The 140,234-nt window shown below is 41.5% G+C and overlaps 12 protein-coding genes across 17 annotated transcripts in view; 6 read left to right on the forward strand and 6 right to left on the reverse strand.

Annotated features, from left to right (window-relative positions):
* Positions 1-2,370: 2,370 nt before the first annotated feature.
* On the reverse strand, positions 2,371-16,603 carry LOC127357000 (zinc finger protein 646). Of its 4 annotated transcripts, none has more exons than XM_051389142.1 (7): positions 16,374-16,603; positions 13,616-13,875; positions 13,173-13,419; positions 8,705-8,794; positions 6,645-6,845; positions 6,422-6,556; positions 2,371-4,364 (listed from the first exon to the last, which is right to left on the reverse strand). In XM_051389142.1, the coding sequence occupies exons 1-7, from the start codon at positions 16,506-16,508 to the stop codon at positions 4,197-4,199; spliced, it is 1,236 nt and encodes a 411-aa protein (XP_051245102.1). In that variant the 5' UTR covers positions 16,509-16,603; the 3' UTR covers positions 2,371-4,196. The 4 variants fall into 4 exon arrangements, with proteins under 4 accessions (XP_051245102.1, XP_051245101.1, XP_051245100.1 ...); XM_051389141.1 differs by having other exon boundaries at positions 6,374-6,553; positions 16,374-16,601; XM_051389140.1 differs by having other exon boundaries at positions 6,374-6,556; positions 16,374-16,601.
* A 1,640-nt stretch (positions 16,604-18,243) lies between these two features.
* LOC127356979 (protein NLRC3-like) lies at positions 18,244-28,695 on the forward strand. Its single transcript, XM_051389091.1, has 12 exons — positions 18,244-18,546; positions 18,824-18,849; positions 20,686-20,757; positions 21,225-21,338; positions 22,061-22,174; positions 23,138-23,213; positions 23,308-23,533; positions 24,283-26,080; positions 26,183-26,356; positions 26,524-26,697; positions 27,574-27,620; positions 27,773-28,695. The coding sequence occupies exons 2-12, from the start codon at positions 18,842-18,844 to the stop codon at positions 28,312-28,314; spliced, it is 3,345 nt and encodes a 1,114-aa protein (XP_051245051.1). The 5' UTR covers positions 18,244-18,546; positions 18,824-18,841; the 3' UTR covers positions 28,315-28,695.
* Positions 28,696-29,149: 454 nt separating this feature from the next.
* On the reverse strand, positions 29,150-50,697 carry rab11fip4a (RAB11 family interacting protein 4 (class II) a). The gene is made up of 15 exons (XM_051389103.1): positions 50,356-50,697; positions 43,719-43,806; positions 43,316-43,404; positions 40,270-40,433; positions 39,676-39,837; positions 39,174-39,308; positions 38,522-38,557; positions 38,160-38,268; positions 36,405-36,508; positions 36,093-36,233; positions 34,527-34,608; positions 34,177-34,314; positions 33,954-34,100; positions 32,617-32,760; positions 29,150-32,529 (listed from the first exon to the last, which is right to left on the reverse strand). The coding sequence occupies exons 1-15, from the start codon at positions 50,506-50,508 to the stop codon at positions 32,413-32,415; spliced, it is 1,809 nt and encodes a 602-aa protein (XP_051245063.1). The 5' UTR covers positions 50,509-50,697; the 3' UTR covers positions 29,150-32,412.
* A 903-nt stretch (positions 50,698-51,600) lies between these two features.
* coil (coilin p80) lies at positions 51,601-58,109 on the reverse strand. Its single transcript, XM_051389128.1, has 7 exons — positions 57,811-58,109; positions 55,264-56,281; positions 55,057-55,146; positions 54,022-54,069; positions 53,824-53,893; positions 53,383-53,471; positions 51,601-52,070 (listed from the first exon to the last, which is right to left on the reverse strand). Exons 1-7 carry the CDS (start codon positions 58,059-58,061, stop codon positions 52,023-52,025), a joined length of 1,614 nt encoding a protein of 537 aa, XP_051245088.1. The 5' UTR covers positions 58,062-58,109; the 3' UTR covers positions 51,601-52,022.
* A 1,241-nt stretch (positions 58,110-59,350) lies between these two features.
* scpep1 (serine carboxypeptidase 1) lies at positions 59,351-65,719 on the forward strand. The gene is made up of 12 exons (XM_051389154.1): positions 59,351-59,462; positions 59,735-59,874; positions 61,390-61,479; positions 61,763-61,918; positions 62,349-62,423; positions 62,798-62,870; positions 63,269-63,306; positions 63,402-63,530; positions 64,136-64,220; positions 64,336-64,587; positions 64,686-64,849; positions 65,492-65,719. The coding sequence occupies exons 1-12, from the start codon at positions 59,405-59,407 to the stop codon at positions 65,552-65,554; spliced, it is 1,323 nt and encodes a 440-aa protein (XP_051245114.1). The 5' UTR covers positions 59,351-59,404; the 3' UTR covers positions 65,555-65,719.
* A 734-nt stretch (positions 65,720-66,453) lies between these two features.
* Positions 66,454-74,949, reverse strand: engase (endo-beta-N-acetylglucosaminidase). Its single transcript, XM_051389099.1, has 14 exons — positions 74,739-74,949; positions 73,779-73,855; positions 73,442-73,643; positions 72,988-73,136; positions 72,670-72,824; positions 71,796-71,944; positions 71,492-71,663; positions 71,287-71,393; positions 71,096-71,207; positions 69,636-69,823; positions 69,387-69,517; positions 68,842-68,941; positions 68,636-68,747; positions 66,454-68,536 (listed from the first exon to the last, which is right to left on the reverse strand). The coding sequence occupies exons 1-14, from the start codon at positions 74,864-74,866 to the stop codon at positions 68,144-68,146; spliced, it is 2,175 nt and encodes a 724-aa protein (XP_051245059.1). The 5' UTR covers positions 74,867-74,949; the 3' UTR covers positions 66,454-68,143.
* Positions 74,950-77,270: 2,321 nt separating this feature from the next.
* csnk1da (casein kinase 1, delta a) lies at positions 77,271-95,183 on the forward strand. The gene is made up of 9 exons (XM_051389160.1): positions 77,271-77,769; positions 85,368-85,478; positions 87,900-88,048; positions 88,474-88,702; positions 88,808-88,978; positions 89,142-89,290; positions 89,783-89,951; positions 90,212-90,324; positions 92,470-95,183. The coding sequence occupies exons 1-9, from the start codon at positions 77,694-77,696 to the stop codon at positions 92,518-92,520; spliced, it is 1,218 nt and encodes a 405-aa protein (XP_051245120.1). The 5' UTR covers positions 77,271-77,693; the 3' UTR covers positions 92,521-95,183.
* Positions 95,184-98,346: 3,163 nt separating this feature from the next.
* slc16a3a (solute carrier family 16 member 3a) lies at positions 98,347-108,340 on the forward strand. Of its 2 annotated transcripts, none has more exons than XM_051389133.1 (7): positions 98,347-98,467; positions 102,853-103,008; positions 103,342-103,605; positions 104,300-104,443; positions 104,785-105,404; positions 105,488-105,668; positions 105,870-108,340. In XM_051389133.1, exons 3-7 carry the CDS (start codon positions 103,383-103,385, stop codon positions 106,262-106,264), a joined length of 1,563 nt encoding a protein of 520 aa, XP_051245093.1. In that variant the 5' UTR covers positions 98,347-98,467; positions 102,853-103,008; positions 103,342-103,382; the 3' UTR covers positions 106,265-108,340. The 2 variants fall into 2 exon arrangements, with proteins under 2 accessions (XP_051245093.1, XP_051245092.1); XM_051389132.1 differs by having other exon boundaries at positions 102,853-102,988.
* Positions 108,341-111,205: 2,865 nt separating this feature from the next.
* On the forward strand, positions 111,206-119,462 carry dus1l (dihydrouridine synthase 1-like (S. cerevisiae)). 2 transcript variants are annotated; one of them, XM_051389138.1, is made up of 14 exons: positions 111,206-111,289; positions 112,180-112,452; positions 112,537-112,645; positions 112,780-112,830; positions 112,938-113,050; positions 113,264-113,346; positions 113,562-113,665; positions 113,792-113,939; positions 114,288-114,384; positions 115,435-115,523; positions 115,706-115,875; positions 115,978-116,015; positions 116,275-116,350; positions 117,489-119,462. In XM_051389138.1, the coding sequence occupies exons 2-14, from the start codon at positions 112,216-112,218 to the stop codon at positions 117,641-117,643; spliced, it is 1,470 nt and encodes a 489-aa protein (XP_051245098.1). In that variant the 5' UTR covers positions 111,206-111,289; positions 112,180-112,215; the 3' UTR covers positions 117,644-119,462. The 2 variants fall into 2 exon arrangements, with proteins under 2 accessions (XP_051245098.1, XP_051245097.1); XM_051389137.1 differs by lacking the exon at positions 111,206-111,289 and adding an exon at positions 111,484-112,094.
* Positions 119,463-121,944: 2,482 nt separating this feature from the next.
* On the reverse strand, positions 121,945-123,918 carry LOC127356803 (serine protease 27-like). The gene is made up of 3 exons (XM_051388825.1): positions 123,909-123,918; positions 122,633-122,772; positions 121,945-122,284 (listed from the first exon to the last, which is right to left on the reverse strand). The coding sequence occupies exons 1-3, from the start codon at positions 123,916-123,918 to the stop codon at positions 122,099-122,101; spliced, it is 336 nt and encodes a 111-aa protein (XP_051244785.1). The 3' UTR covers positions 121,945-122,098.
* A 317-nt stretch (positions 123,919-124,235) lies between these two features.
* Positions 124,236-127,425, reverse strand: LOC127357031 (tryptase-2). The gene is made up of 5 exons (XM_051389196.1): positions 127,310-127,425; positions 126,783-126,957; positions 125,669-125,946; positions 124,916-125,055; positions 124,236-124,579 (listed from the first exon to the last, which is right to left on the reverse strand). Exons 1-5 carry the CDS (start codon positions 127,359-127,361, stop codon positions 124,391-124,393), a joined length of 834 nt encoding a protein of 277 aa, XP_051245156.1. The 5' UTR covers positions 127,362-127,425; the 3' UTR covers positions 124,236-124,390.
* Positions 127,426-128,727: 1,302 nt separating this feature from the next.
* Positions 128,728-140,234, forward strand: part of cln3 (CLN3 lysosomal/endosomal transmembrane protein, battenin) — a 14,003-nt gene continuing 2,496 nt past the window's right edge. The window contains exons 1-14 of the mRNA XM_051389153.1: positions 128,728-129,063; positions 129,181-129,217; positions 130,452-130,548; positions 130,694-130,777; positions 131,389-131,468; positions 132,632-132,717; positions 134,031-134,103; positions 135,007-135,150; positions 135,455-135,594; positions 136,947-136,999; positions 137,087-137,155; positions 137,319-137,374; positions 137,536-137,629; positions 138,899-139,039. Coding sequence (XP_051245113.1) covers positions 129,009-129,063; positions 129,181-129,217; positions 130,452-130,548; positions 130,694-130,777; positions 131,389-131,468; positions 132,632-132,717; positions 134,031-134,103; positions 135,007-135,150; positions 135,455-135,594; positions 136,947-136,999; positions 137,087-137,155; positions 137,319-137,374; positions 137,536-137,629; positions 138,899-139,039 — 1,209 coding nt within the window. The 5' untranslated portion in view covers positions 128,728-129,008. The remainder of the gene's footprint in view (positions 129,064-129,180; positions 129,218-130,451; positions 130,549-130,693; positions 130,778-131,388; positions 131,469-132,631; positions 132,718-134,030; positions 134,104-135,006; positions 135,151-135,454; positions 135,595-136,946; positions 137,000-137,086; positions 137,156-137,318; positions 137,375-137,535; positions 137,630-138,898; positions 139,040-140,234) is intronic.

Below are 140,234 nucleotides of genomic sequence, written 5' to 3' on the forward strand. Positions count from 1 at the left end.
AAAAACCGAGCCTGGCCATCGAAAGGATGAATGATTTTTTCTCAATAACCATTATCGATACCGAACAGACGCTCCGTCCGCCGACAAGCGGATATTAATTCACTCTGATCCGCAGCCGAGGCTCGCGCGGCGGATCACTTCAAAGCCTTTAATCGGCCCGATAAAGGCGCGCGTGTCGGCTCGTTCATTTCTTTAAGAGTTGAATTATAGTGCGCGCTCCCGCCACGTGCACGCAGTGTGATGATTCTATTGACAGTGTGGCGTTAAACGGACGACACCCGCTGACAGAGAGGGGACGAAACCACGTGACATGCCGTTTAATGATAATTGAAGGTTGTAATAGACTAACCATAAAAATGGCAATAATAATCAATAACACTTTGATTGAAACCAGTCCAGACTCTAATCCGAACTGCCTGCTTAAACTTTCAAACTTTTTAAAAATAAATAAATTAAATAAATTAAAACTTAAAACCCGTGTTTGTCCTCATCAGGTCTCATCAGGAAGTGTGGATCAGCTGAAATCACATCCTGTATCAGTCACTGGTGGAAGAGTTCCACTGTCCTGTTTTATAACTGAATGTACAACACAGTAGATCTAGTCTTAGTCTAAGATTTTTAGATTAGCTTAAAAAAGAAAAAAAAAAAAGGATCATTGCGAATATCCAGATGTGGGCTGTGGATCACAGTCATTGTAATCGATCTCAAATTGTACGTCTCTGTTTAAAGCCTCAGGAGCCGGTCGGGTCCCACACATCAGGATATAACTGATCAATGCGGAGAAGATCCAGAGACATGGAAGGACACTTGTGTGTATAGGAACTTCATCATCAGTCTGTGCAAAGTCATACAGTCTCAAATCTGTGATCAACAACTCTTCATGAGACTGAACACTGGATTATGGAGCTCCATCCTCAATTTATGGAAAACTGGTGGAGACAGAAGTTAAAACATCTCAGATCTCAGCTATAGTTTGTCAGAGGGCTCGCAGGAGACCCAGAAATCACCTGGATAAACTGGAAAGTCTGATGAGAGCTTTTTGTCCACCAGTTAGCTGAGAATTTGTGGTCACTCCTGTTCCCCATCATGAAACCTGACTGAGCCTCAGCAGGTTTGTGAAGAAGCACGAGGGGAAACGATGTTCACCTACTCTACACTAACATGTTGGGTGAACACTTGTGTCAACAAGCATTTTAAATTTCCCTTTCCAGGGATCTGTTATTTATAATCAAACACATACAACACTGTATTATGGCTGTCACAATATCAGACTGTCACTGCATGACTATCACGGCCAGGAGAATTAACGATAATATTATTCAAAATAAAAATATGAATGCTGTCAGTGACACTGGCAATCACCACCATGTGTGAACCACTAAAAACTGAAAGACTGGATTTAAGAGGGCGCTGATTATTTACATATCATCATGTGGGTTATTAATACAATGTGAATATTTCATTTTTAAATCACCAATATCTATATATTGAGACCCCCCTCCACCATATATACAGTGCTCACACACTCACCTTTACCTGAGGAAGACGCTGTCACAGCCTTATATCATCAAAGAATAACTGGGAACCAAATGGGCCTGTGTGTGTGTGAGTGTGTGTGTACATTATTGTTACCCAGCAGCTGCAAGGATTGCTGGAGGTGTGTGTCTCCTGATGATTGGCTGTCCTCAGAAAGGTCAAGTGTTATTTGATTAAAAGGTTAATATACTCGTTTGGCTGCATCAACAGCCACTCCATAAAGAATCATCAGTGGTGTGAAGTCCAAATGATTCTATTAAAATCTGTTCTTTGACTCAGTGTCTATATAGAGCCTGTTTGAAGTTTGATTAATGGACACGTCGCCCTCTGGTGGCTATTTTCAAGTTCTTCATAAAATTATAGACTAGAAATGTAGACTTTTAAAGGCCATTAAGAATGCAACTTCAGACCTATTTTACATCCTTTCTGGCAAAAAGAGTAAGAAGGATATGAAGAGAAATTTGTTTTGGTTCCATGTTGGTTTCGTTTTGTCATTACAGCATCAATACAGACTCTTCTCAAAAACATTGAGACTTAAAAATTAAACTTGATACACTAATAACACACTCAATAATCCAATCACTTTTTAACCTGTAAAAATCCTATTTATGACATTTTAAGGGCCTAAAATTCAGATTATTGGATTTTGGACTTGAGCCTTGGTTTCCAATATGACAGGTTTTAGAAATTCTCCATGTTGGTGAGCTCATGCTTGACCTCGGAAACAGCAACTGACAGGTTAAGCTCATAAAAATATTAACATGCATCTATTTCGTTTTCGTCGACAGGTACCAGCGATCATCTGGTCTTCTACAGTAAGAAAAGCAGCACTGATGGTGATAATAATAAAACATTTTATTTGTATAGCACTTTTCTAAATACTCAAAGACACTTTACAAGGAGAGAGAAAGCAACGATGAAAACATGTCATGAATAAAAATAGAAACAACTTTAAAAAGAGATAATACAATGTCAGTAGAATCGTGGGTATTTCAATGAACACCATGTTAGCGAGATAACGTAACAGAACTACATACTGGATCCTTGATTAAACTGTTATCCATCAAATTGACCGTTTGCAAAATTCACTTCATCTTTTCTATGTTTACTTGGAAGTTATCCGGTTAACGGCAGCTGGCTGCTTATTGAAACACCCTGCAGGTAGGTGTCATCTAAATCCATCCTGGGAGCAGTGAGACGTAGGCATTTTCTACAGGAAAAGCAACACTGGAGGGTGTGTCGGAGTTGAGGCGGAGGAGGAGGAGGAGGTGGTGGGTGGTGGGGTCCAGAGCTGCAGACATACTGTATTTTGGCCACTGTAGTTTCCAGATGCAGCCGTGTTATGGGCTCAAACCCGGCCCAGTCCTGCTGCTAAGTCACTGGTGATGGTGTGTGTGATTGAGTCGTGATGAGGGGTTGATGTAAGGCAATGTTACATCTTTACAGCCGACACAGCTCTAGACGGGGGGGGGTTGACAGTAATAATTATACAGCACTTGTCTTAAAGTGCTTTGAAGTGAGAGGAACAAACATGTTAACAGTCAGTTCGAAGAAAAAGGAAGAAAAAAAAATAGAGGGGATGGAGACTTGTACTTGCTATCTTCTAGATTTGATTCCCGGCCAACAGATTATTAAAACTACAATAACAATAAGCCACCAGTCAGATGCAAGTTTAGAAAAAGAGTGAGCTTTCAGTTGTGTGTTATAAGAAGGTAACCGCGCCAAACTGTCCTCGTTGGTGTTTGTGGCTGGGTGGGTGGGTGGGTGGGGGGGACTTTGAGGTCCTTTCCAACAGAAGGGCTTTCAGTCTTCACAACACCAAGAAGTCAAACTGGCGTCAAAAATGTTTTTTTTGCAGAACAGCAGTGAGCGGAGTGGTTTCCGCCGTGGTCCTCGCTGCCGATGCTCCGGGATGAGAGGTTGTGGGGCGCTGTAACGGAAACGGCTTTCTGAAATAGTCATGACACCTCCTAACGCACAATATACACAAGCTTCATTCTGGAGTTAAAGAGGAACGTTTGGAGAAAAAAAGAAAAAAGAAAAAAGAAAGAAAAGTTGTTTCCCCTTCTCCTTTCCAGAAGCCTCTTTTGACAAAAAAAAAAAGTTGGGTTTTATGTTCAAAAACATATTTGAAGGGAAAATTTTGTCACATTTACTTTGACAACTTGGCGCCCTGGAATCCCTCGACTTTAAGGGTCTGGAACTCACTTTTGATAAAAATAGCCTCTTCGTTTCATTTAACATATGGAAAAAGGGGGGCGGGGTGGGGAGAGACACTATTCATAATGGGAAGGATAGATATTTTCATAACTAGCGTGGGAGAGGAGGATGGGGAGATAAAATTCTTAGCGAGAGGACAGACATTTTAACTTATATCCAGTACATGGCATAGATCATACATGAGGGTCAAGGCAACACATTTTTTTTAAACCTAACTACTCAGTAATCAATCTCAACTAGTTCTCAATGTGCCCTTCCCCGTTCCCAAACACAACGTTCCAAAGGAGGGGGTGATGTGGTGGAGGGGCATCCCAACTCCTTCCTCCTTGATGCTGGGTCCGAAAGAGGCGGAGGAGGAGGAGGGTGTGGGGTGGGTGGGGGGGGGGTGGTGGCGGTGGAGGACGCGACCGTGAGGGAGGGCGGCTGGTTCCCGGGAGGTCTCATTGATTGTAGAGGGAGCGCTGCTCCCAGGGCATGGCCTGGATGGTGCGTGGCACGGGGGAAGGCTTGAGCGTGGGCGCTCCGTTCGGATGGAGGGAGTGGCCGATGGGGTTGATGGTGGTGAGGGGCCGCTGGGGGGCCAGAGAGAAAGTGTCCTGATGCTTCGGCTGCAGGGGGAGAGGACAAAAAAAACACAAGGGTAAAATATCAGTGTCAGCGGAGTGACTTGTCAGTTTAATGCAGGTACAGTAAAATGGAGGAAAAGACGAGTTACAGACACACACAGACAGACAGACAGACAGACAGACAGACAGACAGACACGGCGTAGAGTTAGAGACAGAACATGGAGAGCAGGGCTGCACTCAGATCTTTTCGTTCTGTTGTGATGACGTTCTCATCTCTCTGTGCAATTCAAATGATCATCAAGACACGTTACTGCCACAGAATCACACTGATACTGATGTTCTTCTCACTGAGTAGGACTGTCATGTCCTGTTTAGAGAATAGTTTAATACATTCAGACCTGGACAGGCTGCAGCATTCACACATCTTAGCAATGAATTTGGTCAGTCCGATGTTATAACTGATGATGGCCACAATGACCAACATTTTGTTTTTAAAATTCCTTTCAATTAGACAAAGAAGTCAATTATCAATGAATCGACTAATTGTTGCAGCTCTAGTTGGCTGAGAGATGACAGGAAATCAAAGGAAGGGCACCTTATATTAAGGTTCTTCATTTTCTTTAAGACATTACTGTAAAGCAGAATGTCTCAATATGGCAACTTGGATGGAAGTAGTCCACAGATGGAGGGCATTGTGTTCGTAAATAACTACTGGCAGTAAGTAATGAAATATGATTCACGTGCAGCACCAACTCCAACATCAACATGGACACACACAGAGTGAGTGATTGATTAGTGTCAAAGTGTGAAAGGTGGGACTGAGTTAGCAGCACAGCCCCAAGTTAGTAGTGTCCTACCGCCAGAGAGCATCCACAGTTGAGAGTTAAAGAAAGGAGCCCATCAGCTGGATGTTAGTCTGCTGCTTTGCTTTGCTGGGCGCTGGGAGCATTGTCTATAAAAGCTAATTAGTAGTACTACTAATCATTCCTATTCAATCTACTGGGTGCCACCATCAGGAGGCTGATAATGCTACCAATACTAATCAGGCCTGTATTGTTTTCAGTCCCAGTGTCTGAGCCAGGACTGGGGGGGTCAAAGGGACCCATTAACCCCTCTCTAGATACTTTTCTGGATCAAGAAAGAACACCCTGTTGTTTGACCCGGGTTTAACTTGCCAGTGACAAATGTTTATTCAGCATTCCTCTCAATATTTTACCTAGAACTAAAGCTCACATTTACTGAGACAATATGTACATAATGAGATACTCAAAATCTACAGTAGCCCACAAGGGACAAACCAAACACTGGCTCTAGACAGAAGCATTTCCCAGCCACCATAGTTCCTCCTTTGCACTTAAATCCTCCACACTGGACCTTTAAGGCTGGTTTAACACTGCAGAGCAGTCTAAAATATCTGGATGAAACCAGCACCATTATTATTATTATTATTTTTTTTTTTTTTTGTCTTTGGTTGAGTGTGATGACTTTCTACCTTCATATTTTCACAAACTGACGAGGACATTGATTAAAATACTGACGTGATGTGTCTCATTAAGGGAATCCAAATATTGTCTCCTGAATACTAGCAATTACTTGTTTGACGGTAGGTGACTGCTCATCTAGTGAGACACACTCAGTCAGCTCACGCAAGTTTATTTATGTGACGGGACATTTCCATTGTCCCCTCGCAATGATGTTGTAGAAGTTTCTATCGGTACCCAAAGAATATATGAAATGAAAACAGCAGACTAAAACCCAAAAGATTTAAGAAGAGAGCTAAGACCGTGTCCACCGGGCGTCTCTACAGACAGCGGCACTCCAGTTACGCTGCACCTCTCTTTGTCTTAACTATGAAAACAGTTAGATGTGCAATCCACTGTCAGGAGGTTGAAAGACCTGAACTGTGAGCAGAGGCTCCCGGTGCACACGTAAAGCATTGAAATATTAGTCCCTCTCTCCTGGTGTTAGTAGCCAGACAGGGAGAAGGGCAGCTAGGCAGCTAGCCAGCAGACAGCGGACGGCGGGGGCGTGTGGCGGTTCGCTCTCCTACCATGGGGTTGGCGCTCAGTCTAGTGTATCCCGAGCTCATCTCCTTTACCTCAGGCACCAGGGGCTGGAGCAGGGAGTAGGAGGAGGACGGGGTGGCGCTGGAGGAGGAGACGTGTTTGTTGGAGGACGAGCTCCTCATGCTCTGCTGGCTGCTCTGGGAGGACACCGAGCTGGGACGGCCCTGCTGGAACAGACAGAGGCTCAACACACACACACTCCCCAGAACAACAACACTACTATTAATATAGAATGATTCCCCTCCCGATCCCTACCTGGTGGGGGTCAGGCACAGACTGGCTGCTCACACCGCCCTGCCCTCCCTGGGACATGGGGGAGACGCAGTGGGAGGGCAGAGGTTCCTGCTGGCCGTGTCCTCCGTGCTGCGGTTGCATCATGGAGTTGGCGCTGTTCTGCTGTTGCTGTTGCTGCTGACGGCGGGCAGCGTTGGAGTAATTGGAACGACGACTGCCGGACTGGATGGGAGGAGGGAGGAGAGCAGGAGGAGGGCAGAGAAAGACAGGAGGAAGACAGGGTTCTGTAAGTCATTTCTGTCTGTGCACATACTGCGTGTGCCACATGCGTGCCAGTCATGCACAGAGTTTGTGATCGGATACAGAGCGGAGGAGAGGCGATGGATGAATGTGATGGACTGTTTTCCACACTCAGATCTCTTCAAGCTTCTTGTGCCGCTCAGCGTAAATATCTGAAGTTGATGCATTTTAATTCTGTCTTACAAAACATAGTAACCCTTCCCTATCCTATCTCTCTTTACACCTATTAATATGAGGAGATGGAGTGGTCACGTTGTACACACATACACACATAAACACTCACACAGCCTAGCAACTATAACTACACAGACTGTCAACAGGAATCTACATCTGTCTTCCAAGTGTCTTAGAAGATGCTTGCCATGTCAACTTGTCCTCTAACCCTGACGGCTACAGAGTTTTTGCTGATCTAAAAGGTTAAACCCAACCTGAAGATTTTAAACTACTGTAGACCTCAAAGCTTTATTTTGCCTCATTGTTCCGCTAACATTAAGCGTGCTCAGACAATTCTGTGTTTTCTTTTACAACCCAGGTCTTATCTTCATACCTCCAACCATCATTCGTGTCTGGTATGTTTACATTTTACAGACCAGATTCCCTGCCATGGCAATCCATAAGGAAATGAATTGAGGCACATTTTTTGCTGTGGGCTCCAAAAACAGTTGAGCAAGAGGTCAGAACTTCAGTCAACTACCATATATACAGTCACATCTTACGTTAGCAAAACATGAATGTTAGGTATCTAATGACTGCTTTAAATTAGCTAGCTAGTTAGCTCATGTTTTGTTCTGTAGCAAAACGCTAGCTAACTAATGAATAATATAGAATTAGCCTAAGCTGTCTGAGGCTCTGACTGAAGCTTGCTCAATGGTTATTGGAGCACAGAGCAAAAAGGGGCGGGACTTAGAAGGGGTCAATTGTGATAGGTTGTTATCTGTTCACAGCCAGTGTGGACAGGAGAAACTTACTTACTGCAATGTTTATATGAGCGTATCAGTACTGTTTTAAGACTTGAAAACAGGTTCATGTTTTTTCACTTCCACAATAGGTAGTTTGGACTTGGATCTGTCGGTTTTAAAGCTGTGTCTACTGGTCAGTGTTGGAATAACCCACAAGGAGGCCCAGAAGCAAAAATGAGCTGCAGGCCCCTCTTGATACCCCACATCTATTCCATTCTATGTGCATGTATTAATCAGTAATTAAGTTTGTATTAGCTTAATTTGATATAAAAACACACCATGTAAGCATACCTCAAGATTACGCATGTAGTCATTGGAGGTCTGGGACCTGAGGTGGTTGCCCACCTAGCCCAGATGGTATTCCAGCTAATACTGGTGGTCAAAAACTTAAAAATAAGACCAAAGTTGCAGGGAAATAGATTTGATTTTGCTCTGATGAGCTTGGAATTATTTAAAAAGTTGTTTTCATTTTATCCTTGAGTTTTAGATGCAATGGTCGGACACCTGCTGTGACAGCCATTAATAGTTTCCCTTTGCTTTTATGTTGAAGTTAACACTGCCACCAGTGCAGTGACACTGAGACAGAGGACAGGACCAAGGGAAAAACTTCAGTCAAAAAGCAGCATAAAAGCAGTTTACAGCAGAGACGATCAGAAGAGTACCAGTCGGTTCCTGACCATCACATCTAAAGCTCCTGTACAAGTTGGCCCTTACTCACAGCTATGATTCAATCTGCTGACACTGACACTGCCTCAGATACACACACAGACACACACACACACACACACACACACACACATGCTCACTCACGCTCACACCAACCTGGTTTTTGGCCGCGGCGCTGCAGCGATGCTGGGCCAGGTCCAGCATGGTTCGGTAGCTCTTAAAGCAGGACGGGCAGTTGAACCGGTTCTTATGAACCAACCCCACACAGACACACACACACACACACACACACACACACACAGACACACACACACATAAATTTGAATTACTATACTTTTAAGGGAAATCCACTGAATTGTTTTCATTCCCTAATGTCTAAACCCTGACCCTTTCCCTAAACTTAGCCTAACCCTGCTCTAACCCTAACTGCACAGCATGCTTTCACTACAGGAGGGTTGGCAACACTTCTCCCAACAGACTGCAGCTGGAGAGAGGACAGAGGGTCAAGAAAAATGTGCTATACTGTTACATGCACACTTCATGAAGCAAATAACAAAATATGCCTTGCCACACATGCATATCTCCACACACACACACACACACACACACACACACACACACACACACACACACACACACACACACACACACACACACACACACACACACACACACACACACACACACACACACACACACACACACACACACAGCAGTGTTTCTCCTACATATGGCCGTCTGGCGCACAGAATTTTACCACGCCTGCCACACAAACATAATGTCTATTCCATTATGAAATGTTAAAAGGGATTAATGTAATTGTTCCTGTTGGCGCAAAAATGGACAAACAACGCTGCTGCCAGATATGTGTGAAGAGCAGTTTAAACTCTCACTGAGAGATGCCAAGTGGGAAAAGCTGCTGATCCCACAAGTGTTTTTCCCTCTTCTGAATTCCCATTTAAAATGCATCTTTTGATTTAACCTCAATGTTACTTCACATAGAGATTTTCTAGTCTTGTGTTTCTATCAAAAAAGTTTGTCATGGCCACCAGTTTGAAATTGAGTTATTTCAACTGTTTTCTGAGATGTTCTCTCTGTCAGTGTGGCACAGCAGAGGGCTCTAAATATTACAATACCCATAAGTCACAGCCTCCAGTGCTATAGAGAGGAAGCTAATTTAGAGGCGTGAATCAGTGTGGTAGCAAATTCAAAACACCTAGTTGTTGCTGTTGGGAACAAAACATGGTGCCATAGTTGCTGAATACAAAATGTAATAAAAACATTTTTTTATTCAGTTTCATCAAGTGCCATCTGAGTTAGGGCTGCACCATGTTGTAAACTCATCATATTGCCATTATTTTGACAGATATTGCAATAGGATTTGAGATTAGTATGGGAATGATCGTTCTCAAATTAAATTTTAAATCAAAATTGAGATGATGGGAAATTTTTTGACAAACATGTTTTCTTAAATCTGGAGAACAATATTTGTAGGCCGGGACATCTCTTCAGAGCGACAGTACTTCATTATCATGCTATTTTGTCTCACATTTTGTCTTTATCTTTTGAGGACATTATATATTTGGATATATACATGGCCATATTGCCATTTTGATAAATTTCCATAAATTGTGCAGCCCTAATCTGATTGGTTGCTTGTTGCCAAATGCACCTACGGATTCGTAGTTACTCATTTTTTGTACAGGTTTAACCAGGAAAGAGATCCAAGCTGCAACTGTGTTCCAACTGTAAATCATGGAACATTTTCTATGGAGACATGAATGGGATTTTTACTTCTGTTTCTATAAAGGCAGATTACCCTGCAGCCTGGATACACATCTTGTAGCTCACATTACAACAGTGCTCTCAGCCTGCGGGGGTCTCCTAACCTCTTTAAGCTCCTTCGATGTTTGGTGTACAGGTGAGGGGAGCTGTAATTAACAAAGGGAGGGAGCAGAGACTGTGTGCTGAGGGTTTTTGTTATGCATCACTACCTAATTGCAGTTATGTTAATTACCATCTTGATTACATGCAGTTAATGTATTGTAGAAATCCCCTTCACCCCCACAGATGAGCCTCACACTTGCAGGGAAACACTGCACACACACACACACTCTCAACAAAGAGCAGAACAGAGCATCGATCCAGCCGCGGCAAAGCCTCATCAGACTGTAGCCGAGTCAAGGTGTTAGCTCACAACACTCCCCCTCACACCATCACACACAGGCCCACATCATTAACTGCTCTATTACGGTGTTCATTTAGTGGCATTAATAGTGCAGTTCCTTTACAGATTCATAGTACCTAACAGTGAAGCTGTTGACATGAGACGCCAACGTTTAGGAAGTGATTTTGCTCTTTGTAGTTTGTAGCAATTGCTACACATATTTCTCAGCAGGGATTTTGACTGTTAACGTCTGCTGAGAATAAGAGCCAACACCAACAGACACCTCGGCAACATTAGAACCTAAAACGACTCTTTTTAAGATGAGGGGTTCTAAAAGCAACAAGGAGCCTATTTAGTTTTGTGGAAAATTTACCAAACCTGTAGATGGTGGGAATGTAACTTCATGTAAATATCACTACATTTAAATGTAACCAGGACATTTATTGAAATGAGTTTTTTGGGCTTTCCACATTACGACAAAGAAGCATATCACAGTGTATATTAATTATTAAGATCAATAAAATAAAAAAAATATGTCATAAACTATTGAAATTTGCCCGTCCTACGTTTTGATTCAATCATAAGTGTAATGACTGGCTGTGATTACATGTGGGCATATTTCATATCTCACCCGACAGTGTGTCTTTTTTTTAAACAAACATGGCAATATACTGATCTCGGTAGGAAAGAAACCCAGTTTCTGTCCCTTTCAGTTCTTTCTGGATTGGTCCTTGGTTTGCCAGACTCTACGCAGTCTGTGACGTTACAGGACTTCTTATTGTTTTTCAGTCTATGAATGGCTTCCTACATTGTGGACATGCTCACTGAATACACAGTGGACAGATCCCTGAGATCTAGTAAAGGTCTCCTTACTATACCAAGTATAAATTCTAAATCAGCTATGGTGCGTTTAGTCATTATGGTCTGACTCTCACTTGTTTTAGAATCAGTATTCCCTTTTTAATAATAACAACAACAATCTATCATATTCACTTTTCATAGTAATCCCTTCTTATGTTTTGTTATACATGTAATACCATCTTTCATGCGTTTTTTTGTTGCATTTTTTTTATTTTAAAGCACATTCAGTGTTAAATGTGCATATGACATGTGCTTTATAAATAAAGTTGACCTGACGGCACTGAGCCGAGCGGATAAAGCACACTGATATTAACCTGAACATTAAACTTTAAAATGCTGTCACTGTTGCTTTCTATACCACCACTCAAGTTCTCTGCCTCGTTCAGGGTAAAGCACGCCGCTCCCCCACCGCCTCTATTAAAGCAAACTTGGAGACATGGCGTGCTGCGCGGTGAGAAAGTACAGCCCTCTGGTAGAGTGCTGGAGGGTGATGTGACAGAGAGTAGACAATTACCAGATCTTGTTCACTGAATGATTGAAGGAAAGCTCTGATTAAAATATGATGGCTTAAGCAGAGCTTTTTTTTAGTGGATGCAACTTATCAACCATTCAGACCAACAATAGGAAGAGCCTTGAGGGCCTCGGCCCATCAAACTAGAGACGCATTCCTGATTTGTCAGCTCCCAGTTCACTCCTCTGTCCATGCAGGACAGGAAAAGGGGTGGCAGGTACCTTGCTGTCAGGTGAAGAGAATTGCCTGTGTGCACGTGACCCTTTACTGAATCAGGACCTCCAGTATTTAGACCAGGTAGCTTGTGAAAAATAAGGTTTTGGAGCTACAGCTGTTATTTCTATTATTGTTATATGTTTCTGATCCATATTTAATCATCATATGGGTAAATTAAAGTATCAGATTCATTATTAAATGCTGTACAGTCTTCCACCATGTAAAGACTGAACAGCTGAGAGGTTTGTTAGGGACGTTTTACAGCACCTATCATAACAAGGAATGGAACTGTAACTGCATTGCTCTGACGTGCAGAATATTTATTCTTGTCCGGTGATATTTTTTGTGTACGTGCATTAATGCCCAGTGGAAACAGTCGGGTCTCCAGTTTCCTCCAGTCTGAGTGATGTTTGTCAACAACTACAGCGAAGAGTTAGTTACATTTTTTAAAATAAAAATATACATTTGTGATTCCCCCCCCCATTGTCATTAGCGGTATGTCACCTTGTGCTGAACACATTATACACACACATTTAAATGTTAGAATTGTTAATTGATTTCACTGGTTTACAATTTCAGACTTTTTATAGACTATTTAGAAATAACAAATGAGTAAGGGGAGTCCTTATAGAGGAACAGCTGCTATAAACTATGATTCATAAAACATCATCGCTGTATCTGTCACATTCAGGAAGCATTTATGTAAACAAAACATCCTACATTTAAATGTCTCATTACATGTCTTCAAATACCAAAAATGCAAGTTCTCACCTGTTTCGCTGCAGAATGACTCTCACAGAACTGTTATATTAGTAATGCAGCACAACATCATCCACTCTTTCAAAGCACCGTCACACACACACATATACCTGGTTGGTTGCAGCAGCGGTGCAGCGGTGCTGGGCCAGCTCCAGCATGGTCCTGTAGCTCTTGCAGCAGGAGGGACAGTCGAAGCGGTTGGGCCCGTCGTCATGGATCCTCTGGTGGTTGCGGAGGTAACGGGCTAAGCGGAAGGCCTTCCCGCAGAGGTCACACATGTAGCGCTTCTGACCGTGGATTCGCATGTGGTTGCGCAGGGACATGTAGTTGGTGTAGGGCTTGCTACAGAAGTCGCACCTGAGTTTTGGAGACAGAAGGTGCGTGGAAGTTAGAGGCAAACAGGGACACCTTTGACCTGACGCTCTCCAATTACAGTGAGTGAGGTGGTAGAAGAACAACATTTTGGCATATTTACCTGACATTAACTGAAAAGGGTTAATACCTGGAATGCTGGAAAATCTGAATCATCTGTGTAGAAAGTGCAAGTGCCTACCTGAAGTCTCCAGTCTTGTGGGTGAGCTTGTGGTTGAGCAGGGAGCTGGCGTGCTTGTAGGCGCAGGTGCACAGGTCGCAGACGTACGGCCTCTCGTCCGACTCCATGTCGTCTGACGCCGTCGTCGCTGGCGCTGGTGCCGGCGCTCGGGACTCCAAGGACAGACTGGAGCTGGAGAGTGACGCTGAGGAGAGACTGGAACTGGAGAGTGCTGCTGAGGACGAAGGGAGCTGATCGCACCAGCTGATGGTCGAACTCGGCTGTCACAGAGGAGAGAATATGTTAGAGCAGAGTACTACAGCAGGTAACAAGTCATTGTGTGTGCAGTGACGCTTTCATGGCTGACTATTTTATCATTCTCAAGACACACGGAATAGAGATAGCGACACGTCATTTTGCTGCTGTGGTCAGTAAACTTCTGTGGTGCATGATAAAATTCTGACATAAATCATGGCTTTACATCTGCAAGCCATAGAACAACCTCACACCTTGTCATAAAGAGAGCACTCTGACACTTATAAGACATGTCAGGTGAAACTGACCTGTAAGAGTAAAGCTTTAAAGAAAAAGAAAGGTCAGCACCACAGACAGCAACTGTGCCCATAATAGATGTGCATGGGCCTAAGACCCAAACCCAGCCAGAACCAGCGTATTTAAGACCCAATCTGTCCAAAACTGAATGACGCTACTAAATGTGAGACGCTTTATTATTGATTACAGTTAATCCAGTACTGACCATAAGCTATCAAGGCTAATGCAACACATTAGCTACACATTACTTGCAACACATAACAAGCATGGACCCAGATGATACATACTGACGGAGAGAAATTCATAAATTACATTTTAAGATAATCAAACGCAGCCATGGACAGAAGCAGAACTCTAGCCTACATCACCCAGTGTGCAATCAAAAGCTTCTCCCTACATGTCTGCAGATCAATATGTTCAGAAAAAAGTTCTTAATGGGACAGCATCATTTTACTGTATCAACAGAAAGTACGCTTTCTTAATTCTTTGAACGCGTCTCTTTATTATGCTGATTGAGTGCTCAGTGTAACCAAAGAAAACAAGTGGACAACACGAGAAAAAAAAAGACGACATCTCCATCACTTTGACTACACACAGACTCCCTGACCACTCAATAATAAACGTAGTTAAAATGACGCCTACCTGACAGTGCCAATCAAAATCAAACATATCTGTGTTAAGGTAGAATTTACGGCCGAGCTGATGCATTAAATTGCATTAGACTTTTCAGGCGTACCTAATAACGTGGCCACTGAGTATACATGCTGCATAGAAACACTCTGCAAATACGTTTTTTTAATGCCCCCTGGAAACATCCACTGCTGTCTGACTTCTTTACGTTGCGTTGTAGTCAGATTTTCAAGATGCAGCAATGAGTTGAGCTCTCCTGGCCACAAATACCAAAAAAATCTACTTAATATAAATGTTATGCATGAATGTTTGACACTGCACCTTTGAAGAACCGTATAGAATTTTTTGAAAAAGGGGAGAAACCCTTGAGAAAGAATCTGCTTAAAACCACCTTCCTGACACTGTACACAAAGAGTGCTGTTTTTACACACCAACTACAAAGGAGACACTGTGCACACAGCAACCTCTTCCCAGGTGCTCCGGGTACAAAAAGAAACACATGTTAAATGATCAATGTGAAGATGCAGCCTGTGAATACACCTGGCTTTAAAGAGACAGACGGGAGAAACTTCAGATGAGTGACACCCAGTAAAGTCCCGCCAACTCCACTTAATGACAACACAGTTGAGTGAGTAACATAAACAAAGAGAAGTCCAGCCCGCCACACTCAGTGGAATTAAACGTCCATTTAACTTGCATGTGTGTGATAGCTGACATAAAAGTAGCCTGTGAGGCCGCCCTCATTCAGATGCGGAAAAATGCTTAAACATATAAATTAATGTGTGGGTGTCTGTGTGCGCTGTGCAGATAATCTGTCGGCTGAGGGCGACCATGAATGAACCGTACAGTCTGGCATCACAAAGGGGTCTTTCAAAGTCCTCCGCGGGGCGTCTTCCGCTCCCGTTTCCTGTGGGACAGCCTGGTCGTGTTTACTTTGCGCTGTTCGCTAACAATATTGCAGGCCCCGTGCACACACTTCTGCCTTAACTGCCTGAATTACCCCCGCAAGGTTCACGGTGTTGGAGCGGACATTTCAAAGCGCGGTTTTAAACGCGGTCCGACCCCAAAACAAAAACACTGCCGTCCAGCGCTGCCTTGTTTTGCACGGGCTCCGTTAGCCAACCAGTGTTGTCTGGTGTTAGCATTAGCTTCGTGATGCTTGGCTACCTTTATATACATTTTCCTAAACCCTTCGCGTCTTTAGATAACACAGTAGTGCCACGGTACAGGGGAAACACGTCCACTTCCACTAAACCCTTAAAGGACGGTGAAATTGATACAACATGCAGCCGCTCATATTGACTAGCCACTTAGCTCAGCAGCTAAGAGTCAAACTAGGCCATAAGCCGCTCAGCATGACGACTGGTACGATAGCAGAAAGCTAACGGAGCGGTTCTGTGACATAACTTGCAGCTTCAGATCAACCAGTGTTACTAAACTGCATTCAACACAACACTCAACAACAACCCCGCGTAAAAACAGACACTTTGCGAGGTGGCTAGCTCGTAAAATGTTGCTCCATTAGCCGTTTCATATAGCTATTTGTTGACTGGGCTCGCTAACGCTAGCTAACGGTGGTGGCAGCTGGCTCTCTTACTCCGGAGTCGTTCGGATCCTTTTTCCAGAACAATTGAGAGCAGTGGCCGAAAGACTCTGTGGATGTCACATAATTCACTCCGTTTCTATCTTGAAAGTCTCCATGTGTGCTGCCGGTATTTGTCCTGGCGTACATCGTCGGTTTTCGGATTCTTCGACTTTTTCTGTCTGAAAAGAAATAGGGCCGCTTTGTAGGGATCTTCTTCCGAAAAAATATTTCTTCTGTGAAATGAGCGTTTTGGCGGCTGACATATTGGAGCACGCGGGGCATTACTGCCGCCTGCTGGCCTGGAGTGTAACAACACCGGCGGCGGTGAGCGCACTGTCTGGGTATTGTCTCTGTTTCACCTACATGTTTTTAGAGGTCAAATTTACGCTGTGAGATAATGATACAGTAATGTATCTTTAAAATACACCTACCACCTGAACAAATCCTTAGGCTACATTTACTTCAACTTTACTCGATTATTTTCATTTCAAGCTATGTTACACTTTGCTTCACTAAACAACAAAGAAGTTATAAAGTAAAATGATATCCTCCTCAACCAACTACAAACTTTAACCTGCTACATAAACACATTAATACAGCACCATCTCTCTCCCTGTTTGCATGTCCACAAGTGCATGAAGTGTGTATTTCAGCCTGTGTGTGTGTGTGTGTGTGTGTGTGTGTGTGTGTGTGTGTGTGTAAATAAAAAAGAGTGAAAAAACAATTTCTCCAATAGGGGATTAATAAAGTACATATCTTATCTTATCTAAATCCAATGATATTTACTATAACGGGGGAAACCATTGAACAGGGGTTTCTAGATTGTTTTCATGCAACTTCTTTTTGGTCTGATTTACAGAAGAGCCTTTCTTTAAAATAATTGGAAAAATATATCATACTAACAGAGATTGATATATTATACATTTTTAATAATCCCAATTTCTGGGCAGATGGAACTTAAATAATTAACTTGATTAAAATATGAAACTAAATGATATGTCTGGAACTTTGGTATACTTATATAGTTCAAGTATTGAATGAATTGACTGACTGTTCTCTCAATTAAGTTGACAAAGTAGTACACTGCAACACGTACAGGGGCCATTATTTTTCACACTTATAGGACAATTTGCTAACGTTAACATGCTTTTATGTAATATTTTCACTGCAGATGTTTTACTAGTAATGCAGTATTTTTACAGTGTCATATAGCACCTGAATACTTCCCCTACCGATGGCAGTCAGACACAGTGTGTGTGAAATCATGTTTACTTGTTTTAATGATCAGTGTGTCTTTCATAATTTATTTACATTTGGTAATTTAGTCAAAATTAAAGATTCTTTTAATTGGAATTTTTTTTATTTATTGCTAATAAAACGTTTGGAAATATAATGGCTTAAAGTTGCTTAACACAGGTAGTTGATGGTATTTAATCTATAGATTAATTTCTATGCTGTATATAGTACCCGGAGGCCTGTGTGCCTCTGTGGCTAAACTCATCAGAACCACAAAACGCTCTGGGTTCAAGTTCATCATTTTAGAAAAACAAAGTGTTTTAAAAGCTACTAGAATTCTGCTTTTAGTGAACTCACATCAGACGCTTTTGTCAAAGCTCATGTCCCCCCAGATTTAAATTAGAGAATATAATTGTGTTAGATTTTATTGCCTGTGAAGCATATTAATAAGATAAATGAATGTAAAATGATGTAAAACATGGTCGTTTTGTAGCATAATGATTTGGTTTAAATAGTTTATGACCTGAGATGTTTCTTCTCTTTCTGCTTTTAGAATAAAATGACATTTTTGTGTTGTAATTTTCCTTCTCTACCTCCAGTATCAGTATTAAGGGACATTTCACGCAACCATTTATTTTAAAACTACAACTAAACACCTTTCTATAGCAGTGTGTGGTGTAGACTTTGGACTGATTTACTGACTATAAATCCTTTCCAATGCTGTTCTTTATTGTAGTGATGATGATTCAATTTCACCATAATAAACCTGCACCACCTGATCTGTAGCCTCTCTGCAGGACAGCAACTGGTTCAGACTTTGATACAAAGCTCATGAGAATACAGTATCGCTTTCATTCAGTCCAGCCCACAATAACACTTTGATTTGAGAACCTTGGTGAAGACACTGGTGACTTGCTGCAGCATCAAAGCATTAATGAGAACAACTTAAGTAAGTGAAACTGCTCATTTTGGGAGTCGAGTCTTAAATCTTTATTTTAAAATTTCCTCCCAGAAATAGTCTATTTTTGTGTATTGGTTTGTTTACTTCATAGAAAGTGAAAATAACCTCATTTCATAGTTGATTTCTCAGATCTGTCTTTGATGAAAGTTGGCTATTGACCATGTATGTCCCAAAATGTTACACATTACTCTAAATTATTAAAGATTGATGTTAATCTCTTTCTCTCTTTCTCTCTGCCATTTGCTGTCTCTTATCGCCACCGCAGCAGCAGGGCCATTTCAACATGGAAAGGTACTGTGGTCAGCCTTTTATATTAATAATAATACTACCCTTTTCTTAAAGCAAGACATTCTTATTGACTGTAATAAGATGAAGGGGTGAACGAATAGAGGGAAAATCATGAAGGGTCAGATCAATGGAAACCCCTGTGCTTGTTCATGCATCAGTGTTGTTAACATTAAAATCTTGGAAATGTTTCTTTGTTGAAAAGATTTCAAAGCTGATTGTATCAGACACAAAGGCTGCTCTGTAGATGATCCAGTTACATTTGAATATTTGATAGATGCTTCATCAATCAACCTGATATGTGATTTCTGGACTCTGGTCTCTGATATGGTTCCATGGGATTGGACTTTGATACCAAAGCTATTTTACAGTTGACAGTTTATTGTTATATAGTTTGATTATTTTTCTAACCAGGACATCAGTGTTTTGACAAGTTATACAATCCTGTTTAATTGTACTGTGGTTGAGGCTTTACATTATATGGTTGTATATGTAGCTGCAGAGCGCCCTTTAGTGGTAAGCAAAAGAAACAAACAGACGATCTTGAGGGAGTTAGAGGGAAGCAAACATTTGGCAGCTCTACAGGAGGCTCTTACCACCACTGTGGATTCAACTTCACTGAGCTTGAGAATAGTAACTGAGACACTCCTTGTGATACTGATGTGTGTAGAGATTTTAAATCGTGTGTTCAGGCTCTGTATGTTCAGGCCCCTGTTCTGACTGGCTGCAGTCTGTTCATTAATGTGTTCCCTGGCTTAACTGTGGCCTGTGAGATTGGTTGGTTTCACAAAGCTAGACTCTGACAGTGTCTTAGAGCAGTGGTTCCCAATATTTTTCATATTATATTCCATGCATAACAATGACAGTACAGAACTGATAAGCTGTGAAACATGAACACAATAGCTGCAGGAAGTTTGTGTAAAATTGTTTTACTAATACTAGTAAAACAATTTTACTAATTGTCCCCCCCCCCAATGAAGCTTTGGTGACCCCCGATCCCGACCCTAAAGTTGGGAACCACTGGCTTACACTAATAGCTTAGTATAAATTCAGCTGTCTAGTTTGTGACTATCTTAAGTAGGACTAATTTGCTTTGAATTCTGGGTAAATTAATATTTTTTTCAGACTAAAAACATGGCTCACTTAGTGGCCACATCATAGCCTACTGCTCAGCTCCAGCAGTCTTCTGGACAACACTTACAAGGAGATTTTACTGTAACAATACAAACATCTTGACGTATAAAACCTCCAGTGGCAGAGCAGAGCTGGCTCAGTGCTTCCAGCAGGATCAGGAGACTGACGGTGTCCTCACTGCTGTATCCGTCCAACAGGCGCTGTCTAAAAACACACTGGTACCACAGTGTCAGCAGGTGTCACTGATTGTTACCATGGAAACATTGGTCGGCGGGTGTCACTGTCTGTTACCGTGGACACATGCCACTTATTGAAACTTGCATTAGTCTATGATTAAAGGAGGTGCTGCAGGTCCATGGTGCTGAGCCTGCTTTAGCTTTTCAGCTGCCTGTTTCTCCCACTACAATATAGCTTATTGACATCATCACCATGCACACCATTAAAAGCATTCCAACTAGCATTTTAAGCCTATAGGAACATCAGTGGAGATTACTGTACAAATATTTTGAAATCATTACACTGTGGGTATTTTATAGGCTACTATGAGTAGTTTTTGAACAAATATATAGATAACTCAGTTATTTATTTAGTAGGTTTGAATGAGATATGTCAAACTGGACACACATCAGTTCTCTGAATCTCAATGAGCTACTCAAGCTTCCAACCTGTTTATCCAACTCTGATGATCATTTTGCATCTGTTGATCAGGATCCAGCGGGAGAGACCAGGCTCTGGTGGCCAGATTGATTTCAAAGATCAACATCTTCCCCCTGAAAACATGTAAGATTTATACCAACAAGTTCTGAGCATTTCAATATGACAGAAAATCATCTTCTCACTGAATGTAGAATAGAAATATTGTGACATAACCAAGGTCTGTGGTGCTTATGTGCTGTTAAACACATGAACTGGTAGTTATATATTAACAATAGTTTACAGCCCAATAGAATCACAGACTTCCACTGTTGGTCACAAAACTCATACAACATAACAAAAATGTCTCACTAAATGGAGACAAGTACCACAAACTACCAGCCCAAGGTAGCTGATTGAGCTTACATTTGTTGGGTCATTGAAAATTCACACATATCATGTTTTCCATAATGTTCCCCAGTAGGAATTTATATGAAGCAATGTAGTGTTTGAATAAAAAAAATGTGTCAATATGTTTTTAGTATCAGCCCAGTAAAGTAAGTCTAACCACCATGTTAATCTCTCATCCGGTTCTTCTCCTCTCTGTCAATCAGCCTTGAGCACGAGAGACCAGACTCTCCCGTACCCAGCTGTGTGTCCATGAAGAGTGAACATTCAATAGGTGGCCTGATTGATTTTAAAGATCAGCCTCCTTCTTTGCAAAAGAGGTAAGTTTGAAGAGCATTAAAGTTCACTGAAACATGTTGTTTTCCAAAGTTGCTTTACTTTACATACATACATATAGTATATACTCATTAAAGGAGTATTACCAGAGGCAGATCTATTGGAAAAATAATAATGGGGTGACCAGAGGGTGGCATGGAGACTTTAAGTGGTGGCGGAAATATATACTGATAAAATCAACAATCAATCAGCACCCAGGATGAGAGGCCAGAGCCACCCAGCTCTGTGTACATGAGTGACCATTCAATAGGTGGCCTGACTGATTTTAAAGATGAACACCATACATTTGAAAATACCAAGGCAGCTGATAGAGCTTACATTTGTTGGGCCATTGAAAATTCACACATGTCATGTTTTCCATAATGTTCCCCAGTAGGAATTTATATGGAGCAATTTAGGGTAAAATTAATTTTATTTGTCAATATGTTTTTAGCATTAGCCCAGTAAGGTATGTTTTATGAGCAACAGCATTTTCATATGCAGCAATTTGCTGTTGGCTTGTAGGTTTGGAAAGAGGGCAGAAAGTTGCTTATCTACCCACCTCACACTGTGCTGGTCATGCTTTATCTTTTATTATTATCAGCCAGGTGGCCAAAGGTACAGAGAACATTTTTACAGCTGGTAATAAAATACTGAAGGGCTTGTTGTTTTCAGTCTAACCACCATGTTAACCTCTCATCCGGTGCTTCTCCTCTCTGTCAATCAGCCTTGAGCACAAGGGACCAGACTCTCCTGTACCCAGCTGTGTGTCCATGAAGAGTGGACATTCAATAGGTGGCCTGATTGATTTTAAAGATCAGCCTCCTTCTTTGCAAAAGAGGTAAGTTTGAAGAGCATCAAAGTTCACTGAAACATGTTGTTTTCCAAAGTTGCTGTACTTTACATACATACATATAGTATATACTCATTAAAGGAGTATTCCCAGAGGTGGATCAAGAGAAATATTAATGGGCTTACCAGAGGGTGGCATGGAGACTTTAAGTGATGGCAGAGATATATGCTGATTTAATGAACAATATAACAATCGCATATATCAATATTTGCTTGGAAAAGCCTCCAAATTAAGATATTTGATCTCAAGAATATTACATTATTGTGGCACATTTCTAAAGCATTTAATAGGAATATTTAATTTATTAAATTTGACCCCATGCCACCCCTTTAGATCCACCCCTGGGCATTCCAATGATTTTGATTTGCATTTCCATAAATTTGGACACACAAGACACAGATTTTAAAAAAGCAATGAAAGCAGCAAAGACCAAGGTATCCTGTCTTTTAGACCCTAGAATAGGTAAAGCTTCAAAAACACTGGAACCTACATTTTCCATAATACAGTTCAGTAGCATGATCACTTAAATGCTCCATGCCCACTTGCAGTAGTTATGTGAGGGAAGAAGAGAGAGTTATTTATTTACTTTGCCCACACTTTATTACATTCACCCAGGGTGATAAAAATGACGATAAAATAATAAAACACTGAAGGGATTGTTATCACACTTGAGAAATAAAATTGATCTGATTGTCTACTCCTCACCCTGGTGCTCCTCCGCTCTGTCAATCAGCACCCAGGATGAGAGGCCAGAGCCACCCAGCTCTGTGTGCATGAGTGACCATTCAATAGGTGGCCTGACTGATTTTAAAGATGAAAATATTAAATATAATGTACAAATTCAATTCTATGCCCCATTGTATTAGAGTAAGAAATTGTATAACATGTGATTATATCGGTGTGTTTCATGCAATCAAGTGTCTCAAAAAATGTATTCTACAATCGTTCCAGAGACCACCAGGAGGGACCAGAGGCTACCAATGAGCCCGCCCTAAAGCATCAACTAGACGTGGAGTCCACATTTAGGGTTTGTAATTGTCGCTACAATGAGTAATAAAATAAAATACAACACACTACCACATCCACAGCTTATGGTTTATCTCCATGTTCATTTCTTGCAGCTGCTTGAAGAGACCATTGCCACGTTTGTGAAAAATGAGCTGAAAGTCTTTCAAAGAGTTCTCAGTCCAGATTACACTGAAGATTTGGAGGGTCAGAAGGAAAAGGGAGGAGTGGTGGACAGTGAGGAAGAGGAGCAGATGAGCAGCAGAGGGGCCCTTCTGAAGATCACACTGCACTTCCTGAGGAGAATGAAGCAGGAGGAGCTCGCTGACTGTCTGCAGAGGAGTAAGAGGTTTATTTTGATGTGAAGAGGAAATAGTCGCAATTAAGTAGATTTGTAGAAGTGTACTATGTGACATGACTTACAAGCAAGTGAAACCTATAAATACTTCATTTTATTAGGCAACACAATAAATGGAAACAGTTTGTTATTGGGTCTAGCAAAAATATGGCAACCTACTCCTGCTGCCGTACAACTTTGGTAGAGGGGGCCTAGCGGAGTGATACGAGGCAGCAGAGAGAGAGAGGTGGAAGGTTTTGCACTGTGTATGTTGAAACCGCCTACCCCAGCTTCTAGCAGCTGATGAATGGCCTCCCTTCACTGGGAGGAATACACCATTGCCAGCTGGCTAGGGGCCAACTGACTAATCAAACTAGCTAGCTAATGTGGGGCTTCTGTGGCCAACTAGTTCATGGGGGCAGCTGATGAAGGGCCAGTATGCTAAGTAGCTATAGGGAGAGATTATTAAGTGTCCAGTGATAGGTACTTCATCTGGCAAATCCAATCCTACAATCAGAGGACAACATTGGTTAAAGTGGTTCAACATTGCTCAACTCAAAGTGAACCACTTTTGCTCAATATCAGGAATCATGAAAAGCCATGAAACTATTGCATCAATGATGATAGTTAATGTAATTGTAGGATATTAAGATATTAAAATGAAAAATGTGTATATTCATCATTAATGTGAAGATTTATCTACTTTACTTTCACATTTACTCATTGATTTGATTTTATCTGTGTGTTCCTTCAGAAGCGGTTGTTCCTATATGCCAACGTAAACTCAAATCTCAACTGAAAGGAAAGTTCGAGAGTTTTTTCGAGGGGATCGCTAAAGCAGGAAACCCCACACTTCTGAATGACATCTACACAGAGCTCTACATCATAGAGGGAGGGAGTGGAGGGGTCAATGATGAACACGAAATCCGACAGATTGAAACAGCATCCAAGAAGCAGTCAAGACCAGAAACTATGATCAAATGTGAAGACATCTTCCAACCCTTACCTGACAGAGATCATCAACCAATCAGAACGGTGATGACAAAGGGTGTGGCGGGCATAGGGAAAACAGTCTTAACACACAAGTTCACCCTGGACTGGGCTGAGGACAAAGCCAACCACAACATTCAGTTCACATTTCCCTTCACTTTCAGAGAGCTGAATCTTTTGGGTGGGAAAAGATACAGCTTGGTTGAACTTCTTCATCTCTTCTTTACTGAGATCAAAGATGTAGAAATGTCCAGTTTTGACAAGTACAAGGTTGTGTTCATCCTTGACGGTCTAGATGAGTGTCGACTTCCTCTGGACTTCCACAACAATGAGATCGTGACTGATGTTACAAAGCCAACCACAGTGGATGGGCTGCTGACAAACCTTATCACTGGGAAACTCCTTCCGTCTGCTCACCTCTGGATAACCACGCGACCTGCAGCAGCCAATCAGATCCCTCCTGAGTGTGTTGACATGGTGACAGAGGTGAGAGGGTTCACTGACACCCAAAAGGAAGAGTACTTCGGGAAGAGATTCAGAGAGGAGGAGCAGGCCAGCAGAATCATCTCCCACATCAAGACATCACGAAGCCTCCACATCATGTGCCACATCCCAGTCTTCTGCTGGATCACTGCCTCCGTTCTGGACCATGTATTGAGAGCAGATGAAAAGAGGGAGTTACCCAAGACACTGACTGAGATGTACATCCCCCGGTCCAGAGTAGGGAATGTCAAGTATCGTAGAGGAGCTGAGACAGATTCACTCTGGAACCCCCAAACCTGCAACATCATCATGACTCTGGGAAGACTGGCTTTTGATCAGCTGCAGGAAGGCAACTTGATCTTCTATGAATCTGACCTGATAGCATGTGGCATTGATATCAGGGCAGCCTCAGTCTACTCAGGGGTGTTCACACAGATCTTTAAAGAGGAATGTGGGCTGTACCAGGACAAGGTGTTCTGTTTTGTCCATCTGAGTGTTCAGGAGTTTCTGGCTGCTCTGTATGTCTTTGTGACATTCATCAACACTGGTGTCAATCTACTGTCAGAACCACAATCAAGATCCTGGTGGTGGCAAAGGCTATTAACATTAAGATCAACTGAAAAATCCATCTTCCAGGCTGCAGTGGACAAGGCCTTACAGAGTCCAAATGGACACCTGGACTTGTTCCTCCGCTTCCTCCTGGGGTTCTCACTGGAGACCAATCAGACTCTTCTACAAGGTTTGTTGAAACAGACAGGATGTGGCTCATATGCCAATCCTGAGACAGTGCTGCACATCAAGGACAAGATCCGGGAGAACCCGTCTCCAGAAAGGTGTATCAACCTGTTCCACTGTCTGAATGAACTGAATGATCATTCTCTGGTGGTGGAGATCCAGCAGTACCTACGTTCAGGAAGTCTCTGTACAGACAAATTGTCTCCTGCTCAGTGGTCAGCTCTGGTCTTCATCTTGCTGTCATCAGAAAAAGACCTGGACATGTTTAACTTGAGGGAGTACTCTGCTTCAGCTGAAGGTCTCCTACGGTTGCTGCCAGTGATCCAAATCGCCAAAGTAGCTCTGTAAGAGCACTTCTAACCAAACAAAATAGATATATTAAATAAGACATAAATTTTACAGATGATAAACTACAAGATAAATTGTATGTCTTCATGCTTTTACAGGCTGAATGGCTGTAACCTGTCAGAAAGAAGCTGTGAAGCTCTGGCATCAGTTCTTAGCTCCAGATCCTCTAGTCTTACAGAGCTGGACCTGAGTAACAATGATCTAGGGGATTCAGGAGTGGAGCTGCTCTCCGCTGGACTGAGGAGCCCCCATTGTAGACTGGAAACTCTGAGGTTTGCAATTTATCTAGCCTTTGTCAAGCACAAGTCTGCAACCCTTACCGGTCAATTTCTCATACTGGACACTGACTTACATTGAGAGCTAGGATTGGAACCACAACAAAAGTGGAACAAAACCCAATAACATGTTGCTATTTGCTTGCTTTCCTGTGTGTTGTTAGAATGTCAGGCTGTCTGATCACAGAGAAAGGCTGCGCTGCCCTGGCCTCAGCTCTGAGCTGTAACCCCTCCCATCTGAGAGAGCTGGATCTAAGTTACAATCATCCAGGTGACTTAGGCATTAGGCTGCTCTCAGCTGCCCTGGAGGATCAACGCTTGCAGCTTACTACTCTAAGGTATGGAGAGACTTGCTGCTTGGCAGAGGTAGTCATTCTGGAGAAAGATAGTTGATTTGTTGAGTCTCATTCCTAGGTCATCAAATACAGATGCTTTGGGTTGGTCAGCAAACTTTTTGGGCTGATGTGTGATCAGCTACCTTGCCTGCCACAGTAGTTCACAAACTAGCCTGACAACTAGTCACTATGTCACCAATCTTCCAGCACCACCTTTTTAGCAAGGACATGCAAATTAATTTAGTTGTGATTAGGCCTTTGCTGCACTAAAACCTGTCCCACAGCCTTATTGGCATCTAATACAACTCACTAGTACTACAGGGATCGGTCAGCAGCTCATCCGAACCTACAGTATGTCTTCTTCTTCTGCTAAATTAAGTCAAGGAAAATTGATCATGGAACTTTGTCCCAAGATGTTGTTTGAACATGGTTTTCTTAGGACCAATCCTTATCTAGCACACATACAACAACTACTCACCACTCTGGTTCCACTTGTTGGTGGTCATTACACTCAATCATGTGCTTTCAGATTAAGCAGTTGCTTAGGGTAGCATTGAAGCCCCACACAGCTGGAGCCTTCTTTAGCACCACATTTACCCCAAGGAGCTGAATACTTACTGACAGTAGTGTGGCATTAAAAAATAATGTTTTTGTCCAACTAAATTCGCTGGTTCCAGGAATGTGTCCTACTCTACTTCTTACTGATCTCTTCAAACCAATCATACACAGGACAATACACATTAAAACTGCATGCCCCTTCAGCTGGTTGTGATAGAGTTGTGGTAAAGAGGGCAATGTTTTTAACGTATGTTTTTCATGTGATGCATGACAAATATATTTATAAAATATACTTATTTGACTTGTATTTCTCATCCCAAGTATGGAACATGGTGGAGTGAAGAGGTTGAAGTCAGGTCAGAGGAAGTGTAAGTGTGTCTTTACCTACCTTGATTTATAATGACAAAGCACCATTCCAGTATTTGATGATTTGATGATTGAGTGTTTGTCAAACTGTTAATACATAAATGTATTAGAACTGTAGGTTTAAAATTATGTTTTGTCTTATTCTCCGCATCAGATGCCTGTGAACTCACACTGGACCCGAACACAGTAAACAGCAATCTCTTTCTGTCCAAGGACAACAGAAAGGTGACAGAGGTGTTGGAAAAGCTGCCGTACCCTGACCATCCAGAGCGATTTCACCACTGGAAGCAGGTTCTGTGTAGCGAAGGTTTAACTGGGCGCTGTTACTGGGAGGTAGAGTGGAAAGGATGGGTTAATATTGGAGTGGCATACAAAGGAATCAGAAGAAAAGGGCAGGATGACGACTGCTGGATCGGACAGAATGACAAGTCCTGGAGTCTATTACGCTGTGATAATAAGTACTCTGCTTGTCACAAGAACAGGAGAGTAATCATACCTATCCACTCCTCCTTTGACGCTGGTAGAGTAGCAGTGTATCTGGACTGGCCTGCTGGCATTCTGTCCTTCTACAGGGTCCCCTCTGACACACTGATCCACCTCCACACCTTCCACTGCACATTCACTGAACCCGTCTATCCTGCATTTGGGATTGAGTTAAAGTCATCGGGATCCTCAGTTTCACTGTGTGAGATATAGCACAAGGTAGAAGAAAACACTGACAGGGGAAGTTGTGTAACTTTCTGGAACTTACAATCCAACAAGCATGCCCTCTTCACACAGTGACTGGTCTTTGTCTTATTCATAGCTCATAAATGTGATCCATCCATGTATTTGTATAAATGTATGGCCAGTTGTTAGCTAGCTAGCTGTTAATGCTAACATTCAATTGTTGTAACTGAACTGATAAAGTGCACGTTATTCTTCTTCTGCTGTTTTGGAGAGTCACCAAACAGCTTTGGATACTCCAACACTTTTCATGTACTTAAAACATTTTGCCTTCCTGGCTCCAACACTTTCTAAAATCACTGTAAATAAATGTACACATTTCATTTTTTAAAATAAAACACCAAACTCTTATGTTGACCCCCTTGCTGTGCTAATAATTTCAGTAAAAACACGCAGTTACGCTTGCACATGAATACTGTGTGAGGCTTATTATGCAATGTCTTTGGATTAACTGCACCGGTTCCCTGAGTTATATATATATATATATATATATATATATATATATATATATATATATATATATATATATATATATATATATATATATATATATTTAATAATAGATTTAGGTGCTTTTTGTACTAACCCTACTATTTCATGTCAAAATAGCTGCTTTCAAAAAAGTCTACACTGCAGGTTAATCTGGCCATGAATTTTAAACCCAGTACTACTGAAAAATGAAAGCACTGGATAACCATGATCTGCTGTTATGTTCAATAGTCAAGGAATGCAGGAACGTCACAGTTTAATTTACGGAGGTATTTTTTTCACTGAATCCTGTTGACAACAAACAACCAGGGCCGACTTTGTCATGCCAAAGCGAATGGATTTTATTTACACATCTAGTTTGTATAACATGGTCGCCCATAATTCCATGTGCAATACACAAGTAAAAGAACTCAAACTGAATATGTGACTTGTGACAAACTATATTTTCTCAACATGTTTAATATTATTCCAGGTAAATACTTTGGCTATGACACTTTTAAAGTGTGTTATATATTATTGAGTTCATATTACAATCTACAACACAGATTTTTTTTATTTTGTGTCAAAACTCTCAAAGAGACTGTTTTAATAAGTGGAATAACTTGCACATAAATAGTAACTTGATTCTGTACAACATTTACAATGCGTGAAATCACAAATGCTGCAACAAAGTAAAAATGTCAATAAGAAAAATCTCACTTACAATAGCAACAATAGACAAAATCATAGCTGGACTGCTTGAATAATGTTTTTTGATACCTCGTATGCAAATGCACAAAACCTGTGAGAGAACAAGCAAATGAACTATGAAAAAAATCACTAGGTGAACAATTTGTGCAATGGAGCAAAACTTTCATTTGTAACTTAACGTAGTGCTCACTATAGCGGCTCAATACTGCTCCTCACCGTGACACTTATTTGAAGTGAGACCAATTTACAACATAGGTAGACTAAAACAGAAACTTGCTCATACAGGCAGGTACTTTTTTAGAACCCTAGAAGTGTAATACAGTATTTCTATTTTTCTAAAAACTATTTGGAAATAATCCTAATTCATACATCAAAAAAACATGTCTTTGTTTGTAATAGGCTAAGCAACAGTGGATGAACAACTGTACTTAAGGTGACTTGTAATATTTTCTTGTAAACAAAGTTCTGTTTAGTGTTACCCACCAAAACACACTGTGTGGATCCCTCCAGTCTCACACACCTTGAGAGCAGTTTCTTCCCCATAAAACCATTGTAAAGCTAATTAAATGAGTCATGTTTTAAGTCCTGCACCGTTTACGTCCATGTTTGCTAGCTTGCAGTCACAAAGGCATTGTTCCCTTGGTCGGCGTAATAGTGTGAAACCAACCATATAAATCTTACATCCTCCTCCTGTAAATGCTTCTGTGAATGTAGAGTACAAACAAAACATTGCTCCATAGCACTACTAGTGGTCAAAATCATCTTTAAGTACCTTTAAAAGGATTTGTGAATGACAAAATCATAATGACATGAGAGGAATTTCCTATAGAGCTGAGAACTCTGCTGACATGAAGACGGTAAACTAAACTGTCAGGGGAGAAAAACTGGTTACAGCTTAACTTTTGCAGTGATCAGCAGTTGCAGCTCTTCAGCTCTAGTTGTTGACATTTCATAGTGGCATCCACCCCAGTTTGATGCCCTTCAACTATTACTTGTGCATGAAAACAGTGAAATGTTAAGATTTGGCACATAATATTGGCTCTTGGCACCTGTAAATACCTTCATCATGAATTGTCTTCAGAAAGCCATCCAAAGGTTTTTAACACCACTGAATTGCCCCTCAAAAGGACAGTTACTGACATTACATACTAACCATGTAGACATTCAGCTGTGTTGATACAGCCAAATTAAAGGGTTCAAAGCTAAAAAGAACTTGTCACCTAAAAAGGCCCATGTCAGTGTTTATGCATGTTCTACTACAAAAAAACTTTACTTCTATCTTTTACTTTTAACCAGTTTACTAATCTTCTGTTTCAGAATAGAATTTTTGAACTATTCATTTAAGTGTTCATCCTCGTTTGATGCTTCCACTGGTTTCCATTCATTACCATACAGTATGAAAATCAACTTGCTTTTATACTGGCAGATTGGTTCAATGAATCTGCTCAGCAATGCCACACAATATTTTGACTCAGACATCAATAGGAAAACATGATGTCCCTAAAAATAGATTTTCATACCACTATGAAATGAAGAAAACTAACAGTTGCCTTAAGGTAAAAAAACATTCAAAATTCTAAAACATGTATTTACTACTGCTTTGGAAAATTGTTTGTAGAGAACGTGCAAAACACTGGAATGGCCCTTTAAATCACTAGCGGTTTTATGTCCTACACTTCTTAAATGTAGCATGTTTTAGTCTGGACCGCCAATGAGCAACAGCCCAGTTTTAATCAATCATTGTAGAGCTCTGTATTGAGCAATTAGTACTGTGTCTACAAGAAAAAAAGTGAACATCAAAATACTTTTTTGTATATTCCCAAATATTTTCCACTCCCCACATTTCAGTAGTTTCAAATATACAATTATAAAACACTGGTGGATAGATTAAACATGGCACAGTAGTCCTACAGTGACTGGCAGATTGCCTCATCAATAAGTGTTTGGTTCTAGTGGTTATGAAGATCGTCTGCTGTGGTGGTGTAGATATACTGTGTATGTGTGCACCCGAGTAACTACATTTGTGAGCAACAGTTTCAAGTCATAAGCAGTGACAACATTTAGGACATTCATAATTTAGGCGCCAGTTTAAAGTTATAATCCTTAAGATTTGTATGAAATCAAACCCAGTTTTTGATTCTATTTATGGTCTGCATTTCAGCAATAGCTAAATGTATTTACATTCTCTATATAGTAGTCTCTGCCGTTAGTGGCGGAGTCCGCCATTCCAGTGCTTGATTCAAATTGCCTCCACATGCACAAGGAATTCACAAATGATGCAGCCTATAATCCAGTGTTACTGTTTGTAAATTAATCTCCATGTTTTTTGTTAACTCTAATGCCATAATCACAGCTGTATTAAGTTACTGCTAATGCTAACCCAACATTTCCGAATGTAAAGCAAAACATGGAACAGCTTTCACTGTGAAGACAGAAAACAGAGGGTAGCGCTAGCCCTGGTCATTCATCAAAAATGTGTCTCCAGAACAACACGTGGTAGTCTTCTGCTTTGTCTGACAGCAAGTCCCTTTTAAATATTATGGAGGAGTAACTACTTGCACCATATTGGGCAAGAATTAGATGGCAGTTCGTGGCATGATGGAACATTTCAGTTTGTTTGGATGCACTGTAAACAGATACACCGGCCGCTCTTCTGTTGCATTTCTGACAAAATGGCTACTCAGAGAGTGACTGCTGCCCCCAGAGGTCTGGGACCTGTTGTGTAGGTGCCCTACAACTGAACTTGCTGTTGCCACAGTAACCACAGGCATCATCAAATCAACCAGGACTGAAATCTTAAGGATTATAACTTTAAGGTACAAGCGAATAGTCAGGTAATGGAATATCCCCACAACTACAGTATTACAAGGATGTGCGTGTGCGTGGTGTTTAACTCTTGATCTCCAGGATGGAGGGGTTATGGTCGAGAATGGCCAGAATGATTTTGTCCATGTACTGCCTCAGACGCAGGTTGATCTCCTCCTGCTCCTTCAAAGCGTCGACCAGCTGAGAGAGACAGAGAGTGAGAAATGCATTAAAGGAGCAGTCATATCAAATGTCAGCACTGCACCTGTCCACCAGCAGCAGACTAACCTCATCCCTGGATGCGTTGTCAATCTCAGCAGCCAGGCACTGAGCCTTGGTCTGACAGGCAAACAGGTTCTTAGCCTCGTACAAACTCAGACTGAGAATCTGAGCGTTCAGGTCGTCGTTCTGATCCCGCAGCTTATGGTTCTCCTGAAGACAGAAAGACAACAGTTTCTTTCAGAGGGGGTTCTGGATGACAACGGCTGGGCAGTTTGGGAAATACTCATTCACCGTTCATGTCTGTACAGTAAAAGCAGCTGGTTAGCTTAGCTTAGCATAAAGACTGGAAACAGAGGGGAACAGCTAGCCTGGCTCTGTTGAAAGGTAACAAAATACACCAGCACCTATGATTTTATGGGGATTATGTGCTGCAGTGTTGCCTGGCAACAGTGATGACAAGACTGAAGGCTGCTCAGGGTGTGTTAGTTAATTTAATCTAATGAAAAGGGCAAGTGTTATTTTGATTAAATCATTAATCAGGGATGTGCAACAGACATCCGTAATGTGTAGGACACTGTGAGGAAAGGTGCATGTTTGTACTTAATTTTAAACTTAAAATTAATCACAACTGCTGTCAAGCAGGGGGGCATTTTACAGTAAAAATATAAAAATGAAAAATAAACAGTAAAGTGTCAGTGCTCTCTGGGGGACAAATTGGGACGGTGGCTCTGTGGTTTCAACTAAACTGGAACTCGCAGTAGTTTAAAAAGGCAGCTGTGTGCTACACTAGACTTGATTGTTGGGTCAAAATGAGCACAGGTTCAGTTGAATCGTCTCAGCCGACGAAGTGCATGATTGAGCACACTGGGAGCAGTCGTGTTTGATTACCAGCATACACTGAGACGAAGAGAATTATCATTGTCATCATTCTAACTGCACTGCAACAATAAGTCAATACAAGTGAATGCGCGAGTCATGGTTATTGAGATTATCAACCTAGAAATCAAGGAACTTGTGATAGCTTGCGACCATATAGCAATATTGTTCTAAATATTTCAATCAAATGTAAATCATATCATGCCACGTTTCCTTCCAATCTACTGCAGTATCAATAATCTGGCAAATATGCAGTATTAGCTTACACTACAACTGCAGTGTGAATTGGTCTGACAACATATATGATCATTGGTTTTGTAGGATTTATATTAAATTAGCTCAAACATGTCTTTGGCTTTTCTGTACTGCAATTTCTTGCAATTTACTGCTCGACATATACAGATACTGATGGATCTATGATAAGCCAGTAACGTTCTTGACAATATATTGTCAGACGCATCTCAATATGTTCTTTGATGTAATGTAGAGAAGAGGAAGGACAGAAGAACAGGGATGAGTGTGTAAACCTGTTTCAGTCTTTTGACTTCATGTTCCATCTCGATCTCTCTGGTCCTGGCGTTGTACTCAGACAGACCCTTGCCCTTTCCTGGATGCTCCATCTCCAGCTTAAAGCACTGCAGATACTCCAGCTCCCGGCGGAGATCATCAATCAACTGCAGAGAACAGCTTGGATCAGATGAACTCCAAAAATGTTTCCATGTAACCTTTCAGTTATTTAGAGTGCCTCACCTCCTGCATGGCCTCCTTTTCCTTCTGAAACTCATGGCGGTTATGCCAGAGCTTGTCCATTATCTTCCTGTAGAGGTCCATCTCATCTTTCAGTCTCAGACTAGTGTCCTCCAGTTTGTCTGTCATCCTCTGCTTCTCCTGCAGAAGAAAGAGGGAAACAACCAAACTGAGGTAAAAAATAATTCTGGTTTATTACAATTTAAGTCAGATTTTTGCATCAGTTCTCAGATCTCAGCAAATTAAAAAGGTAAAAATATTATTAGTTATAAGAATGATGGAAAAAAAAGAAATTCAAAGACAACCCATGTTTTAAATCACTGAATTATCCTTTTAGTAAAAATCACACTCACCTGGTCCAGTTTCTCAGTCTGAGACTTGAGTCTGCACACATTTGAATTCATCTCTCCATTCTCTTCTTCTAACTGCTGCACCCTGTGTATGCACACACAGCTTTAGCACTGTATCCCACAGAACTAAAACACCTACAGTACTTTAAGGGTGCATTCACACCTAACCTGCTTGGCTTGGTTAAAACAGACCCTGATGCTTTTGCCCAGTCAGTGAGGTTCGTTTTGGCTGGTGTGAAAAGCTGTCAATCAAACCCTAATAAGGACTGTTAGAAAAGGGTGGTATCTGTCCTTCCAGGCGGAGGGTCATTTGTAGAGTGAAAGCAACGTACATGCCACAGGGTTTTATGATAGCAGATAGCATGTGATTTTAGCATGATTTAAAAAGCTAAACAACTAAGAAATCCATCTGCTGCTCAAATTGTGTTGTTTGTAACATGTATGCACGTCAGCACAGGTACTTTCCATGATTAAAAGGTCAAAGCTGTTAAAACTGCTGTGCTTGTATCCTAATCTGTGTACTTGTATCTGTGTGTGTGTGTGTGTGTGTGTGTATATATAATCTGTCAGTTCTTTCAGTCCAGTAAAAAGCGTGTGACAGCAACCCCACAGTAATGAGCCCTGAATCATTCTGCACAAGATGTCTCCTTTTCATCCCGTCTCTACTTGTTAGTCATTATTCATAACATGTTTAATAATGCTGCTACTCAGTTATATCTTCGTCAGCTCTTTGTGACACCAAAGAACATAAATATACTCATCAAAAGCATGAAAGTGCTGCGTAACCTTCTGTCACCAGAGTTTTGATCTGGCCACATAGGTCCTTGATGATGCAGGATGACAATTACTAAAACTGTCCAATCAGCGAGTTACCCGTCAGTCTGTATGACTTCATGTTTGTTTGTAAAAAGTCAGTGTGAACAGGAACCCGGATCAGAACTAAAATGCATGTCACAATGGATCATTTTTGTGTGAATATACGTTCAGTCTTTGAGTAGACGAGTTCAGTTTTACTGAATAAATTATCAACAGTGATCCTGGATGCTCCTCCATGCTGGTTTCAGCTTTTATTTACTGTAGCAGCGTCTTTGTGGAGCTGCAGCTGTAATGCTGTCATCAAAATAACACTAAAAGAAGCATTAACAGTAACCTAGCATAGTTAAAGCTTTACTAACTATTCTCTTTTTTTACACCGTCAACTCAGCAAACCATTTAGCTAGCATGTTTAAGTGTTGAGAAGAAAACTGGTTGTCTAAATTGCTACTACAACATCAGCATCCACAGCAGAACAAGGAAGGAAGGAATTTGTTGCTGGGCCCTGTCAAAGTAAAAGTCAAAAACAAACATGACAAATAAATAAGAACACAAAGGACTTTTAAGAGGAAGGCCAAGCATTGTATGCCTCTTCATTGTGCGGCAGTAGTGTGCAGTTTGGACAGTTTAACTTAACTAACCAGCCTAGAACAGCCTTATTTACATGAGCTATGTTTAGAGTCAGAACCAACACCAGTACCAGGGTTTGGATCATAGTGGAAACTACACTTCATAGAGTACTGTTGAGGAGTTTACCTGTTACAGAGCAGGTCTATCTCTAGGTTTCTCTCCCGCTCCATCTTGCTGTAAGCCTCACGGTGCTTCTTCGCCTCCTCCTCCAAACTCTGGTCTGCCTTCGCCTCTGCATCCTTCACCTGCTCCTCCAGCTCGTGCACCCTGGGGCGCAGACAAAGACAGTGTGAGAAAAACAGCATTACACGCAGTGAAGGCATGCAAGGTTTAACATGGTGGCAATAAATTTGGAATCTAAGTGTTTTAAAGACCTACAGAGCAACATGTGATGTAAAACAAAGAAATAAAAACAGATTGAGTTAATGTGTGTCCTACCTGTGTACCAGTTGTGTGTTTTCCTGTTTGAGTTTAGACTTGAGATCACTGTTGGCCAGACTGTCACTTTCCAGCTCTGTCACCTTCTTCTCCAGATAACTGACCTGAGGGAGACAACCAGCTTTTAACTCATCCTACCACACAAGCAGGAGCCCCCAGGAGGAAATGAACACCCGCTGTTTTGCATACTTTTGCATCTTAGACATTCCTAATGTCCGAGCCCTTTTATCACTATTACATAAACTGTCGGCTCCTCCTAACAGGAAATCAGGGAGCTGCAGCTCAATGCGCACAAGGTCAAGAGGTGCAGTAAGCTGTCAACTAGTCTCCTGCTTTTATTCCACAGGCTTTAACGTGACAGTACGTGTGTTGGGCAGTATGTCAGCATTTCCTCTCAAAGCCTGAGGAGACAAGGTCATCAGTTATTGTCCGTCTGTGCAGAGCCAGATTAAAAAGAGCAGGCAACACAACAGACACCCTATTAAAAAAATCTGTAATTAACTTATTTAATGTGTTTATATAGTCCTCCCTTAGTAAAATAATTACCCAAAACAAAGAAAACATGGAATTTAACTCATTTTAGGTTTTTACTTTGTATCAGCTCAAACATTCTTCAAGATGAACAGTCAGTATTGACCAGCAGGATTGTTGAGTCTGTTTTTCGAAGGAATTAAAGTGGTTTGGAGGCACCATACTAGGGGTGGGAATCTTTTGGCACCTCACGAATCGATTACGATTCAGCATCAGCAGATGAATTACCTCCTCTATATTTTATTAGAGAAAAAGCTTTTCTTGTTACAAATTACTTTCTATGAACAATGCAGCTTGCATTTTAACACAATATGTAAGTATGTAAAAAAAAAAAACTATACATTTTTCTTTTCTTTCTTATCTTTCTTTTCTATGTCATTAAAGAAAAAGCTGCTCTTAGTCAATTATATGAATAAGACTTCAAACACAAAATCCTCCTGTTATTGGTAATAAGTAGCATATCCCCGAGACAAAAAAATCCCTTTATGCTACACAATTTTATTGTGCAAGTATGGTCTTAAATTTTAAATTAAATTTAAGCCCTATCCGAGTTCGGTGGCAGCTGTGCCACTGCCTGCTCAATTGTCCTCTGGCTGCCATCAGGAACGGGTCGCTTTTCCCTCCCAACTCTGAGTGGTGTCGAGAAATGTGGTTTCGCAGATTGGTTGTATTTCCAAAGTATTTAATTTGACTTCTTTATGACCTTACACACAGTGTAGGTCTTGTCCATCTTCCCATCGGCCTCACAGAACCCAAAATGCTGCCATATCACAGCTTTTAAAGAAGCTGGTGCAGGCCATATAGGTTTGTCGTTCGCAGCCATTTTGTCGCCACTAAACTTTGGATGTAAACAACTCGCACGTGTTTGGTGCGCATGCGTGTTGGCGGAGAACCGGCAGGCTGAAAGGAGAGTTTTCTGTAGCACTCTGCAGCAGGCGAACAGAATGTTGCAGCACGCGAACTAATTTCATTTTTAAAATTCCGATTATTAACTTATCTACATCGAGATGGAATCGTTCTAGAGAGAATCACGATGCATCGAAGAATCAGTTATTTTTCCCACCCCTACACCATACCCACTTCTACCATTGCTAATACTTGGCAGGTAAACATGATAGGAGTGGATTTGGATTTGAAACAAGCAGACCCTAATATCTGGGCTAATAACTTCAAGTGACTTTCATACAAAATGTACAATGACTGCGCATTTTTGTGCGTTTGTACTTTCTCTGTGATGTCGAGGTCGCAGGAGTCGATGCTGTCTGTGAACAGATCCTCTGTGCTGCTGCCCTGACTGGACCCAAACACACTGTGGTTGGCCTGGAACAGCTGACTGCAGGGAGGAGAGGACACGCACAGAGAGGACGTTATTACCCATTCCACATTATGACGATCATATAGAGCATGTGCCAGCGTCTGAAACTGCTCTTCCATTACAGGACTCATTCATCACCCCGCTAAATGCTGAACCCATCACTGTGATCTGTTACAATTGACTGGCCAGCCCCCCTCTTTCTATGCAAATGAAGATTGACTGCAGTATTTTCATTTAAAAGGCTCATTAGTAGGAAGGTCAGGTCACTCACCGTCCAAATGCTGTGCTGGAAATCTTTCTATTAGGGCTGAAACAAGAGAGAAACTGAGTCACACACACACAGTAACACAGCTTTTTATTCGTTTTTTAAAAACCTAATGACACTACTACTCCTACAACAATTACTGCAACTCCAACTATGTTGTTCTTGCTATTGTTAGCACACAGTTACTTATGTTATCTCTGGTCAAAATTAAAGCATCAAAGATTAAAATGAACAACAACCACATTTTTAAACAGACCAAATCATTTCAAGTTAAGCTGTTTGACTCAGTACGACGGGCACTCACTCCTCTGCCGTGGATTTTTTTGGTCATTGTTGCTGCATTGCATCTCACACACAGAAACTTGCAACCAGCCACCCCAACACATCGGGATACGGTTGCTATAGCGACAGCTCAGGCTCGCCCTTTGATGTGGGTGCAGTGTCTGGTGCCAAGAATGAATAGGAGGGTGGGATTTGGGTGGAAGGCTTATGTGTATGTGAGCATTGTTATACTGGGGTATTAGTTCTTCTCTACCCTCTCCCCGTCATCTACCACTGTTTGGTTCCACTCATCCTTTGTGTGTGTTTATGCTCCTGTCTCCATATGGTGTGTGTGTGTGTGTGTGTGTGTGTGTGTGTGTGTGTGTGTGTGCTATACCTGTTTGCCTTGAGGTTTCGAAGACGAGCCTCCAGGTCATTGAGTAGATTCACTTTCTTGCAGCACTGAGAACAGTAGATGTCCAGCAGCTCACTGTTGTACAGCTGCCGCATCTTCTGAGGAGTCTGCCCAGCACTGCAGTTACAAAGAATACATCAATATATAATTGAAATACATATAAATATGATACAAATATTGCACTGCAATTCATTCTGCGATGCTCAAACCATTTGCCAGTGGCAATGGCATAATTCCACTGAGGCATCCATTGGCCCTTTTCACAGCCGGCACTTGGCTTACTTTGTAATGACAAAGCCTTTGGTGTTTTTGCATTGTTCCTTCCTACCATCCACAAATTGTTTGTATTTGTCTGTTAAAATGTCTGCCAAGGAAAACACCTACCAGGAAAACAAACAGTGATACTCCTGTTACTTCATGAAAAATGTGCTTCGAGATACGTGATATGTGATTCAGGGTGTGTGCTTGTAGCCCGACCACCAACCTGGAGGGAAGGGAGGACCCCAGGTCTGAGAAGCCATTTGTTCGGGTGTCATCTTCGGGGCAAGGACTGCTGGGAGTGAAATCCACATCCTCCCCCTCACCGTAGTCCTCAAACTGCTCCTCCCCGGAGATGACGGACGCAGATGCGGAGCCAATCAGGTGCCTAGGGTTGCATAGCAGGAAGTAGTGGAAGGATGGTTAATTAAAAAAAGGGAGTAGAACCATCCTCTGAGTGCTTCAATAATCAGATAACCACACTGTAATAACCTCCTCTCTTACATTTGTCATTTTCATTTGCTTTTGGGGAACAAGTGATACAGCTACACACAGACACACACACAATTTTCATCTTATCACTCCTGTCACTCATAGTGTCATTAATGGGCCCTTCCTAAATCCCACCCATTTCTGCTCTGTGCTCCAGTAAATTAGCAGTGAGTGATTAGTGTTTTTCTACGTAGCAATCTACAATCTAATCTCATCTACAGCTATGTTAGCTTGCTAATTACATCTGAAAGATAATGTTAGCAACATGTTAGCTTGCTAATTACATCTGAAAGATAATGTTAGCAACATGTTAGCTAACTAGACTGACCTGTTTTGCCGTGTTGGGTCCAGAAAGTCCGAGCTGTTGCCGTTTTCAGCGCTGCTGTCCATGTCACACTCCCCGTCAGCACCACAACCCTCACCATATGCACTGCATTCTGGGTAGGACCGCGTACACATGATGATGGGAGGGCCCAGCTTAGCCTCGCTGTTCTACAAACACAAAAGAGTGAAGTAAAAACAGCAAGATATTTTGTACATGATCCCTCCTCCTACTGTCAGTGCCGTTTTGTGTACAGGGTATTGTGTGCATCATTCCGTACAAAGACACACTTTGAGTTGTAGTTTAACTTTAAGGTACCTGGTCCGTTCTGTGAACATACTCCAGCCTAATACACAATATTTAATTTTAGAATAGAATATACTATGTCCCAGGTAAGTCAACAGTTCAGGTTTCTCTTCAGTTTGGACAATCATTAACTGTGTCTGCAGCCAACACTCACCTGAGACACTTTAGATTCAAGCACACAACTTTAGACTAAACCAAGGGTACAGTTTAAACCACAGCTCCGGAGGACACTGCAGTGGAGTTTAGTCAACACGTAAACCTTAGCTAAGGTAATGACAGAGCAAGATCTGTGTTGTGCTTTTCAGGTGTTGCCTATAGTTGACTGTAGTTGTGTATCATTTGACCTTCCATTACATATATCTTGAATAGAATTAATTCAACTGGCAGACACTTGTGATACTACAGTCGACTTCTAGGATTTGACCCGGAGATGGCCTTCTGGGTTGGTTTGGTGGGGTGTAGCATGCCCCAGATCTGTCTAATTCATTATGCATGTGACTGTCTGGCTACACCCTGTCTCTCACTCACACACACACACACACATTTTCATCTGCAATGACAAAACATGAGATTTCCTCCCTGTTTTTACTTAACACTTTGGTTTGTGTGGTTTTTTTTTGTTTAGACAGACACACACTTTCACATAGTCCAGCAGACATGGTATGGTGTCTGAGGGAGTGCTGCATAGGTTTCATTCATCAATTATACACATGTTTTTGTCTGAGATGAAGAGGAGATTTCGATCTATGACAAAGAGAATAGTAAATGAGGAATTTAAAATAAGTTGAAAGCCATTTCTCCCAGGGATGTGTGCTCTAATGCTGACTTTAGACTGAAACTCATCTGAAGCAGGTGAAGTATAGAGTAAATTAAGTCCACAGAATTGTGGATTGTGCAGATTTCACAGGCAGCGTAGGCACACTCAGAACTGCTAAAATAACATGCCAAAAGGAATCCAACAGCGTCAGATCCCATGCTTTACAACAACTCGAGGCCATATGGTGAATACTGACTACATAGAAGCTGATGAATGTTAGTTTGGATTGCAAATGCTTAACTGAGAAGCTAACATCATTCTCTAGGGAACCAACAACCATCAGCCTGCAGGGCATTCACCACCCAATTATAATACTGCTCATTCTGCCTACCTGGGACTGGTGGAATTCTTTTTGTTAGGACAGACAGCTTCTGACGAAACTCCACCCAACTTCCCCCTCCACAAAGACTAACACCAAACTGTGTGTGCCAATAAGAATGATGAATGTGGAAGCTGTCCCACCCCAACAGGTGCAACATAGCTAAGAGCAGAGTGAGGGGGATGTCAATCAATCACGATCAAGTCCTTAGAAGAAGTCTAAGTAGCCAAACTGAGTGGAAACACCTGTGTGGGTGGACCATGAGTGTACCGGAGCTTTAGCAGTTTTATCGCAGAAATTTTTAGTTTTACTTTTTATATCATAATAAAACCAAGAAATCTCTCAACACACACACCTTACCAATCAAGCGCACATGCCGCGTGTCTTCTCTCCAGCCCCAAGCCACCAGTCACACCATTGTGTGTGTGTAAATGTGTGAGTGTGTCATCCAAATAAACATATCCTTTATCGTGGAGGTAGGACCAAAATCCAGTATACTCCTGAAGCTTGAAGGCTCAGTGTGCTGAAAGCTTGAACACAAGTATCCCTGGCACGTATACTCACTCATTCTCTCACACACACTGGAGCTCAGTCATTCATGTTTGAAAACACACTGATGCTTCAGCCGAGACAAAGCCACACCTCCATCTCTCTCTCGCTCCCTCTCTCTCTCTCCCTCCCTCTCCCTCTTGTTGCTAAGCAACTGCTCAGTTAGGCCAATCTCTAGTGGGGGACTTAAGCAGTTATACTCTGCAACATACAGTACACACAGTAATGTGATGAATTGCATATTCATAGAAAATAATAATATATATATATATATATATATAAAAGATAATGTTGGGAATGACAAGTTAACGCAAAGATTTAAAATAAGAAGATAGTACGTCAAACTTGACTGTTGATTATTATTTATTTACTAACAGGACAGCTCTACGTAACCTACGCTCCTCCAGGGAAAAAATTTAGAGTCAGGAATTATACAACGTAAAAATACTAACTCTCTGCCAGGGCGAGGGACATCTGGAATACCATGCTTAGCCTGAAATGGATGGATGGATGAAACATTATGACACCTTTTAAAGAGGGACAGTTCTCCCCAAAATCAAAAAGAAACACCAGCTGTAGTGCTATTTATCCATCTAGACTGTTTTGCTGTGGAGTTGCTGAGAGAGGTCTGCCTTCTCTCTAATATAACAGAACCAGATGGCACTCGGTTTGTGTGTGGCATGCTCAAAACACCCATAAAAACACATTTGAAAAAACTCAACAGTAATGTCTCTTACAGGAATCACGACCCAGTTACTCACGATAATCCACAGAGCTTGTTGTGAGCAGTTTTATGTTGGAGCTATTGTCTACCCATCTACCACACAGAAGGAAACATGCATTTTTGAGCTTGCAACTCATTAGCCATTAATGTTTAGCATCCTGCACTGACACGAGCGCCTCGTCCATGAGTGGCGATGACAGCTTAGCCCCACCTGCGAGGATGGCCCATGCTAAAAATGTACTGATGTGTGACCCAACTATGTTCTTATTGAGCATATATCCACCTTAAGTCAGAAAATAGGCTCAAAGTTTCACCATCAGAGTGTAAAAGATAGTACCTGGTAAATGTAACCATTGTCAGTAACAGACGGCTGGTTGGAGGTAACACTGCGAGGACCCACAGCCATCTTCAGTATCTCCTCACACCCTGGAAGGAAGGAAGGAAGGAAGGAAGGAAGGAAGGAAGGAAGGAAGAACAGAAAGATAGAAAGATGAGGGGGACAAGTAAGCTACAAAAAGGCCTTCTGTTGTGGTTAAAGGTGAGGCAGCTTAGCTTAGCTTAGCATAAAGACTGAAAGCGGGAAAACAGTGAGCATGGATCTGTCCAAAGATAACAAGATTCCCCTACAGCACCTCTAAAGCTTACTACACATCTTATTAGGGAGAGGAAGGTTATACATTTAGCTAAAGCTCCACTATACCTCTTTGGCACATCATTTACATCGACTGTACGTTTCTTACCTTTGATGGCGAAGACTCCATGGCAAAAGTCTTTGAAGTTGATTTTCCCATGAGCGTTAGGATCCAGGTACCTGGTCAACTTCTTCACCTGTGAGAGACAAGAGGTCTGTCAGATTACAAATCACCAAATTTGCCTCAGCTCTTTGCAATATATGGACACAATACGTCACCCTATCCCAAGTCAGTCAGTCATATGTTTTTTATTGACATACAAGTGAATCACTCTAAAAATCACACTCAATATAAAGAGACACTGTCTCTATGAATTGTGAGTTCTCATTTAGAGAGCAAATGGGAAGGGATTAAAAAGTCATCTCAGACAGATGTGCTGAAGGTCAAACACAGTCTTTAGTGTTGCCTTACTAACATCTATGCATCAGGGAAAATAGGTTTGATTTTATTTAACAGGTTTTAAAATGTGAGAGAAGAGGAGAAGCAGCAGAGAGAAGCATAAAAATAAACATCACAGATGGGGGTAAAGATGGAAGGAGGCATGGAGGTGTGAAAAAAGGAATGAACAGAGGGAGAGAAAAAAGAAGTGAGTGAACCATGCATGTCAGTCAACAGGTTTAACTTGCACACTGATAACTGATAACTGTGAATAGCAAACTGAATACTGAATACTGGTTACATGTACACACAGCAAACATCTACTACATTTGATAACTATCATAAATCAGCATTCGATTGTTTTGGCCACTTGGTGGCAGCACCAGCTGTGAACACGTCAATGACTTTATAAGATCAAACAGAATATACCACATATAGCTGAGGGGATGTGATGAGTCAGGCGATAATAGGGTATGTAACTATGAGCAACATCCTTCATTACAAATAACAAACTACTATTTACCAGGTCAATAATGAACTTTCATGCTCATCTAGAGTTTTAGATCATTCTGAAACTAACAATTATTTTCATTATTCATTAATCTGTCCATCAATTTCTTGATTAACTGATTAGTTGTTTGGTCCATAAAATGTCAGAAAATTGTGAAAAATGTTGATCTCTGTTCCCAAAAGTCCAAGGTGATGTCCTGAAATATCATGTCCATAACCCAAAATATTCTGTTTACCAGAGAATTTGGATATTTTATCTTAAAAAATTACTCTAAAAACGACAAAAAGGACTATTGTTTCCTGTTGTTGTCGCCACACGGTAACTGCTGCATCTAAAATAAAGATTTCCAGCATGCCTCGTCTGAATGGGTTTTTTTGTGTAGGTGACATCAACTCACTGTTGGTACTGTTTCCACTGTTGATATTCAGTTTGTGTCAAACTGTAAAAATGTATTTGCCTACATGACTGCACTGCTGACTAGGCCATTCAGCCTCTCCAGCTTATTTCTGCCCCTTCATTAACTACTCTTCATCTCCGTTGGATGAAATAACTCTACAGTCACATCAGAAGATTATGGCTCTGACAGTCATCGTCAGAGTGAGTAGTGAATACACACACAGGCTTTGATGTTGAAATTAGCTTTGATGGGGTTTCTGACTCCGGATAAATTAATCCAAATAACCCATTGAGAGCATAGAGATAGTGTGGAACTACACCGGCATCTACAGAACCACATGCTGTCTGACAAATGTTATCTCACACACACACACACACACACACACACACACACACACACACCCCCCCCCCCCCCCCCCCCCCCCCCCCCCCCCCCCCCCCCCCCCCCCCCCCCCCCCCCCCCCCCCCCCCCCCACGAGCTCAATGTCACATCATCACACAGGCTTAAATGCAAATGTCAACATGCTGTGCCTAAAGCTAACGCCGCTGTGTCATCCATTTAACATCAAACATCTACAGATTCTTTAATGTCACACAGGCAGAATCCAGAGTCAACTAATCTCTCATTACAACATCATCATACATCTGAAGCTCTTAGAGTTTGCGCTTTGTATCGCTATCTGTAATTCTTAAAAGACTGGCATTTGTATATGAATGCAAATAAAACCAGAGACATTTTTATTATGATGTATTAAAATGATCTAAGCTAATGATCTAAAAGATCTACAGCCACCTGGTACAATAATTAAAGGATGTCCCACAATGTAACAATGTAACCAAATGCATGTGTATGATATAACTAACAAAGTCCATTTTAGACGTGTCTGCATTCCACACTACAGCTTTCCTTGAATGGTTTCCTATATTATTTGATCATTTGTATAATGTTAGTGAAGAGAGGAGTGCCAGTGGATCACAAATAACTGTGGTCACAAGATGTTCAGGCTGGACTGGGACAGCCGCTCTTCAACTCAAACAACAATGGAATACTGAATACAGTTCCAATACAGTTTTCAGCCAACAGCAGCACTTTGGAGACAAGTCCACTTGAAAATGTCATTGACTGTAAGCAATATCCCACTTGGCACTTACTAACACTTAGATATCCTTAATGTAGGGCTGCATCTAATGATTATTTTCAGTCCAGAGCAGTTCAGCTGAGATTAGAGGATTTGTTCACAGCCAAAAACGTACATTATATTCAAATAAGTCTGTAATAGGAAACAATAGTCATGGCTATGGCCAGGGATTTAACTGTTTTTGATTATTTTATTACAACATATGACCACACCACACATCAGTGGTAGACTTTTCAATTAACTGTAACTTGAAATACAACTGTATTACTACACAATGATGAGGTCATTTTGGCAAAAGGAAAACAATATATATTCACTGTGATGGACTGCTTAGCTCAAGCAAATTTCAAACACCTGCAAGCACTTCTCTGTAGCACACTGCAATGAACGGAAACCTGAGCCTGAAAGTACAATAATGTTACATACTTTGGAAATTGTTGTGAGGTAATAATATAAAGGAGTAATATTTTAATAAAGGAAAACACAAATTGTAGGGCTAAAATAAGCAAACATGGTTTGGTCTTTTGAGGAAAAGGAGACCCAAATGATGTTTTAGTTAAACTAATGTTTTAAATAATACTGAAAAAAACTGAAATAGCAAACATTGTATACAATCCATTATATAAGCGCTTTGATAAATATTGCATTTATACTGTAATAATCCCTAGTGTGTATGTGTACATGCGTGCAGTATAGGAACAGCAATGGGGCCGTAAGATAAACATGAGGAATAGAGATGTTATTTAATACTCTGTGTACCAAACTGGCGCTTGCTTCAGGGAACTCATCACCATAGAAACGGATGTTTCTGCATGTGTCACTGGAAAGAAGAATGTTTTCCAAATGAAACAACTGTAAATACAGGACTGGTGCAGTGAGCACCAGCTCATAGGCTGTTTTCAGCAGCTAGGCGGATCATTTCATTACTTAATACCCAACCAATCCGCTCTTAGACTCCCCGTGAAGCTCTCGTAGCCATGGTGACAAAGAACACAGAGATGAGAGGAGCCGCGAGAGGGGAGGAGGAAGACGAAGAAGTAGCTTCCTCTTAGTACGATGGAGTTATTTTTAGTGATGTGTTCAGGGTGCTCGGCCGCCATGACAGCTTAAAGACAAATCTACTCTCACTGTGAGATATCATTTATCTGTGACGCTCAGCGGATCCAGGATTTAACCTGCCTCTTCTACCACTTATTCCCCATTTCTCTACTGGGTTCTATTTCTGCTTTTTCCTAGCTCATGTTTTATACAACAGTCTCCAAATAACATGGCATGAACAAACATTAGTTATTCTAACAGGAACAATAACAGAACTGGGAGTCTACTTTAATGTGAAGGAGGCTGGTCTATCCATCACCTGAAACCATTACTTTGTTGTGTAATGCATGTTTTAACACATGAACACAAATTGTGCGACACATATAAAATTGTGCACAATTTCCCATAATTACCACACTTTAAGATTAATTCCCAATTGTTCCACTGGTTATATTTTTTCAGCTGGGTATGAAAAGATCTGAAAAATTTGGACAGCTTTATTACATTTTTGTGTGTTAATGCAATTGCAAGGCAGGACCATATTAAAAACTCTTTTTGGTGGTGCAGATATGGATGATTCCCACTATTTTAGATTTGGCTGACAAACAGCCACGCATTCCTAAAACCTCAGTGTTTGCAGATACATACGCTTGGCTGTCAGAGCTAATGTAAACACACACCGACAGGCAAAAAGAGCAGAACAAGCAGACAAAAGAGTTTTCATTTTACAATATTGGCATGTTCACACACTCCCTCTTGCATATTTCCAACACACACACACACACACACACACACACACACACACACACACACACACACACACACACACACACACAAACAAACAAACAAACACTGTGGATCAGACCAAGTTTAATCCTCCATATGTATCCACATTCCATTACAAAGAGACTTCCACACTGTAAACAATCCATGGACTGGAACAGAAAGATAAACTGGGCAGAGACACTGCGCAGTAATGTTTGGATGCAGCTCCAAACACACCAGCCAGCTACAACTTTTAGACTAATGAGGATAGATACAGTGTTTGGCTGCAAATCTTAAGATATGATAATGTAAGAGAACAGAGGGGTGGAGAGGTACCACAGAGAGAGAGCCCCAGGCACTGTTGTTGGGTGCTGATCTTGGGACTGGCAGAGCCCTCTCCATGGTACTGAAGCTAAGGCTGGCATTGGCTACCACGTCAGACACTTACACACCTGGAGTCCCTTTGGAGCTAAACTGGGCACTGAACATCTGTTCAATATGAACCCGTTCCCAACTGCGTGCTTAACTGTAATGACACTATAATGACCCCAGGTTCAGTACCACAGTGGGATTTGTGCTGCTGGTGCGGAAGCTCACAGAATGATGTGAATCCAATCAAAAGGTGATCAGATCAACATGGAAATACAGCAAGATAGTTTTGCTTGCTGCACCTGCATGAGTGGCACTGATATGAACACGGAGCACTGCACATCCTGAAGACAGACATTTAAAGTTCCCCAAACAGGGGTTGGGAGCCCCACAAAGAGGCTGCCAGATAAATCTAAGGGTGTCATAAGATGACGTCTCAGGTAAGAAAAACTAATTCTGCCACATTGTTTCTTTGGAGAAATATTGAGTAGTCAGAAAGTGGCTTTTACCTCTTAGGGCCTCTAAAGGGAAAATCACTTTTGGACTAAACTGTTCATAAATTACAAACGTGCAACTTGGAACAACAGGATACTACTGCCCTAAGTGAAGATGTCCTAGGGCTACACAGGTTTCAGCAGTGTTCGTTTCTACAAGTAAATTCCAGTATTATATTGCTGCAGTGGCTCAGAAATCAGAAGTCTCTTTCCCTCATTGCATGTGATCTGATCTAACTGTAATGAGCCAATTACAGCTCTGATAAATGCCTCCCTGTTGGTCTAAAAACGTGCCAACCGCAGCGCTTCACATTCTGCTTCGTTTTTGTGAGATTTTCACTAACTTTATCTCAATATTGATATCATGACATAGTATATTTTTTTGAAAATCCATTAAGGAACTGTTTATTGGTAATATAACCAGACAGGAATGTTTGTTTGCAGTTAATCAAGTGAATGAAATACCTGACAAACTAGAATATTACAAAAATCTAACATTGCCATTAAAATGTTCAATGTGTAACATTTAAGAAGACCTATGGGCAGAAATGGAATATAATATTCCTAGGTATGTTTTCATTAGTGTATAATCACCTGAATATAAGAATTGTTGTGTTTTCGTTACCTTATAATGAGATCTTTTTATCTACAGAGGGAGTGGGTCCTCTTCTATGGAGTCCGCCATTTTGAACTGCCAAGTTTCTACAGTAGCTCGGAACGACCAAACCAAACACTGGCTCCAAATGGGGCCTTTTGTGTATTCTGCAATTTTTGCCTCCACCCTAGTTTCTCCTTCACACTTCACAGCTCGTTCTCATTCCCAAATACTGACATGAACAGTGTCTAGTTGGTTGCAATCTGCCACTTCACCTTTAAAACTCACTAAATCCTTCACACAGGCCCTTTCATAAAAAAGCCATCTAAAACAACATGTTACTGGTTAAGATAAACTTGTGCATTAGATTCTAAGATGCATGGAATAATGGAAGTATACATTACTTTTATTTGTGTTGATATATGCATTATATATCAGCAAAAAATATATATTATTATTATTATATTTATAAAATAAAATAACCACTACTTTAAACCATCAGTACAAGCCACAGTTATGTATGTAATATGTAATATCAATAGAGGAAATTAGTATCTAGTTATTTTTCCAAAACTCATTCTAAATATTTTTTATAGTTAAGCATGTTGGTCAACTGTTAACCCCCATACTTCATCTGGCTGGTTCATGTGATAGTAAGCTGGAAGCTATTTTAATAACACGGAGAACAGTAATGCTTCTGACACATTAAGAGAGAGAGACAACCATGACAGCTCGGTTCCAGACCCCTGTGTTATCTGTAGCAGCACACCAGTGCTACCGGCTAATGTCCAGGTAATGAGTCGCTAAATGCTAGCACCTCCAGCACACCTGTGACATTTAAAACGTAGGACAGGTTGTCTGTCGCCGTCAGGAGCTCTCTATCAGCCGCCACTTGTTACTAAATATCCTTTGGGCGACCACGGCTTGTTACATACACAATACGCATGTAAAGGAGCTAATGTCTGTCTATAGTTGACATTCCCGCCCCACAGCCTCTCACCTCGTCTCCTTGACCGAACTGAAGACCGAGGTCCACCAAGTGCTCCACCCGGATGAAGCCGTCAGCATCCTCGTCACACACGTCGAAAACCTCCTTGAGCCTCCTCAGAAACAGCAAGAGCTGCTCTTGGTCGGGGAAAACATGTCCTTCCATTGTAGAGCTGGCTCCGTCGGCGGGAGATGTGTTTTTTTCCCAAACGAATTGACTGTTAAAGAATCGCGTTGATGGTCGCCATCGTCGTTCCCGTCCTCCTCAGCTCCGCCGGACCGACTGGCGCTGCTGCCGCCGCTGCTGTGACATAAGCGGATCGCTTGTTCAAGAGGCGCGAGTTACGGAAAAGGGCGATGATTTACGAGTTGGGCACGAGGCACTGCGTCACAAGCCAGCTGCTAATTAATAATCCAGGTGTGTTACCACCCGCCCCGTGCACCCCACCAAAATAAAATGGGATACTGAGCAGCTGCCTCCATGACCTAAAATGCCCTTTCAGATGCTCGTTAAAGCTGTCTCTCCACTCCAGCTCCTCTGAAAACCGTGTCATGAAATAAACGTGTCAAATGTATGGAAGCTGATTAATGCCAAAAAAAATCAAATAGATTAAATGCTAGGAATGACAGCAATACAAATACTTCTGGTAGGTTATAAGATAAAGAGATGACTTAAAGTGATAGTAGGTAACTTCTGGGAAAGAAACTTATTTATATAAATAAAAAGTTGCATTCATATAAAACATCTTTAAAAAGGCCACCATATTATCTAATACACGATTGGAAGGCGAGTGGTATTGAGTTTGTTGCAATCTGCAACTTTACCGCTGAATGCCACTAAAACCATAGATACCAATCCTTTCAGTATCCTCTCTACACTAGCTACACTAACATTTAACAATATCCCATAAATTTTACTCAATCATTCCCTGCAAGTGTAAAACTCTAAAGTATGTTTATTTCTTGTAAACTAACTGTAAAAAAAATACAATTACCACATACTGTAGATGAGTAATGCATGGTATACAATTGACCTCATAATTTTGACTCACTATCTCAAACTTAGTATCAGTTTTGACTCATAAAATTAAAAATGTAACTTACCAAGGAATTAAAATATATAACTTCTACCTAATATAACTATTTTCTATTTCTTGCATTCTCAGTATTTCAACCATTTTTTTCTTTTCCTGACAGAAATGGGCTTCTATACAATATAACATTTCCACATTGGAATATACAACAGACATCCACCCAATAGATTCAATGTTTTATTAGAAAAACTGTTTATACAAGGCTGATATCCACAGTCACATTACTGTACAAAACATAAAACCATTATGTCCCAGTTCTGGAAACTGGAATCATTCATTTCACTTTCATATTAAAAAACAGCATTTCATATCTAACCAAATTTAAATTGAAACAATTCTAAAATTTTTCAATATTGACACATGTACTCTGCTATGCAGTGGCTCTTCTGTGCAAAGAGATGACTTACTTAGAAGCAGAGAGGAGAATATAATCAATCATAATCATATCCCTTAGCTGTCATATGCAATATAAAGACTCACAGTTTAACGCTGGAGCACAATTCAAAGGATCCTGAAATAAAATAGAGAAAAGGGAAATCCATCTTGTCAAACAGGGGGCATGTTCAAAGTCCCTGTTTGAACAAATTTAAATGATCAGCCGTGGTTCCAGCAGGGATTCCCACCGTTCTGTCACCTGTGGCAGGAAAGTGAAGATGTTACCTCAACTGTGATTAGATTACAACCGGGTCAGTATGGATATTACAGGAAACTGTACCGCAAACAGCACCCAAATGACAACAACTGCTACTTTCTGCATATGCGGCCGTTTTTGTCCCCTACTTTCTCCTGTTTGGATGAGTAATTGAAAAGAGGGGATCACTGGGTGAATGCGCTCACTATAAGTACAGTGAAGGGGGCTAAAACCTGGGCTCAAAGACAAAACAAAGGCTTTGGCTTTAACTGCTTCTGCTGACTGCCAGCATCACTGTAAGGGTTTATCTACTGCCAATCGTACAGACAGGGACCCCAACAATTCAGCCTCAGTTATTGTTTAATAAGCTTTATTGATACATCTTTAATAGTCTTTAATTGTTTACTTGTACATATGATGATGAAAGCGAATGAGTTGTTTTTGTTGGTGTGAGTGTGAGAGGTCTAATTTTGTTTTAATTTAAGGGTGTTTCCAGTTACCATGTAGTTCGTGGAATCATCATTTACTTTTCATACCGTGGTCTGGGTGAATACCGGATTCTGACTGGCTGCCGGGTGTCTATTAATTCCTGTTTAGGACACCTACTAAGTAGTTCCAGTGAAGCTGTCTGTTTGCCGTTCTAAATGAATGCACTGCAAAATCTGAATCTGAACATCTTGATAATGATTTGGGGACAGTAACATGGGTAGAGGCTAGCTAGTCTTGCTGTGAGACACTGTCAAACTATGTTTACCATTATCATAGCTGAGGTTGAACGAGCCTCTCGTCAATGAGTAGATGCATGCTTCCTGCAAGAAAATAGATCCTACATAAACTGCTCACAACAAGGTCTGTGTATTAAGTATTAAGTAACCGGGTCATGATTTCTCAAAAGACACATTGCTGCTGAGTTTTTCAAATGCATTTTGAAAAGTGCCATCTGGTTCTATTATATTGGAAAGAAAGCATTTCTACGGCCGATATCCCCCAAACTCAGCAACTCACACCAAAACAATCTAGATAGATAAATAGCACTACAGGTAAGAGGTATTTTTGATTTTGAGGTGAAGTGTCCCTTTGTATATTTGATCTTTGGACAGAGACAGGCAGGTGTTTCCCCCTGCTTTTAGTCTTAATGCTAAGCTAGGCTAACCACATCCTGACTTAAGCGCCATACTTTAAGGACCAGTGTGTAGGATTTAGTGGCATCTAGAAGTGAAGTTGCAGATTGCATCTCAACTACACCTTTAAGAAGTGCCATTTATGAGATTATTAATAAAATAGTAGCTACAGTACTGCGTGTGCTAAGGCTTACCCGAGAGCTTCTGGACACTGCATACTCCACTCTCTCGGAGCCATCCGGGTTCTGATAGACCAAGTCAAACTTGCCAGGCTCTACAGGAGCTGAGGGAGAAGCAGCAGGTTATGGGTGATCACAAATGTGTGGAACATGTTTTCAAATACTTTAAAATCTGCTCTGTTCATTTTGAGAAAATTACATTTAAACACTCAATCATTTCTGCTCAGAAAGTGTCAAATTCCCACGAGTGGAGTCTCCTTAACCTATAATAACCATAATACTGTATATATCCATGGTAGTCTAACAATGTTATTTCATGATTTCCACCACCTTTTTTGCTGAATGATTAGCTTCCATCAAAGATTTGGAAGAAAACCAACCTTCTGCATCATCTTGGAACCAGGTATTTTAAAATCGGATTCACATATTATGTGTCAGTGGTGAAATGGTCCTTACCTTGAAAGGCATTATGGACCTCCAGCTCAATCTGTTTGGTTGTGGGATCAAAGCTCACAATCTTTCCCTCCTAAAACATACAGCAACATGGTTAGTCAGTAGTGCGCTGAATAGTATCCAGTATAAATGAATGTATATATAGTCAAAGCTGTGGCAAACATTAGATTAGATTACTGCAGCAGAAATGATTACACTCACCTTATATTCTGATACCTCTGGTGTATAGTTCTCAGTTAGCTCCAGCAACTGTCAACACACACACACACACACACACACACACACACACACACACACACACACACACACAGTTCAGTCTCTTACTTTGCAAAGCATTGTGTTCTGAATGATTGAATGCTACTGGTTTTGCTTTATTGGTGGCAGATATATTAATGATAATATAACAACAATCATAAATATAGCTGATTACTGCCTGTGAAATAATAATTACCTTAGATGTAAAAAAATAATTCCCCTTAAAACAGCATTAAAAGCTGTAATTAGGGCTGCAACTGACGATTATTTTCAGCCTTGATTAAAATCTGTTCACATCAGAAAGTGGCACAGTCAAATTCATCCGCATGTCTTCATAACATATTTGTCCCTTGAAACTTGGAAGCATGGGGACTGCCAGCTGGTGAGCTGGATGCTAATACGCTAGCCACCTGGGAACATGCTCGTGCTAGTCAGTCACAACAGCTCTCTGGGCTTCTGTCTATTTTCTCTGCACTGCACCACCATCAACTCTCTCCTGGCACTCTGTTCTCAGGACATAATATCAAATAGTTATTGAAGAGGGGGAGCGAGCGAGCTTGCTATGTGTTAGCTTGTTAATGGGACATTAAGCTAACGCGCTTAGTGTTGAAATCTTTGAAAAATGCCCTTTTTTCTTTGCATACATATCTGGAGAAGATTTTTAAACTACTACAGTATGATTGTATTGGGTGTTTCTGTGTAAAATGTGAGTGTAAAACCAGGCTCCTGTGTCTGTTTCTCAGTTGTATATTAAGGGTGTTGCTCACTGGTTGTACGTTTCTGTCCTTACACATCTTTATGATCGAATGGAGCTTCTCCAGGACTCTTTGTGAGAAACAGAGTGGATTGATGAGCGGATTTCACCGTTTTTGTTCCAAACAGTGGAAGCAGGGCTACAAAGCTAAACAGGTTAACAAGTAGGTCTGCAGTGTCAGTAACAGAGCACACACACTGGAGCTAATGAGACTAGACTAAGCTTACCTTGAAGGCAATCTTCTGCCCCACCTGTGGAGGGGCGGCTAGCAGGGGCATAGAGCTGTAGTCCTGTTTGGGAGCACTTTCTGCTCCGTTCTGCACACAGAGACACACACAAGAACACAAGAGATTATTAAGGCCTTTTCATCCACAGTATTTCATAATGGACACATAACACAATGGCCATGTTTACAGTGACACATGCAGACAGACCTGGAGGACCACTGACAGGTTGGTTATTGAATCAGTCTGGTAGGACGGCTCCATGGCTCCATTATAGCTGAACTCAAAGCTGCCATTGTGCCCTCTGGTGCCCCCTCTACCTTCGCCCCTTCCCCTCTCTCCAGGGCCACCACGAATTGGTTGTGCCCGGCCGCTGCCTCTCCAAGACGACTGACTACTACCCCCACCACGGACCAGCTGCTGCATCGGCCGTCGGATGACCAGCTCGATCTCCTCCTCGCTGCTTGAGGTACAAGGCTCCGCGGTTTTGCCAAGAGGAGGCGCCGTTGCGCTCGCAGCCTGTTTCTGTGCACAGTTTGTGGACTGCAGGGCGGCAGGAGCCTGCTGACATTTTGAGTTTTCACTTATTCTCCCTTTAGAGGTTGTGGAGGTTAACGGTTTGCTTTTTGGCGGGCTTTTCACACGGGTGGCTTCATCGGAGGAAGAGTCGGTTGCTGAGGAGGAGGACGAAGGAGGGTGAGGTTTGGTCTGGGTGGGCTTGGCGGCCAGAAGTGTCTTGGAAGCAGCAGGGGCGGTGGGTGTTTTGGGTGCAGGTTTTTGGACTGGTGGTTTTTTTGGAGCTTCATCCTCTTTGCTACTGCTGCTACTGGAATCTGAAGAGGAGACATTCTGTGTTTTTGCTTGTGCCACTGGGGGCTTCTTGGTGCTTTTCGGCGGCTGCCCTACCTTAGCTGGGGTTTTTTTGGTAGAGGCAGCCGGTTTGGGGGTGACAGTAAGGCCATTTTCCTCTGCCTTCTTTTTTTTCTTCTTCTCTTTCCGCTTTCCTTGTGACTTCTTATTCTTCTCATCACCTGAAGCCTGTTTGGCATCCCTCTCCAGGCTCTCCTCGCTCCCTTTTTTCCTCTTTTTTTTCTTCCATTCTACGCTCGCTCCATTTTCTCCTGGCCCGTCCTCCCCTGCCGGTCTCTGTCTCTTCCTGCAGTTTTGGCTTGCTGTATCTGGACGGCTGCTGTGTCCGTTCACCTGAGACAGACAGTCCACCTTCACCCTGGCCAATCAAAAATGAAGATAGATGAACAACTCCGGAGCATTTGGAAACACACATTTAAAGGAAGAGTCAAGCATTTTTTAGAAATATACTTATTTGTCACGTTGCCCAGAGGCAGCTTTAAGTCCCACTACAGCTCACTACAAACCAAAGAAAACTCCATTTACTGATGAAGGAAAAGAAGTTAAAGCCCTCCAGGGTTCCTCCCACCGCCTTGCATGTGAATGTACTCTCAAAGTTCACATTAAATACAGTGAACACATCAGTAGTCTGTACATGGCAGTTCGGGTTAAGGAAAACAAGCAGAGGTGCCATTTCAAACAGCAAAGACCAAATATTTAAAGATTCAGAGTCTGTTTAATGACTTTTGGTGTCAAAGATCCCCAAATTGATATAAATGAGGCGTGGACCCTGTCTGCTTGTGGCAGCAATGACAATGACAAGAAAACGAACACTCAAAATAAGCCCATTAAGTACATATGATTGTTAAAAACAACACACAAATACTGACAGAACTGTATCCAAGTTTCCCTAAAAAGCATCAGGAAAACTCATCTGTGACGCAATCGTCACAGGAAATGATCTGATTGTCCAACTGTTGTTACTGTACAGTTTATCAGTTGTTTTGTACTGTTATTGTTATGCATTGAATAGAATGGGAAATATCCATACAATATGTCACTCAGTCACTGATACAAAGGGGGTCCCTGAAGGTAAAAGGTTGGGAACCACTGCTCTAGGTCAAAAAACATGAGCTCATATTATAATTTAGTGGTTTTCTGAGACAACAAAACAACTGACAATACAGCAGGGGCTTTGTCTTTATCTTTAGTTTGAAGGATGAGGAGGACAGAGACTCACTGAACTCCATGCTTGTCCTATCTGGGGCCCCTAAAACCCTCACCTGCCTGCTAGAGCTGACCCTAGAGCTGACCCGAGAGCCGACCCTAGAGCTGACCCTAGAGCCTGGCTACCAGAGCCGACCCAGAGCCGACCCAGAGCCGACCGAGCCGACCCGAGAGCCGACCCGAGCACCCTAGAGCCGACCCGAGAGCCGACCCGAGCCGACCAGACCGACCCTAGAGCCGACCCTAGACCGACCCTAGAGCTGACCCTAGAGCTGACCTGAGGCGACCCTAGAGCTGACCCTAGAGCTGACCTGAGAGCTGACCTGAGAGCTGACCCTAGAGCTGACCCTAGAGCTGACCCTAGAGCTGACCCGAGAGCCGACCCTAGACTGACCCTAGAGCCGACCCGAGAGCCGACCCGAGCCGACCTAAGCCGACCTAGAGCCGACCCTAGAGCTGACCCTAGAGCTGACCCTAGAGCTGACCTGAGAGCTGACCCTAGAGCTGACCCGAGAGCTGACCTGAGAGCTGACCCTAGAGCTGACCCGAGAGCTGACCCTAGAGCTGACCCGAGAGCTGACCCGAGAGCTGACCCTAGAGCTGCTACCCATGAAACCATCAGAGTGCAGCGCGCGCAGGTGGCAGGTTACGACAACTAGCAAAAACAAAGAGCACGCGCACCTGACGCTGTCGTTATCCCGCACCACGAAGACGCTCTCTGTGTGCGGGAGGTAGCAGTCCTCTATGAAGAGGTTGAGGATGCTCCTGCGGCTGAACTCAAACTTTTCTCTGATGATACTCTCCAGGTCCCCCACCACGCGACACGTGTTCAGGTCCACGAGCAGCCAGCACATGCGGCAGTCAACCACAGCCGGCGGCGGGTAGTCAAAGTGTAAGCGCACGCGGATGAAGTTAGTACTGTGAGCAGCCATGACGGCTAGCCTCCACACCGAAGCTCGAGCCAAAACACACAGCTCGTGTTCCGCCGGCAACAGGAATAGTACTTCCGATCGGGGTTTTCAGAATAAGAGCGTAGACTCTGAGCTAATGGCAGTTCATTAGGGTCTTAATGGATTTAACACCAACTTAACTTAACTTAATGGCTTTTTTTTGTTATTCTAAAAGTCGTTTTTGTCTTTAAGTAATCTTTAAAAAAAAATAATAATCCATACATTTATAAGCGGTTCATGGTTTTAATAACTATTTAAATGTAACACCCATTTTGTCCTTTCTGGCTTTTATTTTCAAGGGCCAACGTTTAACCGGAAGTGTAGGTCACTAGTGATTTGGGCCAACTCTTTTACAACCCTGCCCTCTGTTGGCGTGGAGGCAGTTATTACAAGTTAATACAGATGTGAATCACTTTCCACAGAGCCAGCTTCTTCTCTCGGACAGATTGGGGGAAAGAAGGAGCAAAGACTAATACAACAACATGTTGACTGCAATGATTTAAGAAAATAGTTTTTAATTAGAATGACTTCAATAGTTAATGTCTTTGTAGCCAGCTTGAGGAGAAATTCCAGACTGTCAAGTTGGAGCTGCCACCAACAAAAAATATAATATAATATAAGGTAAACAAGCAGGGTTTTCCCCCTCTCCCTTAAAATGATGGTTTATAAAAATATTTATTAAAATAAGTGGAAATGAACCCACTGAACTGGAAGATTTTTTTTTAACTTTAACTATTTGTGTTTACAATCAAAATGCCTCTTACTTTGGTAACAAAATTAGGACCCAAATATGGTGACATGTGATGATGACGTTTTTATATCAAGCAATTCCCATCACTAGGGATAATAGGTGCCCGTTAGCTCATATTTATCTCAGGGACCCCGAGCAGGTTAGTCCAGCCATGTATTGGCAAAAAGTTAGTTTAAATCCACACTTTATTATTTTGTTTAAATTCATCTTTTGTATTATATATTTTAGCTGGATGGAAGCTCTATGGAAGCCCAATTCCGCCAATGTGTTTTTTGGAATTTGTGTCTAGTCTATTATATTTATATATACATATATATATATATAGAATAAGTCTATATTTTGAGAAAGTTTCTCATTAGAATCACATAAAGAATCCCTTTTATGGTCACAATGGCGGAAATGGACTACCATAGGTTTCCCCCTTTCATTACACATTGTAAAGTAAAATGTTAAACAGTGAACTATGGAAAAACAAAACACGACACCAGTCAGCTGACCCCGAGTGCGGTCATGTGATTTCTCACAGCAATAAAGCGCTGCGGATCAGAGCCGTCCGTAGACTCACGCTTCAACAATGGGCCGGGTAGCAGCCTCCAGTTTGGTGTTTTTACTCGCCATTATCGTGGATAAAGGTACGATTTCTGGCTTTTCTAGCTTACATTTACACGTGCTATTAAATGTAATGTTCTTCTGAAGTCAGACATACCGAACAAACAAGCACCGGTTTCGTATTATCTCATGCCTTGACTCACTGCAAAGCGAAAGTAAGCGATGATTTATGCGGGTCATTTTAATAGCTTCCTGCGACTATAGTGGTTTATCCCTTCAGTAGAACTGCTCTGTAAGTCACACTGTAACTGAACACTGAAAAAGTTTAAACTGCGGCTGTCATTGAATCCTGCAGGGCTCCCCAGTCCCCTGGCAGGGAAAGAAGCCTGGAACTATGTGGAAGTGAGAGACGGGGCCCATATGTTCTGGTGGCTGTACTATGCTGACAGCCAGTCTGCAGGGTACAAGGACCTGCCCCTGGTCATGTGGCTGCAGGTAGGACACGAACAGGTCCACTCATTTCTGCTGACAACTTAAAGCTCAAAGGTCCACAGCAGGGCCACATGCACTTAGACTAATGCTCCAAAGCATCCTTTATTGTCTTGTGTTTCTGAATGTGGTTATGCCTAACTCCCAGGATGCCCCACGCGTTAGAGACATCAGTTTGCAGAGACCCAGCTGTATGAGTTAAGGTCTTTCTTGCCAGTGAACCCCATGTCTGCCTGTGTTCTTGTTAAAAGTTGTCTTATTGAGATGCTCTGTGGCAACTTTAAAGAGAATCCACAGATTTTTACACATAAAGATCAGTTTATTAGTCGGGGGGGGGCTTTGTTTGAGACAATAACCCTGGTGATGTCATCAGGGTTATCTCAGCTTGAGCTTGGAGACAACAAATGTATAACAAAGCCTATGTTACTAATCCAGGGCAGGGAGGTTGACAGCCATTGATATTCGGTATAAATGGCAATGGTTCTGTTCCCTTGTTTGACGACAGTTCCTCTTTTTGTATGAAATACCAAAGTATCAATGGAAGGATACTAAAGGAAGTGCAATACTAAAATGCAAATAATAGCATGTTTCAGTCTCTGTAAGGTGATTTTCATATCATAAAAACAAAAAAAAAATAAATATATATATATATATATATATATATATATATATATATATATATATATATATATATAATCAGTGACCGTTGCAAAGATTGGAAACTCTATGGCATGCAATAACTGGTTAGTCAATTTAAAGATCCCCTCCATACATGTATGACATATATACAAATAGTCTGCTTGATACAATGTGTGTCTGATTAAAATCTTTTAAAGTCTTATACTCCGTCTACCTCATTATAAATCCCAGAATCTCTGAATATTCAAATGTTGTTCATTTCTTAAGTTTTCCTGCTGGACACAAGATGTCTCCTACTTCACCGTAAAGTCCATTCTCAGTGGATGAGCACTGGTGGCTTTAAGTTTCTACATCACACTGTACAAGTTGCATACTGGACCCGTCTACCCTTTCAAATCAGATTTTCAATGAGCACAGAGAAACTTTCCACTTTCTGCAGATGGATGTGAAAACATCCTTCCAGTGTCAGACTGACAAACAGATTTCTGACTGGAGGGGGACTTTAAGCTGAAACCTTTAAACATTGATATGGTCTGTTCAAACAATCTGGGTGACAACTGGAATGTAGCTGGTTCAAATCACCAGATAACTGGGGAAAAAAAGCGTGGTGTGACTGAGTAACAGCAGTGCTGCTTCTATTTTCAACTGCAGAGGAGGAAGTGACTAATGCAGCAAGGTGTCTTTGACTCAAGGAGACAACTCTACTCGAGTTTCAAGTTAAACCAGCAATCTTAGGAAAAGCTAACTTTTGACATTGTATTCGTTATCCAATACATGCAGAAATAATAATGATAAATGCATATATGGCTTTTATTGTATTAAAAGGGACCTCTGCTCTGAATGTTGGAACATGATGAGGGTGTGTGTCCGTGTGTCTTTTAGGGTGGACCAGGAGGATCTGGAAGTGGCTTTGGGAACTTTGATGAGATTGGACCTTTGAACAAGGACCTAGAGCCCAGAAAGACGAGCTGGGTAAGACGGATGCATTTTATTGTGATTGACCTATTGATCAACAAGCTGTTTAGTGATCAGAAAGCAGGTTTGTTTGGAGCATTGCAGAGCTAGAAATTGTTATAACAAGTTGGGACTGTGATTCACTCTGACTTATTTCCTGCACGGCGTGTTGAAATCCTTTAACGGCCACCTTGCAGACTATTTGTCTTGTAACTTGATCATGTATTGGAGCAATGAATAAATGAAGGAAATGCACGTTACCATGATGATATATATTCTGTATGTGTGTTGGTTCTTTCAGGTGCAGGCAGCCAGTGTGTTATTCGTGGACAACCCTGTGGGCACTGGCTTCAGCTACACTGACAGGCCGGACGCCTATGCTACCAACGTGGCCACGGTGGCCTCAGACATGCTGGTGCTGCTCAAACACTTCTTTACAGAGAGGGCCGAGTTCCAGGTACGCTCAGAACAGTCCGTTAGCTTCACAGTAGCCATACACTTATCATACATATAGGGCTGTGCACTGGCAAAAATCTGGCGTTACAATACTTATTACAACACAGGGGTTGCTATTCAATATATCACAATACTATGAGCAAGCAGCTATATTGAGATTTCTTTAATAAAAAAAAATAAATCTAAGTTTAGGAAAACAGTTGGTCTGAAGAATATGTATATATCAACAACATCACAGCCCTCAGTTTACAACACTGCTATGTAACAGTGGATGGTTTACACACAAATCGATAGTGTTTTTGAGAAATGTTACAATATCACAAAATCATTATTATTTTTTTTTTTTATATTTCTTCTTACACCCTTGACCATATACTGTAGCCTACATGCCAGTGATAACATTGAACTGATGCTTATCATATTCTCTGCAGGGCGTCCCCTTTTACATCTTCTCTGAGTCATACGGAGGGAAGATGGCAGCTGCAATCTCCCTGGAACTCACCAAGGTGAGTGAGTTAACTGCTTTTACAGTCCGTCAGCAGAATGCTACTTCTCTCTACAACGTCCCCTTCAGGTCCATGTGAGCTCATATAGGAAAGTCCCCAGGCCAAAGAACGGTCATAAGATGGATGTAAAAAACCATACATTAAGGGTTTTGCTTGCGCAAGTAAAGTCTTTCTGGAGTACGGAAGTGATTATGGTCTTATAAAAAAAAAAAAGCTGGGATTTACTTTTCCTTGACTACAATTACACCCAACAGAGATTGATGCCAGCTTTTCTGTTTTAATCATCTTATAGACATTTTCTCATTGAGATATTCAGGGGACCACTGTGTGAGAGAACTCTAACAAGATTCAATGCTCTTCTCTTGTGTGTCCAGGCCATAGCACAAGGGACAGTGAAATGCAACTTTGCTGGTGTGGCACTTGGTGATTCCTGGATTTCCCCACTGGGTCAGTGTCTTCACACCTACACCACAGCCTTTGTGCAAGTTTTTGCAACCCCACTGGAATGCTGCATATCAAGATAGATTAGTATATTACACATTGGCAAAGCCTTCAGACTACCACATTTGTCTGTAAGATGTACTGTGACAATCAAAAGAGGTCAGAAGAACAAAAGGAACTGCATTCCTGCTGTTTGCTCCATTGGTCCCTTAGCAAAATAAATTTGAAACATAGCATTTTTGAAGGAGTTCAGTACATTCCTCAGCAGGAGTCTATTGTAGTTATTACCTATATTAGCCAAATTGATCAAAGCCTCTATAAAAGAGACATCAGGGTGTATCTTTAAATCTTTTTGTGGAGAAATGACCAAACTGCTCACTAAAAGACTTGTGCTTCATCCACAGACTCTGTCATGACCTGGGGGCCGTACCTTTACACTACTGTAAGTAACATACAATGAGCAAATGTCTTCTATAATTCTGTAGTCCAGCTGGTCTGTGGACCTTCCATCTGACTGTGGCTCCTGTTGCTGTGCAGTCGCTGCTGGATGATTACGGCCTGGCGGAGGTCAGCAGTGCAGCGGAGGCGGTGAAGAAAGCCGTGGAGCAGCAGCAGTTTGTGAAAGCCACAGAGCTGTGGTCTGTAGTTGAGACGGTGGTGGAGCAGGTTGGTACGACACAGGAAGGTCCGCCGTACAGGACATGTCTCCAAACTGTTTGATTCTGTCAGGTACACGTTTTATATGCAGGGAAATTTAGTATAGTGTGCATCAGTAAATCTAAAGGATTAAAGTCCTGATACAGGATTTGAAACATTTACTTAGAAATATCAGCAGGGAGTATTAGATGCTAACCTAACATTGCTTAGGAATTGCGTTTATTATCTTGCCAAGAGTTAAATGAGAAGATCAATACAAAAAAATGCAGTCAGCATAGCTTAGCACGAGGACTGCAGGAGGAAACCGCTAGCCCGCTCCCAACATGATGTTGTCTGACCTCCAGTATTTGTACAAAATAAACATACTACACATTTTTTATTTTTTTTATTCGTATTGCATATTTGTTGGTGCTGAATACCAGCTTCTGGTTAATCATCATGGTTTTGCTGGCGTACAGGAAGAAGAAAGGTCTAATTTTTTTTAGCTAACAAATAGGGTGGTGTCAGATTGGTGCACTCGCTGATAGGAATTTCGATATTGGTATCAGAATAATTCATGTTTGCGTGAAGGAATCGTGTTGTTTGATGTAGTCTTGTTTTGGTTTTCATGTCAGAACACCAACGGCGTCAACTTCTACAACATCCTCACCCAGGAACCGGATGACAAACTGGCCTCTATAGCGGGAGAAGACTTCATCTGTAAGACTTTGGTGACATGGAATGAGTGGGCTCATTCTAAATGCAAATAAAAGTCTAAATATAAATCATTTGAAGAGATTTACGCTCTGTTTTTTTTTTTTCTTACCCCTACCAGCTCTGCAGACGCGTCGCCATATTCGACCCCTCCACAGCCAATCACTGAGCGAGCTGATGAATGGCCCAATCAGGAAGAAACTGGGCATCATCCCCCAGAATGTCACCTGGGGAGGTCAGGCAGAGGAAGTGTTCAGCAACATGGCAGGAGACTTTATGAGGCCGGTGGTGGATATCGTCGACCAGCTGCTGACCGCTGGAGTCAACGTCACCGTCTACAATGGCCAGCTGGATCTGATAGTGGACACCATGGGTAACCAACTCAGCGTATTCTTCTGTTCAGCTCAGACCCATTCAGATATTGAGTTCCCGTATGTGCGCCATATGAATTCTTCTAAATTCTTGCCTCAGGTCAGGAGCTGTGGGTGAAGCAGCTGAAGTGGGACGGGCTATCCGGATTTAACAAGCTGAGGTGGACCGCCCTGGATGACCCCACCTCCCCGGGCGTTACTGGAGCTTTCTACAAGACTTATAAGAACTTTTCCTTCTACTGGATCCTTAAAGCCGGTCACATGGTGAGACACTGGCTGATTGTAAAATTGCTGCAATGTAGAATCACAGATCCAACAGCTCTAGTGTTTATGCACTTCACAATGAGTCACTCTTTGTTTTTCGAGGTTAATTTCACATTGGTGATTGAGAGAGTAATAAAAGTCTTATTTCTATCGTGATGGTACGCTAATTAGCCACCAGTCCCCAAGAATTGGAAAATAAAGGCTTACAAGCACGATTTTAAAACAAGATAAAACACTTTAGGGACGCGTGGCCATCTATAGTTGGATTTGCACCAAATTTACCTAAACAAATCACAAACCCTGATTTTATGTTTGTGATGCAAACTGAACCACTGTTGCCTGAAAGTAGCTGTAACTAAGCTACAGTAATGTTTTTAGCATATTCTTTCTTTATATATTTGTATTTAGTCATGTATATTTATTACTATGAAGTCTGTGTTCAGTGTTTTTACCTGGCTACCAGACAACATTTCCACTTGGGGACAATTTAAGTGGAAATTGTCCTATACCACTGAAGCTCAGTGTAACTTTTTTTTTATTTTTAGGTTTTATTATTCATTAAAACAAGCATGTCTTTAATATAGCACCCCTGTATGGTGGAGTAAAAGGACAATAAAATCACTTTTTGTTCCGTTGTTGCAGATTCCCTCAGACCAGGGGCCTATGGCCTTGCAGATGCTGAAGATGATCATCCAACAGGACTGATGCACCCACCCTGATGCCAGCTGGGATGGCTCTGACAATCACAATGATCACTTTTTTTATATTCCACTTCCTGCTAAACCAAATCACGAATCTCAGTTCTCTTTGATTTCAGCAATCACCTGCGTAAAGCCAGAACAACAATAAAGACCATTTTTCGTTTTTTAAGTTGTTGTCTTGGGTTCTTCTCTGGTCCAGTGCAGTTAAAAATGGTTGTCCTTTTTAATTGCAGTCTTGAATGAGAGTCAGATCATTAGTCACATGCTTGGACCGATCTTACATTCATTGTCAGATGGGCATTTTGTTGTAGCATTTAATGCTGTGGGACAAAGGCAACTATTTTGATGACTAAATGAAGTACTTTTATGGCATGCTAGACTTGAGGTTGACACTACAAAGATCCTACAGCCACACTAGCAGCTCAGGCAGTTTCAGCATGCTAACACTGTTCTTAAAGGTCCAGTGTGTAGGATTTAGTAGCACATAGCGGTGAAGTTGCAGACTGCAACTACCTGAACACCACTCGCGTCTGTATTTGTCAATCTGGGAATGACAACGGGCTGTGTAGTGTGTCTACGGTGGTAGCGAAAAACGCGATGGGTCCCATCTAAAGCCAGTGTTTGATTTGTCTGTTCTGGGCAAATGTAGAAACATGGCCGACTCTACAGAAGGTGACTTACAGCACTTGTAGATTAAAAAAGGCTCATTCTAAGGTAACAAACACAATTACTCCTATTTTCAGCTGATTATACACTAATGAAAACATGAATATTATATTTCATTTCTGCCTAAATGTAACACACTGGACCTTTTGAATATCCGTGCTGAGACCTTTTACTACAAACTAAAAATGTCAAACTCGTGGTGGGACTTGTGACTGACAGACACACCAGACACATTCATAAGACACAAACCTGCTACAATTTATTGCACTTTGTGTACACTTTACCAACAGTGCCGTCAGCGAGTATTTAGACAGAAACACGTTTGTTGAGTGGGCTCTGGCCTCCAGCACACTGAAATCAAACAGATTATGAGGTCAATGTACAGACTAATATCTTTAGTTTGGTATTGTAGTTTTTTTTTTTACCACCTTTAAAAACATGATTTTTCACACTGACCAGACACTCTTCATATCAGAGGTAAAACAACGGAATCTAAATTAAGAAGTGTTAACGCCAAGTTGAGCGGCGATGTGTGAACTGGATCCAGACTTATAAAAACTGTATCTGGGTATAGAATAACAGGAGAAATACACTCCTGATGAGCTGTTACAGTTCATTGTATTCTCAAACTGAGAATGATCCTTCAGTTTGATTTCTGAATGTCCCTCTCAAACCAACGAACACCAAAATGTGCACTCGTAATAAACACTGTAGAAATATGACTTTGTGAAATGTTGTCTGACTCCATTGTGACTCCTTTTGGTGTTACATACATATTGCTAACATACAGTTTATAAAGCTTTTAAAATCTGGATAAAAAATGTTAATATTGCATAAACCAAATTAGTATATTGATTAGAATGAGATATATTTGTATATTTGATACAGTAAATATTGTTAATCACGTTTGTACTTCATATATGTGATCGCTGATTTATAAAAATATAAATCTGCTCTGCCTTTAGAGATGATCCGCCAACATCAGTACAGCTCTGACTCCTGATACATTGCTGATATTACAGCCTCTCAAGCACAAATGAACCAATCAAAAGGAAAATGCATTCAACAAGAGATTACACAGCACATTACTACCTCAACTGAAGGACTCCACTGCATGGTTGAGAGAGCTGAGATGTAATATGAGTGCATTTGATATGATTCCACTGTGCAAATCTCATGCTCATGAACGTAACTGGGACCACTGGTTATACTTCATCTGACAACTTCATCACTGGAATTAATTTAATATAATCTAATATTTCATCATTGGGTCAACAACATCATTTCATTCCCTGACATGGAGTGTCATCTTTGGTGGCACAAAGACCTTTGTTGCTAAAAAACATTCACGTAAAAATGTAGTGAAGCCTGAGAGTTCACTCCTCAGGAATTATAGTTTTGACAAAACAATCATAACTTAAAGGAATAGTTCAAAATTTTTGGGAAACACGCTTATTTGCTTTCTTGCCAAAAGTCAGATGAGAAGATTGACACCTCCCTCATGTCTACAGTAAATATCAAGCTAGCTAGCTTAGCTTAGCACAGATACTGGAAACAGCGACTAAATCTGCCTCCCAGCAACTCTAAAACTCACTAATTATCATCTTACATCTGATCTGTTTAATCAGTACAAAAACTGAAGTGTATGAACAACAAATATGATGAAACAAATGAAACATGAAACAAAACAAGACAGAATCATTCAAGCAGAATAGTGTAAAGTTCATAATGCTGTTTGGTCAATAGCCCCACTTCTGAACGTTAAGATATAGAAGTACCAGACCATTGGGGGGGAGTCAGTCTTTTTTACATCTTTTGAGACAATTAAAGAGACAATTGTATGCTATTAACTCCAAACTGGGATAGTTGTGAGCCATGACTGCAGCGCTATTTATTAAACGGTCGAGGAGAAGCAGCCTGATAACAGTTAAGTCATTGTGTAGCGGAGTCGTCTTCTACCCCAGTGGCTCTCCGGCACCGAGAAGCCCTTCCTGATCACTGGCTCCACCACCAGCTCCAGCAGGCCGGGTGCATCCGGCACTGCCAGCTCCGTTACTCTAAAAACATTAGAATACGCCCGGCCCACCAGAACCAGCGGACCTGGGAGGATTCGGGAATGGGGTCCTGTCAGCCGTTGCCAGTACACCCTGAAGTGGCGGACGAGCTCGGTCGGGTACTTCCAGTGTAGAGTGGCGTTGAGAAGCAGGCAGGGGTTGGTGGACTCCGGCGAGGTACCGGCACCACGCAGCCACACCACGTCATAAATGCACAAGCCCTGAACCAGCTCCTGGGGGACTTGCAGACTGGCTGCATCCAAGAGCTTGAAAAGAAAGAGGAGGGACAAGAACCATTAGAATCTTTTATCTGGGTCCAACCATGTACACTGCACACTGAACACAGCTGGCTCCCACTGTCTCACCATGATCTCTCCCACCCTGCAGCTGAAAGGTGTGTCCTGAGGCTCTCCATCCCGCTGGATGTTGAAATAAACTTCTCTAAGAACACAGTCACAAAGCTCCAGCTGCAAACACCTGCACGCAACATCACACAAGGGGGGGGCAGAAAGACCGGGAATTTAGACACATTCGGATGAAATCCATTTACTTAACTGTGACTGTGCCTTACCTGACAGTCCAACCATTTTGATTCAAGTTCCCGCACAGCTGAGAGAACTGGCTCACCAACTGGTCCCCCTCATCCAGGATATCAGGAAGCACACTGGTAACTGCAAACACACACACAGTTAATGCTTGGCTTGAAATAAAAGGCTGCAGACGGACGGCGAGCTGGCCTTCTTGCTGTCAGTAATATTAGCTGTCAAAGTTGTCGACTCGCTAGTTTTCGATCAAGTAATGTAATCACAACTGTCCATATTTACGACAGTGGTATTGCAACCGGGGCCGCCAAATCTTACATGATGTTGCTTTAAATATTGTTTAAAAAGTACTGACTGACAGGAGGTCAGACTGAGAGTCAGTCTATGAGGAGAGGACATGTAACCATTTTATCACATTTATGTTTGTGCTTCACTCGCCAAAGGATGACACTGAAATGATAACACAATCAGTGATATGAAATAATCCTACCTGCAACTTCTGTACCATATTGTTTAGTTAGTTTAACCATAAATGACTTTAAAAACGTGTCTTATTGGCTTGTGAGAAACTCACGTTGGACATCCTGGGCGTGTGTGTTGGCGTCTGTCGTCTTCAGCTCCAGGGAGACTGTGATCCCAGTAGACTGCTTGTAGATGAAAGCCAACAGAGTCCTGGATGCCAGCGTTACATTGAGGGAGAAGACCCTGAGACATACAGAACACACACAGAGAAACAACAGGCCCGAACAATGAGACTTTGTTTGAGGAGATAATGGCAAGATCCCCCCCCCCCCCACTTCAAGGGTGAACAGAAAACACACACTTGGCACTAACTGGAGAGGTGTGTGCGGCAGGAATGAGTCCGTCCAGGAGCAGCGAGGAGCCTCCGTTCCAGGCGTCCTCGGGGCAGCCGCGGCTCGTCAGCCAGCCCTGGCCCTCCAGCTCCGTGTGGTAGTACAAGGGCTGGATCTCCTGGGCGCTCAGGTTGTACCAGCCCTTCTCCGCCTCACACTGCACACACACAAAACAAAAAACTAAAATTTAGTGGAAGCCTGTGATTAATGTTGCTCTTTCTAAATGAACTGTAGTCTGTCCACACACTTTTTTGGTAGACCAATAAAGAGGATGAGTATGAGACAATCTTCCTCTGCAGATTTTAAGCCAACAAGGATGAAAAAGTTCCATAAAAAGCGACAAAAACATACTTTAGCCAGATGAAGTCTGTTGAATGTCACACTGTATGAGACAGCTGGTGAACTGCAGCGCTACAATGTGAACAGAAAATAAATATTCTCTCTCTCATGTATTAAAAGTGTAGCAAATAAATAAACAAGCTACATACAGTGCTTCAAAGATGGTGCTTGCAGTGTTTTCTGAATCCTTTAGGGCCGGTCAGTTTTAGACAGGGGTTTGCAGCAGCAGTCACATTGTGAGAATATGGTCCTAATTGTTTCACACTGGCACAAAACATTTTGGTGCAGGCTGCTTTTGGTCACCAAACCCTAAATCTGTGCCCCGTAATGTGATCCAGGACCAACATTTAGGACTGAAGACAGCATTTCTGTTACATCAACGTTCATCTGAGACATCCTATAATCACAATCACAAAGCTGAAATATCTGCTGTATGCTGACTATCTATAGGACTAATTTACTGTGCATTCTGGGTAAATCAAGACCCAGCTACTATGTTTGTGATGGTGCAGGAAGTACAGTCTAGTATGTTCCAGAGTGCGCAGTGCACAGATGCGAGGGGAGGGACAGACAGGTGGGAGGTTCATTCAGATGAGGCAGAGCAAAGTGACTTGTTAGTATTTCGGTAGAAAATTGTGTTTATGGGGGACATATGGAATTCCTTTGCGGTGCAAACACTGCTGTGATGTGACCCTTTGCAAAACAGCTTCACCAAACTGTTTTTGATTATTAGTTTCAATCATCATGAAATGAACCATTATAGAACCAATGTGTTGGATTAAGTGGCATCTAGCGATAAGTTGCAGATTGCAGCGTCTGTATTTGTTGACCTGGGAATGAGAACGGGCTGGGAAGTGTGTTGGAGAAAGTACGGTGGCCCATATCTACAGCCTATGTTTGGTTTGTCCGTTCTGGGCTACAGTAGAAACATAGCAGACTTCACGGAAGGCAACCCGTGGCATACAAAAACATCTCATCCTAAGGTAACGAAAACACAAAATATTTCCCTTATTCATGTTCTTATACACCAATGAAAACACAGTATTGGAATATGAAGGTCCATTTCTGAGAGTAGATCCTCCTTCAGTACCTGTCCTCTCCAGTAGGAAGCCTTCCCAAAGCCCTGGCAGAAGGAGGAGACGAAGGGGAGAGGGGCCAATGGCCGATGGACGTACAGGTAGTCCGACAGAAGAGCCCAGAACCTGCAGACAGGACAGGGCTCTGTTTAACAGCATCTCCGCCTCTAGCGACCGGGTGAACGTGTAATAGTGTTGATCTCACTTGTCCTGATTCTTGCGGAATTCTGTCTTATCATCGTGGGTCTCGTACACCCAGCCCGGAGCAAAGATGGCGACAGAGAAGTTGTGCTTCCGAATGACTTCCAGCGCCTGCAGACAGACGGAACAAGAACAGTGCATACCGTCAGTGATCTGATAGTGACCGAACGCTTATTCATGAACAGACACACAAGGTCCACACTGTGTACCTTATTTGTTTCCAACTTTCCTCCCACCACCTTGCCTCGGGCGAACACGTCCACGCCGATGTAGATGTCGGCCTGGCGTCCTTGGACCGCGCCGTAGTTGCTCATCCACTCCAGGTTCTGCTCCGTCCAGTTGTAGTTGGTGAAGATACCGTCGCAAGCGTCGAAAAACATGCTGTTATGGAGACATTGAGATAAAGTGTCAGAGGGGTTGAGTTGGTAGTGAACTGACACATTGTTAATAAATGGACCTTTAATGAATCCTAATGTTGAGCTCTGTCACTTATTTTAAAGGAGGTTTCCCTACCTGTTGGACTGGTTGAGCTCATTCTGCCATTGCAGATGTCCGTTATTGATCACACTGTCGTACCACACGACCAGGCTGCCGGCCACTCGCTCGTGCATCTGGTCTGTCAGATAGCGTAGGAACAACGGCGTGTTCTTCACCGCGACCTCCTGCAGGCAGAGGAGAGCACACACGCACACACACACAATTATTAGAATTTAACATATATATTGTCAACAAATTCCAGTTGACATTGCTGAGAGCTGCTTCTTCTCTCTCACTCTGTGCCGCATGCCGCAGTATTGTGAATCACAGTGCACTCTGCTGGGTAAAAAGCACTGACACCAATATATAATATACCATTATATATAGGAACATACTTGTGTTTAAGGTCCAGTATGAAGGATTTAGTGGGTTCTAGTGGTGTAGTTTCAGATTGAAACTCCCTCGCTTCACCCTCCCCTTCCAAGGGAGAAAGAGAAACTACAGCCCTACCCAGAGCCAGTGTTTGGTTTGTCTGTTATGGGCTACTGTAGGAACATGGCGGACTCCATGGAAGGAGACCTGTGGTGTATGTAGATAAAAAGGCTCATTCTAACAGAAACACAAAGATTCTTATTTTCAGGTGATTTTTCACTAATGAAATGCATATTATATATTAGTGTGTTAGCATGCTACCGTGTGCTAGTCATCAGTAAATACAGGTATTTGCATAGTCAAAAAACTAATTAGAATTTGACCTGATGATGGTGCTCACTTTATCTTCTCAGTTACTAATTATTTGTCAACAATTACTAACCAATAAAAGCAACCTGAACAGAACAGAACAGAACACAACCTGGGTTTAAGCAATGAGTGCTACAGTGGGGAGGGCCAGCATCAAAGTATCACTCACACTGAGCGTGTTCTCTATGTTAATGAGCCAGCCATCGAAGCCATAGCAGTGGCTGATCTGGACTAGTTTATCAGCCACTTTCCGGTACGACTCCTCGTCTTTCAAGAAGTCCTCGCAGATCTTGGCTCCATCAGTCCACTCTGTGATGAAGGTCCCTGGAAAGCAGGAGATTATATACTTGAGGGCAGATATAGAGACTAGGACTTTGTATTGGCAATCATCTGGTGATACCATGCATATCACGATACAACGGTTATAATTTGATATATTGCGATACTGTAAACATACTGTTCTGTTATATTTGGCCTCTTTACTCACCGAGAACCACGACTCCATGTTTATGTGCAGCATTGGTCCACACAGCGGGAGGCACAGTCACCAGTCTGTGCGTGAAGTAGTTGAAAATATCGATGTGCTGCCAGTGGTAGAAAGCATACGGAGCCTCTGCAGTCGTCCCCTGGACAAACCTTGACGTCGGGAGAAAGCGTGACATTGGCGTTACGGTGCATGGGTGTAACTGCACGTGCTAGATTTAAAAAATGGCGGAAGGACAAGTCATCTTCATGAAGAATGAAAGAGAATTATGGACCCGAACTGTAGAAATCGCAACATAGAATGAGGGAAACCAAAAAAAAAATGAAAACCACCACTAAGGGCTGCAGAACAGATCTGGAAGGTTAATTTGTAGATTTTGAGGTGTAACTTAAAGTGGAGAAAAGGATTTCTCCCATTTATTCCATCAACATATATAACCCTAAATATGCTTCCTTACCTGTCATCGAGGTAGCCGCCCATCATGTCATGAGACACCAAGGTCCGACGCAGGGAGCTGGCCAGAGGAGGATCCCGAGGCGCCAGAGGGAATGCCGCAACGTTAAAGGGGTTTGCCTCGCTTCGTTTCCACAACAACAGCTCCTCCAATGTTTCAAGACCACTGCTGATTGGTTCAGTGGTGTCGGGGTCGTAATGTTTGGCTGACATGGCAGAGGAAATAAAATATCACGTATACAGGAGCATGAGAAGGTTCTTGTGGTTTGATCTCCAGACATCAGGCTCAGATTGTGTCAGGCTACCTTGCAGGTGAAATACAGGTAATAAAGTCATCTCACCTGGTAGCGGCGAGGGCGTATACTTGATGATTTCGTGGACGTCTGAATCCACTGGCTGATCCAAGCAAGACTCCAGCCTGGTGAAAGTATAAGGTGGCACGTGAGACTGTTGGTTGAACCTTTTTACACAAGTACAGTTTACTCGAGAACTAATCGGGAACAGTTTTATAATGTCTGTTTGTCAAGTGTGAGAAAATAACCCTAGTGATGTCACAGTGATGTCACCAGGGTTAGTTTCGGTTTAGGCTTGGAGATTTTAAACGTATACAACAGAAAGCCTGTGTTACAGCTTGTGTGGAGTTTGAAAGATGAATGCACTTAGATGAGATGCTATCAAATTGCTTCGTGGGTAATGTAGGATCCAGTTTTTCAGATTTAGATTTCGACAGATTTTGCTGATTTTTCCAGCAATGCATAAATACATTTCATTCACAGAAGGATTCTGGTTCCAATCTAAAAACAAAATGATATGGTATGTGACTGTTCAATGATTAACAAATCATTTACTAATACTTTGTTGAGTTATTACCAAGTAAATATGAGTTACCAGCTAGTGAAAATCCCTTTAGTTTACCGGAGATAAGGCCTGTGCAGACCCTAGACCACAGTCCATAATATTAACATTTACAGCTGCACATATTTAAGTAAGAAAAGCAAATATTAATGAAATACCAACATCTGTCCTCTATTTGATTGAATATTTCTTCTGTGAATGGAAACTTTCTATTAATCTAAACTTAGCAACATTGTTAATCATCATTAGGGTGCAAACTACACGAAGTTAGTTAATGATTCATTTTTTATTTTGAGCCAATTGCAGTTAAAAGTAAGTTAACCACTAATTAGGTCGATATTTTCTCATCTTTAAAGAAGTTGGACACCAGCCACCGTGCTGCTGTAAACTGGAGTTGGAGCAACTGCTGCCATGTAAGGATAGTGAAAGTAACAGCAGTACAGTACCGGCCCGCTTCACTTCTCTCCCTCTTCCCGCTGACATTATCGTCAGTATCGCCATTATCGCCATTATCGTCCCCGTCCTGTCGCTTCCTCCGCAGGGGAAGCTTGTTTCCATCCACAGTCAATGCCATTTCATTGAATTCAGCTCAGCAGCCACTGAAGGAACAAACTACGTGAAGAACGAGGAAACAGAAAGGTGTGCTGTACGACCGCGAAAGACTTCCGACGCCACTCCTTCAGAATAAAAGCGTCATTTCCATAAATGACAAAAAATGACCAAAAAATAAAGTAGTACATTTTATCCTTCATGTCAGATACGTTGTTACTTAATGCAAAATGTCGTACTACAATCATTACATTATAGGTTACATTTGCAACGCAACATATGTCTTTTAAAAAAAACTGCTACGGATGAAGTCGAGCTTTTGCCAGAACTGCAATAATATAGACATTTATAGAATGAATTGTTTATTTTCACTGTTTATTTTAGAGGAATCCGTGCAGTTATTGTCCATGAGAGGTGGACTGGGGCCAGCTGGACAAAGAAACCAATCTCTTGTTGTTGTGCAGATCCAGAGCCTTTCAGCTTCGAAGAGATTCAGCTCTAGCAGAAAACCCAGGAACAACAACGCAGAGGGAGGAAGGCAAAGATGGCGGCCGTCAATAATACTTCCACGCGTGGGAAGTACTGCAGTGCTGTATGGGTGATATGTTCAACTTGAACAAAGCAAGTAAATTGAACTTTAACACTTTTGACTTGACAAGGCTTTCTTTACGTTTAAAACTTAGCAGACACTCTAGAAGTTTAGATTTAGATGAGGTTTAAATGTTGTAATTGTAATAATATCATATAAAGCATATGGTAGAGTACAAGGCTGAAATAAAAATAAATAGTTTTATACACCCCTGAGGACTGTGAGCAGTAGCCTGTTAAAATCTCAGAATACATTTTAAGAATAAAGGTTATTTCCTGAAGAAAATGTACGGGTGTCCACTTCAGCTGGAAAGCTGCTCTGCAAACAATTAAAATTCTTCAAATGTGTAAATTATTAAAGTTTGATGCTTTTGAAACAATATAAACAGGTCAAAATACAGTTATTGAAGCGCTGACCTTTTGAAGTTTCACTTCAAGTACAGGCGTCACTGAAGTGCTCGTGATGAAAGCAGTTGACATTTAAAGGTTAATCATGACAATGACCTGAAGTTTCAAATCACTAAAAGCTGTTTAGTTAAAGGTCTAGTGTGTAATATTTAGGAAGATCCAGAAATGGAACTTAATATTATTATTATTATTATTATTATTATACATTATTTTCAATAACAATTGTGTTTTTGTTACTTTAAAATAAATAAATGTATCTACAGAGGGAGTGGATCCTCCTGCAGCGTGGCGGGTCCGCCATTTTGCACCTCCATCTTTCTGCAGTAGCCAAGAGCAGACAAACCAAACACTGCCTTTCATATTTGTCACCACAGTAGTTTCCCCTACACGCTTGTCGGGATGAGCTGTAGTGAAATGTTTGCAATGTACAACTTCACCTCTAGATACTTTACTTGCATATTGCATATAAAGTATATACTTTTCATTCATTTATAGTCTTTTATATTTTGTAATATTCTTATTTTGTGATATCTTAATGTACAACCACTTCTGTACTCTTGCACTACAATCCCTTATGCTGCTGTGTCTAATTTGAATTTCTCCTACAGGGGAAGGTACATCGTATCTTATCTTAGATGGGATCTGAGTTCCCCCTTGACCACTTTGTTTGATTTTTATTAAAGGGGGAGGGTATCCTGCTTCTAGATCACTGTCCGAGGTGCTGATCCTACAACCCCCATGACATAGGAGATCACATGGAAATCACAAGTCATTCCCATTGATCAGGGGGATCCCCCCTACACTGGGTGGGAGCAGCCACAGAGTTGGAGCCTGTTCACAGTTTGCAAATTGAGGGCATTGCATTTTTCAGTGTCACAGAGAGGTTAATCTAACTGTGCCAGATGGTTTGTTACACATCAAACAAAGAGTTTGGAAAAGGGCAGGCACTTTCAAAATATCATTGAAACCTGGCAAGATGGATTTTTCATGTGATGTTGTGGCGATCTCGTGAATCCAGATAACAGGGAGGCTCTTGCTTTAAGTAAAATGAAGAATAAATATTTAGCCCCCACCCCCAATCATTTTCTTACTGTCCCTTAGTAGAAGTGTGCAAATGTGGGGTAACAGATCATGAAGAGCAGCCTCTGAAGAGCCATCTGAATGAATGATTCAATCAATCAACTACAAAAGTGAACAGGAAAAGAAGGGCAGGGACCATAATCTTATCAAATCAATGCTAATCCAAACAGTCAATGGTAGCTGAAAGTATATTGTTACTTTTAAACGGGCTCATATTACAGTTAATAATTACCAGCCGTACAAAGGCTGCCGCTTCACCCTCCCTGTTACCGATAGTGGTATCTGTTGGCAGCTCTCCACTGGGAGGCTCTCTGTCGGTGTCCTCCCTCACCACCCAGCAGGGAAGTGATGTCAGACACCTCCAGCGGATCAGTGAACAGGATCCCAACAGAGCGGAGACAGCAACAGGGACAGGATCCGAGCTCAGTCCACAACCTAACCTTCCTCAAAATCCGTCTTCATCCGTGGACAATTTAAGCGGATCTTCATCAAAAACAGCGAGAGCATAAAGTACACACTTTAACCTTTCTAACAAGCTCCGTATTAGCGCAATATGAGGTTAGTGGTATTTTAAAACGAGTGGCGAAAGATTTGCGAGAGCTGACTTCATCCGGAGACGACACAGAGAAGACACAATCCACCGCCCGAAGAGGCTTTAATGTGTCGGATATTTGGCCTGTTCTGATTGTAACCACACTCGGGCTTTAAACCTGAACATTTTCTGGATATTTCGGAGCTAGCGAGCGTGCTTGCTGGCCGACCACAGATTGCCTATCATGGAGTTGAGAGTGGGGAACCGATATAGACTGGGCAGGAAGATTGGAAGTGGCTCGTTTGGAGACATCTATCTGGGTGAGTTACCGTCACAGAAAGTTGCTGCCGTGTTCCCGGTTGTTTCCATTCACCTCAACCCGGTACACGAAGCTGAAGAGAGCCAGTCCGGTACCTTGGTGGGTTTCCGAACCGAGCTCAGAGTCGATCAGCTGTTCAGTGTTTAGTGTTAGCCACATTAGCCACTAAGCTAGCAGTCTGTGTAGCTAAGCAGCTAGTTAGCAGTGACAAGACTTCCAGTGAACTATTTCACAGTAAACGACGTGTTTGTACAATGTGCTCGACTTGGGGAACATTTTTGACTGTCGTAGTTTAAAATGAATGTCTAAATAAACCGTGTTGACGGCTGCAGTGTCGCTAAACCCTTTATCGCCAGTTAGCTAACACAACTAGCTCATAATTGAGTTTACTGTCTGCCTTTATAACCCGGAATAAGCAGTGACTTTACGGTTCCTGAAGCGCTAAATGACATCTAAATTACTCACTGCTGCTGAGCAGCCACCTTCAAACACAACAGGCCCGCTCAGTTTCCTCCTCTGTTCCTAAGAAGTGATTAATCAGGAGCACTGGCTCCTGACAGGGTTTTATTTCCCAATAATCTGAGTCCCTTCTGAAAGGAACCACGATCAGAAAGGAGTGACACTGTCTGTATTTAGTTTGGGGTCCTCATATGATCAAGTGAGGCTCCATGGCTTAGTGAGAACCAGCTTTGACATGAAAATGGTTAATAAATCCTGCTGCTTGTTCAGTGGCTGAGGGGACATGTTCATATATCACAGCCCTTCATTTATAAAGTGCCAGGGGCTGCGGCCTATTGACTGTGTAGTTTTTGTAGTAATTGATTGGATGGGTTGCCTCTCATTGGCAGTAAAGGTTGAGTACATTAGATGTGCTGATTAAAGATTATTCACTACACAGTCAGAGTGGATTTACATCGGCCATTAGTAAGGTTATCATTAATGTTTGGGTGCGGGAAGTTCAAGATCCATTTGAGGTACAAACGTGGGGGAAACATGGATAATGGAAAATGTAAATATGGAAGAATTCTTGCCCAATCTGATTATAATAAGTGGATGTATTAATCACTCCCTGACATTGTGTTCTGCCACCTTTTATTGTAATGCATCCTCTGGTGGCCATATTGGAGGTCCACAGCTCTTGGCAACAGTGGCTGAGAACAGCTGATCACATTTCTAGGCTTAAGACTTAGTCATCTGAGCAACAATAGAGACGAGACATTGTTAATTCATGAAGCGTTTTTACCGGCTGTGGACTCATCACTTCATCTCTGATATCTAATCAACCCAGAGAGAATAATACCCCAGTCTAGCGGTCACAACATGATTAATGATACAATGTAATAGAATTGATATTCAGTGTCTGATTTGAACAATTTACCAACACATGTTTTGTTGTTGCAAGTGTTACATACAATTATGTGTATTACTGCTATTGAATAGAGAATAGGGGAAGTTTTATATCCGTGGTGAATAAAACATCACGACACTACTGTGCTATAGAGGGCTGAAGGCAGTTGTACTGTTTCAGGCATTCATTTGTAGAAACTGTGCTTTTACACTCCGATGGTTAAGGTTTTATTTCATAAACTACAAAATCAAATATTTTTTATGTCAGCGGAGGTACGCTCAATGCTGCCGTCATACTTCAGTTCCCATAAATGATGAAAGGAAGTGTTTGAACTGGATGGGCTTCCTGATGTTGTGAAGACCAGCCTTCGCAGTGTTTCTGCTTGATTTTTTTTTTTTAGATCCAAGCTTCACACTCGCCATTTTCTGCCTCAAGGAAACACATTGTGGAAAATAGTAGATCTAAAAATGAGCTGTTTTAAGATGTGGTGAATGTGGGTCTGCTCGGATGAACTCTGCACCATACTGCTGATATTCAGCTTCCTGCCTGAACCTGTATAAAGACAACATGAAACAAGGTTGAATGCACCGACTGAGTTAAGCAAGGTTCGACACATCCCATCCGTGTGCTGGACACAGAGGTGAAACTATAATTCTGTGGGTAAGACGGCACACAAGCGGACCCTCAGAGTATTCCTTTAAACCCAGTGTTTCACGCATTAGTCAGATCCACTCTTGTTTTGTGTGACCTGTTGATTGGACTGATGGTGAGAGCTGCCAGCTGCTTACACATTCACTTCCCTCCCTCCTCTCTTGAGTGGCTGCTGACTCATGTGACTTAACATTGTTAATCAGCCAGAACAGAGTATGGTTAAATGCTAATAAAAGAAGACATAACAAAGAGTTGTAAAGTGTGCCACATTAACGCGCTCCCACACAGTGTGTGAGCGCTGCAGTAACGCCGACAGCGTGTGAGCAGCCTGCTGTGCGTTGTGGGGATGTCTGGGCGGTGGATTGGGCTTGTAACGGGGCGAGAGGCTGTTTGTTATTGGCGCAAGGAGGAGATGAGGTCAGCTCTTGGTGTGAAGCCTTGTACTCAGTGTGCTGGGCTGTCAGATGTTCACCACTGCTAGAATAGTTTGCAGTCTTTGAGAGGTTTGTCACTCAGTCCTTAAAGTGTGCAAAAAGCAGTTAGTCAAGCTCTACTTCCTGTTACATGGTGGGTGATTTGCATATTTTGTTCATGTCGAAACAAGCTACAGAAGCCTGGTTGCAGTGTTTGTCACCGTACAAACTCCCTGAACTGGATTTTTCTCAGCAGTGTGTTTAAAAAAATAAATAAATAAACCACAACGTTGAGTTTCTATTTTGTGGCATCAGCTTGCTTTGGCTCAGTATGAATTCTCTGGCTTTTGATGGTGACTGAGGCTGTGTTCACACATTGGCACTGCTTGAAAAAGCCCTGCCCCCTGTCAGAGCTGGGTGTCTACCCTCAATACTTGTCTTTAGTGTACTGACCAAAATCTGACTGTAGCACCAAGTAAGTAAAAATAAACTGGCATTGAACGACGCCTGAATAAAAAAAAAAAAGAAACGGCAGACTTTTTTTTATTGGCAAAGTACTTGTCATTTAAATGCCATTTAAAACGCCATCTTTGTTTGCAGCCAAACAAAAGAAAACCCAAAACCTGCTCTCTTCTTATCCACACTTTGCACACATATGCCATTATTTTGTGCCAGACTAAATACATTTTTGTGTTTATTTAAATTGTATATCAGGGATTTGTTTTTAAATTCATATGAAACAACTAGAAAAACTAATAATCCTTAAATCTTGTAAACCCGATTATATTTTTGAAATCATGCTCCTGCCTGAAGAATGGGGGATGGAGGGCCAGAAATGCCTGCAGTTTGATGCCCCTGGTTTAAAGCAATAGTTGGAGTCTTTGGGAAATACTCATTCACTGTCTTATATGAAAGGATATCACTTGCATACATACAGCAAACTAAAGTTACCGAATGCACCTCTAAAGCTCACTAAGTAAAACATAATTAGCTTGTTTAACCTGTAGAAATGTCAGGTTGTGGTTTTACGGATTATGTGCCAGACGACTTATACGGCCCTACCTCTCATTCATATTAATAATCTTAATATTCTTTATATTAATTGGTTAAGAAACTTTGCAGAATTGTAAAATCCCTCCGTATTATAAGCAGTCTGAGCATGTGGTGTAGTTTGGTGATACAACTGCTTCAGTCGTCTACTACCTGCCCGACAGGCACTTATGTAACAGATACTTGGCCTGCGATACCATTGTAAATTGAAACGGTTCCAGCTGTGTATGCCAAAAGGGATGGGTCCATTTATATAAGCAAAGCTAACAGTGAGGTTGTTTTAGAGCTGCAACAATAATGGAGAACTTTAAGGCATGTTTAAACTGAATGCTGAAACAACCAAAAGAAAATCCAAAACCTGCTCTCTTATCAACACTTTGCAATAATGGAGAACTTTAAGGCTTGTTTAGAGCGAATGCTGGTGGTGACTCAGTTTGTCAGACTTATGACACCATGTTGTTCTGCCTTTCAGCTGACTCTGTGTGCAGTTATTGTGTTTTATAGTGGTTTTGTTGACGTCACAACAACCTCTCAGGAACTTTACAGTTGAGAAATCTAGTCTGAGGTTCTTTTTTTTTTTTTGCTTGCAGTTGCAAAGCGAAGACCCCGTTCAATATATATTCCTTTGCAGTACATTTCAGAGTCAGTGACATCCCAGAAAAGCTGCAGTAACAATACAGCCTCCAGCAACAGGCTGGGTTTGATGTGGTTCTCGTCCTGAACCACAGTACGCGCACACACTGCAAACTTTTGACACTCTCTGTGCAACATGTCTCATCTGTTTGCTCTCACCACCCACAATATGCTGCTACAGTATTTGGGGAAGGGGATTGTTAGCATTCTGTGGCTTTCCTTGACTCGCATCACGTCTTCCTTCTTACCACATTTCCTGTGTCTTTGCTTCAGAATGAGTTAAATAAGAGCTGGCCTGCTGTGATGATTAATGTGCCAATACTGAGATGCATGAGATATTTAGTATTTAATTAAAAGGTTTTTATGCTTTTGAAGTTCATTCTGTTTGAAGATTTCTTTATTTATATTTATGCATTACATGACAAATTAGTGCTACATGGAATAGTTGGAGTCTTGGTAAATGTCATCATATATTAACATATGTAATATTTTCCACTTAGGCACCACGTACACTTGGCATTGCAGGTGTTTTGTACCCGGATAAAATCTAGTTGAGATTAAAGACACTTGAAATCCGCCTTGGATTTCTGGGCTGCGTGCAAATCAGGGTCCGCCCTCCTCCAGTCCAGGAGGAGGCGGTCATAAGGGATGTCATCATGCTTAAAAATGTATTAGTCGATACCAATGCCAGTGAAATTCCACAATTCAAAAATCTCATTCATTAAAAACATTTAAACATTACAAAAAAGTAACTCTCTTCTGATGGCCTGTTTGCTTTCCACTCTTTAGTTCATTGTTTAGTTATCATACTTTTTAAAAAAACCTTTTGGCTTTCTCCATCACGTCTGCTCATAGTTCCGTTATAAAATCCCATATTTGTATTGATATCAATTCAAAAAGTACGAATGAGTCCTTCTCCTCCTCCTGCACGCTCTGCAGGTGCGACCCCTTGCCTAAACCCAAACAGAGTATTTCCAACATGTGAGAGCACGTCTGACAAGTTCATATGTGAGAATAGTTTCACAGTTCTTCTTTTCGATTAGTCGAGGCTGCATCTTCAATGTGCTGTTCTTTTTCCTGTGGCATTTAACAGCACACTAGAACCCCCCAACACCACACTCATGGGTGATTTGCATTTTTGAACTATGCTGACAGTTACAGTAAAGCTTCTGTATGTGTTTTGCAGAGACTTAATACATTTACATCTTTTCAGCATGTGGCTGCAATGGGTCTCTCTCCTTGGATGCATGCATAACTTTTTAATGCGTGCAGCTACTCAATGCAAAGTCTTTAGAAGTTTGTTGCTGCTGCTGTTTGTGAACCAGAGTGCAGAGATGTGTCTGAACATGTTTTGGCAGCAACACCGCTCAGAATAAAAAAACACACACACACACACACCACATATGTACACAGGAATCACACACACTCACAAGCGGGAAGACCAGAAGACAAGCGGGCGTGGGGCTGGGGGCTGCATTCCCCAGGAAAATCTGTCCGGGCAAATCACATTCCTATGATGCAATAAAGCAGACGGCGCACTGAAATGTGTTGTTCAGATTGTAAAGAGCCTTTGCAGACATTTTCGCTGTTGTTGTTGTTTGTTTGCTTGCTTGATTGATTTATTTATTGATTGGCTAAAGCAAGAAGTCACTGTGAGTTAAGTGTCTCTGTGTATGTTTCAAAGTGCTCAAACTAAAATAGAGAGAAGCCCTTGTTTACCTGATGCCCATCTGCACATGAACAGTTTGTTAAATCTAAGATCAGACAGCATACTTTAAATCTAATAATAAATCTCATAAGGTTGCAATGAGCAAAAGTTTTTGCATTATTAATCATTTCAATTAATCCGTGTAGTAAGTGCTTAATCTGCTAACTCTTGCTTGTATTCAGTTACAGTGTTGTGAAACTGAATACAGAAAGCAAATCTATAACTGATGGTGGGCTGCAGTGTTTACTAGATGTCAAAAAAAGTCAATTTTCAGTGGTTAAGTTTTTGTGAATTGACACACACACTATTATTATTGACTATTGAACTAGTACACTAATATTATTGGCATCATACACTCTTTAACTGCCTTAATTCAATGTATCGTATTTAATGTTAAACAAATGGCAAAATGGTCTGGAAGGTGAAGGAGGTGTTCACGATATGTCGGGCAACTAGGGCTGAAACGATTCATCCATTAGTAGATGGACCTAAAATGAATGAGCAACTGTTTCGACAAACTGGTTAATTAAACGAAAAAATATTCCAATAATGGTGAAATCATGACCGCATTTAACAACTTTAACAGCGGTTTATTCGAAAGCTAAGAGTCCAACCGAGTGATCCACAGCAGGGACAGAGTGTACTTTCCATTTGTTAACAATAAGTTAACTCCCCACTTCTCTCACTTCTAAGGAACCCAGTGTTCTCCACGATACTATGAAGGTGAATGGAATTTTGTTGTTTGGCACTTGGGTGAACTGACCCTTTTAAAGTCACTACCCAGAATGATTTGGATATGGATTTGGGTGGCCAGCCAGAGGCAGATCAATGCCATTTAATTTAGTTGCACTGACGATCTGAAGCAGAACTGCCTCGTTCCAGCTCGAGCTTTTTGTTTTCCCGCATCATCGCAAAACCTGGCAGCAGCAACCTGCATACAGCGCTGTACGGCCACGCATTCACAGGCTTTTCTTCAGCATTATCCCACCAGTATAAAATATACAACATATCTGCTTTAAACTGAGTCATAGTCCTAATTGTGTGCCTCGCCCTGCTGGGTGCTGCTCAGCCCGCCCAGATGACATCATACAGAGAAATCAATGATGCTCCATTGGTGCTGCTGTTAGCCTGCACGATTGAACCGCTGCCCGTATGAGACCATGTGTGTGTTGAGAAAGGGGATTACGTAACCTGGTGTCCAGTTGCTGTGTTTATGTGGAAGGAACTGGACCCCATAACCATATTTAGGAAGAAAGCAGCTGAAGCACTGGTTTGTTGGATCACGAGTGTTTCTCACATACACAGTTCCCCAAAACCTTCTGGTCTGTTGAAGGAATTAGATGAATAATGTAATGATGGCTGCGAGGACATTTGGACTGCACATGCACAAGTAGATTCTTGAAAGAAGAGCAGGGTGCACAGAGTGCGCACTGTTGGTTTCCATTTTGGCCGGCTTTGCTGTGTTAACCACCGGTATGTCCCTGTGTACCCAAGCAGCTTTCTTCTCTTTAATCACCGTCGCTAATGTGCTCTTTATACCACTTGTTGACCAGTCAGGCTTTATTATCTTCATATCTAATTTGCTTCATAAGACTTGATGGACTTGGACAGCCATGATATAAATCTGTGATATACATTGGACTTTGACCTGTCTGCACTCCGTGTTGCAGATTGAGCTCTGTTGCCATATTGGCTGTACTCTGGTAAACGCTGCTATGCTACGTCCTTAAAGCAAAATGATGTGATGTGTTTCCATGCAGCTGACCTCTTGTCTCTCTGTCTGTCTGTCCGTCTAGGTACTGATATCTCGGTTGGAGAGGAGGTAGCCATCAAGTTGGAATGTGTGAAGACCAAACACCCACAGCTCCACATAGAGAGCAAAATCTACAAGATGATGCAGGGTGGAGGTACTGTATGCTCTTTAACACACCATGTACACACACATTCTGCCGCTCTAAAGTGTTGTTGCTGCTTTGTGGGGTACTAAGTACCCCACACCAGTATTCAAGCACTTAAACGTATAGGCCAGCATCTGTTTATCATTGTAAATCATTATATAGAAGGATCAATGTGTGGCACCTCAGTATATATTGAGTTAAATGAGGAACCAACTGGAGGTAGGTATATTCAACCTACCTTAAAGAAGTATCTGATTTTGTTATAGTGGCCCTAATTTCCTCCCTGATCACTGTGGATGTTTTGAAACTTAACTGTGAATGGTGAGCGGGGAAAACCTGACTGGCTTGACCCCTGACGACATGACGGTATGCTTTTCATTGTCAACTGAACCTCTAAAACATGCTGGCGCCGCCCACAGTGACTGAGGACATAAAATTCTGACCAGCAGTGCGACAAGGAGAGGCTGACAGAGGTTCTATTTTGTGCAAGGGTCCTCTGCACACACGAGCAACAACCTGGAGGCAACTAATCCCAGAAGCACAGCTCTTTACCATCTCATAATAAGTAAAAGCACTTGAAACGTAACACAAAATACAGGGACAGCCACAGTCATCGGCTTCCTGATTCACAGTTCCAACTAATTTCTCAGGAATTCCAGTGCAGTGAGACGTGACGTGAGAAAAAAATTTCCCAATCAGAGCGGAGTGTAAATTTTGTGCTCGACTCTAAACGTGCCGGTCAGCTTTGAGCGAGAAAGAACCTGTCACCCTGTGTGATGACAGGAGGTTAGCGTTGCTGTTGGGAACTAAAACAAAAATCAGGCAGGGATAACAGAATGAGGTTGGCAGGTTTTATTTCCCAACTTCACTGGCTGATGAACTCTGCCCAGCTTTGTTCTGACTTTGTAGCCAACAGTCGACTGGGACTGAGCACGTACAGGAGACAGTTTGTCTCTGTAAGCACAACTGTGCACACACAAGCATTTGTATTTTTGTTCCAGCATGGTAGGATTTATTGGGGCACGGTGGCTGACCCAGACCGTGGGATGTATTTGCGTTTGTATGTATATAAATAGCTGATGCAGACTGTGTGTGTGTGTGTGTGCGGCACTAGGTGCTGAGCAGCAGCATTTTGTTGCTGTCTGCCTGTACAAGGAAATGCCAGATGGCCCCCTCGCCTTGGGAACGTCAGCCTATTACCAGCTACTACAAAACCAGCTGGCCTCTGCCTTAACACTCCTACTGTGTGTCGGGGGCATGGACACTGTGTGCTTGATGAAGGCTTTCAGATTTGAGCCATTTCTATTCTCTACTGTAGCATTGCACTGCGCTGCACCAGGCAGCTTTTAAAAAATGTGTTTGAGTTGGAAAATGAGGATATCTCTACCCACAATGCCCTCCCCCTAGCATTGAATCAGGCTTTGCATGTAAGCATAAGGAATAATGCTCACTATAAATTCATATCAATCATAAAAAGTCCCCTATGTATTATATTAGCTGGTTATTTAAATTTAATTAGAATAAAAATATAAAAATGACAAACTGCCCAGTGAACTTTTTAAAGAGCGCTTTCATTGTGAGGTTGATCCTCTGAGTTCCCTGTTTTGGAAACACAGAAACAATGAAGTGTATTTGAATTATGAACATTTTATGGGAACTCCCATAGTAATGTCACATGATACGGTAGGATTATTATGAATAGTATTATCAATACAGTTACTCACTCCGAGAGCTGTAGACATAGAGTGAGGGAAGATGGGTAATCGACAGTGGACGGCCTCGGCCTCTCGGACAGATGAGAAGGTAATCCCTGGTCAAAGCTTCAAATATTTGTTGTTGATTACTACCCCAAATAATGATGGGTAATCTTAATCACGACAGAGGGAGTAGGATTGAAACTAAGGTTTTTTTTTTTTTTTATTATCAAGTAATTTGTCTACTTTCTTGATTAATGGATCAGTCGTTGAGTTGATGAGATTTTGAATTTCATGACAGAATTTAAAAAAAAAGAAAGCCCGTCCCAGAAAGTTCAAGGTGACTCCTTCAGATCTCGTTTTGTCCGACTAACAGTCATAACCCAAAGATATTCACTTTACAATAATGATATATATCTACATTCCCCACACTGTGGAAGCTGCATTCAGCAAATGTTTGGAATTTTTGCTTGATGACTGAAACACTTCCTGTTAATTCTGCTTACTCATTTAGTACTTGAGAGAAGGCATTGTGGGTAGATATGATTTGAGTCCTCATTCAACATCACTGATCTGCAGTCACTTAGAATCACACTAAGACTATGCTCAAAGTTACATTCAGCTTCTGTTTATACAAAGTATGCAGTATAAACAATAATTGACGAAGTTAATGAAAATAACATGAAGAGTTAAATGTGACCTTTTCCTCTGTTTTGCGCTCCCTCCTCTCCTCCAGTGGGCATTCCGACGATAAAGTGGTGCGGGGCTGAGGGCGACTACAATGTGATGGTGATGGAACTGCTGGGGCCCAGTCTGGAGGATCTGTTCAACTTCTGCTCTCGGAAATTCAGCCTCAAGACGGTCCTGCTGCTGGCCGACCAGATGGTGAGCGCCAGAGAGGAAGCGAAACAAAGAGGAAGGGGTTGCTAGATGCTAGCTGCTAATTTTGTTGTTTTTTTAACTTGAGGTGTACTATAGTTATTATAGTTATTGTGAAAACAGTGTGCTGGAGACACGAGAGCGTCTTATTCTTTTAGCTCTCGTGACAAATTTGAACGCTGCATCTACTGTAAACCTCTACATGAAAACATAATCCAAAGTCCAGATGTTTTATCCAAGTTCTGCTATTCTCAATATCTACTTATATATACTAATATACTTGACGCTGCCTTTACTGGTGGGCTGACTACATTTAAAGCTACATTTGGCAGTACTCTCTGGTACTTGTATCTGACTCCCTTTTCTCTCCTTTCCGCCATGTTTGCATGTTAACGCTCACATCAGATCTGCTCCCGCTTCCTCCCCTCTAGATCAGCCGCATCGAATACATCCACTCCAAGAACTTCATCCACAGGGACGTGAAGCCAGACAACTTCCTGATGGGGTTGGGCAAGAAGGGCAACCTGGTCTACATCATTGACTTCGGCCTGGCCAAGAAATACCGCGACGCCCGCACACACCAGCACATCCCCTACCGCGAGAACAAGAACCTGACCGGAACCGCCCGCTACGCCTCCATAAACACACATCTGGGCATCGGTAAGGCCGGTCGTTGTAGCGTCAATAAAGTCCCGCCTTATGTCATGAATGGATAGACTCGCCTCGTGGCCGCTGATCTGACTTTGTCCCCCTTTGTGTCTACAGAGCAGTCCAGACGGGACGACTTGGAGTCGCTGGGTTACGTCCTCATGTACTTCAACCTGGGTTCTCTGCCCTGGCAGGGTCTGAAAGCCGCCACCAAGAGGCAGAAGTACGAACGCATCAGTGAGAAGAAAATGTCCACTCCCATTGAGGTCCTCTGCAAAGGCTACCCATGTACGTTTAACTGCTCCCTCCCTTCTTTCATTGGTTCTGTGTGGGATGTAATCACATACTAACTTTTAATATCAGAATGGAGGTTGGTGTGTTTAAGTATTTCCCACAAAGCTACAGTGCATACCGTTTGTGAACTTTTCCCCATCCTCTTGGTCCTCCACAGCGGAGTTCGCCACCTACCTGAACTTCTGCCGCTCTCTGCGGTTTGACGACAAACCCGACTATTCGTACCTCCGCCAGCTCTTCAGGAACCTCTTCCACAGACAGGGCTTCTCCTACGACTACGTCTTTGACTGGAACATGCTCAAATTTGTAAGTTGTTGGGATTCCCTTCATTCTCTGTCGTCTCCAAAGTCTGCATGATTTTTGCTTCCACGGTTGATTACAATGGATTTGGGTGCATTCAGCTGCCTTCATCAGTACGGAGTTGGAGAGTTTAGATGTGGTCAGCAGACGCAGTACTACTCACTGAAATGTGTATTTACAGTAAAACTAAATGTAATCATACACACTACTGCCTCTGTTCAATTTTTATTAAGTGCGACAATATCTGTTCATACAAAGAGCCAAAACTACACAGAGGCAGTTTTTGTACAAGGTTAGCAGACCTTAACTTTCCCTTCATACTAGTTTTGCCAGGGAGTTTTATTAAAGAATATATATCTGATGTTTGAAATGACCATGTGATTTAAATAATGGTTAATTTCCCACCTATTTCACCCATTTCAGGCACTCTGTGATGAACTACTCACTGCTTCTACCAGGAGAAAATATGTTGAATAAATATGTCTCTGTGTGTGTCAGGGTGCCAACAGGGCCGTGGAGGACGCAGAGAGGGAGCGGCGGGAGCGGGAGGAGAGGCTGAGGCACAGCAGGAACCCCGGAGCCAGGGGCATGGCCTCGGCCTCAGGAAGAGCCAGGGCGGCTCAGGACGTCGCAGCCCCCTCACCACTTAATCCCGCCTCACACACAGGTCAGCACACACAAACAGTACTTATCAGGAAGCAATTGAAAGGTCATTAGTTTTGAGTGATCCAGTGCTTGTATTTATTCTATGTATTTGTTGTAATTTGATGTATTGTTTTGGATGCGGGACACAGAAAATAGAAAGTAAAAAGTCAGCAAGATGCCATTATTTTGGGTTTTGTTGGTCACCAGTCTTCTTTGACTATTTTTTTTTTTTATAATCAAGAGATGTTCCTTATCAGTGATCTCCTGTCCCTTTTTTGTCAGGTTTGGAGAAGGAGAGGAAGGTGAGCATGCGTCTTCATCGCGGAGCACCCGTCAACATCTCCTCCTCAGACCTGACGGGACGCCAGGACACATCCCGCATGTCCACCTCACAGGTAACACACAGACACAAACTGCGATTAGTTATGTAACGTACAAAATCCTCAATTCTGTCTGTCTACATGTCTCAGGCAGAGCAGGGAAAGATATGAAAGAGCAAAGCTCAGCGGGTGAGGGGAATTAAAAAGAGCAGAGGGAGGGCTTTGACTGACTAAATCTTCTGAAATAAACCAGCTGTGCTCAGTTGTCTAACAAATATTGACGTGTCTGCAAAAACAGGAAGCATATATCACAAGAGAACACACAGTATGTGTCTATCAGCATTTAAAGATGTGTTTCAGGGAGTGCTAACAGACAAAGAACTTCCCTTTTTTACTTGCCCTAAATGTCAGTTTGTTCCCCTTTTTTTGCATTTTACATATTGGGACAGACTGATGACAACAGTAAAGATGGGCGTTTGTCTTCTTTTGGACGTAGTTTAAGAGCCTCTGCTGCACTCTGCAGTTTAGGTTGTTTGTTCTCTCCTCTTTCTTTTAGAGCCACTGCTCCCCCAGGAGGCCAATGAGTGTAACAGCCAGATAAAGTCTAAAAAAGGATGTTTACTTCCTTCGACTACAACCAACAGCTGTAGTAACTAAACTTGTTCAGCCTGAACTGGCTTTCTTTAGGGGATTTATAGTTATGAAACAAGTTCAAATAGACAGGTTACATTTCTCTGTGCTGATGTGTTGGAATCCAAGGCCGCCTTTATTCCTTTTGAAGAGGAGTAGTATTTGTTGTGTTTGTCTGTTTATTATAGGATGTGATTAAAGTCCTAATAAGACAATATTACATTTCTCTCTGCATTACAATAACCAAACATCTGACCTCACAGTTTTACAAAGAAGACCTAGAATTTAGTTCGGCACTTAAACTAAGCACTAAATGCTAAATTAACTATGGTAATAATTGAATATAATAATATACATGGCTCTGACCATTTCTTGTGTGTGTATACATAATGTTCCAGTTAGTGATATTGTTATTGAGGGGTCTGCTTGTCTATTTAAAGAAGGGAATTTATTTCATTTTAAAGGGTCAATTCACCCAAATTACAAAATAGAAACAGTGTTGTAACTCTTAACGGTATGAAGCAATGCAGAAATACAATGTCCAATTTCTGCCATCACCTGAATACAACGGGAGAATCTGTGTCTTGATTTTCATGTTTAAGATTTTAAGGGATTTTCGTTGACAGTTTGAGGGTACAGAGAGACAGGCTTGAACACGCCCTTCACGTGGGAAAAAACCCACTCAGACCCACCCCTTTGCCCCCGAGGTTACATGACGTTACCTCATGGGTGTGTGTAGTAGAAGGTGAAATCATCAATCAATTTTTCCATACACTCTGTACTTAATACGTACAATAGTAACGGTGTGTTTCCATTGCCTCTGGTTGCTATGGCTTCCAGGTAAACACGGCAGAGTGTGATTGGACGTGACTAAACTTAACATGAATAAAACTTTAATATCTCATCTCACCTCATCCGTGAACATGTTTCCTGCCTGAGTCACATCAGATAGATTGTTCACCATGCTGTTTTAACAATGAAGACAACAAGTCCTGTGATCCAACGCTGCTTCCTGACGTCATTAACCTACGTCTTTTGTTAGTTTGATGTGAGACGCACCTAGCGGCAGAAATTACATATTGTACGTTAAAGTCTCGAGTCCAAGTCATGTGACTTGAGTCCACACCTCTGGCTGATACTGAAAGAAAGGGACTGTGCCTGTTTTTTAACTAAAAAATGTGGATTTAATGTAATGTTACAACCTACAACCTACATTCTGGCTCCTCAGTGGACATCTTTGAACATTCAACAACGTTAAATTGACATATGTTTGGAAGTGTCGTTGCTCAGTGGGTCAGCTTGTCAAATCTCCATTGGCTGATTTTTAGAACTTAAAACACGTTGCCTGTTTCGACAGCCAATCAGCTCAAAGCGAAGTCAGCTGATTCATTTAGTTACAACCGGTTAGCTGTTTGAAATGGTTTTAGACGGAGGGAAAAGAGAGGATCACTATCAGACAGGCTTTCAGAATGCTGCAAACTGACGGATTGCAAGCAGTTGCGAGTTTGAGCTCGCCTCGCCGTCAACCTTGGGTCTGAACTTTGCTCCGCTTGTTACCGTCAGTTAATGTTGTTCTCTTGTCCTCTGCAGGCTCTGTCCCGGGTCACACCCAGCGGCCTCCAGTCCGCAGCGCCACGGTGAAACCCTCCCATCCATCTGTGCACCATGGAGGCCTCAACATGCACCACCTGCTGCACACACACACACACACACACACACACTCTCAAACACACACTCTCAAACACACACATATACACATACAGGACTTAATTGACACAGAGGACTACCAACCATTGCACAAGAGTCTGGCTGCGCTCTTGTTCACTTGACAGAGGAAGAGGTGCACAACCCGAAGTGTGTGTGTCTGTGTGTGTGTTTGTTTGTTTGTTTGTTTGTTTGTTTGTTTGTTTGTGTGCGAGAGAGCGAGATAGGCAGGTGGAGTGCAGTTTGGTTGTCTTAACCACCTTGGCAAAGTAGCAGCCTCCCTTCTTCCTTCTCACGTGGAAGATGTGGAAACACTCCCCTCCTCCTCCTTACTGTTGATGAAGCCATGGATTTACTTCTCTCTGGCATCTGTTTATTTTTTTTATTTTTTTTTAACTTGATTTTACTTATTTTTGTTCATTAGCATTAAAACTTCTTTTACACCAGCTCCACTGAGTCAGACTTCACAAGGGTTTGAAAATGGAGAATGACGAGTCTGTTAGCTGTTGAAAATAGTGTGGGACTTTTTAATTATGAACGCAGGAAGACACGTGATCCATCATGGCAATGTTAAAGGACAGTGCCTAAACTCTATTTGTTTCCTGAAAGAGTCTCTAAATCCCTTTTTTTTTTTGTAGGTGTTTTAGGTTTAAATGTAATATAGATAGGGGGATAACCCCCTTGTTTTAAAAACGGGATGAAAGGACTTTTAATGTTCTATTTTCAAAGGGGATCCCATAGAATGAGTTTGGGGTTTGTCTTCTGTCCTCCTCAGGTGCATTGGAACCAGGACGTTGTAGTAAATCCAAAAACCCGCAGCACATTTTCTTTCTGTCTTCAGGTTGTGACTGCAGTGTGCTGCTTGGGAAAGCTGTGAATGGAGCAGTGAAATAGTCAGGATCTGTCCACACTGAATGGATGAGATGTTGTTTTTAACCCGGTGCATAGTGATGTGGTTTTGTGTGTGTTTGTGTGGTTCTGTCGTAGGCTTATACGAGCTCAAATGGGTGGGGGGAGGAGGGAGGGGGGAGGTTGAACACATTGAGGGGTTATTTTGTTTCAAATTTTCAACTCCTTTGCCTCCTAAACCTCACTCTAGACCATCCAGCCGCCAGCTCCCACTTTGGGTCAAAATGCTGTTCGCTTTTTATGTTTTTTCCAAGCATGCTTTTGGCCATTTTCTACCCCAAGACCTTGTTAAACGCTGTGTCTGGTTGTGCTTCTCCAATACTATCCCAGCAGACGACACGGAAATCAACCTCCACAGGCGCTTAAATAATGTCTTTTTCAATGTAATGACAATGTAAAGGCAGTTTAGTTTTCATTTACATTGCATTACTTTACAGGCAGCCCGGTTAACCCGTGGCTAAGACTGCATCAAAACTCTACATAATTATTTTTTTGTCCTTCTGGGGGATTTTATTGGAGTAAGCAAGAAACAGCTCTACAACGAGTTTGGTCAGAATTGGGCAACGTCTCAATCCAGATCGTTTACTGTTGAGAACGCGCCGTTAGACAATATTTTCCCACGTGATTGCACAGTGCACAACTGAACTGCATGAACAGTGATCACTTTAAATGAGATGTTTTGGTTGGCTGATCAAATTCAAGGCACACTCCACCATTTCGGATCAGTTTATCAGGCATGGGGAGTACTAGACTTCTGTTTGTTGCACCCCCATCCAAAAACACTGGATCACTAGCCCCTGTTACATCTCTTTTGACCATTCTTCTTCAGTCATCAGTCATAATGTGGCCGCTACTGTTGGATTGATCAGCTGCGACCAACTTAGTACATCCCGATCAGAGGGGTCGGGTAGAAAGATGGAGCGGTGTGCTTTAACATCCGGGTGGATGGAAGCATGGAGGTTTTTGGAGAGCTGTGAGTGTTGTCTTAAGAGTCGCGACGGCGCTCGAACCGCGAGCCTCACGCAGCTCTTTCCGGTGTCCTTCCATCAAGAGGTGGCGTGATCCGAGCGGACGGGCCGAGCCGATGAATCCTGCAGATTTTGAAGTAGAAAATTCTCTATGTGGTAGACTGGTTGCAAAGTATTGTAGGCCATTTCCTGTAGTTAAACGGGGGAAGGGGTTGTAGTGGTAATTTGTACATGTCTGTTCTGTTGTTGTGTATAGGATGTGCCTACTCTGTCTGCCGCTGTACGATTTCGGGCAATGACGACAGTGTACGGAGGGACTGGGAATGCCTCACTCCATTAGAGTTCCTGCTAAGGCAGTTTTTTTTAATATACTTCACCTGTGGGCTTGAAAATTAAACAAAAAAAGTGATGGATTAACTTGTTTGTCTCACTGATGATGGCTATGATAAATGCAAGTACACTTTACACGGGAGAATAGTTTCTTTCAGTCTGTCATGTCTTCTTCTTCTCTCCGTTACTACTTTATTTCATCACCTCCTGTTCAATATTTGCTTTTAACTGTGTGGTGGAGATGGTTGCTCGTGTCCCACAATGCATCTCTTACTGTGGATTCATGGGAAATCTTTCTTTCCACTCCCACCTTAAGACTTTTTGCTCCTCATTTGTAATGCCACTGTATTTGTGTATTTTAAAATTGTGTAAATAAATTAATAAGTACTTGTATGTGTTGCTTTTTATTGATTGGAATGAAATGGGGTAAACACAAGTGTAACCTGGACTCTGTCTGACGTGAATGGACCTCCATTGTCATTGGTAACACCTGTGTTTACCCTACCATTTAATGTCGAGAGTGCTGCTGTGAAAAAGGGTCTCGTTGCAAACGTTTCCATGCTAACAAGCTAAATGAAAGTGCTGAACGTGGTAAACATCGGCATGTTAGCGTTGTCATTGTGAGCGTGTTGGCATATTGTGGTACAGCCTCACTGTCAGCTTCAGCCGTTCACACAGGAATAATATTACAGGGGAGAGTGTGTGTGTCTCCCCCCCCCCCCACTTGGAATAAAATAAACTGTTTTAGCTTCTGGTAACTTAAATGATATCTGCAACAGTGTTAAATACACAAAGCTCACTAAACATAAAATTGTGAACTCTACATGTCTGCTGGATGTGTGCAACTGTTAACTAACGTGTTCATCATAACTTCTTAAAGTGAATATACATTAGTGTTTTAAGTATGTTCTGCCCCAAGTGAGAAAAAAAAGTGTCAGTTATGCCATAATGGAAACACTTGACACATAAAGGCCTACTGCAGCTTTAATGTATTTGTATTGTATTTCAATGCCTTTTCATGCTTGTGTGACCAAATTGACAAAGACAATCTAAAGACACTTCCTGTATATTCAGATTTTATTTTAGTTCATTTCAGTTCATTTTATTTTTTTTTCTAGTTTTTTAAATATCAGTTAACTAAAATGTTTCCTCACACCTAGCTTTAGTTTTGAGTTAGTTTTAGTTAATAACCTTGCACCGTACAGTAAAGTTTAAGGCTGTCCAGTGCTAGAATAAAACTGCTCCTTAATGCAATGACATAGTCCAACCACTGGGTGGTGCTGTGGGAGAACCGGAGCACCTGCATGCTGCTGCGCAGTCAGGACAGTTATACAACAGGTCATGATTGCTCCTCCCTGCACGATGTGCAGAGACTAATGAGCCCAGGATAAGAATAACATCCACTGTGAACACTCACTAACCAATAAAAGCAAGGATACAAAGAAAGTGGAAGAAATAGTTAGTTACTTTTTGGATTAAAATGTGGTAAATCAAGAACATTTCTGGGTCTATTTTTAAAACAATGAAATGTGAGCATCTATTTTTACACAAGGCATCTGAAGGAGTATTCTAGGGATGAGTGAGGGACAAAACACACACAAACATGCATGCTTCCTGACCAGGGGTAAAGTGGGGCAGGGGGAGTGTTGACGTCAGCAGACCACAGTCTCTTCCCCACAGCAACAGCACAGTAGTTTATTTATTCCCTGATTATTAACACTCTGTCAGTCAGAGCATCACGGGAAAGAGCCGGAGCACAGCAACACACCCCCAGGTGCCACACAGCTTCTGATCAATGCAAATACATCGAAAGTGCATCACACACACACACAGGGATCTCGTGCTGTGTGGAGAGAGATCAAAACAAACGCAGGCTGGTGATCAGAAACCTGGACTCTGTTCAGCTGCTCACTTTCCCAAGAGGTTCCACATTTATGAAGAAATGACTCAATTATCTTGAGACAGCAAACTCATGAACCTGTTATGAGATGGAAACAGCTTAGTTATTCAGAGATATGAGATGATTGACTTGATATAACTGGAGGAAGCAAACCCTGCATCCACTGCCGCTCCTATCCCGTGGACACTGAGCTTTGCATAGTGGGGTTTTTTATTAAATAGGAGGAGGTGTATGCTGAGTAACCATAAACATTAATGCATGTTGAAAAGACTTCAGCTCTAATTGTAGCTTCTTTCCCAAACTAGCTGAAAAAAACTGTTTTGGTGTCCTGGAGCACTTTTACACCTCACTCTCTCTCATTAGCATATGGAAGACTCTTACAGACTTTTTAAGGGGCCAATTTTACTCATCAACATTAGTGTAGTAGCCACGAGGAGTAACATTCAGCCTGCGAGACAGTACTACAATGTAGGACACTCGTTTTACTAGGAAGACAAGTGTGGACCGGGAGTTTCCATCAAATTGGCTCTGGTTCTTGAACCGGTTCCATTCAGGAGTCAACAACAGTCAGTAATAAATAATCTTATTAGGAATAAACCTGCCTCCTGCCTGAGCTGTCTGTAACTGAACGGGGTCGGCCATCACTACTGCATTTTAACGTCGGTCATAATGCTGATAGTTAGAGAGCCCAATGGATGGTCAAATGACAATGATATCAAGTTGCATTATGGGTGTAAGATCAAGGCCATTTCGAACCTACAGTCCCAGTAGTCGGAACTAAAGCCTGTGTTTCCATCAAACACTTTCTGTAGGCTATAGTACCCTTTGAAACCCGTACCCAACCCCTGTCCCTACCCGTACCCCTAAAGGACACAAGCTTTGTTTAAGAAGAGGCAGCAAGACAGGGAAAAAAAAGTATGAAGTAGTGAAATCCTACATCAGAGCACCGACGATGCGAGGACTCTGTGGTCTGCAGGGCTTTTAGCTCCTCCTCGCCGTCCTGGTTCAGTGCCTCAACAGAAGGGTAACCAAAAAACGGGACAGAATTCAGGTTTCAGATTTCAAAAACAAAAGTAAATTATAAATATATAAATGTTTATCACGATATATTTATTATGATATATTTAAATATATCTTTTTAAAGGTAACATAAGAATCGTTGAGTTGAATGAGTGATCTTCAGACTTTGCGGGTCACCGTCTGCGGAGTCCGCCACGTTTCTACGTTTTCTAGTCAAGAATGGACAACCCAAACTGTAGCTGTAGAAAGGGCCTCTCCCATTTTTCTAAAGTTTTGCTGCCACCATGGTTCCTCCTACACACTTCACAGCCCGTTCTCACTTCCATGTCATCAAATACAGTTAGATTGGATGAGTTAGCAGCTATCTGGAACTGCACCGCTAGATGCCACTAAGTCCTACACGCTGGTCCTTTAAGTTTTGGTTTTTTTATGTGATAATGCATCCAAAAATCCAGCGCCAACCTGCCCAGCTAACTATTGACATTGATAGTGATCTTGTTAGAAATCCCAAAGATATAAAAGAGTGTGCCAACCAGTCCCGCTCTCCCCTACAGTGTTAATAAAACAGAAGGCCAGAAATAGCCGAGCGGGCGGTGCTCCTATTGGCTAGGACAGTGATAGGGAGGCGTTAGGACCCAGCGGCGGGGCGCCTGCCCCTCTCTGCCCTGCTGATGGTCTGCAGACGTGCGGGCAGAAACGCGGCTCCGGTGCTGAGGCAGGAGGCTGGAGGAGGGACGACTCTCAGCAGCATCCCCCGGTAAGAGACTCAACAGTTTGTAACTGCGTGTGGTTTGGGCCGCTGACATCACCCTCCCCTCTTATACACAGATATACAGGGGGCTGGTGTGAGTGGAGCAGGAAGGCGTCTGTCACAGCCACAGGGACACAATATTAATGGTCACATTCTGATATCTGGGACCGTAATGTCCGTCATATCGCGTGATTTGTCATTTTAGATGCACGTTCTCTGGCATGATGCAGGCGCCCACGTCGTGACACTGACAGCAGGAGTGCAGAGGCATCCATGCAAAACAGGTTCTAGTGGTACAGGCTCCCAATGATGTAAACTGCATGCGGGGATGCTGCGTGACCTTAGTTAAGAACTGACTGTTTTAGTCTTGAAAACATTTTATTTTGAAATTCAGATTCATTTAAGAAGAAAAATAAAAGTGGTTTAAAACATGTTCATGTGAAGGGCATGGTGTTGGTGTGAAGGAAACTGGATCTGACATAATTATAATATTTAATAACCTTTTCTTTATTTAATAGTAATTTTTTACTTGATTTGTTATGTAGGCCTATAATGACGCAATTATATTGGATCTTACTATGTTATAATTGCTACTTTAATTGCATGATCTCTTTACATTGCTTCTTAAAACTACTTTGTTCTCACGTGTTTCCTTTCTACATAGACCTACAGGTCACATTTGCTTTAAATGTCTCACTTAACTTAAATAAAATCTAAATATCCCACTCCTTCACACCCCAAGTACCACTAGTGTCTGAAAACTTCAGTTATTTCCCCTGTGTTTTCTTTGTGAAGCTGTTTTCACTGTAAGCCTTTAAAGCTCGATTCATTTTTTTTTTAACAAGTAAGATTTTCTTTTTTTTTAATTGCCACTTGGGGGCAGCAGAACAAGCTGAAAACACAACACTGACATAATATCGTTTTTATAATAATAATAATCCTTTTGTTAGCAATCAATAGCTCATTAGCATTCATTTGCTGTCGTTACTCTCTTTCTCTTTAGATTCTAAATGCTCCACTATGTTCACAAGCTAGTCATTCATTTTTTTCTGTCTGCTGTTTGGTGCGGGGCAGATAGCGTACAGTGGGTTTCTCTTGCTGAAAACAGCTGCTTGCTGCTGGAACTGAGGCTGACGAGAGCGGTCCGACTGAACCCAAACGTTAAAGTAGCAGACTAAAATACTGAAACAATTAGCTTAACAAAGCTAAAAAGCTCCAAAAGCTGAGGGGAACTGTAGATTCTGGTAAAAAAAAAAAAAAAAAAACCAGAGTGACAATCCAAGTCCAACCAAGATAATCTGAGCTATACAGTACATTCCTACCCTCATGATGTTTGTTTTTTTTATCCTATAAATGACTAACATCTGGAGGTCAGAGCCGACTTTATAGCCTGTAAAATTACATATAACATTATATATGGCATTAAGAACAGCAGCTATATATAAAGTCATACGTTTTAAAGGTGCTGTAAGGGAAATTTTGGCTAACTTCCTGTCCATTCCTGCCTGTTTTTGGAGTTCTCTCTACTGATTGGATAAAATGGGAATGGGATACTTGAAAATGTATTCTCTGTTTAATGCAGGAAGGAAGAACTGAGAGACCCATAATACTGAGTGAACACTCTATATCAGTGATGGCTGATCACTGATATAGAGCTGAAATATTGAACGCTTATTTTAACATTACATATATCGCTTACACCACCTTTAAAGACAGAGAAATCATTAATGACAGCTGAAATGTTTTTGTTTTTGGATGTGTTGAATCTTTCAGTGAGTCATGTTGACCCTCTCAAGGTCTAAAGACCCCGCCCAGTAAGCGTCCCCTACTTTTGAAAGCAGCAACGATCAGTACGATTTTTGGCACAGCATGTAACTTAAAGACTTTATCTGATATCCAAGGAGACTCAGAGGACGTTTTTATGAAAGCATATATTACAGTCTAAACAATATTCCCAACAATGCATTCTGGATATCTTCATAGCAGTGTATGACTGCGCAATAATGCAGCATTCTGCCCCAGGGACTGACTGAAACACACAGACTCTGGTGGTCCATAGTTTTTTTTAGGCTGGTCACGTCACATTCCCGTCAGCATGAGGCTCAAAATGATCATGTTACCCGGAGACACTGGATTGCTGGCTCTTCTGGCCTGAGCCCAGCTTGCATTTTTACCACACAACTCGTTCCTTTAGCTTTTTCAACAGGTTGTAAATTAGCCAATGGAGCCTCTAGCCATTTCCTCACTGTCCAAACATTAGCTAATTGTCTTTACTGCTTTGATTTGTGGAAATCCAGAGAGCGAATTTAAATTGCGACTTTAAATTGTTGACAAATGTATGACAAAAACATCCTCCATCCACTGTCTTTTGCATGATTTTGACTCACATACACATACATACATGTACACATGAATATGCATGTGGGGGTGTTCTTGGCTGAGGTGCATCATGGTTGTGGTTGTGGTAGTAAAAGCCATGAGTCCCAGTGGAACTATAAATTACAGGGGCCAGCACTTAGCCCGATGCAAGGCATAATAGGATGCAGTTTATCAGTAATTCACAGTTGCTGGTTACAGCTCGTAAATACTGACTGCCTTGGGGTGATGATCAACTGCGAAGGACTATATTATATTTCTAAATCTGAGAAATTTCATGCCTAAAAGTTTTTTCCACAAAAAAGTATAATTTCCACCTTAAAATCCTTAAAAACATATATAGCCTACCTCTTCTACCTCATTAAAAGCTTCCAGAATCTCTGAATATGTAAATGTTGTTCATTTCTAAAGTTTTCCTGCTGGACACAAGATGTCTCCTACTTCACTGTAAAGTCCATTCTCAGAGGAAGTTTCTACATCACACTGTACAGTTGCATACTGGACCAGGGTATACTTCCTAAATATTTGTAATGTAACAAATCATGCTGGTAGGCCCCGCCCCTTAAAATCAGATTTTCAGGGAGCGAGTAACTTTCCACTTTCAGCAGATGAATGTGAAAACACCCTTCTAGTGTCAAACTCTGCACAGACAGCATTCAAACAGCACACTGTAGGGACAAGAAGAAACACTGATTTCGACTGAAGGAGGACTTTAAGGATGTTTACAGTCACATTACATTAACAGTTTACTAATTGTAGCCTTTTTTATACACAGTCTGCTAATTTTAGGAAACCAGCATTTATATGACATATGAGCATCTACAACTGCTAAGGCTCTGTCAGGCCTGTGCTGCAGCCATCTTCACCTCCTACTTGTTTCAGTGAGGGTGGTGTGGGGAACGGAGGTGCCTTCAGCCCGGTATTCAGCAGTAAAACCCATGATAGGTGGTACAGAGGTCAGGTGTCACACTCAGTCAGTCAAGAACATTCTACTGTGTAGTCTTAAAAACTCCTTGGTTGCCTGGTTTAGCTTCATTGTCCCACTGCATTGTTTTCAAATTAAAAGACTATGTGCAGAAAAAAATGTCAGCACCCTCAAATACAGTTAAAGCTGAAAATTGGTCATTTCATCTTAAACGCAATGTGCTGGAGTATAGAGCCATAACAACGAACAACATATCACATTTCACCAGGTTTATATTTTTTCTGTACTGTATTTTTCAGCACTCTATATCATCCACAGGCTTTAACAATTTACTGATATGTGTCGACCATTAACATACAAACTGCAATCTCTAAATGTTTAGATCAGGGTTGTCAAACTCCTTTGGTCTAAACCTAATTTGATCTCAAGTGGACCAGACCAGTAAAACCATTGCATAATAACGTATAAATAACAACACCTCCAAATTGTCCACTTCCTCTAGTGTTAAAGAGTACAATTCTGAAAACAATCACAGATAATGAACCATCCATTTACAACACAGATGATGAACAGAAAAAATAAGTGCAGTTTCAACAATATGTAACAATATGCTGTCATTACACGTGCATTACAATTTACAGGTCACTGTGGATCTAAAGGCACAAAATGTTTCACTATGTATGAACTGAACAACAATAGTACTGTCCTTCTTTCTTTGTGCATCTGGAATAGCAGTGCATTTTACTGAAAATTGGAATTAATAATTTTTTGCAAGGTCATCCAGTGGTCTTGGACTGCATGTATGTATTCCAATGTAATCCCTGTACAAATCAGTCAACCACAGTGGTTGCTGTAGCTCAGGTGTTAAAAGAGTCAACTATGAAAAGTAGCGTTGGCGGTTTTATCTTTCATCTCCGGCTCCATCTGTCCACATGTTGTCATATCATTGTAAACTGTATAGTTTACAGTCTGGAAACCTAAGGGGGACACTGGCAGCACTGAAAAACACATTTCTAGGTGTTCTGATGTTTTTTTGATGTTTTGAAGACTGATATCAAAATGTTGCTCACTTTTTGGTTCTTTGTTTTAGTTCCTGTTGGGTGTTGGTCCAATCTCAAGAAATCTCTCTCCCCTGCTCAACCAATCAGCAATATTTGACGCCAGGACTGCTGATACACATCATGTGTGACTGGGAAGATATCTGAGGGGAGCCCATCAGAACCTGTGTGAGCCTCTCAGATCCATTGTTAGTTACTTCACTGCATCCCCACACATATTTGATATTTTTAATAGGGCGTGCCTAGTCAGAACTGTTATAATCTGCAATAAGGCGCTTTAAGGGGCCAAACAGTAACAGTGGAGGATGCTTCTGAGCTCAAAAGGAGTTTCTGGCAATTCCAGTTAATGATAATTGATATGATTTTTAATTATAGTAAAATAGTGTTGCTGCACTAAATATGTTAAATCTGGGAGTGGTCTAATTGCTGGGGGCCTGTATTCTTGGTTTCATCTCAATTAGATGCACCCACAGAGAAACTCTCTATCGAACTGCTTGTTGTCATTTTACTTTTTCCTCCAGCTTCTCTGTCTGCCTCCATTAAAACACAGCCCTAGAGCACCATGGGAGGCGCGGCGGTGGACGTGGATGCAGGGGCGGTGAAGGCTCCAGATGGTGGGTGGGGCTGGGCGGTGCTGGCTGGCTGTTTTGTCATCACAGGCTTCTCGTACGCTTTCCCTAAAGCGGTCAGCGTCTTTTTCAAAGAGCTGATCAGGGAGTTTGGGGTGGGATACAGCGACACTGCCTGGATCTCCTCCATACTGCTGGCCATGCTGTATGGCACAGGTAGGCTGCTGTTTGTACTGTATATACGGCAACAACTGCCCCTCATTGTCTTCGCCAGCAGATGGAGTTTGCTTAATTGCTGGAGATGAATCAGTTGGTTATCACAGGTTTCAGTTATTTTACTATTAAATAATAACACAAAGATTATTGTACTGTTGTATATTTGTTGATATAATAATACTGTTCTGTACCTTAATATTGAACTCAATACTATTATATGTAAATAAATGTAATAATGTAGTTTTAAATGTTCTGCTTGTTTTTCTAAAAATGTCAGCGTAGAAGTAAGTGACACATTTCAGAACATTACATTAAATCGCCCTTGTTCTCATTGCATTCTCAGGGATATTTCAACATGCTTAAAGGAACAACAATTGCAATTTTGGGAAATGCTTGTTTGCTGCCTTACCCAGAGTCAGATGAAAAGATTGATATCAGCTTCATCATCCCATCTTCTAAAATCACCAAAGCTGTCTTAGAGTGAGCCTGATAACTGTGACTTATTTTCAGGTCAGAAGTTAGCGTCACCCTGGTTCCTCCGACAAAAATCCAGAGGGATTTTTCCATTTGAGTTTGGATTGTTGCAGAAAATGCGTTCTGTGGTTTTTACGACTCAATCCTGCCACACGCTATAGAAGCACCAGACCACCTAGGTCAAACACAGCCTGACTGAGTGCGTTTACACTTTGTCCAGGTCCTCTGTGCAGTGTGCTGGTGAACCGCTTCGGCTGTCGTCCTGTGATGATGGTGGGCGGCCTCTTTGCCTCTCTGGGAATGATCCTGGCCTCCTTCTCCACCAGCATCATCCACATCTACCTCACTGCTGGAGTCATAACAGGTCAGACCGTCAGCGAAAGTTTCCCACCTTCCAGTAGAGTGTTGCAACATCTCCTGACCAGATGAGTCCTTGAGCTGACATTAGGATATATCTTAGCATATGAAAAGGAGTGAGGACTGTTGATTCCATAGTGTTGATTTTTACGTGTGTGCAATTTTAGTCAACAAAAACGACATTTTAGCCAAAATCTTAATTAAGCTACTAACGCTTTTGCTTTCAGACGATACAATTTGTACGAACTTTTTGTACAACAAATCCCTGTTTGCACCACAGCAACAGATCGACAACAGATGTTAGATGGTTAAATATGAAAAGTTAAAGCTTTCTTTTCTTCGCTGCAGGTTTGGGGTTAGCCCTGAACTTCCAACCATCTCTAATAATGCTCAACCGCTACTTCAGTGAGAAGCGACCTCTGGCCAATGGGCTCTCAGCAGCAGGAAGCCCTGTGGCCCTGTGCTGCCTCTCGCCGCTGGGCCAGGTCCTCCAGTACCAGTACGGATGGAGGGGGGGCTTCCTTATCTTGGGTGGCCTTCTGCTCAACTGTTGTGTGTGCGGGGCCCTAATGAAGCCTCTGGTTGCCCCCAAGAAGGCCATGGCTAAGGACGTGGAACAGGACAACGAGGGAGAAACAGAGGTGGCAGAGAAGAATAAGAAGCCCAAAGCCAAACTGCTGGACTTCTCTGTGTTCAATGACTGTGGGTTTCTCATCTACACGGTGGCGGCGTCCATCATGGTGCTGGGGCTGTTTGTGCCTCCAGTGTTTGTTGTGAGCTACGCTAAGGAGCTTGGGAATGAGGACACCAAATCGGCTCTGCTGCTCACTATCCTGGGCTTCATTGACATTTTTGCACGGCCCACATGTGGTGTGATTGCCGGACTGAAATGGGTGCGGCCTCGCTGCGTCTACCTCTTCAGCTTTGCGATGATCTTCAATGGAACCACTGACCTCATCGGATCACAGGTAGGTGAAAGCTTGCTCATTATGAACAGGAAAGAAGAAGCTTAGTCCACCGATTTAAAACCCATGAACATGTTTGTTCCCAGGCGAAGGACTACTCAACGCTGGTGGTCTTCTGCATCTTCTTTGGCATCTCCTACGGCATGGTGGGTGCGCTGCAGTTTGAGGTTCTGATGACAATAGTTGGTACTGAGAAGTTCTCCAGTGCCATTGGCCTGGTCCTGCTCATGGAGGCTATTGCTGTGCTAGTTGGGCCACCTGGTGCAGGTCAGTAATCACAAAAACTAGAACATGAACATGCTGGACTATGGACTACTACAAGTACCCAATTCATTTTAAAGACTTGCTGACAGTAATACATGCAACTGAAGTACTGCAGGCTGTGTAATATTACAAACTTTTATTTCTGTGTGGTTCCTCCATTGTATGTTCTCATCTGTTCCCCTGTTACCCCATCTTCTGTCTCAGGCCGGCTTCTTGATGCCACCAAGAACTACATGTACGTCTTCCTGCTGGCAGGAAGCGAGGTGGTCCTCGCAGCTGTGGTTCTGGCTTCTTGTAACTTCCTGTGTATCAGAAAGAAGTCCTCCACGCCGGCGGACAAGCTTGAGAACATCACAGTGACAGAGGACGTCAAGGCGGAGGCGTGCAGCGAACCTGCAGAGATGAATGAGGAGGAGGAGAAGGGAGCAAGAGAGGAGCAAGAGAAGGAGACAAAGAAAGAGGTCTTGAAGGAGGAGGGGGAGACAGACAAAGAGGTCAGGCCAGAGAGTGTAACAGTGGACTCACAGGAAGTGGAACGGTTCTTGAAAGAGCCACAACAAAATGGTGACATGGCCATCAGTCCTGAAACATGCCTGTGAGCAGGGATGGAGGACGCTGGACTACTCGCAGGCTGTGCTCCTTCCTTTTTTAAAATAACCCAACGGCAGGACAAAGTGTACTTTGAAGTGTCCTAACGAGCACACTATTAGATAGTTGTGCTTTCCTCATCATTCAGTGTTTAATCCAGGTGTTCATCTCGTTGTGGGGAGGCTTATTGGTTTTACTGCCATATGAAATCGTAAGAGTTGTCAGCAATATGTTATCTCTAGATGTTTTAAAATGTGGTGGTTAATAATAATCAATAGAACAACTCAGCACTGCCTTGTGTGTACAGTTTATATCAAAGTTTTATTTTGAAGTATAGTCACCAGCAAATAAAGGTAAGGGATCATTTTCACAATATTCTATATTCTCAATGTCAACAAATCCCATGAAAATACTAAAATAACTAAGGTGACCGGATGTCCTGATTTGCTTGGGATTTTCCTGGTTTCAAGCTGCACCAAGTCCTGACAAATATCTGTAAAACACTGACATTTCCTGGTTTTAACATCTGGTACACAACTACATAGTAGTAATAATAATTATTATATTATACATGTTTTCAGTCCTTACATAGACGTTTATCATGTACCACTTATTATTACCTAACCCAGTATAAAAACATAATGCACCACGCACCAGAGTTCAGCACTGATTTGTCAGTATGTCAATCAATCAGTGTGACATTGTTAATATGTGGCTAGCCTCTGAGTCATAGTCTGACATCATAGGCTCAGTCAGTAAGATAATGGTTAGCTAAAGAGCTCCAGGGGGCTTACTCCTTTGTAAAGTATCCTCCAATGAAAATGCTGTGTTCATGGCGTCCATAATGTTGAAAGGTGCGCTTGGTAGGTATCCCCCCAGCCTCAACACCTATGGTGTGCGCATGAACATGCGGTACACTTGAGGGTCCTGGTTTGGGAATGTTAAAATATTACCCTTACTATAACTACAGCTGGGAACTAGCTTTTAGCTATATCTGATGCAATAAATATATTATTCATTGTCCCTGTTAAATAAACAGCTAAATTAAATAAAAAAATAAGGTTTTTATCAGGTGTTGCCTATGTAGCCAACCCCTGTTAGTTTATCTTATTCCTCTGTGCCTGCTGCAGGAAATACTCACTATAGCACCAAATATTTATTCATCCACATCTGAAAACAGTCCTCAACAAATGCACTATTTACTCCTGTTTTAGTAACATTTACAGTGTTTTAGGAAATTACATAAAACTTGAAACAATATATCGCTGAGGCATTTTTAAAGATTAACCTCTGCAGTAGGAACCAATGTGCTTCGGACTGAGTTTGGACCAACACATTGTTAGTGTTCTCATTCGATTTGTTGGCAATAAGAAATATAGAATCATGCCAGCCTTATCCTTTAAAAACAAAAGGCCGCTTTTTTCTCACAAAGTGTTATAAAGAACAGCTTAGCTGTGTAAGTAGGAACACCTTTCTATTAATGCTTAAAATGGTTTGTGTTTGCTTTAAAAGGCTCGTAATGCCCTGACCACCTGGTGTCATCACAGCGTAAGAATCTTTCCTTATGATCTGTGCTGCCACAGTTAAGGCGGGTTAGATGTTTAAGTGAGAAGTGGTTTCTGTCGTATCAGTATTGAATGGTTGCTACATGCATTGAGCATCGGTGTTGCAGTCGTTTGAAGATTGTTGCTGGTCTTGTGGTATCTTTGTGATCCCTCCCTGGATTATATGCAGGGCCCAAATATTCTCCACGTCTTTGTTATTCTCTTCATCACTGTGTTACATGATATATTTACAGTATTTTAGCTTCACTCAACAGACTTTGCCTTTGAAGATCACTTATCTGTATGTGTGTTACTGTGGTTAACTGCTGATATCGAGCTTCTGTGAGCTGACAGTGTCGTTTGTTGTGGTTTTGGGTCGACTGATATGGCCTACTGATGGGGGGGTGAACATAGACTTTGAGAAAACGTCACTAAACTGACTACTAGATTACTTTTACTCATGCTTACATGCTATGCATTGTCTGTACTGTTTGTGTGTTTCAGTGAAGCAGAATATTAAAGGAAAATTTAGTTTATTAACAACTTTGCTTGTTTTTTAGTTTCATAAAAGTTGCCTGTAAAATGTAATCGGAACCAGTGAATGGTGGAATGATGGCTGAAAATACAAAAGAATGACCCAGGTTGTACCATAACTAAATTGTCCTTTAAAAGGATTCAGAATAACAATATTTACAGTTACAACTACAAGCATCACATATTGGTAGACTGTCGTGATATCAGGCTCCCTTTAACATGTTTACTGCACATTCAACATGCTTAAAGCTGCGCTAATGAATATTTTCAGATTAAGAATGGATCATATAATGTGTGACGAACCCACAGAAAATTATCATTCCAGGCTGCCGTCATCAAAAGAAACCTCCCATTTTTAAGACACGTAAAAGCTTTACTGACACATTTTATGTCGTAGAACAAAATGGGAAAATCTCTTCTAACTAGACAATTCAAAAAACAAGGTAACCAGATGTTCGACCTAGAATGTTAACTAATTTCAGGGTTTTAGAGCTCATTCCTGCACTCTATACACAGATCTTTCCGCGCCATTACATAATATTTTACTAATACACATTAACCTTTCCTACCTTTCCCCAGAGCATGTAATGAAGTTAAAATGAAAAGAGAAAACATCACTGTGTTTCTTAATTCAATAGACCTTTGTTGTACAGGCATGCATTCATTAATTTATTGCTGGTGCATTTTCAGGGCAACAGAACATAATATAACACAACAGCTGGGTGAGTGATGCATCTATCGGTATCCATGGTGATGGATGATTTCTACAGTGTAAAACAGTGAGTGAGACTTCATGTGAGGTGTCACTCAGCTGATGATTTCATCATTTATCAGAGAAGCTGGTCAGCGGGACAATCTACCAAAACAAGGGTGTGATTCTTTAACAATCTACCTGAACTAATGATAGATGAACATTTATTTTATTATTTTAATGATTTCTAATCCTACTATATGACATTAAATATTATATTTGGTATTTTATTTTCAGATGGTATAGAACATTTTATTATAATGTAAGAAAATGTATGTAGCTGAATGTCATGATCTCCTCTATCCTAATTTTGTGTTTTCTTATAAAAGTGACTAACTGTGATTTGAATGTGTGTCTATGTGTGATTAACAACAGTGGTTCTGTTTGACAGTGAAACGGAAAACCTCACATCTGAGCCTAATACATATTCTCCAGCCACGCAGCTGCTTGAACTGATATTTTGGATTTATTTCCAATATGTTTAATTGTATTATGTGTGTTTCACTGTCGACTGTTACTGTTGAAATGGGGCCGCACCCCTGTTAATTCACTTTCATGCTCTTCTAACCAAAGCTTCCTACCGAATGTCACTGATGTCAGTCTGATAACAGACTGAACTGTAGTTTCATTTTAGCCAGTCGCTTTTCTGTTATAAAAGTCTCTATCAATGATGTGAAAAAGCAAATATACTCTGAAAGAAAAATCCAAGTTAACCTAATTGTGTAATTGTGTTGAGTGTAAAAGTGTAAGAAGTGAAGTCATCTGCCTGTGTCAGATTTATCATTTGGCCTGTATCCCTGTTAAAGTCCAAGCAGTTGCTTATTCAACGATGAAAGAAAGCTGCTTTTCAGTAATGTGTTCCTTTGTATCATTACTAACTTTAAAAAGGAATCACAGGAGTATGTGAATCACGTAGCTGTGACGGAGAAGATGGTGGTGAATAAAGATATTTGGAGCCTAACAATGTGTTTAGTGATGAATCAATGAAGTTGATTTCTACCACTTCTTTGTAAAAGATGTAATAGTAATAACTTTTGAAACACAATCTGTTGTTCATACATTGGCAACTATTACCAATGGTGGTGTCGCTGACGTAACTAAGTAGATAACCAAGGACTGTAACTAACTGCAGTTTGGAAGTAACCTATACTTATATATCTATAAGCAGATATCTGAATATGAATGCAGAATGCAACGCTAAATTGCTGTCAGATGATAGCTGATGGGCTCTGAGACCTAATCTTAAAGGTTATATATACGCAAATTCACTTTCCACTGGATGTCTTACCAGCATGTAAGACCAAAACAATGTGATAAAACAAACAAAACTCAGTCTTTGTTAGTCTTTCCACAGTATTTCCAACTCTTAATACACTGAGTTACACGTGAAAATATATGTGAAAACAACGTTTTAACGTTAATCCTTGGGGACAAATTCAAATTCATGTCCACTAAGTGTTTGTCTTTGCTACTGACAGACTCAGATTGTAGTTTTATAGGAAAAGGAGCTGTACAGAGATAGACCTTTTGTTTAACCAGAAACAGCCATAATATCATATTTACCTCACATACCATTGTAACATCATAACTTCATTCAAAGTGGACAGAAACAAAATAAAACTCACCAAAGCAGTCTTTGTTAGTCTTCCCACTGCTCCAACAATCACCAACTCTGGTCTGGTGAATAAATAAATACATTTTAAAAATCCAGCGATTTCAGTCTCTACTCGGCTGCACATGGAGCAAACAGCCATGTGAACAAACCACAGACAGGCTGCGATAGCAACACAGGCAGACGGTGTGTGACATCACTCTCTGCTCAGGACACCATGACTCCGCTATGTCTTTACAGAGCTAATAGTTGTTTGCTGCTATATTCACATTTTAAATCCACTATGACCTTCAACTAACATTGAGCATTTCCATATAGTGCTATAATAGATCATTATAAGTTTTTACATGCTGTACAAAACATGAATATATAGTTTTAAATGGTTTCTAGTTTGTTGAAGTCTTCTTTTACACCACTGCTTTCCTCTGTATTCAGCACCCCGCACCAGAAGGGGGCGACAATACACCAAATTAGAAACCACCTTTACCAAGAAGTAGAGGCCACAGGAAAAGTTTCCCACCGGTGCTATTTCGCTGCTGCACACATTTGCAAAGTGCTGCGCCAGGAATACTCCACAAACCTCTTAAAGTTACAGGTGAAACAACAAACTATCCAAATATATGTCGTCAAGTACAGTTAGTACATGGCCGGAGCAGTGCATGGTGCTCCCAGAGAAACCTCACTGTGATACATTTTCTGTCAGACTCGTTACAGTTGGGTAACGCGGCGGTGCATCATGTGCTACATGGCAACTGACTGCAGTTAGCTGTGTCTGTGTCTGTGTGTCTGTGCTCAACAACAGTACAGACACACAGACACAGCTGTGGAGGCAGACAGTAGAGAGTTAGAACTACTCGAAGCCAACCAAAGGATAATTGAGTTGTCAACGTTGCTCTCGCTGACATTAGGAGACGAACCTGCGATGTAACTTAGCTAGTTGAGCTAAAGCATTTGAAGTGTTTGGCTAGCTACATTTTGGACTCTGCTTTTAGTGGTCGACGTCCGAAACCTCTCAGTCCAGTCTGTACACGAGCAGTCCGCTAAAACTGCTCAATTAAAGATATTGTTAGAATTACTTCAGCATGCTACTGAAGCCACTTGCCAGTATATTTAAGTTATATACTTAAGAGGTCCATGTATTAACTGCTGGGTTGATTTTTATAAATAGTTTTTACTAATGCTAAATAAGCTAACCACGCCAAAGTAAAGAGGAAATGGCTAAATTAGATGGAGGGCTTATGCTGGGGTTGGACAGAGAGCCCAAATACCAAACTCCAGAAGACATTTTTTAGATTTTATTGCCAGAGAAGTGAGGGTTAGTGAGATGTTTCACTTTTAAAATTCTTTGATTCTGTTAGCTTCCAGAGACCCTCTATCATGTTTCAACACATTGGGATTTGGTGAGACTGCCGGTAACGACAACAAAATCAGATAGTGTATCTTTCACACATTATTTCATGGCGAACCTTTTCTTATTCTCTGCAGTGCACTCTGTGTTGCCAAGCAGGAAGGTCAGCTATAATGGACAAGCTCCAGGGCTTTGAGTTCTGGAGAACGACCCTGAAAGAAGCGCGCTTTGTGGTGGCACCCATGGTGGACCAGAGCGAGCTGGCCTGGCGCCTGCTGAGCCGCCGGCACGGTGCTCAGCTCTGCTACACCCCCATGCTGCACGCTCAGGTGTTTGTCCGCGACGCCAACTACAGGAGAGAGAACCTCTACAACGAGGTGTGTGAAGAGGACAGACCTCTCATTGTGCAGGTGAGGGTCCACACAGGCGTTATGTTAACATTGATCCTCGTGTAATGCCAGTGACTCACAGTGTTGCGTTCCCTGTGTGTTAAGTTTTGTGCCAATGATCCAGAGGTGTTCCTTCAAGCGTCTCTGCTGGCTCAGGACTACTGCGACGCTATCGACCTCAACCTGGGCTGTCCGCAGATGATCGCTAAGAGAGGTATGTACAGTTCCTACAGGAATGAACCCCCGAAAGTTCGGACTTTGGCAAACCCCTTGTGGTTGTATCAGAAATGTCACTCACAGATGACCGAGTGAAAGGAAAACTAACCCTTCATGATGCTTGTTTCTAAGGGCACTATGGAGTTTTCCTGCAAGACGAATGGGAGCTGTTAGAGAAAATGGGTAAGTCCGTGTTTAACTTATTGTAGAACTCTGGGAGGATCTCTGACAAAGTCTAAAGTCTGAAACCTGCTAAGTCAAACACTTAACATTTCCCTCTTATTTTACAGTTAGGTTAGCCAACGAAAAGCTGTCTGTGCCCATCACATGTAAGATCCGTGTGTTCAAAGAGGTGGAAAAGACAGTCCGCTATGCCCAGATGCTGGAGAAAGCTGGATGTCAGGTGTGATCACGATGATCTTAATAAGAGTCCACTGCTTCTCTGGTTCTGTGTTCAGTGTTTAACTAAGAGGAGATTGATTAACCTTCCTTTAAAGACATCTTGAATAGTGAGCTATGTGTTATTTCAGAATGTTTATTATATATTTATCTGTAAAAGCTGGCTTTAGGAAGCATTGCAAAGGGTCTTTAAAGATTTGGTCAAATCTCTTCCCAGCTGCTGACAGTGCATGGCAGAACCAAAGACCAGAAAGGTGCCATGACAGGTATCGCTAACTGGGAGCACATCAAGGCAGTACGGTGAGCCACCATCACCTTGTGTTAAGACGTCACATGTACTGTATATCGGGAACATTTGTCCAGCTTTCACTGTGGTCTCCAACTCATAATTTATAGCTCTTTTATGCTATATTTGTGATATTTAAACCAAATGAAATGAGATTTGTCTCATCCTGGAAAAACATATTATATATATTTTCATTCAGTTTTTTTTTTTGTGTGTGTTTTTGCTATAGGAAGGCAGTAAATATTCCAGTGTTTGCAAATGGCAACATTCAGCACCTGAGTGACGTGGAGCGCTGCATTCAGGAGACGGGAGTGCACGGAGTTATGAGTGCAGGTTAAGAATATATGTCTATAGTGTCACATTTTTCCCTCAGTGTTAACAGATTATATACAGCATTGCTGCTTAGGATATGCATTGTTTTGAAACTCATTTGTGTGTCTATTCTTGTTTTATTTTTAGAGGGGAACCTCCACAACCCAGCACTGTTTGAGGGACGCAGCCCCCCAGTGTGGGAGATGGCTGAGGAATATCTGGAGGTGGTGAAGCAGTACCCGCCCTGCACTCTGTCCTACGTACGAGCCCACCTCTTCAAGCTCTGGCACCACACGTATGTCCCCCTCTTTCTCTATTTGTGTGTGTACACACAAGCATACACCTTACATTTGGAACAGAATTAGTAGCAGTAGTAAATGTTGGGTTAGCATTAGCAGTGACTTTATCCAGTTGTGATACGGCTTTAGGAGAGTGAACAGAACAGTGCGGCTGAAACAGTCACTCTGGATAATATGCTGCATTGTTTTTCTTTTGTTGCCTCAAGTGGCCGTTTGGGTAACTGCAGTTTTTGTTACGTTCTGTTTTGGCTTCATTTATCAGCCAAGCAGGTTGCCGCTTGTACATTAGCTGATCCTCTTGACCCTTGTAGCCATGTCATTTATGTGTTTGCATGTGTATGTAGGCTACAGATTCACCAGGACCTGAGGGAGGACTTGGCCAAGGTGAAGACCCTCGAGGGTTTGGCCGATGTCAGCAAACAGCTGAGACTGCGCTGCCAGGTAACCGCAATAAGAAAGCAGTTTTAATGGGAAGTGGAAACCGTGATTTAACCGATTTGTCATTCTGCAGTTAAATGCTCAGCAGCGCCAAAGGGGGAGGGAGGGAGGGAGGGAGAGAGGGAGAGAGAGAGGGAGAGAGAGAGAGAGAGAGAGAGAGAGAGAGAGAGAGAAAGTGGGCAGACTTTGTACTGCTTAAAATATTAACTATTGCATATGTCTTCATAAAAGACAAGATTGTGTTAAGTGCTTTTATAAGTCTGTACTCTAGTCACACAAGTCAACATTGGTCGAAGGAGCATCACAAAAATGAAATGCTTAAGCATTTAGTGGAGTCATACTGCATGACAATAAGCAGCATTACTCATTGGTTACAGTGCTTAAGTAGCATCAGAAATTATTAAGACCCATTTCCATCTGGTATTAACATGCAGTCTGTATCTGGAAATGACCTCTTATCACAGGCCTTTGTATTTAGACCTGCAGGGTTTCCCACAGCGTGCCACACCTCACCTGAAAGACAGCGCACATCTGCTAACGAAGAAACGTACACTTTTATAGAACAAATCAAGGTAAAGGGAAAACAAGCAGAGGGGCTAATTTCCTGGGTTTTTTTTATTGACCCTTGTCCTCCATGTCATAGTAGCCCCTCAAGAGTCTCCTGAAGAGATCTACGTTTCTGGCATCTTAAGATAACAGGAAGAGGCAGAGTTAGTTATCTTTTTTCCTACAAATTTGGCAAACTTTTCCAGACATCATTGACACCTGGCTTGGATTCAGTTAGTGTGATCCAGACCTGTAGTCTGGCTGATCTGAACATATACATTTACAGTATATCTTGCATTAACACACATTTTTCCCTTTCCAGATAAACTATCCATATGCAGCTTTAACATTAATACCAGGTGGAAATGCACAGTGACCTCAGTCTGCTCTCCACATTGCAAACAAAATTGATCCCCTGCATGGCCGCTGCCCACTAAAATCTTTGAATCCAGCTTGTGAGTTGGTGTAGACAGTTCTGTACAATTGGCTGTCTGTGTGTCTGTGCAGGAGGAGATAGCCAAAGGAAAGGACGTAGAAGAGAAGAAAGGCGGCCTTCCATTCCCCCACTGGATCTGCCAGCCATACATCAGACCAGCGTGAGTCACCACCCTTTGTTGCTCCGATTTGTCTCTATATAATCTCTTCACTGACAGTTTCAATTCTAATACATCTGTATCATAAACGTCAACCCCACAGCAAAGTGATCTATGGTCTTGGATAGCAAGGTGCAATGGAGAGATGCGGCTAACATTGTGATCTTACTGACTATGCCCCACAGGCCTAAAGATCTGGTTGCCAACGGCAACAGCAAGGATTCAGAGGTGAAAAAGACAGTGTGTCAGAAGAGGGCACTGGAAGACTCGGACGGAACAGCTGACACACTCTCCAAAAACAAACAGAAGAAAAGATCCCGAAACCCCAACAAGAACTTCTGTCCCGAGCAGAAACGTGAGTCCCACTCATCACTTTTAGCTTAAACCACTCGGTTCCTCGTTTTAAACATTCAAGTAGGGCTCTACTGAAATCTGTTCCTCCTCTTTCCTCCCGCAGCCAAATACATCAAATGTGAACAGTGTGGGAACCCAAAGGTAATTGATTGATTTATTGATTAATGGTGACAGAAGATGTTAGTGTAATGTCAATAAAAATGAGAAGTTATAATTCTTACCTCTGTTAAAATAGTAAGACCTTGGTCAGATAGAGTTCTGAAATAGATATCTAAAAGGGTTTTAGTTGAAGACATGATCCTTTTCTTAAGACATGCCTTCTGCTTTGTTCAACTTGTCTGAAGAATCAGGAAGAAACGTCCAGTGCAATCGTTTGTTTGACGTCTTTTATTTTACTCAGGGAAATAAATGTGTCTTCAACCTGTGTCGAGGCTGCTGTAAGAAGAAGGCCTTCAAAGAGGTGGCAGACTGTCCAAGTCAGTACACACACACACACAAACTCACATCAGTGTCAGCATGTTGTACAAATGAGTGCTGTGTGGTTGTTGTTTTTTTTGTACCACAAACTGATTATTTTATCACTAATATATCAGAATATTTTAGTTTTTAGGGATTTTATTCAGTAATTTTTTCCGACAAAATATTGCACCAAGTTTGAATGAAAAGTACACACTGACAAGGGCTGACGTGATTAGTTGATCAGAGACTATAGGAATATTATTGGGGGGTACACAACAGGCTTCCTGGACAGTTGCTGGAACCTGTTTAAGTCGGGGTACATCATCTTAAATTCTTAATGCTTTCAGAAGGTCCAGAACTAATCTTAATGCTTGTTTTTAAAAAAGATTAAACATAATGTATTTTTCACACAGACCCATAGGTAATTCATTGATAATGAAACCTATCAACTGCTAAAATACACACAGTTGAACCTATGTCTGTTTTAACTCCTTTTTACTCTCTTCTATCAGGGAAACTCTTCACACACACGCACACACACAGACATAAAGGTTATATGCATAAAATGAAATTGCATTCTTGGTGCTTTACCCCCATTTTCAGGCAGTGTCGGTCTGCTTGTTTTGTCCTCACCAGAGTTTGATTGACTGCCTGAACAAATCAGACTAAACGGCCAAATACACCAGAATTCGTTTGAAATCAACCTAACATGTTAATTGGGGAAGCACCCAAAGGGGGGAGTTGCTACAGGCGTGGCCGCTGCAAAGACAACTTGGCAAAGCACGTTGTGCAAAACCACTGATGTGCCTGTGATGAGGGCTGCTGGGTGATCAGTATGAAAAACAGCAAGAACAACAAAAATGGACAACAACCTCTTGTTGTTGGTCTCTCTCTCTTATACAAGTAACTTACATGAAACTATCACAACATGAGCTATGGATCCCCCCTGCCCCTCCCTCTGTTCTACTCATCTAACGGCATCAAAACCGAAGGGGGTGGTAAAGTAGTAAATCCCACGTTTTGCTTGATTTCCTAGAGAAGAGCGTACACTAGGCGTGCCGTACCATAGAAAAACAATGGTTTTGCTGGCAGCAGTTGATGGAAAAAGTAGACGGACTGATAATGAAAATAATCTGTATGTCCTTTGGTTGACAGGCCACGGGCTGAGGTTCAAGACCAAGGCAGAGAAACAGAAAGCCGAGGAGGACGGGAAGAAGGAGGGCTCTGCGGTAGAGACGGAGAGAAGCAGCAGCTCCCCTCAGCCTCTCCCAGACCCACGTACAGAGCTGCAGGAGCAGCTGCTACTATGAGCAGAACTGCGGCTATCTCTACAGGCACAAACCATACTCACAGCACCTTCCAAACATGTTGATGTCAAAACACAAAGCAGGTTCACGCAACATTTCAGCCATCTTGGTCTTCATCATGTTGTCTTAGCTGATGAAGAATAGTTGAATCCAAGTGTTGATCACAGCTGTTGTGTGGACCTGCTTTTGCTGGTGAAAACAAGCGGTCGCGTTCGTTCGGGCAACAGAGAGACGCAAGCAGAGGTTGATTGGACCTCCAGGTAGAGGTCAGTTTGTGCATGTAGAGGTAGCCAATGATCAGTCAGGACACACAGCTGCTAAGTAACCTCGAAAACAAGTGTTCTCCAGGGAGAGACTGATGAAATATGGACAAAGACCAAAACCTGAAAATAACAAAAAAAAAAAATGATCTGGATGTCCAGGATGATGAGCTTTTTAATTATCTCTTTTTTTCCCATTTTCTTTTGGGTTGGACGAATTTTATTTTTTAGAGTTGGAACATCATTTTATCCAAAGTTGTTACTGAGCAGCCAAAGTAAAACCATCCAGAAAGTGTCATGGAGAAAATAGCTTGTCCTTACAGGTTTTATTTCTCTCCCTTAAGGTCCTGGATGTGGTTTTTAACTTATTAGTTAGCCTATTTATTTTGGGTAAGGGTTTGCCTGTAATGCATTGACTCATGTATGTGCCTTTTTGATGGTAAGTACCACTGCCTATCCAGATATCAACTTGAGCTCATGAGGGAGATCAAAGTGGTGCTCCACCTGCTGTTGTGCTCAGTGACCACACACCCCAAAACAAACGGATTTAAAGGTGCTACCTGTATAATTGTGTAGACAATGTAAAAGAAACACTATGACATTTTGGGAAAGATGTTTTTGTGTCACTTGTATATCAAAGTCATCATCAAGTGTGTAACCTAGTTAAGCACAGAGATTAGAAGCTTGTCGACATATTATGACACAGATGACTTTTGGGTGTGTTGGTTTTGGAGGACGCCCGCTGTTTGTCGTGATTCTAGTCTTTGTGCTTAACTAGACTAAAAATGTTCGACAGACGGGTAACTGATATCGATCCTCTCATCTGATTTAAGGCCCCTGAAAACATTGGTGTGTGTGCGTGCGCGCGTGCGTGCGTGTTATGACAGTAACCTGCTAACATAAGCAAACAACCTCCCAACTGTCATCAGATACATATTCGGATGTTGGTCATTCTGATTGGTGCGCTGATGTAGATGACATCACCTTTTTTGAATGCATCCTGGCCCATATTAAACCAGTGAGAAGAGCACAGAGGGAAACACACATCGGACATTTCTTGTTCAGCAGGGGCGGCACATTTTAAACTATGTGAAAGGCTTAAGTTCAATGAAAAAAGACATGTATTTGGAAAAATGTCTGAATTTATTGATATTTAATGCTACCTTTAGGTATTTCTAATCAATGCTTTACTAATGTGCCACAATAATGTAATGTGTTTGAGTTCAAACATCTTCATTTGTGTGCTTTTCCAACCAAATATTGATAGATGTGACTGCCCTCCCTTAAACTCTTCTATCTGGCCCTAGTGTGAAATAACCAAAATATGTTTTCGTGGGCTTTAAACACATCAAACTCCAACGTGTTCTGTATCAACAAATTGCTGTTACCATGGTAATCTTAACTAGAAAACAATGACACCATCCTCATCACGTCTTGTAGCCACTGCCAACCTCTCTCCATTTTTACATGCGCCACCTCAGGCTGATGTGGCTCCTCTTGTTTCTGCATCCATGAATGATCCTGTTTTTATTGGTGACAAATACAAAAGACATGAGACATGAGGATTGTTCTGTTCTTTCGACTTGCTTTTAATATTGATTCTTCAGCTCAGTCCTGCAGGATCAGCAGCTGGATCCTGACCCAACCGCTTCCCGGCTTTCCTGCAGCGTTTGATGGCGAGGTCGCTCACCTCGCCTGAAACGGGCCACTTCTGCTAACATCATAAACAATTAGTGCTTTTTCTAAAATGAGAAATCTTAAAAGAGCTGAGGCACTATTTGAGCAATGTTCTCTTGGCTTTCAGAACAAAACATGTTCACAAAGTGTTAGTGAGTGAGTCTTTGTCATAGGAAGAAGTAAAATGACTTAAAATAAAATACAATACAAAAAACAAGTACCACTGCCAACCAGTAGTTTTGGGTACTAAGAGCTAAATAAACTCAACTAAATGTGTCTTGTATCTGTAGAAGCAGAAAACATGAGATAGCAATTTAAAGGTCTGTTATAAATGACAGGTAAGAAATGCATGAACCCAAGAAACACACCAGCTTCTACCCTCAGGCTGCTAGGTTCTCTTCATCATACAAGTTAGTATGACTACATTTTTATCTACTTTTTAAAATAAAGGGAAATATACCTACAATTTTACAACCCTGTGCTGTAAATGATAAAATAACCTTGAATGCTTGAATTATATGCTCTTTTTTAATGCTGTAACATTGGATACATATATAGTACAACAGTAATTGGTCTTTGGGTTTAGACTCATCAAGAGTTTTTTTTTAGACTGATATTTTTTCTTTTTATACTTTTAGAAAAAATATGTTCCTTTGCTTAATATTTCAAAGTAAAAGCATGCTGGGGTACCCTGGTTGCTCACCTGGAGCTGGCTCCCCATGTATCTAAGCTGAGTCCCTGCTGCAATTGCCAGTCCAACCTGTCCCCCTTTCCTGTCTGTCTTGAGCTGCCCTGTCCAAAAAGGTAAAGGCACCCAAAAAAAGAAAAAGTATGGTGTTATCCAAGATAACTTCATCCAGGATTGACATATCATTCACTCTACTTGCTAGAGCTGATGTGGCTGGATGAGAGTTCTAAATAACTCTAAACAACATACACAGAATGGAACAAATAAAAAACTGCTGTACCATTTAACATTATTTACCAGAATGATAAACTCTGCTGAAGGCAAGCATTTCCAGCTATCTGCTTCAACATCAGCAACATGTGAGTCTACGAGCTGCTTATCTTCACACCCAGCACAGCCTATAAGTTACAAGTACTATCACTCTTTGCTTTATCTAAATGCGGAAGCCAGTGCGTTGACTCATAAGTCAGGCTTCTTTCTGCTTTTATTGCAAGTTATTCAGAGGCCAAGTGTTATTAAAAGTGATTACTAATATATATATATATATATTTATATGAATCCAAACTTAGCCATTTAGGCCCCTGTTCACCCCTGGTTCCTCCCTCTCTGAAGCATTGTGTCCACATTTTGTTGCCTTTAAGTATGTATCAGGTCCACTTCCTTATATGTTGCCCAGAGACAGAGAAACTAACCCGTACTCATATTGTAGTGTGCTAGTCCTGCCATAGGTTTGTTGTTTGTCAGTGTTGTGTGTCAATTGGTAATGTGACTCTCTATCTCAGTATTAGGTTAAGAGATAACCCCATATCTACCTGTTCCATTTGTACTATATGATGTCTTCTGTGTTGTTATTGCATTACATCAAATAAAAATATTGTAGCAGTATGGTTTTCTCCCTGTTGGAGCGTCACTCTAACACAGTTACACATTCCTGAGTTGTGGGACAGCAAACAGACAGATAGTGTGGTGAGATGATCATGTCCTTGGCTTCTTAGTGAAGTTTCAACATCCCGCTGTTTGCTTGTACCTAGAGTGTAGTTAGAAACAGGGCTAAAGGTTATATGCATATAATAGCCTCTTTAACAGTTGCATATGGTTTTACAATGACCAGGTCAAAGGGTTGTATAGGTTCTTAAAAATTGCCATTACTACCCCATTTTAGCCAAACACATTCTTCTTAGTATCTTAGCATTCAGATCTTTTTAGCTGCAACGCTGCAAACCTGAGTTTGTAAGGACAGACAGAAATGGACACTCCCTCACTCACTTAAATTGTATTATTGTATTGATTATTCTGTTTATATTGATCCTAAAGTGTTGTAAGTCTGTCTTATGCTGCTCCATGATGGAACAGCAAGGAAACTTGGTGGTATTCTGGAAATGTAGTTGGACCCTCTGCCTTTATTCAAATTTAGCTGATATAGCCAACACTGATTACGGTATGTAAGGTTATTTATTAATGAACGGATACAAATTTGGCATTTGAAGATAGCTAGATGGATTCTTCAGCTGATGGAAGGGATACATGTGTGAGAGGAAGAGTTGGTGTGTTCTGCTGATGAATGAAGATGTCTGATTTTGTTAATGTGCCTGAAAGATGTGGACTCTAATGTTAGAATGAAATGCAGTGTTCCTGTGCTACATCCCAAATTCTCCAAAAACACACAGTGACACTGAAACTGATGCTTAAAAGCTTTAATGCAGAGGATTTAGTCGACCAAACCAGAGTTGATGTTGAACCAGTGTAAAGGACAGTTCAACAGGAGGAGAGAAGCTATAAAGAGTTAGGCGGGCTGTCAGGCGAGAAGACTGGACATCTTCAACTTTATGGGCGCTAGCGGCGGTGGATGTAGTCATTGATGAAGCGCAGATGTTTGGACACCTGGGTGAAGATGCCAGGACTGCCTGGAAAAGTACAACCGTTGAGACTCCCGTAGCTCATGACGCCCGCCTGCACGAAGCCACTGCCTGCACGACACACCAGCGGGCCGCCGTAATCCCTCTTTGGAAGCACAAAACACTGAACACATACACACTGAATGAGTGAGTCTGTCCACTTTGGATTGTTCATTTCTTATATTTAATTTTCTTCTTGTTCCTGCAGTGTGATGTTTGATCTTCGCTGTGCAGAATGAGGTCTGTGGAGTACTCATTCTGCAGTAAAATGGGACCTAATTTATTATTATATATGACATTATTGGATTGTTTATACAGATGCATCAATGCCTACGTAGTATTTTACTGTTCAAGGTGTTGGCTACTCTATGTACAGTTAAGCAGTGTAGGCCCAGTGCTTCTGAGCCCAGCAGGGGCCATGTCTGTATCCAAGAGACCTGTTTTTATGTTTCAGCTGATAGTAAAAACTCACTTTGCAGGTGTCCTTCTCTCCTGCCATGTTCCCTGCACACATCATGTCAGCAGTCAGCTTAGGATACCTCACCTTACACACAATCTGAGGGATAATGGGAACCTTCAGCTGCTGAAGGATCTCCGGATCCAGCAGTAAAGCTGCAAAGACACACACACAGCATCCTAGTTATTGCCTTTTTGTTAATGAGAATTTAAAATTGAGATAGGCGGTGTGTGTGTGTGTGTGTGTGTGTGTGTGTGTGTGTGTGTGTGTGTGTGTGTGTGTGTGTGTGGATTCATTTGTCCTTGTGTGTACTTACCATAATTCCCAAAGTTCCCCCAGCGAGTGAACCAACACTCAGAATGAATCGAAGGTGTCGTCGACGCTGGGCAGACTCAATGGGGCGACATTCGCTGAGAATGTAATCTTTCTCTTCAGCCTAACCAGAGCGATGTCGTTCACGTAGCCATTGCCCACCGCTCTGTATTCATCGTGACGTATGACATGAAGTATGGCCATGTAACGTTCAGCTGCCTTTTGCAGGTTGTGTGAGCCGACCCAAACAGCCGATCGACGCAAATCAGCCTTAAGCTTACTGGCAACACAAACACACACATATTATATATATTATATATTGTTTTCTGCGTTGATAGAAGATCATGGACAGTAAAAATCCCAACACACACTACACATTTGTATTCTAACATGCCAGTAGGTTCAGCAGAAGTGACACATTTAAATATTAGGTGAACACAGTGGAATTTAGCAGCAAAAGAGATAGATATTTTTCTCAGGAGTTGATGGAGACCAAAAACGGAGCTAAAAGACTGAATATTGGATATCAGGTGGCTGCAAACAGAACTCCAAATGACTGCTGTACCGTTTAACATTATTTACCAGAATGATAAACTCTGCTGAAGGCAAGCATTTCCAGCTATCTGCTTCAACATCAGCAACATGTGAGTCTACGAGCTGCTTATCTTCACACCCAGCACAGCCTATAAGTTACACGTACTATCACTCTTTGCTTTATCTAAATGCGGAAGCCAGCGCGTTGACTCATAAGTCAGGCTTCTTTCTGCTTTTATTGCATGTTATTCAGAGGCCAAGTGTTATTAAAAGTGATTACTAATATATATATATATATATATTTATATGAATCCAAACTTAGCCATTTAGGCCCCTGTTCACCCCTGGTTCCTCCCTCTCTGAAGCATTGTGTCCACATTTTGTTGCCTTTAAGTATGTATCAGGTCCACTTCCTTATATGTTGCCCAGAGACAGAGAAACTAACCTGTACTCATATTGGTGGTGGTATTCTGGAAATGTAGTTGGACCCCTTTATTCAAATTTAGCTGATATAGCCAACACTGATTACGGTATGTAAGGTTATTTATTAATGAACAGATACAAATTTGGCATTTGAAGATAGCTAAAATGGATTCTTCAGCTGATGGAAGGGATACATGTGTGAGAGGAAGAGTTAGTGTGTTCTGCTGATGAATGAAGATGTCTGATTTTGTTAATGTGCCTGAAAGATGTGGACTCTAATGTTAGAATGAAATGCAGTGTTCCTGTGCTACATCCCAAATTCTCCAAAAACACACAGTGACACTGAAACTGATGCTTAAAAGCTTTAATGCAGAGGATTTAGTCGACCAAACCAGAGTTGATGTTGAACCAGTGTAAAAGACAGTTCAACAGGAGGAGAGAAGCTATAAAGAGTTAGGCAGGCTGTCAAGCGAGAAGACTGGACATCTTCAGCTTCATGGGGGTTTAGACCTCAGCCGAGGCTTCCTCGCTGCGGTGGATGAAGTCCTCGATGAAGCGCAGTTGCTTGGACACCTGGGTGTAGACGCCAGGGCGTTCTGGGAGACCACAACCGTTGGGACTCCCATAGCTCATGATGCCCACCTGCACGAAGCCACCGCCTGCACGACACACCAGCGGGCCGCCGTAATCGCCCTTTGGAAGCACAAAACACACACACATACATGCTCACTGAGTGAGTCTGTCCACTTTGGATTGTTCATTTCTTATTTTTAAAGCCTCACTCTACTCAGAAATCAGTTGTTCTTCTTCTTCCTAGAGTGTGATTTTGAATGATGTATGTGCAGAGTTTGACACTAAAAGAAAGTTTTCACAAATAATACCAAAGATAATTTTGTTTCATTTGTTGTGGTGTTACATTTAGTGAAGAATTCACTATGACTTGTTCCGGACTCGAACTTTATGAATTGGGACAACTTTCAAAGTTCAAAAAGAGCTGATTTTATGTTTCAGCTGATAGTAAAAACTCACTTTGCAGGCGTCCTTCCCTCCAGCCATGTCCCCTGCACACATCATGTCAGAAGTCAGCTCGGGATACCTCGCCTTACACACACGCTGAGGGACGATGGGAATCTTCGCCTGCTGAAGGGTTTCCGGATCTGACAGTAGAGCTACATAGACACACGCACACACACACACACACACACACACACACACACACACATAGAAAGAAGTGATATTTCTATGGTTAGGGCTGTATTTATAGGATGAGGTTTTGACAGATAGTGGGATCCATGGCCTTTAAAAGAGTTAAGAAGTTTTATACTAACTCTGTCAATAAAAAAGCAGCTGTTTAGCTGAGCTTAGCAGAAAGACTGGAAACCTATCAAACACAAATCATTTTTTAAAGCAGAGCATTTTTATGTCTTGGACAGGATTAGAAGAAGCAGATTTGATTTGTAAAAGTTTTCTGAGGAGTCGTCAGCAAACAGTCCAACATAAAAAAAATGCAACTTTACGATCAACTTTATAAGTTGTTGTTGAGCTATTTCCCTAAAAAAAACATTTGAGCAGATTTGTTGAGAATATAATTGAAACAGCTAATCCAACTATATGGACATCCATGGGGAAGTGGTAGGGTACTTCGATTCATGACCTCAGTGTTTCTAAAGTCTTGGTTATTGCCATTTTGTCTATGAGAATTTACAATGCATGCATGCGTGTGTGTGTATTCATTTGTCATTATATGTGTACCTTATAGGCTGCTTTATATACAAAACTTACCATTAGTCCCAACGTTCCCCCAGCCAGTGATCCAACACTCAGATGATGAATCGAAGGTGTCGTCGACGCTGGGCAGACTCAATGGGGCGACATTCGCTGAGAATGTAATCTTTTTCTTCAGCTTCAGCAGAGCGATGTCGTTCACGTAGCCTTTGCCCACGGCTCGGTAGCCATCGTGACGTATGACATGAAGTATGCTCATGTAACGTTCAGCTCCCTTGTGCAGGCTGTGTGCGCCTACCCAAGCGCCCGATCGACGCAAATTATAGTCAAGCTTACTGGCAACACAAACACACACATATTCATTGTTTTCTGCATTGATGGAAGATCATGAACAGTAAAACTCCCAACACCCATTTGTATTCTAACATGCAGGTAGGTTCAGCAGAAGTGGGACATGAGTTACATATATACGTATATAACACTGCCTTGTTTTTCCATTTGACTGGAAAGTTATAAAGCTATAAAAAGCCCAACTGTAGTCTACCTAAGTTACTGAGCACCAAACAGGAGACACATTTAAAGACTATGCAAGTGTTTCTTTAATGGCTTGTTTCTGCTGCCCCCAAGTGGCCCAAAAAAATCAGTTACAGCAGGTTTAAATAAATCTAACTGGCTGTCGCCTCATATCTTGCAAATGCTGTCCCACATTAGAGGATCACACAAGAGACTAGAATGATTAAGTGTATCTAGCTGTTAAAGCTGTTACATCATATCATATCATATTTCAGTGTTCAGAGATGTATTTATTGATTAGACAACAGTACACTTGTACTTAGTTTTGTTGTTATATATATTATTAATAATTTTCAAAGGCACTGTACATTGACCATTGATTAAGGTATAACGGATAAAAATGCATTTTAAAGTACACAATACTTTGAAATTAATAATAGTTACGGCCCCCAGTGCCTTGCTAATAACGTGCTCACTTTTGCTGAACCCCCACATTAAAGTCCATGGGTTGCCAACATGTTGTCAATCATATTACCCTCTGTTGGGCCATTAAAGGCAGTATAGTGGCATTGATACACCTACGATGCCTACAATACTCAAAGGTCTCGTTACTATGGAAGATTGTTAGGGTCATGTGAAAATAAACACAAACACTTACGGATCCCAGCAGTGTGCAGCAGTCAGCAACCACTCACTGTTGAGGATAGTGGCGCCACAGCGCCACTTTTTGATACCATCAGACGTGATGTTTAGGTGGACCATCCACGGCCAGCTGCCCTTTGCAGCGTCCTGCCCTCCGACGATGGCGCTCCTCACCTCAGCCCCAAACAAACCTACAAAAGCAACAATGTGAAAGGTTAAAGGTGTCCTGTGGAGTTTCTGGAGCAGTGCTGCAGGCAGTAATGCATTTTTAAACACAGTGATCAATCTGAGATGTGCAGCCACCACCATTCGTTAAAGAAGTGCCAGTAAATATGATTTATAATTACAAAGCAATTTTACTGGTTTTGCCATAATAGACAAGCTTTTGGCACCTCATCATCTGTAAAAGTGTTTATCAATAAATCAATATCAAAGCATAAATTCTACTAGTAAGAGTGGTCCACAAATTAAATAAATCAACACATTATCTTGATACTAGAATAAAGTTCTTAAAATGTCAACAATGATGTCTATCTTTCTCACCTCCGGTGCTGTGGATGAGTACCAGCGCAGTGAGAAGTCTGTGGAAAGCCATGGCTGTGACACAGTGGATCAGAGGCTCTGCAGACTGCGAGTTAGCAGCTGCAGGTTTATATGCACAAGATCAAATTCTTATCAGCACTATCAGCCTTCCTTTTTCCTCTCAAACAACGTGTGGAAAGTACACGTACAGTTTTAAGGTACTGGTACTTTGCTTTAGTAATTCTCCTTTAAAGCTTTATACTTTTGCTCCACAACACATTGGAGAGAAATATTCTGCTTTTAATTCAAAGATGTATCTCAGAGTTGTTGTACTGTTGGTTATAAGTCCAGGGCATAGAATATGATCAATAATAATAATAATAATAATAATAATAATAATAATAATAATAAAAGAGATGATAATTATTATTTTTTTATTTTATTAAGATTTTGTCTACTCAGACTACAGTCCTATATGTTGTTGTATAACACTTTATTTTTACCTCCCTAATTTATAGGCTGTATATAAACACTCAAATGATGATGTAGTAGAATTTAGTTTTAATTTAGTCTTGTCAGCAATCATCATCACTCCTCATATGAAGCATTAGTAATGATGTATAAATTGTTAAAGAAAACTTGATAACACAGTATAATGTGGTTGCATGATTACACACACAAACAAACCCTTACAGTGTGTTATAAAGTAGGCCCATTTATTAACTGTGCAATGTCCAAATCACAGTTTACGGGTGAGTTTAAAACTGTTCATAAGGTCATGAAGACACGTTATTATAAATAATAATAACAACAAGTATGTTATAATCTGTTATCCATAATATAATATGCAACTATGTAACATTATGTTATAAAGCATTTACACTAGTTATGGATGCATCATAACAGGAGTTATAATTGTCCTTGTATTTGGTTACAACAATATAGTTTATGTTTGTGTTATTTTTGACACAAACACAAAAATAACACACACAGTGTTACTGATCACAGTTTCTTTAAAGTTATTCTACTTTTGTATTGTCGTGTTGTTTTTCATTTTTGTTTTCAATTCAGTTTAGTTTCAGTTAGTTTAGTAGGTAGGCTCATTTCGGTGTGTTTCCGCTGATCTGACCACTGGTCGCTGAACTAAGACAAAGGACAATAATAATGGACATGGATTGATACCATTTTTTGTTACTTTTTAGTGTGAATCGTGTTTTTTTTTTTTTTCACCTCATTTTTAATTTACTTTACGTTAACTATAACAATATATTAAATGATTGCCTTTGTGATATTAAACATACTGTAAACCACATAGGGATAATAAACGCGTAACAAAGATTGGGCTACTATCTCATTTTAAATAACGTTAGCGTCACCGAACGGGAACCTTTATGGTTGCTTTTGTTTCCGCGGGAATTTATTTGTACGGAACACCGCGTTTCATGTGACGTCTTTAAAGGTAACAGAATTGAAATAGGAGCTGAGTGTTAGCGGGGAGCTAGCCGTCTGTGGCTGTGGGAGCTCTCTAGGTCCGTAGCATCCCGTCCACGATGTGTCCTGAGTGCTTGAACGGTTGTGACGGTAACTGTTAGCGCGGTTGTTACGGTAACTGTTAGCCCGGTTGTTACGGTAACTGTTAGCCCGGTTGTTACGGTAACTGTTAGCCCGGTTGCTCGCTGTTGTTTTGTTGTGTATTTTCTCCGGTGCCCCGTTTGTAAACATGGAGCAGGCAGCCAGCGTCAACGCAGATCCCGTTCAACGCTCCGACAGCAATGGTGGGTCTGTCCGCTGTGTGCTGTGTGTCTGACTTTACTGACAGATGTCAGATTGTAACACATTATTATTGTTATGTGAGTCGCTAACGGTGTTGTTTATCTGTTGTTTGTTTACAGGTCGCTCCACACAATGGCGCAACTGGAGTGGATTTTGGTGAGAGTCCAGAAGTGTAGTGTTAAAAACCACGGTTCAAATACTGAGACAAATACTATCATGCTACCAGTTTCCATGGCTACAGTAAAGTGTTAACAATAAGGTGACAACTGCAGAAAGCCAAAGCCAGTATTAGACATGAAGGGAAACGAATGCTTGTCAAACTAAAGTCGAACCGATGAAGCCCACAGCTTCCTGTTACTGACTGTGAACAGCTACATATCACACTCCTACATCCACTGTCACACAGATGGAAGGAACAGAAACCTTGTGTGTGTGTGTGTGTGTGTGTGTGTGTGTGTGTGTGTAATTGGTGTTTAAGAAATGAAACTCCTGACATCTTTTGTTGTTAAAGAAGCAAAAAGAAGAATTATTGTTCCTTCAAAACGTTTCAGATCATTTTCGGTTTAAATAAAATCACACTGCTTTTCTAAGATTCTGGTTGTTTGTTGTGCATGGCCAGGTCCTTATACAGGTTTATAGTGGCTTATTCTACAGTGAGGAGTATACAGCATATAAAAACATTTTAATGTCTATCCTGAAGGCTTTGTGTATAAATGTATGAACATTTTTTATTGTTCAAACTGCAAAAACAGAACTTAAAAATAAAAAAAAGATATGCCAACAACTTTAACATTGCTTCCTTTAGTAAAATAGTTTCAAGCTCTATAAACTGAAGGTATTTAAAATAAATGTTCTATTGCACAAATAAGAATCCCATGTTGTTGTGCCATGGTGTTTTGCCCTGTTAAAGGCAGTCAGTTATAACTGTAAGAAGGTTACGCAGGTAACAGGCCTCCCGTCTCAATACAGCTGCTCTGTTTGCCCCGACGGAAGAGCTCTTCACTCCAAAAAAACAATATGGCCTCCGTTTGAATAGCTGCAGCAGTTGTTTTAGGTTTGGTTGTATATGAAAGTGGTTATTGGTGTCATTTTGAAAATTAATGATAATAAACACCAACTGAAATAAGTCAGAAAAAGTGGTGTCAAAAAACTTGAATTCTGAGCATTGTTTGCCAGTATTTTTCTCTTATATCTCCTCATGTAATTTATATTTTGAATGACTTTTTCATTTAGGAAAGGTTCTTGTAAAGACAACATTTAACAAACACTTATGACTGAATGTGTTTAGTCAAAGAGAAGCCTCTCAGCCAGTGTCTCAGTTGTCAGTTATTGATCCATCTGAATCTGCTTACCCTGTGTTATCTGTCCCCTCTTGTGATTATCGCCTCAGGCTCCTTGGATTGTGCAACAACTTCGCGTATGTGGTCATGCTGAGCGCCGCCCATGACATCCTCAAAAGACAAGAGTCAGGAAACGCCACAGCATCTGTAAGAAGGCCAATTTGTACTTTGATATTATCTATCAGCAGTGACCCTTGTTGTTGCTAAGGGCTTGAAGCTTTAAAGTGTGTATAGACATAAAGATATAAAGCATTCATTTACACTTTTTACCGGTTTCCTTCTTTCTCCCCAGAATTCAGCCACTGTGGCTGTGGATTTCCAAGTTGGGAACAGTAGCAACAGTAGCCGCTATGACTGCAATCCTGTCTCTACTGCGGTAAATGGTTTCACTACACAACACAGAGTAACCTTAACCACACTGGATGGCAGTGAATTATTAGTTTCTCACTCTGAGGTTCTGTGAAAACATCCAATAAAAATAAAATGAGTAAACAGGCACTGAAACTAAAAACCAGCTCAGGGTTCGAACAGGTGCTGGAAATCTGCTGCTGCTTGAAAACACCACATTAAAATCCAACTGTTTAAGGTTTGAAAAGTGCTTGGATTTTGGATAAAGTGCTTGAAAGTGCTTGAAGTTGTAATTGCATTACTTTCATAATAATTCTAATTAAAATTATGTGCAGCTTTTCACCACGGCAGAGGCTTTCTTTTCTAGTTTTAATCTAGAAATGAAAGGCTCAGAATGTAAAATACATTCAACTCCCAGTACAGCAGAATCCCACGTTGTTACGAGACTAAATAGCAACGTGAAGTTTGAACAGAGAAACACAACAATGAGGGAATGAGAGAGACATATATAAAATATATTATAAAAAATATCACACATAAATGTAATACTTTTCCTTCCTTCCTTTAAAATATAAACACTAATGATTTAAAACCCCACTCTCTTGGACTGAGTGACAGCTCTGGTGCTTTTCTCCTCAGGCTGTGCTGTTAGCGGACATCCTCCCAACACTCGTCATCAAGCTGTGTGCTCCCTTTGTGATCCACAAGCTGCCTTATGGGTAAGACAGAGCGTATCATCAAGTGTAAATATCCAGCAGTCATCCCATCACAGTAAGGTGGAGGTTACTTTGGTGCCTCCCTTTACTTTCTGCCACTACAATCTGATATTAGAGATAGGACTTTATTCCAAACTCTCCCTGTTCCCTGGTTAATGCAATGGTGGGATTTTATTTAAGAGATGTGAAGGAAGTGTTCAGTTTCATGGATGTTTGCTCTTTAAAGTGGAGCCATTTTAGTACACAGCACCTGAAAAGGACTTCCTGTTGTCTCGGAGACAATAATAATAGCACCTGGGACACAAACATACAGTGTTACAGTATACAGTGGGATAATTGAGGGGCAGTAGAGATATTTGTTATTACAAATGAAATTCTTATTTTTATGTGTCCTGGAATATATATCATTTTAATTGTTTTGTGTTTTAATTTAAAAAATGTATGGTGGCACGAGCTGTTCGAGCTCTACGCGCATGCTTACACGCACACTCAATCATAGAGAGTCAGTGTTGCAAAATTACTTTATTTCTAAAAAGCGACTGGCATCAAAACAAGGGTAAGAAATATATTCCGATACATTATGTTGTAATTTATTCCCATGCATGCTGCTCAGTGTTATTGTAGTCCACGGCTCTTCTGCCAACAGCACCGGGGTCTCTCCCTCTCCTCTTGTGCTGTGTGCTGGCAGTCAGTGGGTGGATTGTTGTGTTCCTATAGCTTACATTTAAATAGTTTATTTGAGCTTCTCCCTCCCTTTGTAGATGTTTTTTTTTGTTTTTACTTCAAATCGATGTCCATGTAATGAGTTTGTGATTATTTGGCTAAATAATAATAATAATCAAAGTGTGTGTGTGTATGTAAATTTCCATCACTGTTGCATTTGCAGTGGTGTTACTGTTAGAAGTCAACAAGAATCTGTAACTCAGCCAGTGACTTAAAGAATAATGAAAACTGATCGTAGCCACACAGCTCGGGTCCTTTAAATGTTTTATTAAGATTTAAGTGCAGGGAACAACTAGCAGAGCTTCCGTGGCAGACCAGAATGAGTCAATGGAGTGATGCGAGTTACTGAAACAAAGTTGCTAAACTATGTTTATTTAATGTTATTGCACTACATGAATATTGTATTGTATTGTAAATTTCCTGCCTAATTCCTGTTTTTCTAGTTTCCGAGTGTTGTTCTGTGCCATCATGGCAGCAACAAGTTTCCTCCTCGTGTCCTTCTCCTCGGCCGTGTGGATGAGCATTCTAGGTAAAGATGGCTTTTTTAAATTATTATTTATTTAGTCATAGCTTTTATCATTATTGGTGATTGGTTGATTATTATCATTTGCCTCAGTTACATTTCCTATCATCTTATCACAACGCCGTAATTTCACAGAAATATGAAAGCATTTTAGTCTTATCATGACTCGCTGCTAGAAGTATTTATCACCATGCTAAGATTGATCAGTGAACTGATATTTATTTGTGTAATTACAGACTTCTTTGAACTTTGGACTTTAAGAGAAGAAGTCAAATTAATCTAATTAAGCAGTCAGTCAGTAGTAGTTGGTATATTTGTATTAGGCAGCAATAGGTTTAAGCTTTGATACCCTGTCCTCTTCCTCCTCAACACAGCCGATGTCATTGAGGACAACATCACAACCTTCCTCTAGTCACTGTGTTGCATGATATGACAGACCCCTCTGTAGTCTGCAGAAATGTGATTACATTTACATTACTCAACTGAGGACTCTGCAGGGGGCCCACTGACCCTGTGAGCACTCGACAGACAGGGCCTTTTTAACCCTCTAGGAGGCCCTGGGAAAAACAGTGAGCTATGGGCCCTTATTGCCCTCTCACTGCACTTCATACAAAAAATACAGTTGATGATACAGTAGGAGGATGATTGATTAGTGCCTGAAAGCTCCCTATGGAGTAAGCTATTGCTCTCACTATATTGATGTTATAGGTAGGAGTGAATGGTTTTGGAAACCGCTGAGTTTGAGTAAATGTAAGTGTTGCAAGTTCATCTGTTAATTTACTGAGCTAATGCACTGGAAATAGACCTTACCACCCACCATGGATCTTTTTGTTTCAGAGTTGTTGAGCTAATAACATTAAAGGTTATATATACGATTATTAGAAAATGAATATAGCAGAACACAACTATTTGCTGTGTAAATATATAGTGCATATATAGTATCTATTTTGATCCCCGAGCATTGTTCTCAGGGCTGGCTCAGTTGCAGTTCATCAGCAAGTCAACTGTCATCATTTTAATTAGATCATTAAAGAGGAAGATCCAAAATTCTCAAGCTAGACTAGGGCACTGCGGGGTAGTTGTGAAGTAAACTGGCATAGAGGAGGTAACATGATCTGATCTACTAACACTGATGATCTATAGGGGACATAAATGATTCAGGATTCATTTCACAGTTAATTTAATGTAATCCTTCTACCTTGTCAAACAAAGGAATAACCCTCCTAGTAATTAGCCCTTTTCTTCCATTCATGAGCATCTCTGTCCTTCCCCACCTGGCTCACTCAGATGAATGACCCTCTCTACCACTGTGTTTCTAGGAGTGATCTTTGCCAGTATCAGCTCTGGGCTGGGAGAACTGTCCTTCCTCTCTCTCACTGTCTTCTTCAGCAGGTAAACACAAATTCCTTCCATAAGATGAGATGACTAGATCTAAATTAAACATCAGCAGACGACATAACTTTGAGCTGTACCTGAAGAGTAAGGTATAGTCTGTTAAACAGTGGGACATTATACAATACTGCATATAGGAAGCACTCTCAAAAACCATTTCAAAAGTGAGAACATGTTGTTAAAAGACAGCTAGTCTTACATGCTTTACTACAACTTAACTTATGACCCTTTATAACCACATTTCTATATTTGACATTCTACCGTCCAGATAAAGTTGTGTTGTTGCTTTGTGATTCAGTTCTTTGGAAGCCTAATTCTGCAAGAAATTAAACAGATTCAATTTTAGGAAAGACATAAATAACAATATTAAGCATGAATAAAACAAGTGATACTGAGAATATAAATTCTGATTGTAAATTGAAATTAAAAAAATTACATCTTTTTTAGTAAAACATTATTTTTTTTTAAAAAAGGTCAAATATGATGGTGGTTGAAATAAATAAAAAATGGACGCAGTGCAAAACACGCGGCCCTTATAATCAGCAGAAGCTGCTACACTGACCACTGAAGCATCTTTATTTTTACGCTGGTCGGTCTGTTTTTTTCTGTATGCACAACTACGCAGTCCTCTAACAGGTAAAAACTGCATACAGCTGTGTAGTACATTAGTGCAATCTGTTTAAAAATGTGCCTCACAGAGGCATTGTGATACACAGTGTATCCATATGTGGATCCAGTCAGTTCATTCAGTGCCAGTTAATATATTCCAGCAGTTATGTAGAGTTGGTCTAGCAGTCCATGTGTGCGCATGTATCTGTGTATCTCTGTCATTTAATACACTGTGCTGTGTGTGGGAAAGATATTGAGTTTGGATTGTAAACACTGGTTTCCCACCTGCCTCAGGGATGTACTGGGAGGTTGGGGCTCAGGTACTGGTGGTGCTGGTGTTGCAGGAGCATTCCTCTATGCAGGCCTCACCCAAGTCGGCCTGTCACCCCAGACTACACTGCTGATCATGCTGGTGGTCCCGGTTGCTATGTTGATTAGGTAAGTGTTAGTGTTGTTAGTGTCAAATTCTGTATTGTAGAAGCACTGAAATGTCCCTTTAGTCTCACCTACTGGACTGTTTGATAGCCCAAAATCATTTCTACCATTCACAATGTGATTAAATCCAAAGAGAGAGGCTGCTCTTTATACATTCTGTTATTGGATTCCACAATTAATTCAAATGTACTGGCTTTCTGTCCTCATATTGGCCCTTGCACGTCTTTAGCTTTTTTCTCTGTTCATTCCTCTTGTTTTACTCTCAACACTAATGAAACCATTCCTCCTGTCCCAACACTACCACCAGTTATTTCATCCTGCTGGTTCCTCCATCTTCATTACCTCAGTGGAAAAGCAGGGAGACAGAATATGCAGCTGTTGGCTCAGAGGAGAGGCGGCAGCTGATGGATGAATCAGAAGAAGAGGAGCAGGAGAAATCCACCCCAGGTACATGTCCTGGGTGTTTGTGGGGTCTTAAAATTGGTGTAACCTGCCCTACAAATAATATATTGTTTTGTTAATCTAACAGCAGAGTTTAACATTAGCAGCAGTTGTGCAATGGTTTCATTTGGAAGGCCAACGAGCGGTGCATTGCCTTAATCTAATTAGATAATAATGAAAGCACATGTCAGTTTTGTGGGGGCAGGGAAAAAGTTTGATCTTAATTTGGCTTTTATAGCTTTTCTATGTTTGATGATAGATGCACTTAAAACTCTAAATGAATCATTGCATTAGGCCTCAGGCCTGCTTGTGACTTGTCAATAATCAGGTCAGATAACCTCAAGGGCCCCAGTGGGTTTATCTTGGTTTGGTTGGAGGTTGTTTGTGTGTATGTGTGCATTGGAAGAGATAAAAAGGAATCTGTATGTGGGTGGATTTGTGTGCGGTAACAGATATTAGAAGTTGCATGTTATCTGCACTGCAGTGAAAACTGATACCAGGTTTTATATGATGAATGCTTTAGCTACAGAATTAGGACTCAAGCATCAGCTTAGTTCGTATTTTCACATTCGATACTTTCAATTTGTACTTGATGTGTAAACAGGACAGCTTTGGGGTTGTTATTTTTATTTTTTTTTCACTTGATGTCCACTCTTTTAGCTCTGTTTTTGGTCTTCACTTACTGCTCAGAAAATATGTCTGTAGCTGCTGAATGCTCCACGATATTCTGCTGCAGTATATAGTGGGTTTTTCAGAGATTTTCTAAAAGACAACAGCTGCCTGCTGTTGACAAAATGTCAAAGTCAATCAAAACAGTAAAGTTTTGGGCTGGAAAACCAAAAGGAGCCAGTATTTGATGTTGCTGTCTGATCTGCCAATGCTTGACAGGAACACATTTTTACAGTTTTGGGGGTGAATTACGTAATAGATTTTTGGAAATATTCCCACTTTCTTTGGAAGAACAAGATAAGAAGATTGACATCAGTCGCAGTCTAGTAAGTAGCTGGAGTCAGTATGTGGTTACGGGGAAACGGGGAGACTAGACGTTATAAAATCCACCTACCAACACTTCTAAAGCTGCTGAAAACAGCAAATTGTGGTGGAAGGGGGATATGTGTGCTGGATGCCTGCAGGCTGTTTATTGATTTAGATTTGAGTTTATAATCATCTCTATACAGTATTTGGATGGTGGAGTGACCAGACCACAGTTTTGTTTGAGTTACTGCGACTCTGCTGTTCCTCAGGAATGATGCCCCAGCATTTGTCATTTGGTACACATTAAAATGTAATTATAAAGTACTGCTGTTTGTTATTGAATAACTACACAGATCATGTTATCTTCCCCCTGAATGTAACAGAGGACAGGACCACTGGACCTCTCACCTTCACAGAGAAACTGCACATCATCAAAGTAAGTGTACTCTTCACGTTACATGAGACTTAAGTGTTTGACTGTTTGTCTGGTTCCACTACTATTGCTCTTGATTCCTGTGAGCAGGGCTTGCTGAAGTTTGTGTTTCCTCTGGGACTGGTCTACTTTGCTGAGTACTTCATCAATCAGGGCTTGGTGAGTTCTCTAGTGGCCTCTGGCGTCACATCCATCTTACTGCTTGTTGTTAAGCTTTCCTTCTGGTATTGGCTGTATGGGCGTATGAGATGTAATGTAACACACTTAGATGTGTAATTGTGATCCTACTGAGTGACAATAATGTAGATATTTCCTTTTCCAGATGGAACTCCTGTATTTCCCCAACTCTTCCCTGTCCCACGCTGAGCAGTATCGCTGGTCGGTTAACATCACTAGAATATTATTTTGATATATTATCCCAATTTAAATATTACTGTATTTAAATTGGGTTTGGTCATTGTTGGTCATTGTTGGTCATTGTGTGTGTGTGTGTCTGTGTGTGTGTGTGTCTGTGTGTCTGTGTGTCTGTGTGTGCTCAGGTACCAGATGCTGTACCAGGTTGGTGTGTTGGTGTCTCGATCCTCCCTGTGCTGTGTGAAGATCAGGAAACTGTGGGCTCTCTCTTTGCTACAGGTGGGCAATAGAGAATAAAGTACAAATCAGCTCAAAATGGATATGTTTTGGGTTAAATGTAAGGCTGCCTGGATCATGTTGTCCTTAGAGGTCCAGTGTGTAGGATCTAGCAGTGTAGTTGCAGATTGTGGCTCAGTCGCTTCACACTCCCCTTCCAAGCGCCAAGGAGAAACTACGATGGCTGTGAATCGCACGGAAAACACCTTGTTTGGTTTGTCCTTTCTGGGCTACTGTAGAAACGTGGCGGTGCAACATGGTAGACTCCGTGGAAGGCGACCCGCTGTGTCTGTAGATAAAAACGTCTCATTCTAAGGGTATACAAACATAAAGATTCCTATATTCAGGTGATTATACACTAATGAAAGAATACCTATAAATACCTGCCAACTGCAGCGCTCTCACTCATTACTGGACCAAATTGAATGTTATCCACATTAGTCACTGTGACACAGGAATATGGCAAAATAATGTACAGTTAACTTTTAACTGCCGACATTTTTAGTTGGGTATTCCTTTATTTTCCCAAGTAAGGTTAGGAAAACACCCTGATCAAGGTTATATATTAAAAAAGTATAGGTGTAGTAACTACAGTTAATTAGGTAATTTAAATGTTATATATGTTGCTCAGCTGCCATGTCTGGTTAAAGCCACCAGATGTCACTGTTTATTTACCCTGCGGAACATCTCCTGTGGTAATCAGTGTGTATAGAAAGGAAGGTTTATGTAGTTGCTGTCAGTTTCAGTTTAAATATACAATTAAATATGCATTTAAATATTTGTCATATATTTCCCTTTGGTTTTATTATTGTTGTGACCATAAATAGTTTTCTTGAATGTGTTATTATTCAGATTGCAAGTCACTTCATTTTATGTTTTCTTTTTTTACATTTTGTTTCTTTGGAATCACACACACCTATCCTTATCTCCAACTGCACAACCCATCTGTCAATAAAAAAAGTCAGAACAGGGTCCAGTATTGTCACTGAATTGTCAGATATGCACCAGGAACAATAGAACCAGGTACAGTGATAAGACACAGAGAGCAGTACGAATACACATCGCCAAATTGGTATTTAAAAAGATTAACTACAAAGCTGGGTCATTTCAGATTGCTTGCCAAAGAGCCACATTTGTTAAGGTGTCACATTCCTGTTAAGATCCAACTTGTGACTGCGGCCCCATCTGTTCTTCAGTGCTTCAGTCTTCTGTTTTTCAGTTTGTGTCTTGTACTCTCACATTGCTGATCGCCAGGCTCTCTGCCCTCCACAGGTGGTGAATGCAGTGGTGCTCCTGTTCGCAGTGGGTTACCAGTTCCTGCCCAGTGCCTGGCTGGTCTTTGTTATTGTCCTCTATGAGGGTCTGCTGGGTGGAGCTGCTTATGTCAACACCTTCTACTTCATCAGCAAAGAGGTCAGGTCAACAGTCAGTCAGTTGGTTTGTTATTCGGGGTTACCACGTGTCATGAAATTCAGCAGCTGTTAGCTGTGAATGCAAACTCAGCACTACCTCAATGTTAACCTGTTGCCATGATACAGTCAGTATAATATAAATTTCTACAGCACTAATTCCATCAGTACAACAGAGTCATGTCTAACCTACCACTCTTCTGCTCTCACGTTCTCTGACAGAAATAGTTTACATGTGCTATTTTTTTTCCAACTGCTTTTTGCATGATCTTTTTCAAGTTACCGTGTTTCCATTAAATGTATCACACATTTTAACTGAAGTTTGAGTAATTCAGCCCAAAAAAAGGTGAATGAGTGCTTACTTCCATTTACTACTCTTAGGCGATTATTATGAGTTGGTTCATCAAGATAAGGAGTTTGTGGCGCCAGCTTTCCAGTCGGCAAACCAGAAGGAGAGAGAGTAACAATATGTCATAATTAAAAGAGCACTAGTTGGAATAAAACGGTTGAAATCAATGCAGACAACAGGATGTGAATATGACATTAACTGTTATATTAATGTGAGGTTCCATCAGGTCTGTGTGCAGCAATCGTGGGTTTGTTTTATAGCCATGAGGCGACTGTCCGAGTGGAAACAGCTGACCAGTCCTGTGGCTTAAATGTTTGCTATGTAAGAACTTATTTGGAAAAAGCAACCTTCTCCAATGTGACACTTTAAATGTGCATAAAAATACATTGATGGAAACACGGCCAGTAAAACTCAATACTTGCCTGCATATGTTTCACATTCAAAGCCTGACCAAAGGGCGTAGTCTCTCCCTTTGAAACTCACTGATGGGAGCTTAACAGAATTTAAAAAAACACTCCTCTGTTGAGAAGAGGAGAAGAGAGCAGCAGACTGTTGTGTATTAAGTGACTGTGTTGTCACACTGATAAAATGAGAGGAAATGTACATTGTGTGAAGAGTAAGTAAGTAATGAGTAATGTTTTTACCCAGCATTAATGAGTGACAAACTTTATTACTATTTGAGACTTGTGTTATGTCACATGTCTTCTGCTTTATGGACGGTTTCGTTCTGTCCACAGATCAGATGTTTATTATTGAGGCTGTGGTGGGTGGTGGTGTTGTATTTGAGTGTGTTACACTGAAAGGTGTTTCTAATATTTTGTCCACTGGCTCAAAATATTAACATTAAGCA

The sequence above is a fragment of the Dicentrarchus labrax genome, unplaced genomic scaffold, assembly GCF_905237075.1.
Source record: "Dicentrarchus labrax unplaced genomic scaffold, dlabrax2021, whole genome shotgun sequence".
Classification (NCBI taxonomy): Eukaryota; Metazoa; Chordata; class Actinopteri; family Moronidae; genus Dicentrarchus; species Dicentrarchus labrax.

Excerpts from the sequence above, each read along its gene's own strand:
- LOC127357000 (XM_051389140.1), bottom strand. The coding sequence starts at position 16,508 with ATGTACGCCAGGACAAATACCGGCAGCACACATGGAGACTTTCAAGAT. Across the intron at positions 8,795-13,172 it reads CCGCTGCTGCAACCAACCAG|AACCGGTTCAACTGCCCGTC; the intron begins GTATATGTGTGT and ends TTGGTTCATAAG. Across the intron at positions 4,365-6,373 it reads GACTGAGCGCCAACCCCATG|CCGAAGCATCAGGACACTTT; the intron begins GTAGGAGAGCGA and ends CTCCCCCTGCAG.
- LOC127356979 (XM_051389091.1), top strand. Across the intron at positions 21,339-22,060 it reads CCTCCTTCTTTGCAAAAGAG|CCTTGAGCACAAGGGACCAG; the intron begins GTAAGTTTGAAG and ends TCTGTCAATCAG. Across the intron at positions 26,698-27,573 it reads TTGCAGCTTACTACTCTAAG|TATGGAACATGGTGGAGTGA; the intron begins GTATGGAGAGAC and ends TCTCATCCCAAG.
- rab11fip4a (XM_051389103.1), bottom strand. The coding sequence starts at position 50,508 with ATGGAAGGACATGTTTTCCCCGACCAAGAGCAGCTCTTGCTGTTTCTG. Across the intron at positions 43,807-50,355 it reads AGTTCGGTCAAGGAGACGAG|GTGAAGAAGTTGACCAGGTA; the intron begins GTGAGAGGCTGT and ends TGTCTCTCACAG. Across the intron at positions 34,609-36,092 it reads ATAGACCTGCTCTGTAACAG|GGTGCAGCAGTTAGAAGAAG; the intron begins GTAAACTCCTCA and ends GTGCATACACAG.
- coil (XM_051389128.1), bottom strand. The coding sequence starts at position 58,061 with ATGGCTGCTCACAGTACTAACTTCATCCGCGTGCGCTTACACTTTGAC. Across the intron at positions 55,147-55,263 it reads ACCTGTCAGTGGTCCTCCAG|AACGGAGCAGAAAGTGCTCC; the intron begins GTCTGTCTGCAT and ends CTCTGTGTGCAG. Across the intron at positions 53,472-53,823 it reads GGTCCATAATGCCTTTCAAG|CTCCTGTAGAGCCTGGCAAG; the intron begins GTAAGGACCATT and ends CTTCTCCCTCAG.
- scpep1 (XM_051389154.1), top strand. The coding sequence starts at position 59,405 with ATGGGCCGGGTAGCAGCCTCCAGTTTGGTGTTTTTACTCGCCATTATC. Across the intron at positions 61,480-61,762 it reads AGCCCAGAAAGACGAGCTGG|GTGCAGGCAGCCAGTGTGTT; the intron begins GTAAGACGGATG and ends TGGTTCTTTCAG. Across the intron at positions 62,424-62,797 it reads TCTCCCTGGAACTCACCAAG|GCCATAGCACAAGGGACAGT; the intron begins GTGAGTGAGTTA and ends TTGTGTGTCCAG.
- engase (XM_051389099.1), bottom strand. The coding sequence starts at position 74,866 with ATGGCATTGACTGTGGATGGAAACAAGCTTCCCCTGCGGAGGAAGCGA. Across the intron at positions 73,137-73,441 it reads GGCGGCTACCTCGATGACAG|GTTTGTCCAGGGGACGACTG; the intron begins GTAAGGAAGCAT and ends CCCGACGTCAAG. Across the intron at positions 71,945-72,669 it reads ACATAGAGAACACGCTCAGT|GAGGTCGCGGTGAAGAACAC; the intron begins GTGAGTGATACT and ends CTCTGCCTGCAG.
- csnk1da (XM_051389160.1), top strand. The coding sequence starts at position 77,694 with ATGGAGTTGAGAGTGGGGAACCGATATAGACTGGGCAGGAAGATTGGA. Across the intron at positions 77,770-85,367 it reads GTTTGGAGACATCTATCTGG|GTACTGATATCTCGGTTGGA; the intron begins GTGAGTTACCGT and ends CTGTCCGTCTAG. Across the intron at positions 88,979-89,141 it reads CCTCTGCAAAGGCTACCCAT|CGGAGTTCGCCACCTACCTG; the intron begins GTACGTTTAACT and ends GGTCCTCCACAG.
- slc16a3a (XM_051389133.1), top strand. The coding sequence starts at position 103,383 with ATGGGAGGCGCGGCGGTGGACGTGGATGCAGGGGCGGTGAAGGCTCCA. Across the intron at positions 104,444-104,784 it reads CACTGCTGGAGTCATAACAG|GTTTGGGGTTAGCCCTGAAC; the intron begins GTCAGACCGTCA and ends TCTTCGCTGCAG. Across the intron at positions 105,405-105,487 it reads CTGACCTCATCGGATCACAG|GCGAAGGACTACTCAACGCT; the intron begins GTAGGTGAAAGC and ends GTTTGTTCCCAG.
- dus1l (XM_051389138.1), top strand. The coding sequence starts at position 112,216 with ATGGACAAGCTCCAGGGCTTTGAGTTCTGGAGAACGACCCTGAAAGAA. Across the intron at positions 112,831-112,937 it reads GGAGCTGTTAGAGAAAATGG|TTAGGTTAGCCAACGAAAAG; the intron begins GTAAGTCCGTGT and ends CTTATTTTACAG. Across the intron at positions 116,351-117,488 it reads AGAGGTGGCAGACTGTCCAA|GCCACGGGCTGAGGTTCAAG; the intron begins GTCAGTACACAC and ends TTTGGTTGACAG.
- LOC127356803 (XM_051388825.1), bottom strand. Across the intron at positions 122,285-122,632 it reads GAGAGAAGGACACCTGCAAA|TGTTTTGTGCTTCCAAAGAG; the intron begins GTGAGTTTTTAC and ends GTATGTGTTCAG.
- LOC127357031 (XM_051389196.1), bottom strand. The coding sequence starts at position 127,361 with ATGGCTTTCCACAGACTTCTCACTGCGCTGGTACTCATCCACAGCACC. Across the intron at positions 126,958-127,309 it reads ACTCATCCACAGCACCGGAG|GTTTGTTTGGGGCTGAGGTG; the intron begins GTGAGAAAGATA and ends TTGCTTTTGTAG. Across the intron at positions 125,056-125,668 it reads GGGGAACGTTGGGACTAATG|CTCTACTGTCAGATCCGGAA; the intron begins GTAAGTTTTGTA and ends GTGTCTATGTAG.